Here is a 144,179-nt window from a genome sequence, read left to right as displayed (position 1 = left end):
TTCCTGGCATTAGCCAGCAGTCGTCCCAGTTCACACATTTTTTCTCAAGTGCACTGTTGATTTTTTGCTGTCATCCCACCTTTATTGAGCATGTGCTCTCCAAACTCACGCGGCCATTTTTTTGTAATTTCTTTGAAAGGACTGGGATTCATAGCACTGAAAACTTCCCACAAGTGCCTGTTCATATGCAAAAGCACAAGACCTGTGTATGTACACAGAGCCTGAACACGGTTCTTTCCGGGCTTTGGTTTGATTGACCCAGGCTTGAGTTTACAAATTTGCACATGTCGCCACAGAACCTCTCTTGTAAAGAGTCCTTGGCAGTACGCACAGCTCATGATATCAGTTGCCTGCACTTCTTTTGGTGGCTGTTTCAATGGGACAAGTTGCCCCTTCCCTGACTCCATGACAGCAGCATTATGAACATAGTTGCCTCTGTGACGAATATATTCTAGCTGTTGTTTTCTCTCTTTGGATCCCTTTGGAAAGCTAAGAGCTCTTGACACATCCATTTTATCTTGGTGTGCACTTTCAAGATGCCTTGCAATTTTGGCATATGGCTTACTGCAATAGACACAGAAGTGTCTCTTATTGTAGACTCTTTTGCCATTTTTTTTTGGAAAGCACCAACAACTACGCTGCCATTGGGGTCCTGACTTGAGCAGGGTTCTTCTTCAATAGTGGTGACAGATGCGATGTAGTTGATGTCCAAGTCAGGTGTTGTGCCGTCACATATGGTGGGACTCTCCATACCGCAGTCATCCAGTAAAACATAAAGAAAGTATTTTCTTTGTTTGGGATCATGGCTTTCATCACTGTCTTAAGGGGGGGGGTGGATACGGTACGGCACAGTGTCGCTGCACACAGTCTGTCAATCCGTGAGAGCGCGCGCACACACACAGCCTTATGGTACATGTATGTATAATGTGTGATGTGGTTAACACGGTTAAGTCCACTTCTGTGTGGCCCTATGAGCCTATCATGCCACTACAGCTGCAGAATGGTTTAAGCTACAGATTCTGTAGAGAACAACATCAGACCTTATAGAGCAGAAGTGTATTTTCTGTTAAGATTGGTTTCATTTCTTATCAGCAGCAATACACATGAGTTAGTTGGCTGACAGGAGGAGCAGGCATAGTGCTGCAGTTATGCAAAAAGATGAAGTCAAATACAGAGATGATCTGTTAATGTGTCATACTGGATTGGATTTAGGTTTCATAATGCAAAGACCTGATGTTTAGACTTGTGAGAAATTAAATAGTTTTCCATTGAGTAAGAAATATACTGTAAACACCATATCAGGATGTGAGAGCAAAAGGGGAGAAACCCCTTTTGCCATAAGTGTCAGAGTCAGACGAGAGACAATTGCCTCTCGTCTGGGGTGTTACAGGAAGATAGATGGTAGATGAAATTTACATTCTAATGAAGTATCAAAAGGGTCACTGTCCTGGGAAAGAGACGATCCACCAAACATCAAGGGGTCATTGTTCTGGGAAGAAATGTTGTAACCCCCCACTCTGTTTTGTGTTTAAGTCAGAAACATTTGGAAGACGGGAGAGAACACTTCAGGTCTTCGCTCCATGCTGCATGTATTAAAGAGATCCGATTCATCACGCTGAGTCTACAATTCTTCTGAGATTTAGCAACTCTCAACCTCACAAAGGAGAATTTCCCTTACAGACTGTACACTTAATTTTCATATCACTTGCAAGACAGTTGGTTGTGGTTGAATATGAACAGATGTCTTACAGATGTCTCTTTCCCTATTTTGCAGGTACTTGGAGTACAAAGCAGGACCTGCATCACTGGCAATGGCAGACACCACACAGCAGACAATACCTTCCTTTGCACAAAGAATCCACTTATATGCCCATTCATCCAGGCAACAGGCCATTACACAAGCCATCCTCCAGGACCATGTCATTGGATGCTCTCTGCCCCTGTCTCTAGTAGAAAATCCAAATTTTAGACACTTTCTTTCTGTCATAGACTGCAAATACACTCCTGTGTCTAGGACCAGCTTGACAGAGAAGCAGATACCTTATCTAGTCAGTAAGGTTAAGGATGACATCATCAAAGCGGTGGAAGCTCAGGCAAGTGTTGCGCTTACAACCGACCTCTGGTCTGACAGGAGGCTTCGCTCCTTCCTTGGGGTTACTGCGCATATTGCCTGCGAAGACAAGGACTCCTACAGTTAAAAATCCTTTCTGCTGGATTGTCGGCATTTCACAGGGAAGCACTGTGGTGAACGAATTGTAGTGAGCAGGTTTGGATATGTAATGAGCGCGCATGCGCGAGTGTTCAGATAGGAAGTGATGCTTCAGTAAAGAGTCAACTACACGTCTTGGTCTCTGGTCCGTTTGTTGTATTACGAGGTACAAATAAGTACAAGACATGGTGTCAGAAGTGACCGTCCTCGCCTCTGATAAGAAAGCAACTACCCGACGCAAGTAAACGGAAGGTTCGTTGCAGTTTACCGACGGGAAGAGAACTTTTCGCCAACTCCAGTGAAGTGAGTGAACTAGCAGAGCTAACGTGAAGCTACGTTGACACAACATCGGTCAATGATACAGAGGGGAGCCTTCGGAAAGTAAAACAGAATGGATTCTCTATTTTCGATTAGTCCACCAGAAGCATTTGACTTCGGAGACTTTGGTAGTTGGCCACATTGGAGCCGACGCTTTGAAAGATTCCGCATAGCAGCAGGACTTAATCAAAAAAGTCAAGAGTATCAAGGGAACTCCCTAGTGTACACTATGGGAGATATGGCGGATGATGTTCTGAACACGTTAGCACTGTCGGATGGGGACAAGAAAAACTATGACAAAGTAAAAGAAGCGTTTGACAAGCATTTCATTTGCAAGCATAACGTTATCTACGAGAGAGCTAAATTCAACAAACGTCGCCAGGAGCCCGGAGAAACGGCAGAAGCGTTTATTACAGCTGTGCATAAAATGGCTGAGCATTGCCAGTATGGAGTTCTCAAAGATGAGATGATCAGAGACCGCCTTGTCGTAGGTATCAAAGACCACGCACTTTCAGAGAAATTACAGCTAGATTCTGAGCTAACTCTTGTGAAAGCTACGACGAAAATCCGACAAAGTGAGGAAATTAAAAAGCAACAGCCTGTATTAAGAAGTAGCACTGATGCCACTGAGGCAAACATGGATGCAGTTGGATTCAAGTTCAAACAGAAATTCTCCCCACATGGGAAGAGTGGCTTTAAGCCGAAGGAAAGAACAGTGCAAAATTATGCAAATGATAAATGTGGCAGATGTGGAAGGATACATGAAAACTCATTCAATGCATGTTCCGCCCGCACTGCTGAGTGCAAGAAATGTAAGAAAAAGGGACATTTCGCCGCTGTCTGTAAAACTAAAATGAGAATGGAGGAAATTAAAGAAAGTGACTTGGATGAGAGAGTTGAGTCATTGTTCCTGGGCACAGTGAATTGTACAAAATCCGACACATGTTGGCAGAAGTCAGTTGCAGTGAATGGCCAGCAGATGGTGTTCAAGTTGGACACGGGCGCCGCAGTGACAGCTATCCCAGCACGCTTGTACTCAAAAAAGCTACACGGGGGGCTGTTACCGACAACCAAAAGACTGTGTGGACCAAGCAACGCTCCCATAGAGGTGAACGGACATTTTACTGCAGAGATTAGCCATAATGGAACTGTAGCAAAGCAGCAGGTGTACGTTGTGCCAGGTTTAGTGACTCCTTTGCTGGGATTACCTGCTATATAAGACCTTGACCTGCTCAATCCAGTACAGGCTATCACAACAGCGGAAACAAGCTACAAAGAACAATATCCCAGAGTTTTCACTGGCTTAGGTAAGCTACAGGGAGAATACAAAATTAAACTAAAAGACAATGCCTCTCCCTTTGCCCTCGCTGTGCCACGTCGCGTGCCATTGCCATTAAGGGGAAAAGTCCAAGAAGAGTTAAAAAGGATGGAGGAAATGGGTGTTATTTCTCCCATAGAGGAAGCTACAGAGTGGTGCTCAGGTATGGTTGTAGTACCAAAACCAAATGGAAAAATTAGAATATGCGTTGACCTAACCCGCCTGAATGAAAATGTGTGCAGGGAGCGACATATTCTTCCAGCAGTTGATGAAACACTAGCTAAACTAGCCGGAGCTAGAATTTTTTCCAAACTGGACGCCACTGCTGGTTTTTGGCAGGTGCCTTTGCACAGAGCTTCAGCCCCACTCACCACCTTCATCACGCCCTTTGGTCGTTATTGCTTTAATCGTCTCCCTTTTGGTATATCGTCGGCCCCTGAGCACTTCCAGAAGAGATTGACGCAACTGCTGGACGGCCTGGAGGGAACCTTATGTCATGCAGATGACATCCTGATTTTCGGTGCCACCCCCACAGAACATGATGAGAGAGTGCATAAAGTGTTGCAAAGACTGCAGCAGCATGGCCTCACTCTAAATGACAAATGTCAGTTTGCCGTGAAGCAGGTCAAATTTCTTGGACATGTTGTGAGTGCAGAAGGCACACATGCAGATCCAGAGAAGATCAGAGCGATTAGGGAGATGCCACCACCGACAGACGTGTCCGATGTGAAGCGCTTCATGGGAATGGTCAACTATGTGGGAAAGTTCTCACCTAACATTGCAGAGCTCACAGGACCTATTAGAGAACTCCTGAAAGCAGAAAACATGTGGATGTGGGGAGCAGCGCAGCAGAGTGCATTTGATAGAGTGAAAGACGAGCTCAGTTCATCTGCTGTCCTTGCCCAGTACAGCCCAGACAAACCGACAAGAGTGTCAGCAGACGCCTCTTCGTATGGGTTAGGAGGGGTACTGTCTCAGCTTCAAGACTCAGGAGATTGGAGGTCAGTGGCTTTCATATCCCGCAGTATGACTGAGACAGAGCGCAGATATGCCCAAATTGAGAAGGAGGCCCTTGCAGTCACCTGGGCTTGCGAAAGATTTCAGACTTACCTCCTGGGTCTGCACTTTGTGATGCGAACAGATCACAAACCGTTGATCAGTCTCCTCAGCTCAAGGCCGCTTGATGACGTCCCACCTCGCATCATGCGATTTAGGTTACGACTTATGCGTTTTTCCTACACGATCATACACGTACCAGGAAAAAACCTAGTGGCAGCCGACGCTTTATCAAGAGCGCCACTACAGTCGACAGCAACAGAGGATGACCTTGTGCTTCAGAATGACGTGAACGCTCATATCCAGGAGGTCATTCAGCAGCTCCCAGCCTCACCTGAGAAGTTGCTACAAATAAGGAGAGCTCAGGAGGAAGACCCCGTGTGTAAGCAGCTGTCCTCCCTGATCCACACAGGGTGGGAAAGAAACAGTTCGGCACCACAGTTAAAGCCCTTCTGGCAATACAGAAATTACCTGCTGATGGTAGATGGCCTGCTAATGAAAGGAAACAGGATACTGATCCCATTAAGCATGCAAAACGACATCTTGGACAAACTACACCAGGGTCATCAAGGCATGGTGAAATGCATGGCCAGGGCGCATGAATCAGTGTGGTGGCCAGGGCTGACCACACAAATCAGAGAGAAAGTACGTCAGTGTGAAATTTGCGCTAAAGAGTGTCAAAATGCCACAGAACCTCTGATAACCACACCCTTGCCTTCACGCCCTTGGGAGCGGCTAGCAGCTGACTTATTTGAGTGGAAGAAGGGTCAGTACTTAGTTGTCATTGATTATTATTCACGTTACATTGAAGTTGTCAATCTTACACGCACTTCAGCAACAGCTGTGATCGAGAAGATGAAAGCCATCTTTAGCCGCCACGGAGTGCCGGATACACTCGTCACAGACAACGGACCACAGTTTGCTGCCACTGAGTTTGCAGATTTTGCTAAGGATTACAACTTTCAACACGTAACCAGTAGCCCCCGTTACCCACAAAGCAACGGGGAAGCTGAACGGGCAGTAAAAACTGTCAAAGCCTTGCTGCAGAAGAGTGAGGACCCTCACAAAGCACTCATGACGTACAGAGCAACTCCTCTTGCTCATGGAGTATCACCTGCACAGCTCCTGATGGGGCGAAACATTCAAACACCCCTTCCGGTGAGTCCAAACACCCTCACACCAGCCTGGCCGGACTTAAAGGATAAGTACCGTTTTTTACAACCTGGACCTTATTTCTGGCAAAAGATATGGTCATTTACTCACCCAGATAACTTTGGTGTCATTCGGCGTCGTTCGGACGAAATTAGATCCAGTGTAGCGGCGATATATCCATATAATGGGAGTAACGGGGCATCGACACACAGCCTCTATATAACGCATTATCTGCCACGAAACTAGTTCATTTCATCAATATTTTGTTATGAAATGCTAGCGCTATTAGCCTCTGAGTCCGGGCTCGTCTATTGTCAACATCCGGGGTCTGTAGGCTGATCTACTACCTCTGACCTGGAAGATGTCGTCTCTGAGCTGCGCGCGCACCCGCGACAGCGCGCCTTGATTACCTGTAGTTGCTGCTGCGAGTTTGACCCCGGATGTTGATAACGGACGAGCCCGGACTCAGAGGCTAATAGCGCTAGCATATCGTAACAAAATATTGATGAAATTAACTAGTTTCGTGGCAGATAATACGTTATATAGAGGCTGTGTGTCGCTGCCCCGTCTCTCCCATTATATGGATATATCGCCGCTACACTGGATCTAATTTCGTCCGAACGACGCCGAATGACACCAAAGTTATCTGGGTGAGTAAATGACCATATCTTTTGCCAGAAATAAGGTCCAGGTTGTAAAAAACGGTACTTATCCTTTAAGGGCTTTTGAGTTGAAAGACCAGGAGCTGAAAAGACAACAGGCTGAGGGATACAACAGACGACACAGAGCACGGGAGACACCACCTCTCAAGCCAGGTCAGAAGGTTTGGATACGGAACACAACACACACAGGAGTCGTCTCTGGCTCAGCAGGGACACCACGCTCTTATGTGGTTCAAACCTCCACCGGCAGTCTCCGGAGAAACCGTTCTCACCTGAGAGTGGTGCCTTCATCGTCTAAGGACCAGCCAGACTCTGCACAACACACCAGGGCTGGCAGGGAAGTCAAGCCTGTGAAAAGACTGAATTTGTAGTTTAGTGTTGTGTGTATACATGGAGCAGAATAAACTCCATACCACAACAGAGAGGATCAGGCAGTCTACCCTACCTCTCAGTTAGGTTATGTACTTACCTTAATGTTCAAAAAAAAAAAAAAAAAAAAGAGAGAAAATGAGATGTGATAAGTGATGTAACATTGAAATCAACCAGTTAATCTAACCAGTTTACATATATGCTCATGTTTACAGTGATGGTTAACATGTCATCTGTTCCCCTGCGTAGAAGGTAAAATCTGCATTAGGCTTTAATAGCATATGATTTCAGTTTTCTATAAAGAAGTGGAAAGTCTCAGTTTAAAGGGGGAGATGTAGTGAGCAGGTTTGGATATGTAATGAGCGCGCATGCGCAAGTGTTCAGATAGGAAGTGATGCTTCAGTAAAGAGTCAACTACACGTCTTGGTCTCTGGTCCGTTTGTTGTATTACGAGGTACAAATAAGTACAAGACACGAATCACCTCAGAATTTGATGAAATTGTTGAGGAGTATGGCATTAGCAACAAAATAAGCTTCATTCTGACGGATAACATATCCAACATGAAGCGGGCCCTTAAAGTGAGATTGCCAGACTCAGAGCAACCTGAAAGTGACAGTGATGACCTTGATGATGAAATGATGTGGGAGGACGTAGAAGACTTTGAACAGCCGTGGTCATCAGGTGAACGCTTGTCTTGCTTCGCACACTCGCTCCAACTGGTCGTCAGTGATGGCATGAAAGAAGTGAAGGTAATTGCAAGAGCCATTGCTAAGGCCACCAAGTTCACAACCCTGCTTCACAGCAGTTCTAAGGTCAGAGACATGTTTGAGACCCACTTTGGGGCTAATAAATCTATCCCGGCAGCTAGCAATACCACAGGGCTGTCACAGAAATGTGCAGCGAATGTGATACAGAAAATATTGCGTTTTCAGTCCGAGAATGGGCCCAAGCTGAAAGACCTTTGTACTGTGCTTGAGCCTTTTTCTGAGGCAACAGACCTCACAGAAGGAGATATTGTGGTTACCATCAGCATGTTGGTCCCCACCGTCCTGGAACTTACCTCAACAAGATGGAAGTGCAGCTGCCGCAGATTGTGACAATAGTTAGAGCACTAAAAAAGTCTTTAGAGAAGAGGTTCTCAGGGATCTTCAGATGGATCAACATGGAGCAGGGGGATCCCGAGGAGCCATTTAATCATCGGATCTACTTCCTTGCCGCCACCGGCATAACTTTTTTAAATGATGATGACCCTTGCTGCTATTGTGTCACGTGATTTGATTGGCTGGTTTCGCACGCAGACGGCACGTTACATTTGACCTTTTGACGTTGCTTGGCGTAGGCTATTAACCGCTAGCTTGCGAGTTAGCATCATGGACCGATTTACTTTCGTTATCCCAAAAAAATGAGTGAGAGTGGACGATGGCGGTTGCGGCGATTCACACACACATTCCAGCGCCAGCATGGAGGATAGAGTGATGGTGCCAAACGTGGAGAATGAGAATGAAGGGGAGGATGAAGACAAGGAAGAGGCATTAACTGGAACGGCGTCAGCGGAATCAGCGGCGACTGCTGCATCCGCAGAGGGTTTATTTCCAACAACAACAGACTCTGACTCTGAGACCAGAGGTAATGCTAACAGACACGAAAATGAGAACGGTGCCGAGATGGAAGGGCGTGCTTCAACGAGCGGTGAAACTGTGGTCACGGGCGGCAGGAATCTTGGTGGCCCTGTGGATTTGAGCCAAGACCCAGCAGAGGGACCGAGGCGGCCTCAACTCCAGTCATACATGCGTCAGAGATTTGGATCCTATTCCCAGCCAACTTTAAGGAGTTTTAACTACTTGTGGTTCAAACAGTATTCGTGGCTGCAATACTCGCTGTCAATTGATGAGGCCATTTGCCATGCCTGTAGGCATTTTTTCCACCACCTTGGCCATGGGCCGAGTCACACAGAAAAGAGCTTCACCCATGCCGGGTTCACAAACTGGAGAAAAGGAGCAGAGAAACTGGCTCAGCACAATGCAAGTGCTTCTCACAGACTAGCCATGGAAGGATGGTGTGAGTTTAAGGAAAAACAGAAAAGCGGGTCGAGGATTTTGACGCACCTTGATACTGGACATAGCAAGATTGTACAAGAAAACAGGCAGTACATGCAAGCAGTGGTGGAGTCACTGCAGTTTACAGCTTGTCAAACGATTGGACAGAGGGGGCACAGAGAGGATGAGCAGTCCACCAACAGAGGTAATTTCCTTGAACTGTTAAATCTGCTGGGGAAATTTGACAGTACTGTGTCAAAGAAATTATCTAGTGGACCCGGTAATGCTAAATATGTGCACCATGATATTCAAAATGAGCTGATTGATATTATGTCCAGCATGGTGAGAGAACAAGTAAGCAACGAGGTTAAGCTAGGAGAGCACTTTGCTCTAATGGTGGATGAAACAAAAGATGTGAGCAAGAAAGAGCAGATATCTGTTGTTCTGCGTTGCCTAAATAATGACAACATTCATGAGGAGTTTCTGGACTTTATCCCTGCAGATGGCTTGGATGCACAGTCTTTACTCAAGTCAGTTAAACAGACATTGGCTAAGTGCAACATAGACAAAAATGCATGCATTGCACAGTGCTATGACGGGGCATCTGTCATGTCCGGGTGCAACAACGGTGTCCAGGAAAAATTTCGCCAAGAAGTGCCACATGCACTTTACATCCATTGCGAAGCGCACAGACTAAACTTAGTTTTAGTTGACTGTGTGCATAATGTGAAACCAGCTGCAGAATGCTTTGCAACAGTCCAGATGCTGTACAACTTTTTTTCTGGGGCAGTGACACACAAGGTGTTCATGGAGAAACAGCAAGAACTCGAGCCCACTAAACGAACAGCAGAACTGAAAAGACTATCAGATACCAGATGGGCCTGCCAATATTCTACACTGTGGGCAATAAAAAGAACAATCCCTTATATCTTAGCAACTCTTGTGGATGTGAGCAACCAGACGAATGCTCATAGAGCTACTGAAGCGAAATCACTGATTGGACTTATTGATGCACAGTTTGTTCTGCACATCTATATGCTGGAGAGCATATTTAGTCTCACAAAAACCTTATCTGATCATCTACAGGCCACAGATTTGGAGCTGGCATCTGCCATTGACCTGGTCTTTGCAGTTGTTGATGCCCTCAATGACAAACGCAATGCTGAAACATGGACAAAAATCTGGGACTGTGCCAGTGACATGTGTGAGTCACTTAGCATTGACATGCAGCGCCCACAAGTGAGGAGAAAAAAACAGCCCCGCCACCTGCTGGAGTTTGTGGTGAACAGCCAAACAGGATCAAAAGAGCCACTGGAAACTTCAGATGACTATTGCAAGCACTGCTTTTTCCCCAGTAATCGACAGATTAATCAGTGAATTGAACAGGCGATTTTCTTCTGAAAGCTGCCACATTCTGAAAGGAGCAGCAGCTGTTAACCCCAAACACAAGACATTCATGGACAAAAATGCCCTTTTGCCCATGGCTAAACACTGTAGAGTCTTGGAGGAAAACCTTGGAGCAGAACTTCACCAGGTAAAAAGACTTATTGTGAGGAAAAAACAAAGTGGGGACGTTGTCAGCACCACCCATGATGTGCTGGTGCTATTGAGGACATACAAGGATGCTTTTGTCGACCTGTGCAAACTTGTGTGCATCTCCATGACACTGCCCATCACATCAGCTGCATGTGAGAGGAGTTTTTCCTGCTTACGGCGTTTAAAAACCTACCTCAGGAACAGAAGTGGATATGCCCGAACCAGCAATCTGGGTGTGCTGGCAATCAGCTCCAAAAAGGACCAAAGAACTGGATGTGGATGCAGTCATTGACCGCTTCGCAGCTAATCACAACAACAGGCGGATCATTCTCTTATGACTAGTGAGTACACAATTCTTTTTTGACAGGTCTGAATTATGCTACTTATTGTTTGTTAGTTTCAGTGGAGCCCTAAAAGGAGGGGAGAACAGAGGAGGATGGGAGTGGAGAGGAGTTTATAGGACACACAAGAGGAGTGACACACAAGTTATGTAGCCTGTAACAGTTTATTTTGTTAGATGGCTTTGTATATTTAACTATATACTGTGCTACATTTGTTGCTGCTCACAGTTGCACTATTTTGTAAATCTACAGATGTTCTCTGTGGTGCTTGTTAAAATAATTCACAGTGCTTATGATGTTACATGTTACAGCCTGAAACACAAGTCGGACAAGATCTGGAACCCTTTCTATTTAGTTTTGGAGTGATGGTGATCAGCTGCTGTTTTTGTTTTGTGCCGTCATGTTATTTGGTTAGGGGACATAAATACTGGGTTGATTGTATGATTGTTTTGATAATTGAAGTAAAGCAAAACACAAAACCCTTATGTACAGTATATTAATCTGGGATCAATAAATCTTATTATTAAGATTATTTTTTTGGTGTTTGTTGTGTCAGAATTCACTAGCACCTCCTATAAACAATCCGGCCCCCCCCCATGGACCCCCCAGTAATAAATCTCTGGAGCCGCCACTACTTGTCCCCAGTTTGGTTTGAGCTGGGTAGATTTAGATGTCCATAATGGGGACATCTGTCTGGTAGCTGAAGTCCGTGGTATAAAGTGTGACGAGGAAAGGAGAGAGGACAGTCCCTTGTGGAGCCCCGGTGTTGCTGACCACAGCATCTGACACACAGTTCCGCAAGCGCACGTACTGTGGTCGGCCAGTGAGGTAATCCACAATCCAGGACACAAGGGGGGGATCCACCAGCATCGCCGTCAGCTTGTCACCCAGTAGAGCAGGCCTGATGGTATTGAAAGCACTGGAGAAGTCAAAGAAAGTGACCCTCACAGTGCTCCCCGGCATGTCCAGGTGGGCGTGGACACGGTTCAGCAGGAAGATAATGGCATCCCCGACTCCAATCCGGGGCCGGTAGGCGAACTGGAGGGGATCCAGGTGCGGCCTGACCATAGGCCTGAGCTGCTCCAGGACGAGTCTCTCAAGGGTCTTCATGATATGTGACGTCAGTGCCACCGGTCCGAGAAACCACTGGGCTGCGGCGTCTTTGGCACTGGAACGAGGCAGGACGTCTTCCATATCACAGGGACCTTCTGGAGGCTAAGGCTCATGTTGAAGACACGATGAAGCACTCCACAGAGCTGTTCGGCGCAGGCTCTGAGAAACCGTGGGCTGAAACCGTCAGGGCCTGCAGCCTTACCGGCGGGGAGTTTGCTCAGCTGTCTCCTGACATGAAGCGGTGTAAACAGTGCAGGTCGAGGAGGGGGAGAGTTGGAGTCCACAATGAGAGGAGGCCAGGTAGCATGGGAGCCAGAGTAGGTGTGAGGAGTGGGGGATGGGTGTGAGGTGCTCAAGAAGTTGGATGGGGTGCTAGCAGGAGGAGGAGGGGGGGTCTGAAGCTGTGGTGGCTGGAGACAGTCAACAGGAGAGCCAGCAGGGGCCAGGGCTGCAGTGTCAAATCTATTGAAGAATAGATTTAACTCATTGGCCCTAGCCACACTACCCTCAGCTCCACTGCTAGTTGGTCTGAAGCCGGTAATGGTCCTCATACCACTCCAGACCTCCCTCATGTTATTCTGCTGGAGTTTCCACTCCAGCTTCCTTCTGTAGCCGTCCTTAGCCTCTTTGATCTTGACATTCAGGTCCCTCTGAATGTCCCTCAGCTCCTCCTCTTTTGTAAGTCAAGGCTTGTTGTTTGGGTAACAGCGCACAGTCCTTGCTGGGACAATGCCCTCCACACAGAAATTAATGTAGTCCGTAATGCACTCAGTAAGGCCATCAATGTCCTCTCTGTGTGGCTCACAGAGTACATTCCAGTCAGTCACCTCAAAGCAGCCCTGCAGTGCCTCATAGCAGTCCTCTGACCATGTCCTCACTGTGTTTGTGGTCACAGGCAGCCTCTTCACTAGAGGCACATAGCAGGGGGTGAGAAGCACCAGGTTGTGATCTGATCTTCCCAGTGGGGGGAGAGACGTGGAGGTGTATGCGTCCTTTACATTAGCATACAGCAGGTCCAGGGTCTTCTCCTCTATGGTTTTACAGGTCACATACTGGGTGAATTTCGGGAGTGTTTTTTTAATGGAGACATGGTCGAAGTCACCCGAGATTATAATGAGAGCACTCGGGTGAGCAGTCTGTAGTCCGGCTATTGTCGAGTGGATGACGTCACATGCCGACATCGGGTTAGCGGACGGTGGAATATACACAGCCACGACAATAGCATGTGAGAATTCATGGGGTACATAGTAGGGACGGAGAGCCACAGCTAACAGTTCAATATCCGAGCTGCAGATGCGGTCTTTGATAGTAATGTGACCAGGATTGCACCACCTGTTGTTCACATAAACAGCAAGCCCCCCTCCTTTGCGCTTACCGCTCATAGTGCAGTCCCTGTCAGCCTGGACAGTGTGGAAACCCTCCATGGAAACATTGTGAAAACATTGTGAAACATTGTGCTTATAATGGCCTTTGAATAAATATATGGCATCATTGGCCTTTGAATAATATTTGCATATCGTTGTGATTGATTAAGCATTAGGCCTATGCCATTTCAGTGATGCTGATATTATACGGTGTAATTTGGCTACTATAATTGGAAATAATGCAATTTCAAGTTGATAATTGTGTGTATCTTTTATATTTAAAATTCACGTTTCATCTACAAATTAAGTACAATTTAAATCATATTTAATTTAAATCATAACATGTTTCCCATAGACTTTTTTTGAGGTGCAGGGTGGTGTTGGAGGCTTGTTATTTTGTTAGATGACTTTGGGACTATAGTCATGTCAGTCCTTAACAGCACTCAAGAAGTCAATCCTCAAATAGTGTAGAAATAGCGGTCATGCAATTGCTACACATATTTGATGCATTATGATACATGCACTGTCTCTGTATTATTGTGCCTGTAGTTGAAATAATACAATCTCATATTTATACTAAGCAGCTGAACCCAATATGGTGCTTATGTTCTACAACTCGTGCAAAATGGCAAAAAAAAATAGTTTTCTTTTGGTCTCGGTCTTGAGCTGAACTAGTCTTGGTCTTGACTTGGTCTGCCTTGGTCTTGGTACTCGATACTCTCTGGTCTTGGTAGTGTCTTGGTCTCGGTTTAGGCAGTCTTGACTAAAAGTCTAGTTGTCACACATCTTGAGAACAAGAAGCTTAGTGGGGACATTTCACACACCCCGTTGTCATCATTTATGGGGACCAGTTGTCTCCAGGTCATCAGAAACCTCACACAAAGTTTGTACTCGTACACCAGAGTAAAAGTGCATTGTGGGGACGTCATGAATTTCCCTGATTAGAGCAATATTTCTGTCCAAGGAAAATGTCTACTAAAGTTCAGATCTATCCTAAATGTCCCTTAAATCATCTGCCTTATGGGTGCAGTAGATCAAACTGTATGGCTCACCTGATTCACAATAGATTTCCCTCATATTGACCTTACTTGTTGCATTTACTTGCTTAAAGATAACAGCACTAAAAGAAGACTCAGAGACTCCAGAAGTTAACATCAACTATGAACGTACCTGTTGATAAGTGTCCTGTGGACAAGAAGCATCAGTTATCTCCATCTCTGTAACGACAGCATGGTTGGAGCCTGTGACAGGAGGAACATCCCTTGTGGTTGTGGTCGTCTGCAATGATTTCATGGAAGAAAAAAAATAAAAAATATGTTAAGCAATTGGTCAATTTGATGTTAACACTAATAATATTCAATTAGAGTAATACATTTCCTTAAGGACTTAGCTCTAAAGATAAAGACATGCCTACACACCAGACTTCAGAGGAAAACAAACACCCAATTCTACTGCATTTTTTCCTACAATTACTTCAGCTATTGTGTGCTGTCACACATCTTGAAAACAAGAAGCTTAGTGGGGACATTTCACACACCACGTTGTCATCATTTATGGGGACCAGTTGTCTCCAGGTCATCAGAAACAAAAAAAGTTTGTACTCGTACACCAGAGTAAAAGTGCACTGTGGGGACGTTGTGAATGTCCCCGATTAGAGTAATATTTCTGCCAAAGGAAAACATGTCTATTAAAGTTCAGATCTGTCCTAAATGTCATAAATTCGTGAAAGTATTCATACACAGATTGATTAGATTTCATTTATTTTTCAAATGACGCTACATTCAACCACCATGTTATTCTGAGACAATAAACCCTACACACTTAAACACTGTGCAGTTGTGACACAAACTTGCATTCGCCATGGGCAGTCATCTCCTCCATAGTCATATGTAATTTCCTCACCTTCCTTTATGTCACATAAGTGTGGTCTTCCTTCCACATCAATTTTTTTCATCTTACAATTTGGATGTCTGTGTTCATTTTTATTTATTTATTTATCCATTTGATTAGGACAATGCATATTAATCAACATATCAGCGAAAAGCATCAATGTAAATATGCCGGAGTTAGCACAGTTGCTAAATTTTATCCGTTGTCCTAAGGCAGGATAAAACATGTAGAAATCTTACAAAAAATAAGTCTTGCTTCACATCAAAGTTAAAAGTCCATACACAAAGTAGAAAAGAAGAAGTGGTTACCCATGAGAGCATCATCATTAACTAAACACCCAAATAAACCGTCTTCTCTGGAGGCATCAATACTTAAAAAGGATAAAAAAAACAAGTAAAGGGAGGGGGAAAATATTACAGAAATGAAAATAGTCTCCTACAGGTCCTATACAATTATTTGTTTTAACTTTGATACATTTCGAAATGTATTTCATTTACATTGCAGGATCATATTAGCAGATGGCAAAATGGCGATCACTGATTGTGCAAGCCTGTATGTCAAATTTAACAATGTATATAACTATAAAGCAGTATAGTAACTGAAAATCTTACCACCATGTTTTCCCTCTCCACTTGAATGCAAACAAAAATGCAGAGCATGAGGAGTGGCAAGAGCTTCTTCTCCTCTGGGCTTTGTCATCATCAATCAAATCTCCCCTGTATTCAACTACAAAGTCTCCTTTGCAGAATGAACCTTGGGTGAATAAACCACGTCCTGTAAGAAAAAAATAAGACAAAAAAAAAAATTATGTCCACTACAATTGTTTTTTGATCTGTTGCTTAATGTATTAAAAAATACACACTGTAGATAAAGAGCGAGAATAATGACTAATTTGAATTTATGAAAAAGTGGTAGTGGTGTGCTCATGCCCTGTCTTTATACTGTCAAACTCAAGAAAATGCTGGGGCTCTTAAAGAAAAGGGTCAACATGAGAAAAAAATGTTTTCAGCCACGAAGCTGCTGCTGAGGTGATACATGCAGGCAGTGCATCACCTCAGCAGAGGGAAGAGGACAGGGTGAATGGCTGTTACTGACTGACGTCTGTATTCTTTATCCTTTCTAAACTTCACTCAATATTATGATTTTAAGGAATATGTATTTATGTTTACCTACATTTTGACTCATTTCCAGTGATATATTAGTTTATATAGTGATGTTCCTGCTGTTAGCTTTACTGTTGCTGCTCTAGAAACAATAAATAATAATAGATAAAAAATTCTTATTATCTGTTTAGCACATAAACAAAAACATGAGTTCACTCAAGCAATACAGGCAAAGGCACCGAAGCAACAAACACTCGTGGATACTTTCCAAAGGAAAAAGAAATATCCTCGAGTCAGCGACATGGCAACAAATATTACAGAGGTCATTGAATTCATCGCTCCGGATAACCAGCCCACCTCTGTGGTAGAGGATCAGGGTTTACTTACTGACTTTGTTTACTTGTTGTTTTTGTTAAACTAATGAAAACCAATGTTGCAATAGGGTATGCAGAATAAGAAAGAGCCATATGAAAGTATTTACTTTGTTTCAACAAAATAAAAAAAAGCTATTAAGAACAGCTTGGATGCAGGTGTTTTTTTTCGTAATGCAGCTGTATTATCTAAGAAAATATTGGGCTAAGTATCGGATCGGGACTTGGTATCGGCAGATACTAAATATTAAATGACTCAGATCGGGATCAAACTGCAAAGAAATTAATAAAAAATGAGATAGCTTAGGCATCAGTTCTAGTAAAATAAGGTTACAGGGTTTTAAACAATATGTTACCCAAGTAGCATATGGACTCTTCCCCTTAGCAAACTGAAAAACAGCAAGCGTAAACATTCCATTTTTACCATCTCTTTTTTTTTTTATTGTGCTATTCCAGCTCAATTTCTGTTAAATCCAGCTTGAATTTAGTTGTGAAATATTGAGTTTATTGTGTAATGAAATCAATCAGTACAGTGGGGCCCCCAAATCCTTCATTTAACATATTGTTCATTTATTATTTTCTTCTATGATATATATATATACACATATATTCTCTGAATTTGATTTCCACTGGCATGATTTAGGTTACACATCCACTACATTCTTAATTAATATTCTAAGCAAAACCTGGCTTGCTACACTGTTTAATGACTATAACCAACCAACACTAAATCTTCGATATTAACTGCGCCTCGTCTGAAAAGCATGGCTCTAAAAACTTTGCCCACTTCAATATGGTTGGATTATCGTAGCCCACATAAGCATGACTTCCGGTCAAATTGTGATCAAGTCAAGTGCATTGTGCTGCGAAACCAACCACCCATCCCCCCCACACCAGGTGTGATGGACTCAGTGAATATAGCCGCTACATTCCTACCGTGGCAAACATAAAATATAAAAAATAAATAAAATAACTGACACCCGAACATACAAATGACCTTAATTTTAACGAGTCAGTCCACCCTGGTGACCGAAAACTCTGATAACTGTCTTAAGCTGACTGTGACTGTTAGCAAGTGCTAATTTATGATACACCTGTGTTCGGCAAGCGACCTTTAAACAAGAAAGCCGACAGTTTTAGTAAATAAAAAATGGCTACACAACGCATCAAACTGTCATGGCTTGTCATGGTTACGCTACTGTATATTTTAATGAAATACTTAGTACTTACTGAACACGCTGCTTGTTATACCCTGTTTCATCGACTTCAGCGGTGGCACGGCGCTGTAACGCCGGCGGTTGTATGATAGTCCACTTCCTGTTAGATTTCACATTAAAAGCCTACCGGCGGAAGTGACAATGTAATGGCGATTTAATGAAGGGAAGGTAACGTGCTACTCAGCGAATTAAACGGGTTTCCTAGTCTGGTCTGCAGGGGCTTTGTCACAAATCATTTTGCTTGCCATAAGAGCAGATATTGAGATCTCATATCTCCCATTAACATATATAAATATATATTTGTTTTCCCCTTTTCATTGCTTTTAGAAATGGAATCATGGACAATATAGAAAATATATACAAAACAAAAATATATAACAAAAAAAACCTCTTCAGTGTCAAAGTGAAAACAGATTTCTACAAATTGATGTAAATTAACTGAATATATATAATGTAAAATAAGTGACTGCATAAGTATTTGCCCCTTAAAGTCAGTATTTAGTAGATGCACCTTTGCCCTCAATACAATCACTGAATCTGTGTGTGTGTGGATAGATCTTAATCAGGCCTGCACATCTGGACACTGCAATTTTACTCCATTCTTCTTTGCAAAACTGCTCAAGCTCTGTGAGGTTGAATGGGGGTCGGGTGTGAACAGCCCTTTTCAAGTCCAGCCACAAATTCTCTATTGGACTGAGGTCTAGGCTTTGACTGGGCCACTCCAGAACATTCACCTTGTTGTCTTTAAACCATTTCTGTGTTGCATTAGCTGTTTGCTTCAGGTCATTGTCCTTCTGGAAAATAAATCTTCTCCCAAGTAGTAGTTGCAGACTGCATCAGGATGTCCTCCAGGATTTCCCTATATTTTGCTTCATTCATTAAACCCTCTCCCCACAGCATGATGCTGCCACCACCATGCTTCACAGGGGGGATGGTATGTTTGTGGTGATGTTCAGTGTTTGGTGTCTGCAAAACATAGCATCTAGTATGATTCATTTTGGTCTCATCAGACCAAAGAAACTTCTTCCAGTTGACCTTGGAGTCTCCCGCATGCCTTTGGGTGAACACTAGTTGAGGTTTAATGGAGGATGTAACTACAGGTGTGTATCTATCGCGAGTCTCGTTGATTTTGTTTGGCACGGCTTCCGTAGTGCAAACGCTGTGAGGGAGACTAGCGTGAACGCGGGAGCATGCCTCCAAACAAATATAGTATAGTGACTCTTTAGGCTAGAAAAATTTACTAAATGACGTTGTTTCGAGTAAACTCTGGATGTCACCACTTCAGGACACTTGGATTGCAGCGGAAGAGCAGTATGGAGGAGCGTTAATGGCGTTTCGGACGCCATTAACGCTCGTTATATGGATTATTGCTGCCGGAGGGTACCCCCGCGGGTCTCCAGCTGCACTTTGAGGAATAAGAAACTACACCGGACTTAGAGTGAACTTTTCCTTTAAAGGTTTCAGTAAAAAGAAAGGAATATTTTTATCATCTCCCTAGTTTGTCAATGGACACACCATAATTAATAACTCATTAAACTGCTAGTATGGATGTACGTTTGATTGTGTGATTTTCTCCCTAAATCTAAATAACCGCAGAGTCTGACACTTAATTGCTCGACAATCTGCTCTAGGATTGTTGGACAAATGAAGACAAGCATACTGTGTATTTAACACTGAAACCATGCTTAACTGTAGCCATCATCCTGGTGTTGTTGTGCTCACATCACACGAGGCACCATAATGTAGTGCTTCATGCAAGAGTTTTGGGTTAAATTTGGCTATCAATAATAATTAATGATTATCAGGGACAATTATTAATTATGATTACTAATAAGATCCAATTTACATTAGATCACCTTGGGGCACCACCCTTGAAGAAGGGAAAATAAAGCCAATTCACCAAATCAGTCTCAGGAAAGGTACTAAACTGTTTGTAACTCTGATTAATAATTAATTTAATAACTACAACCAATATCACCATAACAGCTAGTAATATTCGAAGGATTTTGGAGCTCTTGACAGAGTAGAGGTTGGCAACATTCACTCTTGTACAATATTAAATAGACAACATGTGGGTTAAAAAGTCTTTTATTCAACACAAAGATGAAAACACACTAACTAACATGTACTATATACAGGTGTGTGTGTGTGTATGTGTATGTGTATGTGTGTGTGTGAGTGTGTGTCTGGCAGAACAAAGAAACAATGGTGGTCACTGATATCACATGTGGGTGTGATATGCTCCAGGCTTAAGGAATGTGTGTGTGTGTGTGTGTGTGTGTGTGTGTGTGTGTGTGTGTGTGTGTGTGTGTGTGTGTGACGTGATGCCAGGTTATAGAAGATGGTTTGTTGCATGCAAAGACCCTGAGTCTGTGTGAAGCATCATTCGACTAATGTCAAATTAGCCGTCTAGGAAAGCAAACTACCAATAACCTGACCTGAGATCACAATAACACTCAAACAGTGGACACACATAAATTGAACACATTTGCATTACATCAACCAGAGTTTAAAGTCCTGTGCTTAGCCGTGCTATGCTATGCTATCTAAGCCCAGTTCAACGTTACCAGTCTTTGAAGAAAAGGTGCTGGTGGTTGCAGGAGAACGTTGAGATTCCATTGTTGAATGTTGTTCTTGCTGTGCAAGGACTGATGAAAGTCGGCAGAGGAGGAAACGGTTCGCTCCTTTCCTTTGCAGGGATAGCGGCTCAGTGCTAACTTGCTTGATGTTCCTCAGATTGTGAAGTTAGCTGGCAAGCTTTGCGTCGCAGCTGCTGGTGCTAACTGATCAGGAATACTGGCAGGACCTCGTGTCGCTGCAGTGAGGAGAAGTTCTTTGGGCCTGCTGCAAATGAAGCTTGCAGCTCTCCGCAGCTGTTAGGCCCAGAAGAGATCTTGAGGGCAGGCAGCCCCGTGGGGGGGGGGGAGATGGAGAGGAGCCCTTGAGGATAAGAAGTTGGAGGAGAAGAGAGGCGCGAGGAGAAGAGAGCTTGTGGAGAAGAGAGAGAACAAAGGAAGGCGCTGGAGTTTTGACTCTCTGATCAGAGGGGGGTCTGTCACCCTGACCAATAGTAGCTCAAAGCTGAATTTTGCACCTAGGTGTGAAGAATGGGGAATTCTGGGACACTGAGTTCAGTTCAGAGTCCATTTTGAAATCCACAATGAATGACTTCATCTGTGGGTCCCAACAGTGTTTATGCAAGTATCTGTGCATTCTTAACTAAATTTGTTATTGCTGTTAAACATAAACATAGCATAAACATATAATTGTTCATGTAATGGGTCATATAGTCTTACTACGCCTCCTGCCCCTCTCTCTCTCTTCATAATACCTAACACCCTGTTGATGATACTGCACAAACTAACAAAGTCAAGCCTGTGCTTAATATGCTTAATACGAAGTGACAATAGAGAGGATTTCTTTTCCTCCTTATTCATCCTATCTCACCACCTCTCTCTCCAGAGCTTCCTGAAAATCCTTCTCTCTCCGCTCCTGGTACAGCTGCTTTCTGAACAGGCGTCACAGCCCTGACTGCTGCCAGGAAGAGCAAAGTCTCCAGGCAAGGGCTGACCACTGGAATAAAAAAGATTCTAATCAAACATAATGTCATGTTTCTAATGTATGATTGTAAATATTGCTATAAAACTCCTTAAACTAAATTAAAAAAATACATAATTCTACTTAAATGTTAACATGGAAATGTTTTTTTTCTCTTTCGCCTTGATGAGGAAGCAAAGCCATAAGTAACCAGTTTCTTCCTGTTCATCTCAAACTGGGCTATTTAAGTCTGGACCATCTGCATGGACAAAGTGGAAAGACTTTACAATAATAACAGCAAGACAAACAAACTCATGTCACTCATTTGTTTTCTTCTTTGTTTGACATGTGAAACAAATGTGCTGGGAGAAAAGTTTGTTAAACTTTAGTCAAATTAATCAATTTAGAGGGCCATCAGTTGGAATTCCAATTACATCCTGACAGAGAAAGTGACTCAGAAACAAAATCCCCTCTGTGAACAATGACAGGTGTTGAGCAATAACAAACTTGAACTTCTGCTTGCCTAGATTTAAGGTCCATTTTCAGTGAGCATTAGCCTACAAAACACCGTATATCTCATCCTGTCATCAAGGCAAAAAATATAAACGATCAATATTTAATGTGGATCACACCTGAGCTTCTTGTGCTAAGCGTTGCTTCTGATGGTGACGCCTCTCTCGGTTGAGCTGTGAGGTGTACAGAGGAGGCTTGGGAACCTGGACAAGAGTGTCATGATGTCATTGTGCTTCCAGTGGCACACCTGCAGCTGCAACATACACACTTTCCAATTGTTGGTATGAGCTTTACTAATTCCATCATCATTATCTGTGGTTCAAGTGTAGGTTTATCACTCAGTACTGGTCCAGTATTATTATACTGGTTATACTTATTATTATTTTATTTTATCAATTACTGTATACAGATATCTTTCTCTAGGAAATTACAATTTCAAGGCCTTTCGGCATTCTGAGCACAAAGTCATATGAAATATAATGACTAACAGGAATACACTACAAAACTCCACTTGTAGAAAAAGTAAAGAAAAACAACAACACAGTAGTCAATTGATCTTCTACACTCTGTGCTACACTAAAACTTTCAGGGTGATGTTCAGTTGAATAAATAACAATGTGGGATATAACAGTATATTTGAATTTAGATTATTTATATCAAACAGTTTATGATACCATGGAGTTATAAACTATGTTAGTGACAGAGGAGCAGCTTCAGGCTTTACAACTAAATAATACTGTTTGGGGAAACAAAACAACCTTTCCATAGAAGAATGGCACAACACAGGAGGGCCAACTCCTCAGGTCCAGACTCTGCTGTCCACTTACATCTGAAGGAGAAAAATCATTCCTTTGAGGACAACAATGTAAACATCCTGTCCAGAGAAGACAGATGTTTTGAAAGAGGAGTAAAAGAGTCCATCTATGTCAAACTGGAACAACCATCTTTGAACAGAGGAGGTGGTCTACGACATTACCTATCACCCACCTACAATGCAGTTCTGAGTTCCCTCCCTAGACAGCTTAACAACCGTTCACAGCAGAAGTGCATCCCATTTCACCTAAATTGCCAGCGCCGCCCCTCCCTAAACGCAGAACACGCGCTGTGCGTAGGGCCCCATGATCCGTGGGGGGCCCCATTTTGCACAAGGGGCGCATTCTCTGCAAATGTGCAAAGGATGCGCATCGCTGCCATGAGGCACATAGAGCACCGAGTCAGCCCGAGGCAGGAGAGAAAAAAAAAGAGACGAGTAATCTGACATGGCGCACGTTGCCGCAACGATTGACAGCACGCAGCATCTTACCAATCAGCGGTCAGATGCGCCAACAGGCAGTTGTATGCAGGTGGAGAGATGGCCTCCAAATGGCAATATGAATCGGGAGCAAGCAAAAGAAAGACAAAGTCTAAACAAGAGGAGGCTCGTGCTTCACTTGAAGGTGGGTATGTTGTTGAAATAAAAAAGAAAACTTTGTGGCATAAACACCCCAGCTGCTAGCATGCTAATCATGAGACAGAAGAGAGGATAATTCTGTCTAGATGTGGACTGGAGATTAAATTTTCCAGCGGCCCTGATTATCATTTATTGAATGTCTTGTTAACTGCATCTACATTCACCTCTGTTGAAAAAGGAGCGGTTAATTGACCAGTTGGTGGTCATATGTTGGCTCAGGTTTATAGCCTATCAATCTATGCTATCAGTAGAAGTTTTGGGCTGTTTTTATGGAGGTAAAATGTCGCCATCTCTTGGTGAATTTAATTCATAACAGTATAAGATTAGATAAAATAAGATAAATTAAGATAATCCTTTATTTGACCCACAATGGAGAAATTTAAAGCGTTACAGCAGCAAACAGCAGTGTGAATATAGAACCTAATTACTAAATGTATAAATAAGTACATAAAAATATTTAAATATAGAAATATCATCAAATCAAATCATAATGCATATTATTATTAGTTGTAGTCGTATTTGCATTAATTGCATTTGGCTAGCACCATTGCAGTAACTCTCCCTGTTACAGTTGCCTTTGCTGAGCAAAAACTGAAGCTCATCAATGGCGCAAGAACGCTTGAGTGGCCTGGCTATCATAAGCATCAACTCAGAAGTGGCACAGCAGCTGTCATATGATGACCTCATTGATGACTTTGCATCCAGAAAATGCAGACGTGTGCATCTGTAAAAGGCTTGTTCCATTGTTGAAAGAGTCATTTTGTAATGGGGAGGGGGGGCCTCAAAATAAAATTCTGCTTAGGGCCCCAATTTGGCCAGTAAATTGCATCCACGTTTCACTCACTTGCGTCCTTTCTTGCGTCCTTTCCTTGTGTCTTAGTCCAGCCCCCAAGGATTCAGGGAGAGACCCGAGGAAACCACAGGAGGAGAGAGGACCAAAGAAATCTGTTTGAATACAAGTGAGACGTCCTTTCATCTGCAGCGTCACGTGAAGCAATGTCCGTTTCTGATGACGGCTGTTTTATGACCTCGACAGCCCAACACCGATTTCCTGCGGTGTCCATGGATATGGCCTACCTGTGATCAAATAGTAGTGACAATAGTGATAAAAGCAAACACGTGTCTGCAATTTAAGTGTAATCAGTTCAGACATTTATGTGATTAAATATATAGTGAATATAGTTTAGGCCTACTGTTGTGACCCTGAGTCATGATTGTGTTTTTTTTTTTTTTCATTTGCTGCTGATCTTAATCTCCTCCTCAGTGTTGTGTGTGAGCAGTCTCTGTGTGATTGTGTGTGTTTCTGATTGAGAGCAGGTTGGACCTGTTGATTGGCTTGCTCAGCTTGATTGCTGACATTGGATTGGTCAGAGGGAGGAGAGCAGCCCTTTTTAAACCACCGGCTTACTGCAATCTCCCTTTCCACCAATCTTCCACTTCCAACATGGACCAGTGTCTGGTTTGACCAGTGTTTTGTTTGTGACGTAAACCAGTTGTAAGTAACTCAGCTGCACTACAATCTGGCATTTCAGGGTGAAAACTGGCTTATTTTGAGCGTTTCAGAGCAAGAGAAGCCTCTTTTTGCACTGTACAGTAGCATAAGCTGCATTTGACTGAAAAAAGGTTTTTCAAGCAAGTGGCCTGAACTGGCCTGAACTGGTTGAATTTGGATCCATTTCATGACAAACAAGGTTTTACCTGTCCTTTAATTCATTAAGGGTGAAAACTGGCTTATGTCAATTTTGAGCGTTTCAGAGCAAGAGAAGTCTTTTTGCACTGTACAGTAGCATAAGCTGTATTTGACTGAAAAAAAGGTTTTTCAAGCAAGTTTCCTGGCCTGAATGTTGAATTTGGATCAATTTCATGACAAACAAGGTTTTACCTGTCCTTTAATTCATTAAGGGTGAAAACTGGCTTATGTCAATTTTGAGTGAGAAGTCTCTTTTTGCACTGTACAGTAGCATAAGCTGTATTTGACTGAAAAAAGGTTTTTCAAGCAAGTTTCCTGGCATGAACTGGTTGAATTTGGATCTTTCATTGCAAACAAGGCTTTACCTGTCCTTTAATTCATTAAGGGTGAAAACTGGCTTATGTCAATTTTGAGTGTTTCAGAGCGAGAGAAGTCTTTTTCCACTGTTCAGTAGCATAAGCTGCATTGGACTGAAAAAAGGTTTTTCAAGCAAGTTTCCTGGCATGAACTGGTTGAATTTGGATCTTTCATTGCAAACAAGATTTTACCTGTCCTTTAATTCATTAAGGGTGAAAACTGGCTTATGTCAATTTTGAGCGTTTCAGAGCAAGAGAAGTCTCTTTTTGCACTGTACAGTAGCATAAGCTGTATTTGACTGAAAAAAAGGTTTTTCAAGCAAGTTTCCTGGCCTGAATGTTGAATTTGGATCAATTTCATGACAAACAAGGTTTTACCTGTCCTTTAATTCATTAAGGGTGAAAACTGGCTTATGTCAATTTTGAGTGAGAAGTCTCTTTTTGCACTGTACAGTAGCATAAGCTGTATTTGACTGAAAAAAGGTTTTTCAAGCAAGTTTCCTGGCATGAACTGGTTGAATTTGGATCTTTCATTGCAAACAAGGCTTTACCTGTCCTTTAATTCATTAAGGGTGAAAACTGGCTTATGTCAATTTTGAGTGTTTCAGAGCGAGAGAAGTCTTTTTCCACTGTTCAGTAGCATAAGCTGCATTGGACTGAAAAAAGGTTTTTCAAGCAAGTTTCCTGGCATGAACTGGTTGAATTTGGATCTTTCATTGCAAACAAGATTTTACCTGTCCTTTAATTCATTAAGGGTGAAAACTGGCTTATGTCAATTTTGAGCGTTTCAGAGCAAGAGAAGTCTCTTTTTGCACTGTACAGTAGCATAAGCTGTATTTGACTGAAAAAAAGGTTTTTCAAGCAAGTTTCCTGGCCTGAATGTTGAATTTGGATCAATTTCATGACAAACAAGGTTTTACCTGTCCTTTAATTCATTAAGGGTGAAAACTGGCTTATGTCAATTTTGAGTGAGAAGTCTCTTTTTGCACTGTACAGTAGCATAAGCTGTATTTGACTGAAAAAAGGTTTTTCAAGCAAGTTTCCTGGCATGAACTGGTTGAATTTGGATCTTTCATTGCAAACAAGGCTTTACCTGTCCTTTAATTCATTAAGGGTGAAAACTGGCTTATGTCAATTTTGAGTGTTTCAGAGCGAGAGAAGTCTTTTTCCACTGTTCAGTAGCATAAGCTGCATTGGACTGAAAAAAGGTTTTTCAAGCAAGTTTCCTGGCATGAGCTGGTTGAATTTGGATCTTTCATTGCAAACAAGATTTTACCTGTCCTTTAATTCATTAAGGGTGAAAACTGGCTTATGTCAATTTTGAGCGTTTCAGAGCAAGAGAAGTCTCTTTTTGCACTGTACAGTAGCATAAGCTGTATTTGACTGAAAAAAAGGTTTTTCAAGCAAGTTTCCTGGCCTGAATGTTGAATTTGGATCAATTTCATGACAAACAAGGTTTTACCTGTCCTTTAATTCATTAAGGGTGAAAACTGGCTTATGTCAATTTTGAGTGAGAAGTCTCTTTTTGCACTGTACAGTAGCATAAGCTGTATTTGACTGAAAAAAGGTTTTTCAAGCAAGTTTCCTGGCATGAACTGGTTGAATTTGGATCTTTCATTACAAACAAGGCTTTACCTGTCCTTTAATTCATTAAGGGTGAAAACTGGCTTATGTCAATTTTGAGTGTTTCAGAGCGAGAGAAGTCTTTTTCCACTGTTCAGTAGCATAAGCTGCATTGGACTGAAAAAAGGTTTTTCAAGCAAGTTTCCTGGCATGAACTGGTTGAATTTGGATCTTTCATTGCAAACAAGATTTTACCTGTCCTTTAATTCATTAAGGGTGAAAACTGGCTTATGTCAATTTTGAGCGTTTCAGAGCAAGAGAAGTCTCTTTTTGCACTGTACAGTAGCATAAGCTGCATTTGACTGAAAAAAGGTTTTTCAAGCAAGTTTCCTGGCCTGAATGTTGAATTTGGATCAATTTCATAACAAGCAAGGTTTTACCTGTCCTTTAATTCATTAAGGGTGAAAACTGGCTTATGTCAATTTTGAGCGTTTCAGAGCAAGAGAAGTCTCTTTTTGCACTGTACAGTAGCATAAGCTGCATTTGACTGAAAAAAGGTTTTTCAAGCAAGTTTCCTGGCCTGAATGTTGAATTTGGATCAATTTCATAACAAGCAAGGTTTTACCTGTCCTTTAATTCATTAAGGGTGAAAACTGGCTTATGTCAATTTTGAGTGAGAAGTCTCTTTTTGCACTGTACAGTAGCATAAGCTGTATTTGACTGAAAAAAGGTTTTTCAAGCAAGTTTCCTGGCATGAACTGGTTGAATTTGGATCTTTCATTGCAAACAAGGTTTTACCTGTCCTTTAATTCATTAAGGGTGAAAACTGGCTTATGTCAATTTTGAGTGTTTCAGAGCGAGAGAAGTCTTTTTCCACTGTTCAGTAGCATAAGCTGCATTGGACTGAAAAAAGGTTTTTCAAGCAAGTTTCCTGGCATGAACTGGTTGAATTTGGATCTTTCATTGCAAACAAGATTTTACCTGTCCTTTAATTCATTAAGGGTGAAAACTGGCTTATGTCAATTTTGAGCGTTTCAGAGCAAGAGAAGTCTCTTTTTGCACTGTACAGTAGCATAAGCTGTATTTGACTGAAAAAAAGGTTTTTCAAGCAAGTTTCCTGGCCTGAATGTTGAATTTGGATCAATTTCATGACAAACAAGGTTTTACCTGTCCTTTAATTCATTAAGGGTGAAAACTGGCTTATGTCAATTTTGAGTGAGAAGTCTCTTTTTGCACTGTACAGTAGCATAAGCTGTATTTGACTGAAAAAAGGTTTTTCAAGCAAGTTTCCTGGCATGAACTGGTTGAATTTGGATCTTTCATTGCAAACAAGATTTTACCTGTCCTTTAATTCATTAAGGGTGAAAACTGGCTTATGTCAATTTTGAGCGTTTCAGAGCAAGAGAAGTCTCTTTTTGCACTGTACAGTAGCATAAGCTGTATTTGACTGAAAAAAAGGTTTTTCAAGCAAGTTTCCTGGCCTGAATGTTGAATTTGGATCAATTTCATGACAAACAAGGTTTTACCTGTCCTTTAATTCATTAAGGGTGAAAACTGGCTTATGTCAATTTTGAGTGAGAAGTCTCTTTTTGCACTGTACAGTAGCATAAGCTGTATTTGACTGAAAAAAGGTTTTTCAAGCAAGTTTCCTGGCATGAACTGGTTGAATTTGGATCTTTCATTGCAAACAAGGCTTTACCTGTCCTTTAATTCATTAAGGGTGAAAACTGGCTTATGTCAATTTTGAGTGTTTCAGAGCGAGAGAAGTCTTTTTCCACTGTTCAGTAGCATAAGCTGCATTGGACTGAAAAAAGGTTTTTCAAGCAAGTTTCCTGGCATGAACTGGTTGAATTTGGATCTTTCATTGCAAACAAGATTTTACCTGTCCTTTAATTCATTAAGGGTGAAAACTGGCTTATGTCAATTTTGAGCGTTTCAGAGCAAGAGAAGTCTCTTTTTGCACTGTACAGTAGCATAAGCTGCATTTGACTGAAAAAAGGTTTTTCAAGCAAGTTTCCTGGCCTGAATGTTGAATTTGGATCAATTTCATAACAAGCAAGGTTTTACCTGTCCTTTAATTCATTAAGGGTGAAAACTGGCTTATGTCAATTTTGAGCGTTTCAGAGCAAGAGAAGTCTCTTTTTGCACTGTACAGTAGCATAAGCTGCATTTGACTGAAAAAAGGTTTTTCAAGCAAGTTTCCTGGCATGAACTGGTTGAATTTGGATCTTTCATTGCAAACAAGATCTTACCTGTCCTTTAATTCATTAAGGGTGAAAACTGGCTTATGTCAATTTTGAGCGTTTCAGAGCAAGAGAAGTCTCTTTTTGCACTGTACAGTAGCATAAGCTGCATTTGACTGAAAACAGGTTTTTCAAGCAAGTTTCCTGGCCTGAATGTTGAATTTGGATCAATTTCATGACAAGCAAGGTTTTACCTGTCCTTTAATTCATTAAGGGTGAAAACTGGCTTATGTCAATTTTGAGCGTTTCAGAGCAAGAGAAGTCTCTTTTTGCACTGTACAGTAGCATAAGCTGCATTTGACTGAAAAAAGGTTTTTCAAGCAAGTTTCCTGGCCTGAATGTTGAATTTGGATCAATTTCATGACAAACAAGGTTTTACCTGTCCTTTAATTCATTAAGGGTGAAAACTGGCTTATGTCAATTTTGAGCGTTTCAGAGCAAGAGAAGTCTCTTTTTGCACTGTACAGTAGCATAAGCTGCATTTGACTGAAAAAAGGTTTTTCAAGCAAGTTTCCTGGCCTGAATGTTGAATTTGGATCAATTTCATGACAAACAAGGTTTTACCTGTCCTTTAATTCATTAAGGGTGAAAACTGGCTTATGTCAATTTTGAGTGAGAAGTCTCTTTTTGCACTGTACAGTAGCATAAGCTGTATTTGACTGAAAAAAGGTTTTTCAAGCAAGTTTCCTGGCATGAACTGGTTGAATTTGGATCTTTCATTGCAAACAAGGCTTTACCTGTCCTTTAATTCATTAAGGGTGAAAACTGGCTTATGTCAATTTTGAGTGTTTCAGAGCGAGAGAAGTCTTTTTCCACTGTTCAGTAGCATAAGCTGCATTGGACTGAAAAAAGGTTTTTCAAGCAAGTTTCCTGGCATGAACTGGTTGAATTTGGATCTTTCATTGCAAACAAGATTTTACCTGTCCTTTAATTCATTAAGGGTGAAAACTGGCTTATGTCAATTTTGAGCGTTTCAGAGCAAGAGAAGTCTCTTTTTGCACTGTACAGTAGCATAAGCTGCATTTGACTGAAAAAAGGTTTTTCAAGCAAGTTTCCTGGCATGAACTGGTTGAATTTGGATCTTTCATTGCAAACAAGATTTTACCTGTCCTTTAATTCATTAAGGGTGAAAACTGGCTTATGTCAATTTTGAGCGTTTCAGAGCAAGAGAAGTCTCTTTTTGCACTGTACAGTAGCATAAGCTGCATTTGACTGAAAAAAGGTTTTTCAAGCAAGTTTCCTGGCCTGAATGTTGAATTTGGATCAATTTCATAACAAGCAAGGTTTTACCTGTCCTTTAATTCATTAAGGGTGAAAACTGGCTTATGTCAATTTTGAGCGTTTCAGAGCAAGAGAAGTCTCTTTTTGCACTGTACAGTAGCATAAGCTGCATTTGACTGAAAAAAGGTTTTTCAAGCAAGTTTCCTGGCCTGAATGTTGAATTTGGATCAATTTCATAACAAGCAAGGTTTTACCTGTCCTTTAATTCATTAAGGGTGAAAACTGGCTTATGTCAATTTTGAGTGAGAAGTCTCTTTTTGCACTGTACAGTAGCATAAGCTGTATTTGACTGAAAAAAGGTTTTTCAAGCAAGTTTCCTGGCATGAACTGGTTGAATTTGGATCTTTCATTGCAAACAAGGTTTTACCTGTCCTTTAATTCATTAAGGGTGAAAACTGGCTTATGTCAATTTTGAGTGTTTCAGAGCGAGAGAAGTCTTTTTCCACTGTTCAGTAGCATAAGCTGCATTGGACTGAAAAAAGGTTTTTCAAGCAAGTTTCCTGGCATGAACTGGTTGAATTTGGATCTTTCATTGCAAACAAGATTTTACCTGTCCTTTAATTCATTAAGGGTGAAAACTGGCTTATGTCAATTTTGAGCGTTTCAGAGCAAGAGAAGTCTCTTTTTGCACTGTACAGTAGCATAAGCTGTATTTGACTGAAAAAAAGGTTTTTCAAGCAAGTTTCCTGGCCTGAATGTTGAATTTGGATCAATTTCATGACAAACAAGGTTTTACCTGTCCTTTAATTCATTAAGGGTGAAAACTGGCTTATGTCAATTTTGAGTGAGAAGTCTCTTTTTGCACTGTACAGTAGCATAAGCTGTATTTGACTGAAAAAAGGTTTTTCAAGCAAGTTTCCTGGCATGAACTGGTTGAATTTGGATCTTTCATTGCAAACAAGATTTTACCTGTCCTTTAATTCATTAAGGGTGAAAACTGGCTTATGTCAATTTTGAGCGTTTCAGAGCAAGAGAAGTCTCTTTTTGCACTGTACAGTAGCATAAGCTGTATTTGACTGAAAAAAAGGTTTTTCAAGCAAGTTTCCTGGCCTGAATGTTGAATTTGGATCAATTTCATGACAAACAAGGTTTTACCTGTCCTTTAATTCATTAAGGGTGAAAACTGGCTTATGTCAATTTTGAGTGAGAAGTCTCTTTTTGCACTGTACAGTAGCATAAGCTGTATTTGACTGAAAAAAGGTTTTTCAAGCAAGTTTCCTGGCATGAACTGGTTGAATTTGGATCTTTCATTGCAAACAAGGCTTTACCTGTCCTTTAATTCATTAAGGGTGAAAACTGGCTTATGTCAATTTTGAGTGTTTCAGAGCGAGAGAAGTCTTTTTCCACTGTTCAGTAGCATAAGCTGCATTGGACTGAAAAAAGGTTTTTCAAGCAAGTTTCCTGGCATGAACTGGTTGAATTTGGATCTTTCATTGCAAACAAGATTTTACCTGTCCTTTAATTCATTAAGGGTGAAAACTGGCTTATGTCAATTTTGAGCGTTTCAGAGCAAGAGAAGTCTCTTTTTGCACTGTACAGTAGCATAAGCTGCATTTGACTGAAAAAAGGTTTTTCAAGCAAGTTTCCTGGCCTGAATGTTGAATTTGGATCAATTTCATAACAAGCAAGGTTTTACCTGTCCTTTAATTCATTAAGGGTGAAAACTGGCTTATGTCAATTTTGAGCGTTTCAGAGCAAGAGAAGTCTCTTTTTGCACTGTACAGTAGCATAAGCTGCATTTGACTGAAAAAAGGTTTTTCAAGCAAGTTTCCTGGCATGAACTGGTTGAATTTGGATCTTTCATTGCAAACAAGATTTTACCTGTCCTTTAATTCATTAAGGGTGAAAACTGGCTTATGTCAATTTTGAGCGTTTCAGAGCAAGAGAAGTCTCTTTTTGCACTGTACAGTAGCATAAGCTGCATTTGACTGAAAACAGGTTTTTCAAGCAAGTTTCCTGGCCTGAATGTTGAATTTGGATCAATTTCATGACAAGCAAGGTTTTACCTGTCCTTTAATTCATTAAGGGTGAAAACTGGCTTATGTCAATTTTGAGCGTTTCAGAGCAAGAGAAGTCTCTTTTTGCACTGTACAGTAGCATAAGCTGCATTTGACTGAAAAAAGGTTTTTCAAGCAAGTTTCCTGGCCTGAATGTTGAATTTGGATCAATTTCATGACAAACAAGGTTTTACCTGTCCTTTAATTCATTAAGGGTGAAAACTGGCTTATGTCAATTTTGAGCGTTTCAGAGCAAGAGAAGTCTCTTTTTGCACTGTACAGTAGCATAAGCTGCATTTGACTGAAAAAAGGTTTTTCAAGCAAGTTTCCTGGCCTGAATGTTGAATTTGGATCAATTTCATGACAAACAAGGTTTTACCTGTCCTTTAATTCATTAAGGGTGAAAACTGGCTTATGTCAATTTTGAGTGAGAAGTCTCTTTTTGCACTGTACAGTAGCATAAGCTGTATTTGACTGAAAAAAGGTTTTTCAAGCAAGTTTCCTGGCATGAACTGGTTGAATTTGGATCTTTCATTGCAAACAAGGCTTTACCTGTCCTTTAATTCATTAAGGGTGAAAACTGGCTTATGTCAATTTTGAGTGTTTCAGAGCGAGAGAAGTCTTTTTCCACTGTTCAGTAGCATAAGCTGCATTGGACTGAAAAAAGGTTTTTCAAGCAAGTTTCCTGGCATGAACTGGTTGAATTTGGATCTTTCATTGCAAACAAGATTTTACCTGTCCTTTAATTCATTAAGGGTGAAAACTGGCTTATGTCAATTTTGAGCGTTTCAGAGCAAGAGAAGTCTCTTTTTGCACTGTACAGTAGCATAAGCTGCATTTGACTGAAAAAAGGTTTTTCAAGCAAGTTTCCTGGCATGAACTGGTTGAATTTGGATCTTTCATTGCAAACAAGATTTTACCTGTCCTTTAATTCATTAAGGGTGAAAACTGGCTTATGTCAATTTTGAGCGTTTCAGAGCAAGAGAAGTCTCTTTTTGCACTGTACAGTAGCATAAGCTGCATTTGACTGAAAAAAGGTTTTTCAAGCAAGTTTCCTGGCCTGAATGTTGAATTTGGATCAATTTCATAACAAGCAAGGTTTTACCTGTCCTTTAATTCATTAAGGGTGAAAACTGGCTTATGTCAATTTTGAGCGTTTCAGAGCAAGAGAAGTCTCTTTTTGCACTGTACAGTAGCATAAGCTGCATTTGACTGAAAAAAGGTTTTTCAAGCAAGTTTCCTGGCCTGAATGTTGAATTTGGATCAATTTCATAACAAGCAAGGTTTTACCTGTCCTTTAATTCATTAAGGGTGAAAACTGGCTTATGTCAATTTTGAGCGTTTCAGAGCAAGAGAAGTCTCTTTTTGCACTGTACAGTAACATAAGCTGTATTTGACTGAAAAAAAGGTTTTTCAAGCAAGTTTCCTGGCCTGAATGTTGAATTTGGATCAATTTCATGACAAACAAGGTTTTACCTGTCCTTTAATTCATTAAGGGTGAAAACTGGCTTATGTCAATTTTGAGTGAGAAGTCTCTTTTTGCACTGTACAGTAGCATAAGCTGTATTTGACTGAAAAAAGGTTTTTCAAGCAAGTTTCCTGGCATGAACTGGTTGAATTTGGATCTTTCATTGCAAACAAGGCTTTACCTGTCCTTTAATTCATTAAGGGTGAAAACTGGCTTATGTCAATTTTGAGTGTTTCAGAGCGAGAGAAGTCTTTTTCCACTGTTCAGTAGCATAAGCTGCATTGGACTGAAAAAAGGTTTTTCAAGCAAGTTTCCTGGCATGAACTGGTTGAATTTGGATCTTTCATTGCAAACAAGATTTTACCTGTCCTTTAATTCATTAAGGGTGAAAACTGGCTTATGTCAATTTTGAGCGTTTCAGAGCAAGAGAAGTCTCTTTTTGCACTGTACAGTAGCATAAGCTGCATTTGACTGAAAAAAGGTTTTTCAAGCAAGTTTCCTGGCCTGAATGTTGAATTTGGATCAATTTCATAACAAGCAAGGTTTTACCTGTCCTTTAATTCATTAAGGGTGAAAACTGGCTTATGTCAATTTTGAGCGTTTCAGAGCAAGAGAAGTCTCTTTTTGCACTGTACAGTAGCATAAGCTGCATTTGACTGAAAAAAGGTTTTTCAAGCAAGTTTCCTGGCCTGAATGTTGAATTTGGATCAATTTCATGACAAACAAGGTTTTACCTGTCCTTTAATTCATTAAGGGTGAAAACTGGCTTATGTCAATTTTGAGTGAGAAGTCTCTTTTTGCACTGTACAGTAGCATAAGCTGTATTTGACTGAAAAAAGGTTTTTCAAGCAAGTTTCCTGGCATGAACTGGTTGAATTTGGATCTTTCATTGCAAACAAGGTTTTACCTGTCCTTTAATTCATTAAGGGTGAAAACAGGCTTATGTCAATTTTGAGTGATTCAGAGCGAGAGAAGTCTCTTTTTGCACTGTACAGTAGCATAAGCTGTATTTGACTGAAAAAAGGTTTTTCAAGCAAGTTTCCTGGCCTGAATGTTGAATTTGGATCAATTTCATGACAAACAAGGTTTTACCTGTCCTTTAATTCATTAAGGGTGAAAACTGGCTTATTTGACTGAAAAAAGGTTTTTCAAGCAAGTTTCCTGGCATGAACTGGTTGAATTTGGATCTTTCATTGCAAACAAGGTTTTACCTGTCCTTTAATTCATTAAGGGTGAAAACTGGCTTATGTCAATTTTGAGCGTTTCAGAGCAAGAGAAGTCTCTTTTTGCACTGTACAGTAGCATAAGCTGTATTTGACTGAAAAAAGGTTTTTCAAGCAAGTTTCCTGGCCTGAATGTTGAATTTGGATCCATTTCATGACAAACAAGGTTTTACCTGTCCTTTAATTCATTAAGGGTGAAAACTGGCTTATGTCAATTTTGAGTGAGAAGTCTCTTTTTGCACTGTACAGTAGCATACGCTGTATTTGACTGAAAAAAGGTTTTTCAAGCAAGTTTCCTGGCATGAACTGGTTGAATTTGGATCTTTCATTGCAAACAAGGTTTTACCTGTCCTTTAATTCATTAAGGGTGAAAACAGGCTTATGTCAATTTTGAGTGATTCAGAGCGAGAGAAGTCTTTTTGCACTGTTCAGTAGCATAAGCTGCATTTGACTGAAAAAAGGTTTTTCAAGCAAGTTTCCTGGCCTGAATGTTGAATTTGGATCCATTTCATGACAAACAAGGTTTTACCTGTCCTTTAAGTCATTAAGGGTGAAAACTGGCTTATGTCAATTTTGAGCGAGAGAAGTCTCTTTTTGCACTGTACAGTAGCATAAGCTGTATTTGACTGAAAAAAGGTTTTTCAAGGTGTTTCATAGCCTGAACTGGTTGAATTTGGTTTTACCTGTCCTTTTTAATTCATTAATAGACTACTTGTGTGTTAGCATAGTAGGAGGGAGAAGCCTTTTTCTTTTGACAACCCATTTTTCTCCTGTTTATACTGATTTAGGAGTGAGGGAAGATTTTGTCTTTATATTTTTGATTTGAGGCAGGAAGTTAGGGTAAACGGATTTTGTTTGTTGTGTTAGCCTTGTTCTCCCTCTGAAGCAAAATAAATGCTTCTTTAATGTGACTCCTCTGTGACACTGACTTTTGGAGTGAAAAGAATGGGTAGATTCCCATCCAGTTATGTCCTGGGTTCCCCTAGACCAGGGGCATAACATTGCACTTGGAAATCAACTTGATTCAGGGATGGCTTAAAATATGATTTATTTTCCAGTTAGTACTTTGCATTATTTCAGCTACTGTCCTACATTACAATCCTGTTCTTTATACCCGTTTTTAAAAATCTTTGAAAAGACGACAAAGTTTTGCTTGACTGTTGTGCTTGCTGTGTATTTTGTGCTGCAGTCTGCATATTGTGTGCTGTGGGCTGTGTATTTTGTGCTGTGGACTGTGTACTCGGTACTGTGTATTCGATATTCATACTGTGTACTAGTTCTTTGGTCTGTGTACTCGGTATTTGTACCGTGTACTTGTTCTGTGGTCTAAGGTATGTACACTGTGGTATGCGGTGTACTGTTTACTGTGGTTGGTGTACTCGTTCTGTGGTAGGTTTACTTGTACTGCGATTTGGTGTTCGTACCCGTGTACTCGGTCTGTGTAGTCATACTGTGGCCTGTGCATTTTTATTGTGGTATGTATACTATGTTCTGTGGTATATAGACTGCATGTACTGTGGTCTGTGTACTCCTACTATGGTCTGCGTGTATGCTGTGTACTCGTACTGTGGTCTATATGTATGCTGTGTACTCTTACTGTGTATTCCAGAGGCTCCGAGCCTTTGCCGCTGGCCTCCAGTGGGTTCCTGCCGGTTTCGAGAGGGTCCGCGCCTTCGCTGCCGGCTTCCAGAGGATTCGATCCTTTTTACTGTGGTATGTATACTATGTTCCGTGGTATGTATACTGTATGTGGACTGCATGTACTGTGGTCTGTGTACTCGTACTGTGGTCTGTATGTATGCTGTATACTCGTACTGTGCTCTGCATGTATGCTGTGAACTCATACTGTGGTCTGTGAACTTGGTATTGTGTATTTGCACTGTGTACTCAGCATTCGTTCTATGCATTTCCTGCTGTGTATTTTGTGCTGTGGACTCGTACTGTGTATTTGTTGTTTGTACCGTGGTCTGCGTGTTGTCTCCTCTGTATTCGTACTGTATACTTGTTCTGTGATCTGTGTACTCATACTGTGGTCTGTATGTATGCTGTGTACTCATACTGTGTATTCCAGAGGTTCCGAGCCTTCCCAGCTGGCCTCCAGTGGGTTCCTGCCGGTTTCGAGAGGGTCCGCGCCTTCGCTGCGGGCTTCCAGAGGATTCGATCCTTTTTACTGTGGTATGTATACTATGTTCCGTGGTATGTATACTGTGGTATGTGGAATGCATGTACTGTGGTCTGTGTACTCGTACTGTGGTCTGTATGTATGCTGTATACTCGTACTGTGCTCTGCATGTATGCTGTGAACTCATACTGTGGTCTGTGAACTTGGTATTGTGTATTTGCACTGTGTACTCAGCATTCGTTCTATGCATTTCCTGCTGTGTATTTTGTGCTGTGGACTCGTACTTTGGTCTGTGCACTCGTACTGTGTATTTGTTGTTTGTACCGTGGTCTGCGTGTTGTCTCCTCTGTATTCGTACTGTATACTTGTTCTGTGATCTGTGTACTCATACTGTGGTCTGTATGTATGCTGTGTACTCATACTGTGTATTCCAGAGATTCCGAGCCTTCCCAGCTGGCCTCCAGTGGGTTCCTGCCGGTTTCGCCGCCGGCTTCCAGAGGGTCCGCGCCTTCGCTGCGGGCTTCCAGAGGATTCAATCCTTTTTACTGTGGTATGTATACTATGTTCCGTGGTATGTATACTGTGGTATGTAGACTGCATGTACTGTGGTCTGTGTACTCGTACTGTGGTCTGTATGTATGCTGTATACTCGTACTGTGCTCTGCATGTATGCTGTGAACTCATACTGTGGTCTGTGAACTTGGTATTGTGTATTTGCACTGTGTACTCAGCATTCGTTCTATGCATTTCCTGCTGTGTATTTTGTGCTGTGGACTCGTACTGTGTATTTGTTGTTTGTACCGTGGTCTGCGTGTTGTCTCCTCTGTATTCGTACTGTATACTTGTTCTGTGATCTGTGTACTCATACTGTGGTCTGTATGTATGCTGTGTACTCATACTGTGTATTCCAGAGGTTCCGAGCCTTCCCAGCTGGCCTCCAGTGGGTTCCTGCCGGTTTCGCCGCCGGCTTCCAGGGGGTCCGCGCCTTCGCTGCGGGCTTCCAGAGGATTCAATCCTTTTTACTGTGGTATGTATACTATGTTCCGTGGTATGTATACTGTGGTATGTGGACTGCATGTACTGTGGTCTGTGTACTCGTACTGTGGTCTGTATGTATGCTATGTACTTGTTGTATCTACTCTGGTTAAAGGAATCACGCCTCTTACTGATGTCCACAACCAATTTATTTTCTCTCTTTGAAAGTTACGGAGCACTGTGAAAACTGCAACAAAACGCATTTTACATACATCACTTTCAGAAATTATTTTCCCAAACAAAACGTACACAAATGTATAGAATAATTACCGTGTGCACCTGATTAGCCAGTAGTAGACAGTTTTCTCTCGTCTCTTTCTCTCTTCCCCAATTCTCACTCACAACTTCCAGCTCACATCTTATGTTAGTCCGACAGGAAGTAATCTCTCACCACTATTTTAACTTAAACATTTCATACATTTCAAGTCTGACAGCAGAACCATGAATTAAACTGCATTTAGGTTTCATCATATAATAATAATAATAATAATAATAATAATAATAATAATAATAATTCAGAAGTCAAATGTGATATCAACCCAACTTCGGTGTTGCCATGGTAACACATAGATGCTATGGCGAGCGTCAGCTACACTCTCACCAAATTACCTTTGATTAGCACAAATGGAGATGTGAAATACACTTACTCTTCATTAGATGATTAATGGTGATTTCTGAGTACTGTTCTGTTGTGTCCTTTAAAGGTGACTAAATGGTCTAAATGAAATGATAGTAACATGCTTTGGTCGAAAAAAACGTAGGATTAAGCACAGCAGGGTTCTTTACACACCAGTTTCACAGCCCTGCTCTAAGCGGCCGGTTTGAGTGCCTTTCCCTACTGCATGCGCCTCCCACCTCTTCCTGCCAGGAGGAAGACGTGAGGATGGCATCGCATGACCATGGCAACGAGCAATACACAACGCAAAGCAACTTTTCTGTGTCCGTGCCTGCATATAACTGATAGTAGCACAGCAGACATGTAGCAGGTAACCCCTGTCTCCGGCTCCAAAACAAAGTAGTGATTGCTTTACTGCAGATAACGTTTTGGTGCTCTCAGGTCTGGTCTCTCATGCCAGCAGCTAAGATTACACACTATGCCAATTACCTTACAAGTAAGCGAGTAAGGTAGCTGGCATAGTGTGGGAGGAGATACCCAGCGCGAGGGCTGGAGTATTCAAATCAGTCCGGGTCGTTTAGAGACTCAATTCCTGACTCCGATAGGAAGGTAGGAAGGTCCCGTCCGGGCATGTAGGTTCACCAGAACCCACACGCCTTGTTGAGAACAGTCTGTCAATCGCATTCAGTGACCAGCTTAGCAACTCCATCATGGACCAATTGATTCTCCTTAGTGTCTCGATTTACAGGAGTCAGCTGAGTTCTTCACACAAGTTGACATTTGTGCTTTTCAATGTCAGCTATTGTTTGGGTACAATTGGTTTATTAAATCATATAATTTGAGTATTTTTGATTTGATAAATAATTGATTTGTATGTTCCCTGTAATTGGCATAATGTAGAATTCTCAAAGCTCTTTTTTGGAGTATTAGCAGGGCATGTGTGTTGCCTTTATAAGTGTGTCCCCAAACCTCTGTACAGTATTGTAGGTGTGGAGAGACTAGTGTGCAATACAACAGATAAAGTGCTTTCTGATTTAGTAGTTTTTGTGCCTTCCAAAGTATGGACACACTCCTGGCCAGCTTACTTTTTAAGTGTCTTATGTATGGCTTCCAACTTAACATGTCATCGATAATCACTCCCAGCACTTTGTTCTCACTAACCCTTTCAATATTCACTCCATTAACTTGAATGTTAATACTCTTCTTGTAGCCTTTTTTCCCATACAGCATGTATTTAGTTTTCTCTAGATTTAGTGATAGTTTATTTATATTAAACCACATATGAAGCTTGGCCATTTCATTATTGACTGTTTCCACTAATTGGTTCAAGTCATCCCCAGAACAGAAAATATTAGTATCATCTACGAATAATATTAATTTCAGAATATTGGATACTTTGCATATGTCATTTATATATAGTATAAACAGCTTTGGACCCAGAACTGACCCCTGTGGGACCCCACAAACTATGTCCAAGCAAGTTATTGTGTTATCACCCATTTTAACATATTGGGATCTCTTGTGTAGGTAGCTCTTGACCCATTCCAGTACTATACCTCTAATACCATATCTCTCCAGTTTAGCTATCAAAATATCATGGTTAATGTTGTCAAATGCTTTTTTCAGATCTATGAAAATTCCTATTGAATGTAGTTTTTGGTCAGCAGCATCAGTAATGATTTCCACAGACTCAGTTAAAGCTAGAGCAGTCGAGTGGTTTCTTCTGAATCCATATTGGCTATCGTATAGCAGATTGTGTTTGTTGATGTAGTTGTCTAGCCTATTGTTAAATAGTTTCTCTAGAGTTTTTGACAGTTGTGGCAGTATTGAGACTGGTCTGTAATTAGTAATTTCGTGTATGTCACCTTTCTTGAACAGTGGCACAACTTTTGCAACTTCATTTTGGTGGGAAATGTCCCAGTTTGAAATGACAGGTTGCAGATATGTGTTAGAGGTGAAATGATTCCATCTAATACTTTCTTAATTAGCGTCATGTCGAGGTCATTGACATCAGTGGATGTTTTTGCTACGCATTTGTTGACCAGGTGTCTAATCTCTATGTCCTTCATTGGTGTGAGAAACATTGTGCTGGGATTTCTGCCTCTGTCCTTATCAAAGTGGTCCCATTGTAGGGATGAGTCAGGAATGTCCTTGGCTAGATCTGGCCCCACATTAACAAAGAAGTTGTTGAATCTTTCTGCTATGATTCTCATGTTATCTTCCTTCATGGTATTATCCTTTAAGTCGGGAGGGTAGCTAGGTTTTGTATTTTTATTCTTGATCACATCGTTTAGAGTATCCCATAGTTTTTTGGTATAGTTCCTGTTTTCTGCTAGTAGATTACTGTAGTATTCTTTCTTGTGATCATTTAGGATGCTATTTAGTTTGTTTCTATATCGTTTGTATCTCGTTTCTGACTGGTCCGTCCTTAATTTTATGTACAGGGTGTTTTTCTTCCTGCAGGCATTTAGCAATGTTTGTTAGCCATGGTTTCCCCTCCTTATTTTGATTTGTCTTTTTTTCACAGGACAGTGTCTGTTATACAGCGTTTTAAATACTTGCAAAAAGGAATCATATGCACCATTCACATCTGTTTCATTGTAAACATTGTTCCAGTTTTGCCTCAGTAGTTCATTTTTCAGTGTATTCATTCCTTCTTCAGTCCTGACCCTTCTATATGTGTTTTTGTTCAGTGTCTGTCTCAGTGTTTCCAGTCATAGATGGCAAAGATTGGTAGGTGGTCACTTGTATCATTTATCAGTAGTCCTCTTATTATGTCATTCCCTATAATATAATATAATATAATATAATATAATATTAGTGAAAATATTGTCGATTAGAGTAGCACTGTGTGTTGTGATCCTGCTTGGTCGTGTAATGAGAGGTTGTAAGCCCATCGTATACATCATATTAGTGAACTCATCAATCACTGTATTTTGTTTTGGGTTGAGTAAGTAAATATTTACATCACCACAGATAAAAACCCTCTTTTGGCTAGTTTCTGAGATTATTCCTCCCACACATTCATTGATAGCTTCTATTTTTGAATCTGCTTACCACTATATTTCTACCTTTTGTCACAGATTTCAATTGTCACACATTCCATTAAGTGCTCAACAGCTTTAGACATATTTTGTACAGTCTCATACTTGATGTTATTGTCAAAGAACAGGGCCACTCCTCCTCCACCTTTGTTTCTTCTGTTAACACAAACAAGTTTATATCCATCCAGGCAAAAATCTGTGCCTTCGTCTTCATTAATCCATGTTTCCGACACCGCAATGATGAAAGGATTTTTGAAGTGATGTTAGGTATTCCTTGATGTGGTTGAAGTTGGTCTATAGACTCCTACTATTAAAGTGAATTAGACAGTTTCCCATCCATCTCAATGCTCTCGTTGTATTGATCTTCAGTGTAGCACTGGCATTTCTCAGTCATGTTAAAGTAGAAGTGATTATCCGGGTCAATTCCTTCATTCGGTTCTGTTAAGGTGTGGTTCACATGTTGATTTGTAATCAGCTCCTCACTTTCATGCTCAGCAATCCTCTCTGATATTTCCATCATCTTTTTAGTCTGTGTAAAAACCCTTGACCTTTGCTGTGCTGTAGTTATGGAGTGTTCGTGAGCCATACCTTAATTGTTGAATTTCTCCAGTTCGTCCTCACTCCTGATTTGTATTATTATGACTTCTTCTGCTGAAGATCCATTTGTTTTGATGTGGATTCTGCAGTTTGCCGTCCAGGTGTGGTGAATCTTGCCCCCTTTCTTCAGTTGGCGAGCTTTTCTGGCGATGTCAGCATTCTTTTTGATGAGATTCTCGTTGATGTAGACATCCGAGCCTTTGAGCTTCCTGCCCTGCTTCAGCAGTGCTGTCTTGTATTTTCTATTGGTGAATCTCAGCACGACAGCTCGCGTTCCAGACTCTTTCCTCCGGGGTAAGAGGTGACATACTTCCACATTGTTGAAATCCACATCGATGTCTTTGTCAGCCAGGAACTCAGACACCTGCTTCTCCACAGATTTGGTATCCGATTCATCAGGCTCCGACGACCGGTTGGCCGCAGCCGCCCTTGCGTATGTCTGATGCTTAATTTTGAGGCCAGTCACAATCACCTCATTGAGTCTTCCCTGCTGTTCCAGCTCCTCCACTCTGTTCCCCAGCTCCTTTAGCAGCTGGTCTTTTTTTGCATTCTCTTCCTGGAGCTGTTTGATTTCAGCTATCACCTTTTGGAGAGGTTCCATCTTCTTCATGATTTCGGTCATGCTTTCCTTAAGCTCCTCTCTCATCGCCGCCAGGCTTTCATTCATAGCGTCCAACATTGACTCAGCTTCGGCGCTATTCTCCGACCTGGTGTTTGTTCTAGGTTTCCCCATTTCCTCTCACTTGTCTTTTTCTCCTTTTTTCACTTTCCTTGTAGTGCAAGTTATCTCAAACTTGGCTCTGCTGCGCTCTGTTGCTGCTTGCAGCTCAGCCGCTTCAAGGGGACGTCCCTTGAAGCGGCTAATGACCACTTTTAGCTTAAAGGAGACATTTAATCAATGACTAATCTTTCCCCCTTTTAGCTTCTGAATGGGTCTTTGAACGATGGATGGCTGGTTGAGGCGTTCACCCCCTTTTCCTAACTTTCGTTCTCCAACTTGCACTGTCACTTTATGTACCAGTCCACCATCATCTTCACGTGCTTCAACAACCTTAGCAATTTTCGATTCATCGCGAGGGACGTCCTCTTCTTTGATGATTACAATATCACCCACATCCATGTTACGGCTTGGCGCATGCCATCGCTGTCATAGAGCAATGTTTGATAGGTATTCCTTCCTCCATCCGTGCCAAAATTGCTCTGACAGGTATCGAACCCTTCTCCACCGTTTTTTAGTGTACAGGTCTTCCTTGATGAACTTTCCCGATGGAGGGAGTGGAACAGAAGATTTCATTGTGATCAAGCGATTTGGCGTGAGTGGCTCCAAACTTGTGGGATCGCTGATGTTGTCGACAGTGAGTGGGCGGTTGTTTACAATGGACATAGCTTCCTAAAGGAATGTCCTTAAGGATGTATCGTCCACCCTTCCAGCACTGCTGGCAAGGACTGTGCTCAGTACACTTCTCGCTGTCCTGATTTGGCGCTCCCAGGCACCTCCAGCATGACTTGAGTGCGGCGTATTCATCTGGAAGTCACACTGATTGTCTGCCAGGTATGCAGCCACTCTTTCCTTATTGCGTTCTTTCAGAGCCTTTGCCATTTCCTTTCTTGCTCCCACGAAATTAGTGCCCTGGTCCGATCTAATGTGTCTAACAGTTCCACGGATAGCGACAAAGCATCGGAAGGCATTGATGAACGCATCGGTCGTCATATCCTCCAACATTTCTATATGCACTGCTCTGGAACAAAGACATGTGAAGAGGAGGCCGTACCGTTTTTGTTCCTTACGACCTTGCTTGGTATGGAAGGGACCGAAGCAGTCCATGCCACAGTAAGTGAACGGTGGTGTAGGATCAACACGGTCACTCGGTAAGTCCACCATCCGTTGTTCCTCTGGCGGTGCAAGCACCCTCCTGCACCATACACACTGCCTGATGTATTAGGCTACAGCTATACTTCCACGCACTATCCAGTAACCGTTGGCTCTTAGTCCATTGAGAGTTTGTCCTCTGCCTTGGTGTTGTATTTTATCATGATGATGTGCAATGATGAGGTTTGTGACAGCGCCATCTTTAGGAAGGATTACTGGGTGTCTCAACTCAAAAGGCGCAGATGCCTTTCTCAGTCTTCCTCCCACTCTCATTATACCATCTTGGAGAAACGGGTCAAGCTGAGTTGGTGGTTGCAAGGCAGCTTTCCTGATTTCTCACTGAGCATGTCCAACTCCTCTTGGAAGGCATCTTGTTGCGCAAGCTTAATGAGTCAGTGCGGCTTGCCTTCTCTCTTTCACCTTTTTAAAGGTTCCGTGGTCTTGATTCTCTTAGCCAACCGCTAGATACAAGCAATGACATTGAGCGCTGTGGTCCATCTTGAGAACCTTGACAGGTGTCCTTGGATGTCAAACTGCCTTATAGCCTCAGTTTTCAGCACCTGTGTAATCCTCACCTCCGGATCTCCCACCAACAGCTCTGATGTGACCTGGTTTGTGGTTATCTCTCTCCCATAAAATCTTAGGACCAGAGAGCCAATTTGAGTTGATGAGGTCGGCCACCTTGAGGCCTCTGGAGGGATCGTCAGCCGGATTCTCTCCTGTGTCGACGTAGTGCCACTGTCTTGTTAGTGGTTTCTCGAATTCTCTGGACACGGTTCGCAACAAAAGCATGAAACCTTTGTGCTTCATTGATGTAGCCAAGAACCACTTGAGAATCTGTCCAATAATATTCCTCATCGATCGTGAGCTCCAGCTCCTCCCTTAACATGTTGCTTACGGCTGCTGAGGTTACTGCGGCAGTTAGCTCCAACCTTGGTATTGTGACTATTTTGGTTGGCGCGACTCTCGCTTTGCCCATGACCAAGGAGCAGTGCACTTTCTCTTTGCTCAACAACCTGATGTAAGAGCACTGGCTATATCCTTGACTGCTCGCATCAGAAAAATGATGCAGTTCAACTCTCTGGACCTCACCAAAGCTATCAGGTATGAAGCATCTTGGAATCTTGATCTTCTCAAGGTTTTCCAAATCCTTCATCCAGTAGTGAATCGTCCCACCCCATACCTCTCTGACACATCTCCTGCAGTGCTCTTTTTTTTCTTCAAGGATAAATGGAGCTAGAAACCCCAAAGGGTTGTATAAAGAGGCCACGATTGAAAGAATCCCTTGTCATGTCGCTGATTTCTCATCAAGTATCACCTTAAAGGAGAAGCTGTCGCTTTCAATGTTCCATCTTACACCTAGCACTCTTTGCACTGGTAAGTCATCATGGTTGAGATCAACATTTTTTATCTCCACAGCGCGTTCTGCAATGTCAATGGAATCTAGTACCTCTCGGCTATTTGAAAGGAATTGTGAAGGTGCAACTGTCCTTTAGCACACACAACTTGGGCTTCCTTCACTAACTCAATTGCCTCACCAACCGATTTCACGCTTATGAGGCCATCATCGACGTAGAAATGCTTCCTGATGAAGCTAGCTGCAAGGGGCACTCTTTCTCATTTTGACTAGCGAGGTGTTTCATGCCATAATTGGCGCATCCAGGGGAAGATGATGCTCCAAACAGGTGCACCTTCATGCGGTATTCTGTGGGTTCTGAGTTTGTATCCCCGTTTTCCCACCAGAGAAACCGCAAATAGTCTATCTTCTTTGCTGACATGAAACCTGTGGAACATTTTTTCCACATCGCACATGACTGCAATGGGATGTTTACGGAAACGGCACAGTACAGCTGTGAGACCGTTTGTAAGATCGGGTCCTGTTAGCAGATAATCATTTGATGAGGTGCCTTTGTACTTTGCAGAGCAGTCGAAAACAACCCGAAACTTGTCTGGTTTCCTGGGGTGGTAAACCCCTTGATGTGGGATATACCAGATTTTCCCAGGCTCTGGTTGGGTGTCTACTTTCTCTGCATCCTCATCCTTAAACGCCTTCCGTAAACCTCACATAGTCGTTTTTGAAACTTGGGATCCCTGTCCAGCTTCCTTTTGAGGTGCTTCAGCCGAGCCAAAGCCAGCTTCTTATTGTCTGGGAGGTGAGGACGTACCTTAAAGGTAAGAGGCATCTCAAGGTGACCATGCTTGTTTTGCTTGATTCTTCCCTTTTAAAATCTGCAGGAAGCAAATATTCAGAAGATGGTGTTATAGGTGGTGGCTCTCTGACAGATACTCGATGACAAAGACCAGTCACCTCTTTAGCAGTCGCACGCTGTGGTGCGCTTCCCACAATGCTCCAACCAAGGTCAGTTTTAATAGCGTAGGGCTCAGTCACACCCAGGGATGACCTTCCTTGGAATTAGCGCTCTGGAGCAGTCATAGCCAATCAATAATCCGACACCACAGTCCTTTAATGGGGGTATCTCTTGGGCTATGTTGACCAGGTGTTTCCATTTGTTGGCTGTTTGACAAGTGGGGATATGTGCGCGGTCAAGAGGAATGAAGTCTCTCGTGTAGGCTGGAGGTAAGTTGATGGAAATGTTTGAGGAGAGACCTCTGACTTTGAGATCACATACTCTTTGACTCTGCACAATTGAATCTTTCCCCATCATGGTGGAGAGCTTCAGCTTTACTGGTTCCATTGCTGCCTGTAGCTTTTGACAAGAACCAGTGTTTTTTTTAGATAACTTAGCTTTGGGGGGGGGATAAATTAGTCAATTTTAGGCATTTGGCCGCGTCATCCTCCAGCGCCTTTCTTTTTCTTCTCTCTCTCCCTCTCGGCACCGCCTTTCCTCTTTTTTTTTACCCGGGTTAGGGTCCATCATCGACGAAGCCTCATCTCCTCTCCCGGTCCACTCGCTACACACACACACCGCAGCAGGTACCAGAGAGAGAGATGCAGGCCAGCAGGCCAATCATAGGCCGGCGCTTCGGGAATACTCCCGGTTCTCCCTATGGCCAGTCCGGGCCTGTTCCACACATGGCTCTGTTTCTACAGTCTTTAGAATTGTGACCTTTTCTCAGACACACAAAACAGTTTATTTTCATGTATAATTTTTTTTCTTTTCCTGCAGACATTTGTTAGCTTTTTGCATCTATGTATGGAGTGGTTTTCTCCACAGCAAATACACTTGCTTATGTTTGAGTTTTGTAGCGGTGTGCTCCATTGCTTTGATTTTCCAGCATCTTTCAACCGGATTTCATTAAGGTCTGGTTTGGATGTGGAGCTCGATGAAACTGGGGCCTTCACATTTGTTTCAAACGTATTCGCTTTTGAGCGCTTCATCTCTCTTGCTGGTGTCTCTGCAGAGTGCCTTTAAGCATGTAAGGATGACACTGGATTACATGCAATATGTGCCTCTTTAGCGACAAATGAAGCAAACTCATGAAAGCTTGGATAGTCACGGCCTTGATCCAGCTGCTCTGTGACGCAATTCCACCTGGATGTCACCCATTCAGGAAGCTTGACCAGCACTTTCTGGTTCTCCTCGCAGTCGTTCAGAACCTGTAAACTCTTCATGGGACATGGCATTACTACATGTTTGGAGAAAATCACAGAATTCTCTCAGCTTGACACTCTTTTTCCACCGATCCTTGGCTTCTCTCTGAAAGCCTGTTGCACTGCAAAGGAATGGCCATATCTGGCGTTCGACCTATTCCATGCTTGTTGATAGGCTTCTTCGTCTTTTCTGTAGAAGCTGCCCTCAAGAAAAGATTTAGCTTCCCCTGCCATGTACTTTTGCAGGTAGAACAGCCTATCTGCAGGATTAGAGCATCGTCTTTCTATAAGAGCTTTAAAGCTTGTACTCCATTCTGTGAACTTCAAAGGATCACCTGAGAATACGGTAGGTTCTGGGGTTGGAAGGCGAGTGAGAGCTAATGACTCTTGTAATGCCTGGACTAGGGATGTCTCATTTTTTTTTACAGCTTGCTGTTCTTGGCCTGGGATGGAGTGAGTGAGTGGGTTCGTATCATTAACTTTGCTGCATACAGGACTGCATGATCCATCCTTTCCTTTTGTCTCTTCTTCAGTGTAAACATTTAGTTTGCTTGAATAACATCAATGTCTCTCTGATTTTCACTTTTTTCACCTGCTTCAATGGCAGCTTCCATATCAATTTCAGCTCTCTTTGCAGCCAACTGAGCAGCTGTTTCTGCCCTCTTAGCCGAAATGCTAGGTGACTCTGAGAGATGGTCAGAATGGTGGCAGCTGCTTGCAGTAACTCTGGAGGCTGCGGATCCATATATGGACCTAGTATAGTCGTTATCAAGTAGCATGCGTAACCTTGATCTTTCTGCCTGAGCATCAAACTCATCTCCTCCTCCAGTGAGGCGTACTCATTAATTGCGGTAAGTCTGCTGTCACAGCTGAGCATGCATCAACTTTCCTCCAAATTTCTTGACTTGGTGTAGTTTGGAGTCGGATGGTATCGTACAGCTCCTTTAATTGGGAACCAAGCTTCTCAGCTCTATCCAACATGTCATACATGGCGCCCTCAGAGCACTCTTGCTTCAACCTTGTACGAGTAATAATAATAATAATTTTATTTATATACCGCCTTTCATACATGAAATGCATCTCAAGGTGCTTTAAACAAATCATCAAACAATTAAAAACAGTATTAATCAACAGTCAGGCAGTAAAAATACACAGTGACAACAAAACAATAGCAGTGATAAAACAAAAAAACAATCATACAAATAAAATTAGGCCAAGGTAAAAACAAATCAATTTGAGGAAAAAATAAAAAGATAAGATACCATACTCGGATCCCTAATTATATGCTCTTTTAAAAAGGAATGTTTTAAGTCGATTTTTGAAAATAGAGAGAGCATCTGTCCCACGAATTTGAATTGGGAGTTGATTCCAGAGAAGTTGGGCCCCGATAGCAAAAAGCCCTGCCTCCCATACTACTTTTTAATACTCTAGGCACAGCCAGCAAGCCTGCATTTTGGGATCGCAGAGTCTTATTTGGGTGGTAGGGAACTATAAGGTCCTAAAGATATGAGGGTGCCTGACCATGTAGTGCTTTATATGTTAGGAGGACAACTTTAAAATCTATTCTAGCAGTTACTGGGAGCCAGTGTAGAGAAGCCAAGACAGGAGAGATATGGTCTCTTTTTCTCGTCCCAGTCAGGACACGGGCAGCAGTGTTTTTGAACTAATTGGAGTGTCCTTAGTGACTTACTCGGACAACCCGACAGTAAAGAGTTACAGTAGTCAAGTCGTGAAGTCACAAATGCATGAATTAATTTTTCAGCATCCTTTAGAGATGGAAGGGATCTGATTTTGGAAATGTTACGCAGATGAAAAAAGGCAGTTCTTGAGATTTCTTTAATGTGAGAGTCAAATGATAAATTCTGATCAAAAGTAACACCAAGATTTCTGACCGTGAGGGCTGAAGTTAAAGAGATGTCATTTAAAATAACAGTATCATTGACTAGATGTTTTCTAAGATGTTTAGGACCCAGTACAATAACTTCAGTCTTATCTGAGTTGAGCAGCAGAAAGTTACGAGTCATCCATATTTTAATATCCTGCAGACAAGCTTGAAGTTTAGAAATTTTGTTGGTTGCCTTAGGTTTAAAGGATAAGTATAACTGAACATCGTCCGCATAACAATGAAAATTAATGTCATATTTTTTAATAACGCTACCAAGAGGAAGCAGATATAAAATGAATAGAATTGGACCAAGTACTGATCCTTGTGGAACGCCATAGCTCACTTTGGTGTACAAAGAGGATTCATCGTTAACATGTACAAACTGAGTTCTGTTAGATAGGTAGGATCTAAACCAGCTTAATACCTCCTTTATATTTTTCCATTTCTCATGTTACTTTAAATTTCTTATTTTGAATTAACTGTTACTCTTTCAGTTCTTGCATTTTAGGTGTTAATCGTCTTTCACGAGAGGATTTTCTTTTTTTCCTCATCTAACTCTCCTGCATCTTGCCCTTGTGACATGACATTAGACTGACTATCACCATTTTGAGACATTTTGAACTTTCACTCAAAAGTGACACCTTAATATTTAGTTAGTACCTGAAATTAACTTTCCCAACTTGATGAAATCAAGTAATATTGAGCAGTCTTTTCGGCAAAACAATAGCAGTTATTTTTAAAGCATTCAATAGAACCCTTTTTTTTTTTTTTGATGTTCAGGATCCCTTTACTCCTGTTTGTCGAGATTAAACGGTAGTTTATGTTCTATCCATCGATTTCCTGAGGCATAATAATTGCAGTCTGACCTGAGGACTCACGTTGTAGCCCGAAACTGCTCCACGGCGTGTCCGCTGAAACCTGCAGCTGCTGCTGGATGTGTAGCAACGATGCCTGTAGCTCGCTGCAGGATGAGAAACACCACCGCCCGCCAAAACCTGTAGCTTGCTGCAGGATGAGAAGCACTGCTGCCCACCGAAACCTGTAGCTTGCTGCAGGATGTGTAGCACCACTGCCTGTAGCTTGCTGCAGGATGTAAGCACTGCCACTCGTCTTAGCCGTAGTCGGATGAGAAACTCTGAAGCCTTGTGATGGATTAGGACACATTTTCACTGTATCTACTCTGGTTAAAGGAATCACGCCTCTTACTGATGTCCACAATCAATTTATTTTCTCTCTTTGAAAGTTACGGAGCACTGTGAAAACTGCAACAAACACAATTCACATACATCACTCTCAGAAATTATTTACCATACAAAACGTACACAAATATACAGAATAATTAACGTGTGTGCCTGATTAGCCAGTAGTTTCTCTCGTCTCTTTTTCTCTTCCTCAATTCTCACTCACAACTTCCGGCTCACGTCTTACATTAGTCCGACAGGAAGTAATCTCTCACCACTATTTTAACTTAAACATTTCAATAAAGTCTGATGGCAGAACCATGAATTAAACTGCATTTAGGTTTCATCATAAACTTATGTAATAATAATAATAATAATAATAATAATAATTTGTATTTTGTGCTGTTTACTTGTTCTGTGGTCTGTGTGTATGTTGTGTACTTGTACTGTGGTCTGTATGTATGATGTGTATTCGTACTGTGGTCTGTATGTATGCTGTGTAGTCATACTGTGTATTCCAAAGGTTCGGAGCCTTCGCCGCTGGCCTCCAGTGGGTTCCTGCCGGTTTCCAGAGGGTCCACGCCTTTGCTGCAGGCTTCCAAAGTATTCAATCCTTTTTATGTGGTATGTATACTATGTTCTGTGGTATGTGGACTGCATGTACTGTGGTCTATGTACTCGTACTGTGTATTCTTTGTTGGTACTGGGGTCTGCCTGTCTACTCTGTATTCGTACTGTGTAGTTGTTCTGTGATCTGTGTACTAGTTTTGTGGTCTGTGTACTTGTACTGTAGTCTGCGTGAATGCTGTGTACTCGTACTGTGTTTTCCAGAGGTTCCGAGCCTTCCCAGCTGGCCTCCAGTGGGTTCCTGTCAGTTTCGCCGCTGGCTTCCAGAGGATTCAATCCTTTTTTACTGTGGTATGTATACTATGTTATGTATACTATGTTCTGTGGTATGTGGACTGCATGTATGCTATGTACTCGTACTGTGTATTGATACTGCAGTCTGTATATATGCTGTATACTCATACTGTGTATTCGTACTGAGGTCTGTGTGTATGCTGTGTACTCGTGCTGTGTATTCCAGAGGTTCCGAGCTTTCGCCGCTGGCCTCCAGTGGGTTCCTGCCAGTTTCGCCGCTGGCTTCCAGAGGGTCTGTGTACTTGGTACTGTGTATTTGCACTGTGTACTCAGCATTCGTTCTATGTATTTCCTGCTGTGGTCTGCATGCTGTGTACTCATACTTTGGTCTGTGTACTCCAGAGGTTTCGAGCCTTCGCCACTGGCCTCCATCGAGTTCCTACCGGCTTCCAGATGGTCCCTGCTTTCACCGCCGGCTTCGGGATGGTCCAAGCCCTCACCGTCGGCCCCCAGTGGGTTCCAGCCGGCTTCCAGAGGGTCCGAGCCTCCGCTGCCAGCTTCCAGATGGTCCCTGATTTCACCGCTGGCTTCCGGATGGTCCAAGCCCTCACCGTCGGCCCCCAGTGGGTTCCAGCCGGGTTCCAGAGGGTCCAAGCCTTCGCTGCTGGCCTACAATGGGTTCCAGCCAGCTTTGCTGCCGGCTTCCAGAGGGTCTGTGGCTTTGCCGCCGGCTTCCAGAGGGTTCCTGCTGGCTTTGCCGCCGGCTTCCAGAGGGTTCCTGCTTGCTTTGCCGCTGGCTTCCAGAGGGGTTCCAGCCGCCTTCACCGCAGGCTTCCAGAAGATCCTCGTACTGTGGTATGTATACTATGGTCGGTGGTATGTAGACTGTGCTATGTCTATTGTGGTCTGTAGACTGTATGTGGACTGGACTGTTCTGTATACAATTTATGTAGACTATATGTATACTGTGAACTATTATGTGGACTGTTGTGTGCACTGTGGACTGTGTGTGGACTATTATGTGGACTGTTGTGTATACTGTGGACTGTGTGTGGACTGTTGTTTATACTGTGGACTGTGTGTGGACTGTTGTTTATACTGTGGACTGTGTGTGGACTGTGTGTGGACTGTTGTGTATACTGTGGACTGTGTGTGGACTGTTGTGTATACTGTGGACTGTGTGTGGACTGTTGTGTATACTGTGGACTGTGTGTGGACTGTTGTGTATACTGTGGACTGTGTGTGGACTGTTGTGTATACTGTGGACTGTGTGTGGACTGTTGTGTATACTGTGGACTATTGTGTGGACTGTTGTGTATAGTGTGGACTGTGTGTGGACTGTTGTGTATATTGTGGATTTATACTGTGGACTGTTATGTGTACTGTTGTGTGCACTGTTATGTATGCCATGTATGTGCACTGTGGACTGTTGTGTATACTTTGTATTCATACTGTGGACTGTTATGTATACCGTGTATGTGGATGTATATACCTTGTATTCATAATGTGAACTATTATGTGGACTGTGTGTGGACTGTTATGTATATTGTGGATTTATACCGTGGACTGTTGTGTGCACTGTTATGTATACTTTGTATTCATACTGTGGACTATTATGTATATTGTGGATTTATACCGTGGACTGTTGTGTGCACTGTTATGTATACTTTGTATTCATACTGTGGACTATTATGTATACCGTGTATGTGGATTTATACCGTGGACTGTTATGTATATACCTTGTATTAATACTGTGAACTATTATGTGGACTGTTGTGTATACTTTGTATTCCTACTGTGAACTATTATGTGGACTGTTATGTATGCCGTGTGTGCACTGTGGACTATTATGTAGACTGTGTGTGGACTATTATGTGGACTGTGGACTGTGTGTGGACTGTTGTGTATACTGTGGACTATTATATGGACTGTTGTGTATATTGTGGATTTATACCGTGGACTGTTATGTAGACTGTTGTGTGCACTGTTATGTATGCCATGTATGTGCACTGTGGACTGTTGTGTATACTTTATATTCATACTGTGAACTATTATGTGGACTGTTGTGTATACTTTGAATTCATACTGTGAACTATTATGTGGACTGTTATGTATGCCATGTGTGTGCACTGTGCACTGTGTGTGCACTATTGTGTGCACTGTGTGTGGACTATTGTGTGCACTGTGTGTGGACTATTGTGTGCACTGTGTGTGGACTATTGTGTATATTGTGGATTTATACCGTGGACTGTTATGTAGACTGTTGTGTGCACTGTGGACTGTTGTGTATACTTTATATTCATACTGTGAACTATTATGTGGACTGTTATGTATGCCATGTGTGTGGACTGTTGTGTATACTTTGTATTCATACTGTGGACTGTTATGTATACCGTGTATGTGGATTTATACCGTGGATTGTTATGTATATACCTTGTATTCATACTGTGGACTGTTGTGTGCACTGTGGACTGTTATGTATGCCATGTGTGTGGACTGTTGTGTGCACTGTTATGTATGCCATGTGTGTGCACTGTGGACTATTATGTGGACTGTTGTGTATACTGTGGACTTATGTGGACTGTGTGTGGACTGTTATGTATATTGTGGATTTATACCGTGGACTGTTGTGTGCACTGTTATGTATGCCATGTATGTGCACTGTTGTGTATACTTTGTATTCATACTGTGGACTATTATGTATACCGTGTATGTGGACTGTTATGTATAATGTGGATTTATACCGTGGACTGTTATGTATATACCTTGTATTAATACTGTGAACTATTATGTGGACTGTTGTGTATACTTTGTATTCCTACTGTGAACTATTATGTGGACTGTTATGTATGCCGTGTGTGCACTGTGGACTATTATGTAGACTGTGTGTGGACTATTATGTGGACTGTGGACTGGTGTGTATACTGTGGACTGTGTGTGGACTGTTGTGTATACTGTGGACTGTTATATGGACTGTTGTGTATATTGTGGATTTATATCGTGGACTGTTATGTAGACTGTTGTGTGCACTGTTATGTATGCCATGTATGTGCACTGTGGACTGTTGTGTATACTTTATATTCATACTGTGAACTATTATGTGGACTGTTGTGTATACTTTGAATTCATACTGTGAACTATTATGTGGACTGTTATGTATGCCATGTGTGTGCACTGTGGACTGTTGTGTGCACTGTTGTGTGCACTGTGTGTGCACTATTGTGTGCACTGTGTGTGGACTATTGTGTGCACTGTGTGTGGACTATTGTGTATATTGTGGATTTATACCGTGGACTGTTATGTAGACTGTTGTGTGCACTGTGGACTGTTGTGTATACTTTATATTCATACTGTGAACTATTATGTGGACTGTTATGTATGCCGTGTGTGCACTGTGGACTATTATGTAGACTGTGTGTGGACTATTATGTGGACTGTGGACTGTGTGTGGACTGTTGTGTATACTGTGGACTATTATATGGACTGTTGTGTATATTGTGGATTTATACCGTGGACTGTTATGTAGACTGTTGTGTGCACTGTTATGTATGCCATGTATGTGCACTGTGGACTGTTGTGTATACTTTGTATTCATACTGTGAACTATTATGTGGACTGTTATGTATGCCAGGTGTGTGCACTGTGGACTTCAACTGTGTGTGGACTGTTGTGTATACTGTGGACTATTATATGGACTGTTGTGTATATTGTGGATTTATACCGTGGACTGTTATGTAGACTGTTGTGTGCACTGTTATGTATGCCATGTATGTGCACTGTGGACTGTTGTGTATACTTTATATTCATACTGTGAACTATTATGTGGACTGTTGTGTATACTTTGAATTCATACTGTGAACTATTATGTGGACTGTTATGTATGCCATGTGTGTGCACTGTGCACTGTGTGTGCACTATTGTGTGCACTGTGTGTGGACTATTGTGTGCACTGTGTGTGGACTATTGTGTATATTGTGGATTTATACCGTGGACTGTTATGTAGACTGTTGTGTGCACTGTGGACTGTTGTGTATACTTTATATTCATACTGTGAACTATTATGTGGACTGTTATGTATGCCATGTGTGTGGACTGTTGTGTATACTTTGTATTCATACTGTGGACTGTTATGTATACCGTGTATGTGGATTTATACCGTGGATTGTTATGTATATACCTTGTATTCATACTGTGGACTGTTGTGTGCACTGTGGACTGTTATGTATGCCATGTGTGTGGACTGTTGTGTGCACTGTTATGTATGCCATGTGTGTGCACTGTGGACTATTATGTGGACTGTTGTGTATACTGTGGACTTATGTGGACTGTGTGTGGACTGTTATGTATATTGTGGATTTATACCGTGGACTGTTGTGTGCACTGTTATGTATGCCATGTATGTGCACTGTTGTGTATACTTTGTATTCATACTGTGGACTATTATGTATACCGTGTATGTGGACTGTTATGTATAATGTGGATTTATACCGTGGACTGTTATGTATATACCTTGTATTAATACTGTGAACTATTATGTGGACTGTTGTGTATACTTTGTATTCCTACTGTGAACTATTATGTGGACTGTTATGTATGCCGTGTGTGCACTGTGGACTATTATGTAGACTGTGTGTGGACTATTATGTGGACTGTGGACTGGTGTGTATACTGTGGACTGTGTGTGGACTGTTGTGTATACTGTGGACTGTTATATGGACTGTTGTGTATATTGTGGATTTATATCGTGGACTGTTATGTAGACTGTTGTGTGCACTGTTATGTATGCCATGTATGTGCACTGTGGACTGTTGTGTATACTTTATATTCATACTGTGAACTATTATGTGGACTGTTGTGTATACTTTGAATTCATACTGTGAACTATTATGTGGACTGTTATGTATGCCATGTGTGTGCACTGTGGACTGTTGTGTGCACTGTTGTGTGCACTGTGTGTGCACTATTGTGTGCACTGTGTGTGGACTATTGTGTGCACTGTGTGTGGACTATTGTGTATATTGTGGATTTATACCGTGGACTGTTATGTAGACTGTTGTGTGCACTGTGGACTGTTGTGTATACTTTATATTCATACTGTGAACTATTATGTGGACTGTTATGTATGCCGTGTGTGCACTGTGGACTATTATGTAGACTGTGTGTGGACTATTATGTGGACTGTGGACTGTGTGTGGACTGTTGTGTATACTGTGGACTATTATATGGACTGTTGTGTATATTGTGGATTTATACCGTGGACTGTTATGTAGACTGTTGTGTGCACTGTTATGTATGCCATGTATGTGCACTGTGGACTGTTGTGTATACTTTGTATTCATACTGTGAACTATTATGTGGACTGTTATGTATGCCAGGTGTGTGCACTGTGGACTGGTGTGTGCACTGTGGACTGGTGTGTATACTGTGGACTGGTGTGTATACTGTGGACTATTATGTGGACTGTGGACTGGTGTGTATACTGTGGACTGTGTGTGGACTGTTGTGTATACTGTGGACTGTGTGTGGACTGTTGTGTATACTGTGGACTATTATGTGGACTGTTGTGTATATTGTGGATTTATACCGTGGACTGTTATGTGGACTGTTGTGTGCACTGTTATGTATGCCATGTATGTGCACTGTGGACTGTTGTGTATACTTTGTATTCCTACTGTGAACTATTATGTGGACTGTTATGTATGCCATGTGTGTGCACTGTGGACTGTTGTGTGGACTATTGTGTGCACTGTGGACTATTGTGTGCACTGTGTGTGGACTGTTGTGTATACTGTGGACTGTTGTGTATACTGTGGACTGTTGTGTATACTGTGGACTGTTGTGTATATTGTGGATTTATACCGTGGACTGTTATGTAGACTGTTGTGTGCACTGTTATGTATGCGCACTGTGGACTGTTGTGTATACTTTGTATTCATACTGTGGACTGTTGTGTATACTTTGTATTCATACTGTGGACTGTTGTGTATACTTTGTATTCATACTGTGGACTGTTGTGTATACTTTGTATTCATACTGTGGACTGTTGTATGCACTGTTATGTATGCCATGTATGTGCACTGTTGTGTATACTTTGTATTCATACTGTGAACTATTATGTCGGCTGTTGTGTGCACTGTTATGCCATGTATGTGCACTGTGGACTGTTGTGTATACTTTGTATTCATACTGTGGACTATTATGTGGACTGTGTGTACCGTGGATTCATATTGTGGACTGTTATGTATATTGTGGATTTATACCGTGGACTGTTATGTGCACTGTTGTGTATACTTTGTATTCATACTGTGAACTATTATGTGGACTGTTGTGTGCACTTTTATGTATGTGGACTGTTGTGTATACTTTGTATTCATACTGTGGACTATTATGTGGACTGTGTGGACTGTTATGTATATTGTATGTGGACTGTTATGTATACCCTGTATGTGGATTTATACCGTGGACTGTTATGTATATACCTTGTATTCATACTGTGGACTGTTATGTATATTGTGGAGTTATACCGTGGACTGTTGTGTATACTTTGTATTCATACTGTGGACTATTATGTGGACTGTGTGTACTGTGGATTCATATTGTGGACTGTTATGTATATACCTTGTATTCATACTGTGGACTGTTGTGTGCACGGTTATGTGTACCGTGTCTGTGCACTGTGGACTCTTGTGTATACCGTGGACTCTTGTGTATACCGTGGACTGTTATGTATATTGTGGATTGATACCGTGGACTGTTATATATACTTTGTATTCATACTGTGGACTATTATGTGGACTGTATGTATTCTGTGGGCTGTTGTGTATACCGTGTATGTGCACTTCAGATTGATACGTATACCGTGGACTGTTTTGTATACCGTGGATTTTTACTGTGGTCTGTGTGTATGCTGTATACTATGTACTGTGGTCTGTGTACTCTATTCTGTGTATTCGGTGTACGTACTGTGGTCTGTGTATGCGGCATTTGTACTGGGTACTCGTTCTGTGGTCTGTGTATTTCACGCTGCAGGTCGTACTTTCGTCGCCGGCTTCCAGAGGGTCCGTGTCTTGGCCGCCGGCCTCCAGTGGGTTCCAGAGAGTTCTAGCCTTGGCCGCTGGCTTCCAGAGGTTTCTAGCCGCCCTCGCCGCCGGCTTCCATTGGGTTCCAGAGAGTCCGATCATTGGCCGCCAGCTTCCAGAGGGTTCTAGCCGCCCTTGCCGCCAGCTTCCAGTGGGTTCTAGCCGCCCTTGCCGCCAGCTTCCATTGGGTTCCAGCCCCCTTCACCGCCGGCTTCCAGAGGGTCCAAGCCTTCGCCGTCGGCCTCCAGTGGGTTCCAGCTGCCTTCACCGCCGGCTCCCAGAGAGTCTGAGCCTTGGCTGCCGACCTCTAGAGGGTTCCAGCCGCCTTTCGCTGCCGGCTTACAGAGGGTTCTAGCCACCTTCGCCTCCGGCTTCAGAGGGTCCGAGCCTTCGCCACCGGCGGTCCGTGCCTTTGCCGGGGGCTTCCAGATGGTCAAAGCCTTCGCTATTATTTCTGTTGTTTATTTCCTTTTATAGGAAAACCACACCTAATTAAGTTTGCAATCATGCTCAATCACCAATAAAGAATTTAATTGAAACTGAAATACTGGACTATGAATCTGACGGATCATCTATGGTGGGTTCGTTTCCCCACACCGGCAACAGTCTCTTCAGGATAGCCACAGTCAGCCAATCCTTCTTTTCATATCCTGTGGACTGTATACGTATACTGTGTATGTGGACTGTGTGTATACAGTTTATATATACAAAGAGTGCTGTGGGTGGGACATTTAGGGAGACTTTATAGGTATATATCATTGCTTGTATGTATTACAGTATACTATACAGTATAGTGCAGCGAGCAACATCTACGTGTGTGTGTGAGATTTTTAGTGACATCAGTGACCATCTGCCAGTTTTTACAGTGTATGACAATGACTACAAGACTAATCTACCTTAATATTACTCAGTCTGTATCTGACCCAACACATGAAAAGGGACACACACTGGACCTCATATTGTCATTCGGTCTGGAGTTAAATGTCATTGAGATTGTTGACACACACATCTCCGACCACTTTGCTGTTTTATTCAATATCACACTGCCTCATCCCCCGGTTAAATTGTGCGCCACGGAGCTCCGTGTGCGCACAATTAACCCTTCAACTGCCTGCGAATTCTCTGCAGCCTTTTGCGACTCTGTACTGCAGGATCACGACTGTGGTCTCACTCTTAATGAGCTCTTGGACATGTTTAATGGTACCTGTATTGACATATTAGAGTCAGTGGCTCCCTTTAGGTGCAAACGCTCTAAGCGAGTAGGAGAGCCTTGGTTAATGACACCACTCGCACGTTAAGACGCACATGCAGACCTGCTGAGAGAAAGTGGAAAAAAGATCATCTACAAGTTTCCATAGAAATCTTAAATGAGTGTCTGATCAAATATCAAAATGCTGTCAAATTTGCTAAAAGTCAGTTTCTATCCAATCTTGTGTCAGCTAACAACCATAAGCCTCAGTTTCTCTTTAGTACTTTGAATAATATTTTGAACCCCCTGTGATCACAGTGCTATTATTCCTTCATCCAAACTGTGTGAAGATTTCTTGAATTTCTTTATTGATAAAATTTCTGTTATTAGGTCCTCTCTTTTGCCGTCTGCATCAGATCCTGCTGTCCCTCCTATATGCCCTGCTGTCTTTGAGAATTTTGAGCAAGTCTCCCTCCCATCTTTAACTGATATTGTACAGCACCTCAGGCCTTTCTATTGTCCTCTTGACAGCAGCACCCCCCCCCCCCCCCCGCCCGCCTTTTCAAGGAGGTTTTCCATATCATTGGCCCTCGTGTTATGGACCTGATGAATTTATCTTTGATGACCGGCTGTGGTCCAGCCCCTCATCAAAAAGCATAACCTTGACCAAACAGTTTTATCAAACTTTAGGGCCCATCTCCAAGCTTCCTTTTCTTTCTAAGGTCTTGGAGAAGGTGGTATATGAACAGCTTCAGTCTTTTATTGATCAAAATGGTATCTCAGAGAAGTTCCAGTCTGGGTTTAAGTCACGCCACAGCACAGAAACAGCGCTTTTAAAAATGTTTAATGACCTTCTTTTGACAGCTGACTGGTAACTCTGCTGTCCTGGTCCTTTTAGATCTGACAGCTGCCTTTGACACAGTGGATCATAAAATTCTTCTGTCACGTTTGAACACCTGTGTGGGCATTAGGGGCACTGTTTTTAAGTGGTTTCAGTCCTACCTCTCAGACCGGAGCTTCTCTGTTCAGCTTGGCCAGCATTTTTCAGCCACTTCCCCTCTAAGTTGTGGAGTGCCCCAAGGTTCTGTTTTGGACCCACTCCTTTTCTCGATATATATGTTGCCTCTGGGATCCATATTTAGAAATTACAACATCTCTTTTCATTGTTTTGCCAATGATGTACAAATCTATTTACCCCTAAAGATAAATGGGCGAGCCTCTGTTCAGACTCTACTAGACTGCCTTAAAGATATCCAAACTTGGATGGAAGTTAATTTTCTGTCTTTAAACAAAAACAAAACTGAAATCATTTTATTTGGTCAACAAAATCTGCTTGATGGATGTGACGGCGCCATTGGCTCCCTTAAGTTTTACTGTCATTCTTTTGCAAGGAACCTTGGTGTTATTTTAGAGAGTGACTTTAGGCAAGCAGATATCCTCCATAGTCAAAACAAGCTTCTTCCAACTAAGGCTGTTGGCAAAAGCAAATGTTTATCTCCCAAAAAATGTATTTGAGAGATTAATTCACACCTTTATTACATCACGTTTAGATTATTGTAATTCCTTGTTTGTTGGCCTTGACCAGAAAGCACTGCGCCGCTTGCAGGTTGTTCAAAATGCGGCTGCCCGCCTGCTGACTGGAAGGAAAAAACGCGAGCGCATTACTCCTGTCCTTGCATCTTTGCACTGGCTGCCTATTAATTTTAGGATTCAGTTTAAAATTTTATTAATTGCTTTTAAATGTATGAATGGTCTGGCACCACCTTATTTATCTGAGCTTTTACAGTTGCACACCACTGCTAGGGCACTTAGGTGCTCCTGGCAGTACCCAGGTCCAGACTCTCCACTCGTGGAGACAGAGCCTTCTCAGTCGCAGCTCCTAAGCTGTGGAACAGCCTACCTCTCCATGTTAGAGCTGCACAGTCCGTTGAACATTTTAAAACACTCCTAAAAACGTATCTTTTCTCCTTGGCGTTCACTCCCAGCAAAGCAAGCAATCTTGGCTCTCTCTTTTTCTTTCCCTCTCTCTCTCTTTTTTACTCCTTTTTTATTCTCTCTTTTTAATCTAAATTTGTTTTAAATTGACTACTATCCCTTGTGTTGTTTTAATTATTTGTTGTAGTGTTTGTGATTAACTTTGTTGTGCTTTTGCAATTGTACAGCACTTTGGTCAACTGAGGTTGTTTTAAATGTGCTTTATAAATAAATTGTGACTTGTCTTGTGACTTGACTTGACAATAAAACTGTGTACAGGAGAGTGAGAACAGAAGTATCGATAACGGCATTCAAAAATGACCTAATGGTGCAAAACTGGGATATTGTATACAATAGCAATAATATAAATAGTGCATATGATGAATTCTTAAAAATATTTAAAACACTATGATAAAAATTAATAGGAAACTAAAATATGCTGATCATCCTTGGATCACAAAGGGTTTGCAGAATGCCTGCAAAAAGAGAAATATACTGTACAGAGAAAGTATGAGACAGAGAATCAAGGAGGCAGAAAAAAAATATAATATTAGTTAACTTGTTTTTATATTTTTTATAAGAGCTCGGAAAGAATAGTATACAAACTATTAGATGATAAGAATAACATTAAAGGTATATGGAACATACTGAAGACTGTAATAAAAAATAGCTCTAAACAATCAAGTTATCCTAAGTATTTTATTATCAATAACACTGAAAAGTACGATATGAATGAAGTAGTTAACAGCTTTAATAAATGTTTTGTTAGTGTTGGACCTGACCTAGCAGAACAAATCTTGACCCAGTGCAGGTGGTGGGAGACAGCAGGATGATGGCCAAGCTATCATCGCTGCTGGTGAAGGAGTCCCACCCCCTACAGGCCACTATCACAGCACTGGTCAGCTCCTTCAGTGACAGGCTGATACACCCCAAGTGTGTGAAGGAGAGGTATCGCAGGTCCTTCCTTCCTGCTGATGTCAGAGTCTACAACCAGCACTGCTCCCAGTAGACCTCACTGTGCATTGTACAATAAAAAACTCTGCACATATCCACACACTTTCTGTTTTGCACAAATTGGACAATTTTTAATATCCATATTTATTATTCATTGTTTGTAAATAAAAATACCAACTGTTTAAACTTACACTGTCCATATTATAAATAATAAATACTATGTCATATTGTAAATACCAATTTCATATTGTAGATATTATGTATATACCAGTTAAATTCTATTTCTTATGTCTTATTATATTGTTTATTTTTTACTTTTATTACTGTTTAAGTGTGATACTGTCCTTTGGCTGCTGTGACAAAGAAATTTCCCCATTTGCGGGACAAATAAAGGAATTCTGATTCTGATTCTGAAATCCCAGATCCAGACATTTCCAGACAAAATGACAATAGCAAAGATCATACCTCTGTACAAAACTGGGAACAAACACCAATTCACAAACTACAGACCTGTGTCATTACTATAGATTCTCTTAAATTCTAGAAAAACATTTCAATAACCGACTGGACAGTTTCATAAATAACACAAATTACTCACTAAAAGTCAATATGGATTTAGATCGAACAGAGCAACATCACTGGCATTAATCGATTCAGTTGAGGAACTAACAAATTCAATAGACCAAAAAGAGTATACAGTTGAGATATTCATAGACCTAAAACCATGATATATTATTCAAGAAACTAGAACGGTATGGAACAGTCTGGAGGGGACGCTCAGGGAATGTCCAAACATAAACCAGTTTTTTTTTAAAAATAAGGAGATGATTTTTACAAGGTACAGAAATGAGGCAGGTGTTTGATAATCAATAGGGGTATATTGTTTTTAAGTATTTCAGTGGTATTATTTATTAAAAGGGGGTGGAATAAAATAAGTTTATCCTTCCTCCCATTCCTTTTCGGATATGTAAACAGAATTTATAGTTTTCAGTTTATGTTTACCTTGTACATGATAATTTTGGTTTTTACATGTTCGAAATAAACTATCTATCTACACGGTACGCTGTGGTCTGTGTGTGTATGCTGTGTACTGTATACTGTGCTCTCGTTCTGTGGTCTGTCCACTCGAACTGTGGTCTGTGTATTTCGTGCTGCGTGCTTGGTGCTGTGGTCCGTGCCTTCAAACGTAAATAAGTGTACATCATGCATGGTGTTACGGCCCCGCATGTGTGTGTATGTTATGTCTTTTTTTTTGGTCTCCCTCTCCTGCTCAGTCGCTCCCCGGCCCCGGATCAGGCTCCTCCGTTCTCCCCGGTTTCAATTCATATTCGTACAGCTGCCATTCCGTCAAATTAATATCCGAGTAATTATAATGTAAACTAACGTCAGTTCAAGAGATTATACTTAGCCTAGCCAAATGTTTAACGACCTGTATTTTGGTTGATTTTTGTATTGTTTTAACTTCAATCAAGGGACAACTGACGAAACCGCAGCTCTCATAAAATGGAGAGCCGCTAACGAAGCCCTCTTCACCAGATGGAGGAATTCGTCTAAAACCGGATGGGAGTGAGTAAGCTTTTTATGTGTTTTTATACGAGGAGCAGTGGTCCGGTGGTGTGTTTGTTTGTGCCAGACTTCACAGCCTCTTAAAATAGTTTGATGCAACCTAAATGAATAAAAGAAAAATATAGTATAAAGCTAAACTAAATGTTTATAATACTACAAATCAAATAAGTAGTGTGAATTGTAACCTGGTGAACAAAAATGACTTAAAGTGCCACAAAGTACAAGTGAAGGGCAACAGCAATAGTACAGGTGTAGTTATCAACCTAAGTGATATACTAGTTTGTACTAACAATATTAACTATATATTATCAATATAACTATTGATGAAGTATTTGTATTTACACAGACATTCACTATATAATATGATTGCACTTACATGAATGCAAGGAAGAGAATAGTGATTCTCTATTCTCTTCCTTGCATGCATGTAAGTGCAATCATCCTAACTACATCACATTCAGTAGTCTCTGTCAGCTTGTGTGTTAGTCACTGTAATATCTTTGTTAACGTGTTCTCAACGTGTAATAATATGTTTAAGTTGTCCTTTTTTGTGTGAATGTGTGTGCTTTATCCAGAGTCTTTGTGAGAGACAGTGCTGTGCCTGTCACCCCCAAACAGGCGCAAAAGAAGTGGAATAACCTGAAAGAAAAGTACAAGGTACCACCATTCTATCTACTTTTCAGTAAACAAGTTGGACATGGCAACATTCATTCAGTGAATTTTTATTTTTTTAGGAGCTTAGGGACCCACCAACGGGGAAAGGGGTGGAGGCAGGAGGGGTGACAGCTGCCATCTGGCCATGGTATGGTCAGATGGATGCCGCACTCCAGGGGCAGCACTCCATTAGTCCGCCCCTGGTAGTTGCGGCCAATCTGACCCCCGCTACAGGTGGTGTTGTCACCCTCCCGTCCTCTGCCCCTCCCAGAGAAGGGGAAAAGCCGCCAGGGCCAGTGGGCAGCTGATGGACTTTCTGAGAGAGCAGGCAGAAAAAGAGGAAGAGAGGGAGAAGAGGGCAGAGGCGAGGGAAGAAGAGAGGGAGAGGGCAGCAAGTCAGAGAGCTGACAAGTATTTGTCTCTCTTTGAGAGGCTTGTGGAGAAAATGTAAATAGTGTATATACGTAGTAGTTGTAGGTAATTTTTAAATGTAGTTCTTTGTTGTTGTTTTATTGTTATTCTGTCAATTAAATAGTGTGAGTATTGAGTTGTGAATGAAGTGGTCTCAAAGAAATTCGAAACGCAACTGGACTTGGTTATCTGTCAGTTATTTGCCAGTTCATGTTCGCATCTGACCAGGCTGAGACTGGTCCTCGGACCTTGGACCAGTCTCAGCCTGGTCAGCGAACATGAACTGATGAAGCCTCTTGGATGAGAGGTAAAACGTCTTCCTAGACAAATCGAGGCACCAAGGCTTGTAACGGTGGTCACAACAAACGCTTCTGAAACTGAAATCTGATTGGGAGGTTGACTTTACTTACAGGTGTTTTTTCAAACCATTGTTATATGTTTAACTATACACATAATATAATCATTTTTAATTGAGATAAACTATACAATAATTTTTAATTAATCAACAAAACAATATTTACAATTAACCATTGTTATATGTTTAACTAACTGTTATATGTTTAATTAATCAACAAAACAATATTTACAATTAACCATTGTTATATGTTTAATTAATCAGCAAAACAATATTTACAATTAACATTAATTAAAATTACAAATAATTATTGAACTGATTATGAATTTGGGGTTTTTCTTTAGTAATCATGCTCCCTCAGAAATGCCGGGAGCTCTTGAGGGGCAGACTCTTCGGCAGCAAGTCTGCCTCTGAGATTGACTCCCGACAGCTCCTGACCTTGGGCAGCATTCCCCCCAGCTTCCTCATCCTCCCAGTCATCCTCCTCTGCCTCCTCCTCTTCCTGGATGTCACCAGCTAACAGGCAAAGGTTGTGGAGGATGCAGCATGCTCCAACAACCTTGGGGGCGAACAGAGCCCGGATCTCCAAAGCCCGGAGGAAGATGGCTCTCCAGCGGGTTTTGAGCAACCCGAAGGTGCGCTCAATAATGTTGCGGGCCTTGGCGTGATGCCTGTTGAAACGGGCCTCAACTTGGCCTGTTGATTAAAATACAGGTAATGTAGAATACATCCAGGAATTCAAATTCAAAGTAACAACTGTAATAAATAATTTATTCTCTCACCTGCTACAGGTTGACGGTAGGGAGTCATGAGGGCCACCGGATGCTGCAGGCAAGGGTACCCCCCGTCTCACAGGAGGAAGAAGCCAGCTGGTGAGTAGAGGGACTGTTTGTACATAGGAGACCTCTGGAGGACAAGGGCATCGTGGACTGACCCCGTGTTGCCGATGTAAACATCCAAAAATGCAAAAATCCCCTGTTGCTCTTCTTCTGCTCCGCAGGTGGGACAAGCCGGATGTGGCATCCATCTATGGCTCCAACTGCACGCCGGAAAAGCCTCATGCCCAGCCAGCCGAGCAAAACCTGCTCCCACCTCCTCCATCTCCTCAGGCTTGGGGAAATGGATAGCCTTGTGGAGGATGCCCATCATGGCCTCCAAATATGTCTGCCGTGACCCTGTAGGAAGTGCCACATGCCAGCCAGTACAGAGAGACAGCCACCTCAATTTCGTGGCTCCTGCCATGTGGCTTTAGCCGGGGCAACATCTGGACCAACAGATTGATGGTCTCCCTTGACAGCCTGAAGGCTGGTTTGAGGTCAGCCTCCTCAGAGAAGAAGGCGCAGAGGATGGGCACAGTGTTGTTAACTTGTGCATACATTCGAGGAGAATGATCCTGTAGTAAAATAAAAAATATTTTTCAATTAGTAAAACTATTGAAATAATATTTGAATGTATTTATTTATTTATTACTTTATGAAATAATATTTGAATGTATTTATTTATTTATTAATGACTTGCTTTTAACTATCAACTATGAATATTTGAATAGACTGATGAATTTAAACACATGCTGTAAAAATGTATTTATAGTTCTCTCATGAAACTTAATGTATGTTTTGTGTTCTATACAAATGAGCTTCACTTGATTCATTACACAAGACTTATCAGACTTGTATCAGATATCAGAAATAAAGAAATTATACAACTTAATATGCTCCTCTATTTCACCTGTAATTGTTGGGTCCCCCCATGATTTCACCAGTAGGTGGTGCTAGGTATCACATATCAAATGTCAGATGTCAAATTGTAGGAATGAGTAGTAGGAAATTTATGAATGAAAGGGGTGGGTCTATAGCGTTACTATTACTAAACAGTTTGGGGCGGACCCTGTTAATCCTGTTTTATACATTAATATTTATAATAATACTTCTAAACCGTACCATATTTATTTTGTTAACTTTAATAAGAATGGAAAACCAAGTGCTCCCGAAGAAAGAGAACTTACAAATCCAGCAAAGGCTAGGATAGCGCTACGTCTCTCCAGACTCCTCCTCCTCATCCTGGCTCTCCTCCGCTGAAGATGCCCCCTCAGCTCGGCAGCTTCCTCCTCAGCATCCCGGTAAAGAATATCGACCGCGACAGCTAGCAACACTTGCCGGTCCATATTTAACGGTGGTAATACTCTACTAACTACACAATCCACAAATCCACAATGGCGATCATCTACAAACAACAGCCTTCTAACGGGGTTTTTTTTCCCGCTGTTGGCTCGTGAGATTTAGAAGCACTTAAAAAAAAATAAAATAAAATAACATACTTATGTACAACGAATGAAGGTTGTTGCTGCTCTATGTACGTGAGTATTTATTTATTTACATGTCACATACACAGGAGAGAGAGAGAGAGAGAGAGAGAGAGAGAGAGCACTTGTTTTGGATGATAACGCCCAGCTGTTTAATCAGTGCAGGCTGCATTTGGCACCACAAGAACTCATCGTCTCAAAACTGAAAACGGAGCATTCTGTATTCTTGTGATCTCCGGAGTTCATTCTTCGGAGAACGACTAGCAAGAACATTCTCCTCAAGAACACAAGTCCGTTCTTTGCATTCTTGGTACTGAGAAACGCTCATAGTCTGTTAGAAAAGAATGTTACAACAAAACTGTTAAAAATGAAGTAACACTGGATATTGGAGTGGGGCTTTAAAAGTAACACTGCTCGTAGTATCTGCTACTAGGGATGTACATTTTAAACAATTTCTTTAATTGATACTTTGCTGATTATCAATTAATCATTAATAATGTATGAAATATGTTTAAAGTGTTTTCCATAAAACAATGTTCATAAGTGTTGTGCTCACAACACACGAGGCACCATAATGAAGTGCTTCATGCAACAGTAATAGGGAGTTTGGGGTTAAATTTGGCTATCAATAATAATTAATGATTATCAGGGATAATTATAAATTATGATTACTAATAAGTTCCAATTTACATTAGATCACCTCGGGGCACCACCCTTGAAGAAGGGAAAAAAAGCCAATTCACCAAATCAGTCTCAGAAAAGGTACTAAACTGTTTGTAACTCTGATTAATAATTAACTTAATAACTACAACCAATTACCATAACAGCTAGTAATGGTTGAAGGATTTTGGAGCTCTTGACAAAGTAGAGGTTGGCAACAATCACTCTTGTACAATATTAAATAGACAACATGTGGGTTCAAAAGTCTTTTATTTACAAAGATGAAACACACTAACTTCCATGTACTATATACAGGTTTGTGTGTGTGTGTGTGTGTGTGTGTGAGTGTGTGTGTCTGGCAGAACAAAGAAACAATGGTGGTCACTGATATCACATGTGGGTTTGATATGCTCCAGGCTCAATTAGCCGTCTAGGAAAGCAAACTACCAATAACCTGACCTGAGATTACAATAACACTCAAACAGTGGACACACATAAATTGAACACACATGCATTACATCAATCAGAGTTTAAAGTCCTGTGCTTAGCCGTGCTATGCTATGCTATCTAAGCCCAGTTCAATGTTACCAGTCTTTGAAGAAAAGGTGTTGGTGGTTGCAGGAGAACGTTGGGATTCCAATGAATGCTGTTCTTGCTGTGCAAGGACCGATGAAAGTCAGCAGAGGAGGAAAAGGTTCGCTCCTGTCCTTTGCGAGGGTAGCAGCTCAGTGCTAACCTGCTTGGTGTTCCTCAGATGGTGAAGTTAGCTGGCAAGCTTTGTGTCGCAGCTGCTGGTGCTAACTGATCAGGAATACTGGCAGGACCTCGTGTCGCTGCAGTGAGGAGAAGTTCTTTGGGCCTGCTGCAAATGAAGCTTGCAGCTCTCCGCAGCTGTTAAGCCCGGAAGAAGAGATCTTGAGGGCAGGCAGCCCGGTGGGGGGGAGATGGAGAGGAGCCCTTGAGGATAAGAAGTCAAAGGAGTGGAGAGGCTTGAGGAGAAGAGAGAGAACAAAGGAAGGCGCTGGAGTTTTGACTCTCTGATCAGAGGGGGGTTTGTCACCCTGACCAATAGTAGCTCAAAGCTAAATATTGCACCTAGGTGTGAAGAATGGGGAATTCTGGGACACTGAGTTCAGTTCAGAGTCCATTTTGAAATCCACAATGAATGACTTCATCTGTGGGTCCCAACATAAGGCTACATTATGAGTTAAAGGAACAGACAAGGTATACACCAAGTTACATGAAAAATAAACTAAATACAACAAAAAATTCTTAACGGTGTTTCGATCAGTGATTGATAATCAGCATCCCTATCTGCTATCCTACCGCTCAATATCCCTTGCTAGCCTACTGTATGTTGGTAAGGTAATTGTTTGTGTATCAACTTTAGTATGTAACCACCTTCTCAAATAGCTCTTACGTTGTCAGTTGTAAATTCAAAGCTGGGAGTTTTTCATTATCCAAATCAAGGGTGTATCTTGAGGGAAATTGTGATTTGTGTATTTTGAACACATCTATTAGGGCAATCATCAGACTGTTAATGAAATTTCTTGTCACGATCCTGTGATTTTAGTTTTATTGTGTGTTTATGTTTTTTAAACCATATTTATTTACTGTGAATTACCTTCACAGCCCACCAGGGGCCACAGCCTGCTGCTGCCCACACTTTGGGAATCACTGTACAATGGGATAGAGGGGTAACTACAGTGTCATACTCAGAAGCATAGGACAACTGACCAGGCTGCTGTATTTGACTCACTAGTAGTGACAACGGCACAACATACCTGGAATATATCAAACTTAGAAAGGTATCAGTAAAATATCTATTTACTTTTAGCTAGCGCTAATTTCAAAAATTATTTTGGTCACTACTATTATATTATATTATATTATTTAGACTATTATAATTTATCGAAATGGTCCCCCAAAACTATGAAAATTAAACATTCATTCACAGATATTTTCCTTTGAATCCCAGCATTAGATTTACTAAATCCTCTTACTAATGATAGCAAAGTCAGCTGGGATGCAGATGTTCGAGCTGCGGATAGCATTATGGCTCCGCACTGTCTTTACTGGGCGTCTGCATCACCTGCAATGAAGGGAGATTGATTAGTAAAATTGAACGGGATACATTGCATAATGCAGATACAAAATAGAAATGCCCCGTACCTGAATCCTGGGGAAGGATGATTGGAACCGAGATGGAGGGACGGTTGAACTGCGCCTCGGCAAGCGCCAGCTGTCTCCGGTGCAGCTCCAACCTCTCCTGCTTTATCCGGACCATCTCTTCCTGCAGGGCAGTTTGTCGTTCGAGTCGGCCCTCTATCCCCCGCAGCACCACCAGCTTCTCCACCAGCATCTCGCTGCAGGCGCAGGTCGTTATTGTGGGCTGCCCTGTTAAGCCTCCCCGCATGCAGACAGCAGGCCCTGCTGGTTGGCACGCAGGGACAGGGCACAGTTGTGGGGGGCCGTCCTCTCCTGGGGGCGGGCACACCCCTGCTCCGCTCCCGGATGGCTCCTCTTCATCCTCACTTTCTGAGAGCCCCTCGTCCCCCTGAACATCGATGCCCCCACTAATGCGTTCAGAGGCCGTCTTCTCGATGATGGAGAGGACTTTCACGCAGGCCACATGGGCTGGAGGGGGAGATCTTTTCGGCTATGGCCTGCCAAACACTGTTCTTCACTGTGATGTTCTTTTTGCCCCTTGTTCCCCCGAATAAAACATCACGGTGCTGCCAGACCTCGTCCACTAAGACGCCCATCTCCTCCGCGGTAAACGACGGTGCCCGCTTGTTTCTTTTGCTGCCAGTTTCTTCCATTCTCACATGTGTGTGGCTATATCCACGGGGGTATATATGCGCTAATGGGCTTGATTACTACTTGGATACACCTGTTGGCACACACACACACCCGCACCCACACACCCCCCCACACACACACGATACATGCGTAGCCTAATTGCACTGTGTGGGGGGACCACGGGGCGCTGTGTGTGACTTTTGTGCTGATAAAGAGGTGGGTGATCAATTTGCCTGGCATCGATTGATTCAGTTTCAGCACCACTGCGGTGGACAGCTCCCACTAAGAGCTTCTTTTGCTTGATCTTAAGGTTCTCCTAAGAAGGCAGTTCAGAACGCGTCTGGGAAACACCTGTATATTAGCGCTCCTTCTTAGCCGAACCCTTCTTAAGAGCCTTGTAGCATCCCCGGCTAAATGATGGTCGAACTCTCAAACTGATGGTTCACAATGATTTACTCCTTGGACCGTATTCAATGTAAACACACCGTAAGAGCTATGAAAGAAGAAAATAAAATACAGTTACCTTTAAATGAAATTACTTTTAACTGCTTTTATCCCATAAACAATCATGCAAGTTGACTCTCCTTTTATCTATTTTAATAAACTCATTGTAGACGCACAGGTTTTACTCCATGAATTTAAATATATATTTTAACTGCTACGATTGATGTTACAATCATGAAGGAAAATTCACATTTTAACTGAAGGACAACCTCCCATAGAGTGAAATATAAAACAATATTTAACATGAAATTAGCATTTTTAACCGTTCGTTTTTAACTCAATAAACAGTTTTTAACCTTAGCAGACCTCACATAAAACAGACAAAATACATCCTGTTGCATTAATAAAACAACCTACGAGTTAGCTTATAGCTTCATCTCATTTCCAATACAGACCGACACGGCAGCTTGGCCGTTGCTAATAGTAGCTACCGTTAACCACAACACGTTCTATACATGAAAATATCCACGGCAACCAAACTCGAGCCGGACATAAATATGGCATGAAAAGGTAACAAAACAAACCTTGTGCCCCTTATTAGCCAGGTGCTAGGGCGTTTCATGTGAGTTAGGCACACTTTAGCATTGAAGACAAACTCTTAGCCTTGCAGACACACTTTTCCTACTGCAGGTAAAGTCCGAAGCACCGGATGTGTACGAGGTCTCGGCGAGACGCTTTCAAAATAAAAGCACTGAATGTAACGTCTGCTTAATATATAAAAAATAAAAGCCTGGCTTTAAAGAATGTTAATAAGTAAACATAAAAACACATTTATAGAAATACTATGCTCATATTAAAGGTCATTTACAAGCCTTCTTAAGTCCTTAAGAATTATGGTATCTGGGAAACGCGGCCAATATCTGTGTGGCTACAACAAAATATGCAGATATGAGTTTTAAGCTCAGTGCACATCTTTAGGTGGCATTAAAGAAAAAAAGAAGCAATTTTTAGGGTCTATTGGGGTGCAGTTTACTGTGGAGTGTGCACCTCATAATCTTTTGTCCAGTAAGTAAGTGTATACTTTACATTAAAAAAAATTAAATTACTGTGGTACATTAAAAAAATGCTGAGGATGAGTCAGTGGGTGTAAAGGCTGGGTGCTTCAATTGTTTTGAAAAATGTTCGAGAACAATGGCCATTGGACTGACAGTACCCTGATGCTTTGTTGTTTGTGATCTTTGTCTCCGTGATCAAGAACAGCTGTCTATGGTTTCAGATTATATACAGCAACACTCAAAGCAATCCCAGTAGTACAAGTGCAGCTTCAGGTTAGGGTTGTTTACAAAATGTGTATCTTGATGATTCAGCTTGCCCATTTGAATCCATATTAACAAGTCATATAAAGTATGTGTTTGGCATAGGGCTGTCAGCTTTTCACTGCATGATTTACTGTGTGTTTTTCTCTTTTATGTCAAATGAATAACAAACGAAATACAAGAGTGGGAGGGTGGAAAAAGGGTATGTGTAACCATAACTGCACAAAAGTGTACAAAAACAACAATTACACTTAATGGGAGTGTAGTCATTCCCTACTTTAAGAATGACGCGACCCTATTGGTATTTGGAAATCATCTGGGGCCCGCCCTTATTTTTAATCACAACTCTGATCAGCACATGAGACTTGAAGTATGAAGTATTTCCCAAACTTTTTCTTATTTCATAAACGTAACAATTCTATGTGAACTTGAGCCTAAAGCAATGCAGTGCAAAATACTAATCCATCCACATACACATAACAATTTGTAATCTTGCACGCCTTTCAACACATGCCAACACATGCAGTTACAACCCCCTGTCACTAATATAAGATACATTACAGTGTTATGTTGAAGTCAATTCTGCATTCATAATAATCAGAATCAGAAACAGATTTATTGCCAAGAGGGATTTTACACAGACAAGGAATTTTTCTTGGTGAATAAGGTGCATGCATTGAAGACAATAAACAATAAACAAACAAACAGTGACTATAACATATACAATATAAACAATATAAACGCTATCAACACACAGAGGCAAAAAGTGTGGGATGGCTGATAAATAAAGACGGAAGATAAAATATAGAAGATATTAAAAATACAGGATGTACAAATTCTGCATTAATGTAATGCAAAGATTCAAGTGCAGAGGTGGGTTTGAGTGCAGGAGTGAAAGAGTCAGTGTCAGTGTCAGTGGGGGTGGGGGACCCGGGACTTGTTGAGGATCCCAACTGCAGAGGGGAAAAAACTGTTCATGTGGCGGGCGGTTTTGGTCCTGATGGACCGCAGCCTCCTGCCAGAGGGTAGAGGGTCAAATAGTCTGTGACCGGGATGGGAGGGGTCGGCCACAATCCTACCTGCACGCCTCAGAGCCCTGGAGCTGTGCAGGTCTTGAAGGGATGGAAGGTTGCAGCCAATCACCTTCTCGACAGAACGTATGATACACTGTAGTCTGCTCTTGTCCTTAGCAGTGGCAGCAGCTTACCAGATGGTGATGGAGGAGGTGAGGATGGACTCGATGATGGCAGTGTAGAAGTGCACCATCATCGTCTTTGGCAGGTTGAACTTCTTCAGCTGCCGCAGGAAGAACATCCTCTGTTGGGCTTGTTGTGGAAATTTGTCTAATTTGTGAGATATCTGAAACAAACTTGTAAGAAATACCAGTTGTCTTTTAAGGATTTTATTCTTTATAAAGAAGGTTCATTAGTCAACAGAGTGGCATGCGGTCTGCAGAAAGAAGAACAAGATGAGACAGTTGAGAACCCTTTTTGTTAAAGGAAAGGAATGCCCTGTTGTAGGAACACATGTCCATCGCCTCTACATTCCATTGAGGTTCTGCTCTTGCATTAATTACTCCTCTCATCTGCAAGCTGACTGTTTTCAGGAAAAAGACGCTATGAAGTCTCTCACCTCTTCACCTGACTTGTTTTGCTTCCAATGAAACCGTCAGATTGACGCATCACAGGAAAAACCCCTCTTCTTTATTTACAGCTTGAATAACCCTTTTTGCCCTCTTCCCCCACTCAAGATGAACACTCCTTTCTCTCAGGTAGGTCGAGTTCATCATCAAATGAATCTCCTTTCAGAGATGATGAGGAACAGAAGAACTGTCATAATCATGTGTTATAACTTATTTCTTTGCAATTGTAAATTAGGTAACGACTCTGATGTTCTGTGTCTTCTTGTCTTCTTGTGACAAGAATTATCAAGTACACCCTCCAGAGTAAAAGCACTCTGGGCCTCTCCTCTGTTTTCCTAGCCCTCCTGCCCAAATGGTTTAGGACTATGCCTCTCTTATCACACATTCCATCCTATAATGGTTTCTGCACTCATCCAGATTTTAAGCAAGTTCTAATTGTCATTAAACCAGGAACTTATGCTCTTAATGTTAACAGATTAAGAAACAGCTAAAGAAGTTGATAACACTGAACTTTTCCCCGTGTCTCTGTGATGAAATTTGATTAAAATCAATTTTAATGTTTAATGTGTCCTGTATTCGGTGAAACCACAGCACCTCCTGATGATAAGCCCTGGTACGATTGGGACAGACCTTCAGGAGATCTTTTGTGTAATAAGTTCCTTGATAACCAGTAAATGTTTCTGATATGTTTTGTTTTAACAATTATTAAGCTAGAACCAGGAGGAATAAGTAAGTGATCAATTCTACTAGTTCTACGGTATATTCAAGTGTGTTTTTATTTTGATCCCGTTTTAATTTCCTTTAATTGTTCAGTGATTTTTAATCATGACATAATCCTTTTTCATGATAGACAAAGTTCATCTATTGAGCCATGGTGAGATTCTGTGAAAGGTGAAGTACAGTTTTGAAACGTTTAAAACTATAGTTTAGTTTAAGTGAGTTCCTGTGAAAGACAGCACACTCTCAAGCGGTAACTCCCCGCTGGGCAGTGAGCCAGAATCGTCACCGGCTCAGTACTGGACCAGCCACACTCTTCCTAAGACATCGGACCGTGGTCCCCAACCGGCTGATTCCCGATGAGCTGACACTCGGCCATTGGACCGGGACTTCCGGCTAGAGTCGCAAACCACCGGAGAGAAACCCTCCGCCGCTGACTCCGCCACTCTGCTAAGAAAGTAGGCTCTCCATCACCCATAACAGCTGGATTCACACATGATAAATGAGTGGTGTCTTAGGGTTCTGATCTTTTAGTTTAAGAGAAATTTGGTAACATTTCCTGTTACCTGTTGCTATTCATTTAAATTGCCATTTCATTTATTTAATCTGAATTATTTAGTCAATAAACCTATTTAACCGTATGTCGTTGTCTGTGCAGGTTTGTTTTAAATGTGGAGAACCGATGGAAACTGTGTAGAATTCACTACTTCATTTATGAGATTGAATAAATTGATTTAAAATTGATTAGAATTGATACAAGTTAACCTTGTTTAGTCGGATTTGATTAGTTACCTCCGGATTATTCAAATAGACAAAACATCGGAGGTGGTGCCCCATTAACGAGTGTTTTATTAATCGCCCCTGATTAATAAATTACAATTTTTACTAGTGTATCTCCTACACTGTGTCCTTCTCATGTCTGTACCAGGCTCCGTTCCCATAACAAGAAGCACATATCTCTCTTTGTGCAGACAGTACAAACATTCAAGGATGTGGGAAGAACACAGTGAAGACAATGTAAGACATAATAATGAATAAAAATGGTATAGTAATACAATTTCCCATTACACTCCTCCCTTTTGATCATTTATTGATCACTTTAAGTATATACAAACTACACACTAGACATCAAACTTAAAAATTCACTCAGGATTTAATTTAAGTTATCACATATTGTAAAATCAATAATAGCTGTGTTTGTGGAACATAGACATTACTAGTATTCATTGCAAGCTGGGAGGAGGCAAAACACATGTGAATTACTGATCATGTCATGTGATTATTTCTAACAAAAATATAGAACACTGCATATATTTGATTCTTAAGCAAACATCAACTAATAAAATAGACCAACACATCTTAATCATCTATGTGTCTTAAAGAATATTTTTCAATTTATCATGCTAAAATAGATTCAGGGACGCAGGCTTGCTCCTCTCCAGCCCCTGTGTTTTGCAAGCGTAGAGGGGGCCACTACCTTGGAGAGGTTACTAGCACGATCACAAGGTAGTATGATGTCGTCTTCTGCTGCAAATCCCTGATCTTTATTCATCACATATTTTATGACTAGAAATGGGTAAACAATAATCATAAAAGTATAGCTGTAAACATTTGAGAAAAAATGATTAGTGAACTTGTTACTAAATGTCAAAACTTTTCATAATAGTATAAGCTTGAGAAAAATAATACTGATATCACACACAGTGACTTCATTAGTCTCTGTGTGTTCTTTCAACTCACCACACCTTACACGTCTTCATCGTCAGAGTCAGGGTAAGGAGGAGGGGACCAACCAGGGTGAGGGAACAGATCAAGGGAATTATCTTCTGAATATGGAGGTGGTTCCAGTGATGCCATTCCAGTTGACGTTGAGATGGACCTATCTATGGCTCCAACAATTAAGACTCTAATGCAATTACGTCTCTGGAATCAGCTACCCGACTATCTGAAAAAAATTATTCATTTATCGTCATTTAAAAAGGCTCTCAAAAAGTACCTAATCAGTCAAACCATGTACCATCAAACATAAGACAATTATTGTCATGATTTTCCTTTGTCTCTCTCTCTCTCTCACACTTCTTATTCTTTCCTTATCATCTCATTCATTATTTCTGTTTTGTATTATTCATTTATGTATGTATTTTTTCCCCTTACTTCCTTACATTTGCTGTTTAATCACTTACTTTTCTACTTATTTTTCATTATTGTTTAATTATTTTCCTATGTTATTGTTTTTAAACTGTATTAAATTTGATCTTTGAATATGTGGGTGAGGTTTTCATATAAGCCCTTTTGGGTTTCATACCTCCCCTTTGCACATCCCTGTCATGTTGATTGTTCATGTTGGTTTTTTTCTTTATATGATATTGTTTGTGCTAAATAAATTAAAAAAAAAAAAAAATGCAAGGAATGATGCAACAACCACACAGTCCCATGCAGCGCTGCCCCTCCCTAAATGCAGAACACGCGCTGTGCGTAGGGCCCCACGATCCGTGGGGGGGGCCCATTTTGCGCAAGGGGACGCTTTCTCTGCAAATGCGCAAAGGATGCGCATCGCTGCCGTGAGGCGCGCGTAGAGCACCAAGTCAGTCCGAGGCAGGAGAGAAAAAAAAGAGACGAGTAATCTGACACCGCACACGTTGCCGCAACAACTGACAGCACGCAATATCTGACCAATCAGCGGTCAGATGCGCCAACAGGCAGTTGGATGCAGGTGGAGAGATGGCCTCTAAACGGCAACATGAATCAGGAGCAAGCAAAAGAAAGACAAAGTGAAAACAAGAGGAGGCTCGTGCTTCACTTGAAGGTGGGTATGTTGTTGAAATAAAAAAGCAAACTTTGTGGCATAAACTCCCCAGCTGCTAGCCTGCTAATCATGAGACAGAAGAGAGGATAATTCTGTCTAGATGTGGACTGGAGATCAAATTTTCCAGCGGCCCTGATTATCATTTTTTGATTGCTTGTTAACTGCATATACATTCACCTCTGTTGAAAAAGGAGCGGTTAATTGACCAGTTGGTGGTCGTATGTTGGCTCAGGTTTATAGCCTATCAATCTATGCTATCAGTAGAAGTTTTGGGCTGTTTTTATGGAGGTAAAATATCGCCATCTCTTGGTGAATTTAATTCATAACAGTCATATAAGATAAAATAAAATAAGATAAATTAAGATAATCCTTTATTTGACCCACAATGGAGAAATTTAAAGCGTTGCAGCAGCAAACAGCAGTGTGAATATAGAACCTAATTACTAAATGTATAAATAAGTATATAAAAATATTTAAATATAGAAATATCATCAAATCAAATCATAATGCATATTATTATTAGTTGTAGTCGTATTTGCATTAATTGCATTTTAATCTTTGTGAGGAGGCTAGCACCATTGCAGGAACTCTCCCTGTTACAGTTGCCTTTGCTGAGCAAAAACTGAAGCTCATCAATGGCGCAAGAACGCTTTAGTGGCCTGGCTATCATAAGCATCAACTCAGAAGTGGCACAGCAGCTGTCATATGATGACCTCATTGATGACTTTGCATCCAGAAAATGCAGACGTGTGCATCTGTAAAAGGCTTGTTCCATTGTTGAAAGAGTCATGTTGTAATGGGGGGGGGGCCTCAAAATAAAATTCTGCTTAGGGCCCCAATTTGGCCAGGGGCGGCCCTGGTCCCATGAGAGTTAATGCTACAATGAGCCCAGTGAGCAGAGACAAGATCAGTGCTTTCCATTTACCAAACATTGTATCAAACCAGCCAAAGGTGCTGTTAATACCAGAAAGTTCTCCACGAAGAGACCTCAGTCTCTCAAGAGCCTGGGCGACAGATCCGTCTGGGGCTGTGTTATTGGGAATGAAAGTACAGCAAGAGTCACCAAACATTACACAGACGCCCCCCTTGTCAGCCAGCAGCATGTCAAGCGCCATTCTGTTTTGCCAAGACATCAGAGATGTTGCTGACATCTGCTCAGCTAGTCCAGTGAGGGCATCATGTGTGTAGTTATGAACCTCTGTTGGTTGTAATAGATGTAATTAATCCAGTCCACATTTTTATTCAGTGTACACCACCAGCAAAAAGCTGTTTCAAAGCCTGCAAGAACCTGATTTCTAGCTTTGAATTCATCAGGGACACCACAAGGCACCCCTATAGCATCGATGTACACTGTTTTGTCAAAACTGCCAAGTGGGTTAGAGAAACGTTTCACCCTGTAATTTTGGGAGTGATGGTATTCTCCAACCGGCCACAGGTGTACCTGCGAAGCAAACATGGTTATTGCACACAAACCAGTCCAATTAGCAGGTAGAGATTTTCGCATTCTACCACAATCCCAGTAGATGTCTGGGTATGGCTCTATCTTATAGTCAAACGCATCACGCTTCCAGCGCCGACCATAAGAGCCATCCTCGATTAGTTCTTTGCCTGCTGCTGTCAGGAGGATACAGGATATGAGTTTTTGCACATTTAAGACGTGTCTGTCCAACACTGATACTGCCATAGGTGCGGTTGAAACAAATAAAGGTAGCACCCGATGCTACTTCAACTTGTCCTGCAACTGGTAATGGTGGTGAAGGAACTGAGAAACGGGGCAGCGGAGGGCAAGATTTGAACAGTGAGTGGCTGTACCTCCAGTGAGGTTGTGTAGATATTCTAGTGAGCAAACAGTCCACCAGACACACTACAAAGGGACCCACTCTTGGTTTGGGTTCAGTGCGACAATGAGGATTTCCAGGCAGACTGACCAGTGACAGGTTTGCTGTGTAGCCTTGACAGATGAGGCATGATGAGTTTGTCATTGTGCGTGCAGTATAATTGACATACTGCATCCACAGATTCTTCAGGGGCCCTGTCTGGTCCATAGGGGTCAGAGGTCAGGTGTCTTTTGGTTCTGTGTAGAAGTGCAGTGTTCAAGGCCGCTTTAATGCACGGGCTTACCTGGGCTGAAGCCCAGGGGCCTCCCAAGTTCAGGGGCCTCCCATGTTCAGGTCATATTGTTTTTTAACTTGTCAGGTTTTCTGTCAATCACTCTAATCGCACGTTAGTGGCTGCTGATTGATCCAAATTAGGAGTGACCCACGTGGCCTTATAGCCTATGGCCCGTGGGCTTACCTATCAGAATGTATATAGTTAGTTTAGGGGTGTGTCCCTCTATGATTGAGTGACATCAAGTGGAAAATGTCAGGGAGGACGTTTGAGAGTGGTGCCCAGAAAAGAAAAAAACTTATTAAGAAAGAGTTGCGCGAAAAAGAATTACTGAAGAGCATCCCAAAGCTCACCGGATTTTTTAAACCAGCTGCTGCTGAAGATGGACCCAGCACCAGGGGAAACTCGCCAACTCACACACCGGAGGGAGCGGAGGAGGCGCAGGCCGCGCAGGTGGATGTAGCTGGAGAGGAGCAGGGGACGGCCCGCAGCAGTGGAGGGGAGGAGGAGCGGGGAGCACACGACGAGCCCCAGAGAGAGGACCGGGCTGCAAAGCAGTCAGGGGGAGACGAGTCAGATGACCCATATAACAGTGACCCGGGCCGCTGGGGAAACAATATTGACGCAAAAGTGCGTGCTTATTGGGCGAAAATGGGACCGGAGTCCTGTCAAAATAAAGATGCTAACATGTCGGCATCGGAACGCCAATATAAACAGCAGAGAAGATTTTTCTCAAAAATGCATTTCAAACGCAGACTCAGTGACGGAGAGTGTGTGCCCAGAGAATGGCTCTGTTATTCAGCATGACATCCTTCGTGATATGGATTTTAAGGACATAATTAGGGCGTTTTCTTCCAAGAAGACCAGACGAAAGCACTTCTAAAAAGGTAAGAAAGTGCTGTATTTATAGCTTGTGCAGGTTTTAAATTGTTGTGGTTGTGCATTGTTTTAAGAGAAATGCACATTTGCTTAGATGTTTGTCTAGATTATACTGCAAACCTTCTATAAATGTTGCTCAGTTTCATCTTTTTGGTACCTGGCATTAGGCCGTGTTGCTATCCATGGTGCTGAATGGAGTGTGTTTGTGTGTCAGTGCAGTGCATGTGATTGGTTCACAGGGCCCGCTGAGGCCAGAGAAGAGGTTCCTACTTTGATCTGTTGCTGTTCTTTGCTTATGCTATTATTAGTTATTATCAATGTTTGTGCAGACCGGTGATGGTTGGTGATGTTTTTCATAATATCGTTTGAAATCATACTTTCCAACATTTTGGTTTTATTATCACCATAAGTTGCTGTGTGTGGTAACAATAATAATATTATGGTGTTTTCTGGATCAAAAAAGGAAAACTCACTGTTGTATGTCTGGAAAGAAACTAATGCATTTTATGATGTAGATTACCTAGATATTACACTTTTTTAAAATGAGACTCTATAAATCGAGGGGATGGAGGGCCTACAAAACCTCTCAGCCCCGGGGCCTAACATTAGGTTAAGGCGGCCCTGGCAGTGTTGTTGTGAGTGGTAGTGTTTTGTGAGACACTTTTGCTGGGATGAGTCGAAGGCCATAATATGGGTACCACTATGATGACAGCGATCCCCACAAGACAGCACAAGGTGCCTCGGAGACCGCACATGCCTGGCTGCCTGAATGGATGCCACGGACGTTGACGTCTTTCCACGTTGCACACAGGTGAATCAGTGCTTCGATCAATCGGCGCTCCGAAAGTTGTTTCCTCCCACAGTATGTCAATACTGTGACCGTCTGCTTCTCTTCCTGGCGTTATGAACACTCCTGGTCCTCAGCGTGTTGTGGAGTTGGGACCTTCCTGCAGTGGCTGGCGTGTGCCCAGGTGGCTCTCTCAGCGATTTTGACGGCAGTGTGGGTGGTGAGGAGGACCTGGAACGGGCCGTTCCACTTTTTGGACCTCCAGTGTTTTTGCCTGAGGTCACGAATCACGATGTAGTCGCCTGGAGTAAGGCTGTGGAGAGGATGGTTGGCCGGAGCAGGAAGGGCGTCCTTTACCAGTCTGTGGATTTGAGATAAAGCAGAGGACAACGTCTGGCAATATTGCAACATATCATTTTCACAGAAACAGGTCTCAGGGAGTGGTCTATTAACAGGCCCTACTCCCAGTTCGGGAGGCCTGCCAAGGAGGATTTCAAAGGGACTTAGATTTGCGCGCGCTCTTTTTCTCATTCTCATGTACATTAGCACAATCGGCAGGGCTTTAGTCCATGAGAGACCTGTTTCTTCACAGCACTTTGCAAGTTTTGATTTCAAAGTGCAATTTTCTCTTTCCACTGCACCCCCACTCGCTGGATGGTAGGAGCAGTGTTGTCTCAAGTCAATCCCAAGAAAACCTCCTAGCTGTTTAATAGCTTCACTCACAAATGGTGTACCATTATCACTACTTATTTTCCTGGGGATACCCCATCGTGGTATCACACACGTCATCAGGGCCTTGGCCACAGCAGCGCTGTCCTGCTTTGAGGTGGGAAACACCTCAACCCATTTGGAAAACATGTCAACCATCACAAGGCAATATTTCTTGCCTTCACTTGGGGTTAGTTCAATGAAATCCATCATGACATGTTCAAAAGGTCCCTCTGGTTGTGGATGTGCTGCTTGTGGCTGTCGTGTAGTTTTACCTGCATTATGTGTAGTGCAGATGTGACAGGATTGGCAAAATCTTTGAGCATAGGCTGTAAAGCCTTTTGTGAACCAATGTTTTTTTATCAGATCAAACATTCCCCCATTCCCCCCCAATTTGGCAAAATGTGGAAAAAAGTGTTTTGGTAAACATGGTTTACTGTCAGGTCCGTGCCAGATGCCGTTAGTGTATGTGCAGTCGTGTGATCGCCAGATTCGTTTTTCATCAGCAGAAGCGCTAATATCTGTGTGTGTGTGTCAGAGTCGGAAGCACTAGTGTCTGTGTGTTTTTCAGGGTCAGAGTGAAGCAGGGTGTGGGTGTGTCTTACTCCATGTTTTCCAGCAGCAGCTTTAGCAGCTGCGTCTGCTCGTGCATTTCCAGAGTGGTATTCCAGAAAGGAGGTTCAACAAACTCTGAGTCTATCCCTGAACTCTGAGTTGACTTACCCTGTGAAGTGAAACTCTGAGTTTTCAGTTCCAGGATAGCTGATCTGAGTTAGGTAAGTCGACTCTGAGTACGTTAACTCTGAGTTGAGCTCGTGCCTGACGACTAGTAAAAAGCCATCATCAATGGAGCTCCGATACTGTGATTCACCATGGCAACAGGGGAGAAAACAGGAAGCAGACATTTTCTGTGGGGAAAAAAAGTAACACGGCTGCAGCCGTAATAAAAATCACTGACAGAGTTTTAGATGCGGCCGTCTTTTCATTTTGAATTTAACATCACTTTCTTTTATATTAGCCTTTGAGGAAGTGGTTGAATGTTGTTCAGTGTTTTATTTTATTTTAGGCTATTTTATTTAATTCAAATCGGCTGAAAATATAAAAACAGTCTCACGATGGCTCCTCACTTTGGTTTTATTTCACATATTAAACAAAGTAAAAGTTTATTCAGTGGATATTTTAACTTGTAGTAGCTTTTACCACCAACAGATGCTGTTTAACACACATCTGTGTCCTAACATCCTGCTGAGTAGATGAACATGAAGTGGTGCTCACCTCCACCACGTCCGCCAGAGACAGAGGAGCTGGTCCTGAGTCAGGTCGCTGGGTGACCAGAGGCTGAGGGCGTCACTCTCCCCCAGTACCCAACATTGGAGTCAGACACACACGTAGCCTACTGTCTACAGATTTAACTAGAAGTCATTTAATCTTATACTCAATGCGGCTGCAAACTAGAAACACGGACATTGAAATTACGTTGTTGGAAAAAATACAATAGGCTCTACTGATGGTTACTTTTGTAGCTATCTGTGGGAAATAAAGAAAGTCAAATGAAATGTGAGTTATTTCTCTTTTTCTGGTTGCTGAAGGTGATTGATTAACCTGCGAAGTGATTAAAAACAAACAAACAAAAAAAACAAACAAAGAGGATTGTTCAGATCTGAGAGCACGTCAGCGATGTGTAGCCTGATATTCGCTGTGCGGCCGGAGAATATAAATGACGGACTGATGAGAAGCGGTCTACTGTTCGGTTCAGTCCTCGTCGGGGAGTGAGAGCTCATCTAAATGAATCTAAATTCTCCTCCTGGTGTAAAACTATGTGAATTATTTCTGCTTCAACACGATCGGACTGAAGGAAAGGACAGCTGCTGTCAGACAGCTCCGTCAGACTCAGGGTTTCTTCAGGTAAACCTGCCAGTGAGCAGGTTATGTTCACAGAGTCAGTTACCGCAGTAACAGACTCAGAGTTTAAGTTACCTCTCTTTCTGGAACTAAAAACTCAGAGTTTCTCTCATCTCAGGGTTAACAAACTCAGAGTTTTCACAAAACCCACTTTCTGAAATACCCCCCTGTAGAAACTGAATCACTGTTGTTAGTGTGAGCCTGACATTTACACACAGCAATGGCTCTGGGCAATAACGCAGCATCCAATAATGCAGAAACTTTGTCACCATTCAGAATAGGCTTTCCATCAGATTTTATGAATTTCCTGTGCTTCCATAGAGCACCAAAATCATGCAAAACGCTTAAAGCATAACGACTATCGGTCCAGATCGTTACTGATTTATCTTCTGCTAGTTTACAGGTCTCTGTGAGAGCAACTAACTCTGCAGCTTGAGCAGAGTAGTGAGGCGGCAAAGAACCTGATTTCAAAGTCTCATGTAGTGAGACTACAGCATAACCAACCTGTTTTTTTACCGGTTTCTGGGTTACGGGATGCTGAGCCATCAACAAACAAAACAAAGTGAGGATTAATCAGTGGAGTTTCAGACAAATCGGTGCAATGGGTGCACACCTCGTCCAACACAGCAACACAGTTGTGATCTTCACCCTCCCCCTGAATGGGAAGCAATGTAGCAGGGTTAAGAACAGTACATCTTTTGATCTTGATGTTAGGCATGTCAAGCAAAACAGTATTGTGTCTTAGCCATCGTGCTGTGGAGAGATGTGAGGTTTTCTGTTCAAGCAAAATTAGAGAAACAGCATGAGGAACAAGGAGAGTCAGATCTGAATAACCTACAGTATCCCTCGAAGCCATAACAGCTTTCTCAGCTGCTGCTACAGCCCGGAGACAACGTGGCAACCCAGCAGCTACAGGGTCGAGTTTAGCAGAGAAATAAGCCACAGGTCTAAGTTTCCCCCCATGATCTTGGAGCAGCACTGATGTCATACATGCATTCCTCTCATCAACAGTCTGTGTGAATGGTCTGCTCGGGTCAGGTCGCCCTAAAGTAGGTGTGGTCTGTAGAGCTAGTTTCAGGTCAGTGAAGGCCTTTTCAGCCTCAGGAGTCCATGTCACTAAATCATGTGATTGTGGGCTTTTACCATGCACCGTGGCACCAAGTGGTGCTTCTAACACTGCATAGAACACATTCCCAGGAACGAAAGAACTTGTTTTTTGGTTCTAGGCCTGGGAATGTTCTGAATTGCCTCAACACGATTGGGGGAAAGGGATTTCCCGTCGCTGGAAATCTCATGACCCAAAAATGTGACCTTTTGTCGGACATGTTTTAGGAGTCGGATCGTATCGCGTTCGCATTGTTCTTTTGTTGGCGCACAAATCACAAGGTCGTCCACATACTGCAAAAGTGCAGAGCCCTCGGACAAAGCCAGAGGCTCTAGACTTTTCCGCAACGCGTCGTAAACAGTACGGGACTCGCAAACCAGAACTGACTATCTGGATGAACAGGAACACTGAAAAATGCATTGGCCAGGTCCACCACCGAAAACCACTTGTGACAAAATTGTGTAAGGATTAGGAACTTGAGGAGCTCTCGGCTGTACAGCATCATTTACGACTTGCAAGTCTTGTACAAAACGCCATTCAGTTGGTTGACCTTTGTCTCTTATTTTCTTCACAGGAAAAAATAGGAGTCCTCACAGGAGAAGTGTCACAAGGCACAATTACTCCTGCCTTTTTCAGGGACTCAAAAACCTTCAATAGCCTCAGGTTTGGCAAGGTGTTGGCAAGGTCTGTAATCAGATTTGGGGGTGATCACCACTGGTTCTGCTGTTTTAATTAGACCAACATCATGTTTTCCTCGAGCCCACAGAGTCTTAGGACTTCCTGGAGGGCTGGGATGGCTGCAGCCTCAGTCTCTGACAGAAAAATGTGCGAGGATGTTATAGGTGGAACTAACTGAACTGTTCGTTGTGTGTGAGTGGTTGCAGAAAAACCTTTCTAAATGCATGCAGTTTTGGATTGTAAAACACATGTGGGTCATCTGTGGGGTCCCACTTAGTGGTTGATCTACATGCACGTGCAAAAAGACCCAAATCCTCCCATTTATCAGTGTTTGCTTTTTCAAGTGCAATGTGCGGCGCAGAGTTATTTACATAGTACTGATGTTTTTGAGTGGGTGTAAGTTGCACAGATGCAATGCATTTGTTTTCTGTCCAACATAGGTGTGTGATACACAACCGTTCATTTTTGTATTTGTCATCATACCATTTCTTTTCATACTGTCTATCTGGACCCACTGAAACAAAAGATGTACACTGAAGTGAGTCATTTGGCATGCACTGCACGTGCGTGTGTGGTGGGCCAGGGGGTGTGTGTTTTCTGGCCTCTTCCAAAAATAGACTGCAGATATCGCTCTACGGTAGCTTCCACTGATAAGCATACAACAGCTGATCAGGGCAATATTTCACAAACAACTGTGCATTTTCATGAGGTTTTATGACTTGAACACCATCTGGTGTGGGAATAAGAGTTATTCCCAGTTTGCACATGAGATCTCTGCCCAATAAATTTATAGGGCAGCAGTCTGACAACAGAAATGCATGTTTGAAGTTGGTGCTGTTATCATCGGAACATTTAAGAGGAACAGTAAAATGTTCACGTACTACTACACCAGAAGCACTTGCAGAGTTGACAAAGCAGCCTGACATTTTAGGAGAGCTCAGAAACTCCTTTCCTTTGATCACTGAGTGTGTGGCACCAGAGACAACAAGGAAAGAAACCATTCTGTCATTCACAGATAGAGAATTTGTTGGCATTTTCTTAAAGGCATTGTTTTCATATTTCACATATGTACCAGCTGGAGGTGAACATTTTGTTTCAAGGAAGGTTATTGCATCACATAACAATTCAAACGTGTGATCTGTAGTGTGCGATGTGGGTGTGTTACCAGGCTCCAGATGCGTCGGGTGAGTCAGAGTAGAGAATGAGCTGTCCGGCCGCACCCCCCTTCCCTTCTCTCAGTCCGCCTGGCTGGAGGTCGCAGCTAGAGTCTTGGTGCAATCCTTGGCCCAATGTCCTTTTTGTTCACATCGGAGACACACTTCTGGATCACAATAAGAGCGTCTCCAGTCACCGTATCCTCTGTGACCTCGTCCTCGATATGCAGCCTCAGTTTCACCTTTCGCCTGTACGCAGTCAGAGATCTTAGCAGAGTTCATCCGAGGTGGGAAGGCAGCTGTAATTACTGTATACAGCGCGGTAACAGCATGTCTATAGTCTTCATTTTCCACGTCGTCCCAGTCATGATGTGAGCAGCACGTGTCGCCACTTGGAAACTTTTCTGAAAGCTTTGACCAATCTGCTGCTCCCATTTTCAGGATTAGCAGGCGTTTCAGTTCAGGAAGGGTTGGGCTGAATTCTCGACAGAAAAGTTCTAAGTCCTCATCAAATTTCTTTCCACATGTACTCGGCTGTGGCAGGTGTGCCATGGCCTCTTTCACATCAGTATCAGACCTGGGGCGGAAAACCATTTGGACGCCCCGGGCTCCTGCCACCTCCACCATGGGATAGGTGCCGGTGGCTCCTGTATTATCTTCCTTGTTGGCCTTGCTTCTGGTGTAAGGTCGAGGAGTAAGAGGGGAATGTTCTCCAAAGTTTGCAGCAACAGATGTGGTTTTGGTTAGCTGTCCTTTGTTGGCACTGAGCTTCGCATCCCCTTGTTTGTGTCCCGCTGCGCTCATATCTGGTTGGGAAGCAGACGATGACGGTTTCTGGTCGTCCGGGTATGGCGGTGGTGCTGGAGACCGTAGTGGCGGTGGTGGTCTCGGCGGTGCTATGGGTTGAACAGGAGGGACGCGTCGAGGTCATAGTCCACTCTGAGACACTGAGGCATAGGACCTGGAAGTGGGGGATACAGAGAAGAAACCCGATTCTGAGAAGACAACTCTGTTCTTTTCTCATCACTTGCACTCTTCTTTTCCTTCTCATTTTGACTAGCACATTTACGTCTCTCCCTGCATCCACTTTCCACATCCTAAAGGCTTTCAAACGCCTTTCAACCTCCCCAAGTTTTTTTATGTGACACTTTTCTTTTTGCTTTTATCTCTTTTATTCTAAAATTAATCTTCTCCTCAAACAGATTCAGCTGTCTCATGCTGAATGTCCCTCCGCAGGGAAAACCAAACTCTCTCACCCAGACATGTAAAGGCTCTATAGCCTCATTACCATCATTAACCTTTATGTAATTTATGTTTGGGGCAGCCAGGTCTGGTCCTACGCCAGCTTCCTGTTTTTTTGCTGGATTTGCCTCCCATTGTTCTACTTGTCACTTGTCCCAGTGCACTTTATATTTATCCTTAAGACCCGGTCATTACCATGAATTCAGTTTAATTACGCTACAAATTCTGAAAAAAAGCAGCCAACCAGCGGTGATAACCTTAAGAGACCCCTTGTCTCTGCTTGGTTTCACTCGGCCCTGATTTGGCCCCCAATCCAGCGGTAAAACAGCTTAATAGGATAAACACCTTTTCTTCCTATTAGCGCCGGTGTTCCCAGAACCCGGTATTACTCTGCCCTGAATTGGTTCGAGTCGCCCAACTATCACAATGATCAACAGAAATCCAGCAAAAATTACTAATTTACTTAATTTTTTTTTTTTTTTTCCAAAACATAATTATAATTATTTATTCATTTATTTTCCCTCTTAAAGAAGTTTCGTTTCTTTCAGTATCTCACCGTTTGTTAAGCAACGTGGTCCTTTTTCCCTCAATAAGGATTCCAGTGATGACGGTCCGGGGCCGCAGCGGTCAGTCCTCTCGTCTCTTAAGATTTTTTCTCGAGGTAGAGGCTGGACGAAGTTTTCCTCCAGGCTGGCCGGTCACAGTCCGCTGCAGGCTCCAGATCCTGTCACACAAGGAATCCCACTTCTGACACCAAATTGTTGTGGAAATTTGTCTTATTTGTGAGATATCTGAAACAAACTTGTAAGAAATACCAGTTGTCTTTTAAGGATTTTATTCTTTATAAAAAAGGTTCATCAATCAACAGAGTGGCATGCGGTCTGCAGAAAGAAGAACAAGATGAGACAGTTGAGAACCCTTTTTGTTAAAGGAAAGGAATGCCCTGTGTCCTTCTCATGTCTGTACCAGGCTCCGTTCCCATAACAAGAAGCACATATCTCTCTTTGTGCTGACAGTACAAACATTCGAGGATGTGGGAAGAACACAGTGAAGACAATGTAAGACGACATAATGAATAAAAATGGTATAGTAATGCAATTTCCCATTCCAGGCTTTTATGGTGAGGGATCTGATGTTCGGCTCCCATTTTAGGTCCTGGGTGATAATGGTGCCCAGGAAACGGCAGGACTCCACAGAGTTGACTGGGGAGCCACACAGGTTGAAGGAGGCGGGTGGGGCTGGGTTCTTTCTGAAGTCCACTACTATCTCCACTGTCTTTAGAGCATTAAGCTCCAGGTTGTTCTGGCTGCACCAGGTCACCAAATGGTCAATCTCTCACCTGTAGGCGTACAGGTTTCCAGATGTTACCATTTCTGGTCCCAAAGCAATTTTTTCAACAACTCAACCTTTGCATCACACAGTTTATATGGAGAAACAAACCACCCAGGATAAAGATGTTAATATTGCAAAACCCTCTAGAAAAAGGTGGACTGAAAAGTCCCCAATTTTGAGCATTTCTATTGGGCAGCACAAATTACAGCAATGTGGGTCTGGCAAACAGTGCAAATCCCATTCACCTAAGTGGAAACAAATTGAACAGAACCATTTAACAGAGTTCAAACTGGAATCAGTTCAATATAACAGCTCGCTTAGCTCTCTTTTGGTTACAACAACAAACCCAGTTATTGTCCATACTTATAAGATATGGCAGCAAATTTGGAAGAAAACGGGCTGTATTCAACCTATTTATGACAAATCCCCTTTCCACTCCAATCCCTCTTTACCTAAAGCCCTTAGAGATGGTATTACAAACCTATGGTTTACAAGAGGTATTACAACTTTTGGGAATTTGTTCAAAGATGGAACCCTTCAGACTTTTGAAGAGCTCTCATCTCAGTATGGACTACTCCACACCCATTATTTCAAATACCTCCAGGTTAGGCACTTTGTTATCTCCGAACAGGGTGGCCATCTTCAACCATTAAAAGAGCAGCCTCTAGATAAACTTGTGCGTAGTAAACAGGGAGTGGGGGGGGGGTTTATCAAATCAAATCAAATCAAATTTTATTTATATAGCCCAAAATCACAATTCATTCTTTATTCTTCATTTTATCTTGAACAACAAGTAGCCATCAAAATGATATGTCAGACAAACAAAATAATCTGTTCGAGAGGGAACAGGAGGAAGCAGAAAGCTTATTTAGTCCTGTCCCTTCTTCACAACTTCCTCACATCATAAAATAAATACAACAAAAAAGAAATATATAAAAGTAAAATACAAAGTAATGACAAAATGATAAATACAACAAAACAATTAACAAAAAATCAAGGCATACTTAAACTAGCCTCCTACAATATCCTAAACTCGAAAAAGTTAATTCCCCAGTCACTCCCCATATACCACCAAAGTGAAGTACTGTATTCCATAACCCAGCCGTGATTGCAATTAGTTATATTTATATTATACATATTGCTTCGTATAAGGAACAGAAATGTAATAGAATAATTACATCCAGAAAATAGATAGTTTTGAGGTCTTATTTTTTTATTATATTTGTCAAGAATTGCTTTCTTGTATCTGTTTTTAAACTGTATAGAGCTAGTACTTTGATTTCTTCTTCAAGACCATTCCACAATGTTACCCCATAGACTGATATGCACATGCTTTTAAAAGCAGTACGTACACAAGGTTTTTTAAAATTTAATTTTCCTCTTAGATGATATTTACCTTCTCTATCTTGAAACATTTTTTTAAATGTTTTCAGGCAGTGCATTATTTCTTGCTTTAAACATTATTATTGCTGTTCTAACTTTCACTAAGTCCATAAATTTCAAAGTCTGTAATTTAAAAAATAGAGGATTCGTATGATCAAGATACCCAGCATGATTTATTATCCTTACTGCTCTTTTTTGCAATGTGCATATCCTTTTTAAGGTACTCTTGTAAGTATTACCCCAGATTTCAACACAATAGATCAGATATGGTAATATGTGTAATAGCGGATAAGGTCTAACGTCTCATTTGGAAAAGTCGGCGAACCCCTGGGTATCCCACACACTCAGAGTCTGGCAGAAGGTAATTAATATTTGTGAGATGCATAGAATGTTGAGAATTTTCAGATGGTTTGCCTATGTAACCCTTTTACCACCGGCTCGTGTATTAAAACCCACCTTATGCTTTAAGATGAAGCCTTAACACTCATTCAATATATTGTGGTAAAAGAAACATCTCAAAAAATAATAACTGTCTAGGGTATATATATATATATATATATATCTCACTCACTGTATGACACTTATTTAGAGACTGGCAGGAATGATTATGACCGGTAAGTTATACTTTACTCAGTAATTTAAAGAATGAAACACCACTCAATGACACAACACCAGATATCAGGTTTGGAAATGTATTGGAATATGAAGGAGAGAAACCACACATTCAAACCTCTTGTTTTGAAAACAGAGAACAGAGAAAAACAAACCCGGGGTAAATATGATCTGGTTTAGTCTTAATTGTTCAACCTGAGTGCACTCTTATTTTGTTCGTTGGCGCGCTTAGTTGGAGCTCATGATGGTTTTCTGTAGCGACTGTGAGTACCTCTGTGTGTTCAAGAAGCCAGCTGAAACAAGCTGCAGATGCCGAACCACTTTCACCGTCCGTCCGTCCGTCGCGGCGGCTCGGCGATCCTCGTCCGTGTCGACCCGGCTGCACTGCTCCGCGACCCAGCAATTCTCGTCCGTGACGGCTCGGCAGTCCTCGTCCCGTCCGTGCGAGCGTTATCTTTTCCACCGTCTCCTCCCGACGATGGTGACTGGGTGGTTAGCTTAGCACTAGCTTTGGCTAGCTAACTCGGCTGAACTTGCTTCGGCTCTAATAAAACACTCCACTGCGCTGGAGAGTTTTACCTACACACTCCCAGCGTGATTTCCAACAAAAAGTTCAGTTCTTCAGAGTAAAAACCGATACAGAGATGACACACACACACACACAGTCCTGAAGTCTCTGCTCTCCGCCATTAACACGTTCCTCCTTCCTCTTCTTCTCTTACTCAGGTCCCTACCCGGAAGTGTAAAACATTTTTAAGGTCATGAACTCACGCCCGTACTATCACGTAATAGAATTACTTTTAACTTTTTAAAGGCATTCACACACCATGAAATTATATTTTTAAAGTCACCCATTTTAAACATTTTAATATCTTATTTATATCAAATATTTATTTATTTGAATTTAACTTCACCATGAACTGGCATTTCATCCTTAACTTATACCCAGGAAAATAATAAAATAAATACTACTGATATTTATCAGAGTATTACACCTATGACTCAGATTTTATTCCCAATAGGCACAACTCTAGTTTTAAATCATGGACATTGTATGGTCTCACAACACTCCTTTCACTTACTCGAAGAAAGCCTGTGCACAGCTTTGAGACCTTGCGGGATAATCACGGCTTGGCACGAAACAAATTTCATAGATACCTGCAATTACGATCATATATTGCTTATGGATGTAAATTGACCGACCTTACAGAACGTGAATCAGAATTTTTCCACACATATGGCATGCTGGAGACAATGTGGTTCAACTGTTGCTAACCACTATCATATCTTCTGGGATTGTCCCAAGTTAAATGATTTCTGGAGGGGTATCCAGGCTTCCTTAAGCACGTTTTTTAACACTCAAATACCTCTGGTTTTTGATGTTCTGTACCTGGGTCTTGTCTCTTTTTTGAAATGCAGGACCGAGATAAAGCTGCTGCAATTACTTTTGGTGGCTAGTAAGAAAACAATTACAAGGAGATGGTTAAGCCCGATTCAGCCTACCCTGGATGATTGGATTGGAATTACCCTAGAGATATTTAGGATGGAAAAATTGAGCTATCAATTAAGAATCCAAAAGGACAAATTTTACCAAATCTGGAACAACTGGATTTCATTCATAACCCCCACGAGAGCAGATTTCATTTGATCTCACTGGTAATATTACTTCCTAGATTACTTACTTAATTTCTGACTGGTTATTGTTAATTATTTCTATGACAGCAGCAGCGGGCGACCACCCTGGTTCCTGTACATAGTTCCATTTAAACTGTGAGATGAGAGATGAGATCTACAAGTAAGTTGTACCAGAGTTCTCTCTAAGTGAGCATGTAAATCTCATCTGGCTTTGTGTACCTCACGCAAATTATCAGTACTGTCTTTTAAGAGGATAACCTGTATCCACTGATATTATTCCATTACAATTGCTGTGTAATTTAAGTTATTAGAGGAAAGTGGGTACTACAAAGGCCGAACGTAATTTAATCCACGACCCATGACTATACCTTTTTTGGACTCGCATGCCTGGACGGCTGGTGATGCGTTTTTCCTGGACTCAAACAAACAAAACCGGAAGGACACTTGTTTTCACTCTTACCAATGTTGATATGCTGGTGTATTTATGTCCATTCCAAATAAAGATATAATAAAAAAAAATAAAAAAAAGATATTGTAATGAGTGCACAGTACAGAAAGTGTAGTGTTGCTTGATTCAAGATATATCTACATGTACTCAGCACTCCAATGCTCTTTGCCATCTTAGTACACAGATACTTAATGTGGGCCTTCCAGCAAAACTAAATTAATAAATTAAAAATTAAAACACTCCAAAATTTGTTTTCATAAACTCTTTCTATTGCAACATTATTCATTTCTACGTGAACATCTTCATTCATTTTACGATGTCCAAAATTTATAAATTTAGTTTTGTTCAGGTTCAATCAGCGCTGCCCCTCCTTAGACGCAGAACACGCGCTGTGCGTAGGGCCCCACGATCCGTGGGGGGCCCCATTTTGCACAAGGGGACGCATTCTCCGCAAATGCGCAAAGGATGCGCATCGCTGCCGTGAGGCACGCTTAGAGCACCAAGTCAGCCAAAGGCAGGAGAGAAAAAAAAAGAGACGAGTAATCTGACGCCGCACACGTTGCCGCAATGATTGACAGCACGCAGCATCTGACCAATCAGCGGTCAGATGCGCCGACAGGCAGTTGGATGCAGGTGGAGAGATGGCCTCCCAACGGCAATATGAATCGGGAGCAAGCAAAAGAAAGACAAAGTCTAAACAAGAGGAGGCTCGTGCTTCACTTGAAGGTGGGTATGTTGTTGAAATAAAAAAGAAAACTTTGTGGCATAAACACCCCAGCTGCTAGCATGCTAATCATGAGACAGAAGAGAGGATAATTCTGTCTAGATGTGGACTGGAGATGAAATTTTCCAGCGGCCCTGATTATCATTTATTGAATGTCTTGTTAACTGCATATACATTCAGCTCTGTTGAAAAAGGAGCGGTTAATTGACCAGTTGGTGGTCGTATGTTGGCTCAGGTTTATAGCCTATCAATCTATGCTATCAATAGAAGTTTTGGGCTATTTTTATGGAGGTAAAATGTCGCCATCTCTTGGTGAATTTAATTTATAACAGTCATATAAGATTAGATAAGAAAAATTAAGATAATCCTTGACCCACAATGGAGAAATGTAAAGCGTTACAGCAGCAAACAGCAGTGTAGGAATATAGAACCTAAGCACTAAATGTAAAAATAAGTATTTAAAAATATTTAGATATAGAAATATCATCAAATCAAATCATAATGAATATTATTAGCTGTAGTCGTATTTGCATTAATTGCATTTTAATCTTTGTGAGGCTAGTATTTACATTAATTTCATTGTGTAATTTACCATTAAGACCAAAACAAAAATTAATAATCTGCTTGTATGGTGGATTTCTTGTCATAACAGGGTCAATGCTGAAGTTTGTTACTAAGGGTGACACGGAGCCAGCACCCAGTATGTCACAAGGGCCATCAGGCACCATGTCTACTGAAGCAGCCTGCATCTGTAAAAGGCTTGTTCCATTGTTGAAAGAGGCTGTTCATTTGATTTGTTCCTACTTATAAAAGGTTGTAAACCTAAATGGCATTCCGTGATACAGTCATTTTGTAAAGGGGGGGGGGGCCTCAAAATAAAATTCTGCTTAGGGCCCCAATTTTGCCAGGGGCGGCCCTGGGTTCAATGATAATTTATTTACATCAAACCAACTTTTTAATTTATACATTTCTTCCGTGACCACTTCCAAGAGCTGCTGCAAGTCTTCCCCAGAACAAAAAATATTTGTGTCATCCACAAAGACAACAAACTTCAGTACATTTGAAACTCTACAAATGTCATTAATGTACAAAATAACTAGCTTCGGCCCCAAGACTGACCCCTGTGGGACACCACAGGTAATGTTCAGGTTCTTTGACTTGTGAAGACCCATCTGCACAAATTGAAGCCTGTTTTTAATGTAACTCTTTATCCAATCCAATGCAACCCCTCTGATGCCATACCTCTCCAGTTTTTTAAGTAGCATCCCATGATCAATTGTGTCGAATGCTTTTTTTAGGTCAACAAATATATAGAAGTTAATCTGCCTGATCTGAACCCATATACTGACTGTCCATGAATATATTATTTTTTTTAATGAAATTATCCAGTCTTGTAACAAAAAGTTTTTCAATAATTTTTGAGAACTGAGAAAGCAAGGATACAGGTCTATAGTTGGTGAAAAGGTGTTTATCACCATCTTTATACAATTACTTTAGCAACTTTAATTTTATCTGGAAATGTTCCCGTTATGAATGATAAATTACATATATGTGTTAACAGACCCACAATTCCATTTATTATTTTCTTTAGAAGACTCATATCGATATCATTCTAATCTTTTGACGTTTTACTTATACACTTATTTACAATATCAATAATTTCCTTACTTTTCAGTTCCCAATATGACTGAATTTGGATTTCTCTCCACACATTTTTCCTCAACACATTTCTTCTCGGATTTATTTCTTTGGCCAGATTAGGACCCATCCATTAACAAAAAAACTGTTAAATTTGTCAACCACTTCATTCCTATCAGTAATTGTTATGCCATTGTCCGTAAACAATTCAGGGTAATCTGGTTTGGTTTGTCTTTTTCTAATTATATTATTTAAGGGAATAGTTGTCCAGTCCATCAGCAGGGCAGAGGAGAGCCATTAGCATTGGGCTAAGACAAGCGACAAAAGTAGCTAATTTGGCTAACGTTACATATTTCATGAAAATAACAAATCCCCGAAGCAAAACAACTAATTACCTGTCCAACAGAAAGACAGCAACCTCTGCATCACTTCTGGAAGTGCTACTTTTGGCTGCATTTTCTCTGCCATTGTTCTCTCTTGGTAACTCTGCTGCTTCTTCTTCTGCTGCTGTTTTATGGCTGTTGGCAAACAACTTTAGGTGTGCATTACCGCCACCTTCTGAACTGGAGTGTGGATCTCCTGCTAACTCCATAGCTGTGTCCAAATTCAGGGGCCGCATCCTTCGAAGGCCGGGTCCTTCGGAGAGTCCTTTGACGGTTGCGTCAACCATAGTTAAATTGGACGGTCCAGCCTTCGGCGTATTTCCTGGTTTGCGTCACCAGATGTTCCCGCCCTTACGGTTATGTCATGATTGATGCCGCCCAGGCCCGCGAAAGAGTTTTGACTGAATGGATTTTATGGTTTTCTGAACGTCTAACATTTTGAAAGCGAAGGCTTTTATAGCTTTACTTCCAACGGCATAATGCTAATTTATGCCGTATGCTAATGCATTACCAGGGTCACGTATTTTAACTGAAAGTCCGCTGAAGTTTAACATATCTGGCAATGGATGATCAAATGAGTAAAAACCGAGTATAAACCCAGAACTTACATTTAAATGTCAAGTCCGCGCCACTTGATGTCGCCATTGTTCAGTTTTCCCTCTTCTTTTTCGTGACTGAGCAGCGGCGCACAAAGGATCTTGGGATATGGGAGGCCGCGAAGGACAGTAGCGGTCCGTCCTCCAAAAAGCGGGAGAAGCAGGCTGCATTTGTGGGCTGCATTTGGAGGAGCCTTCGAATTTGGACATCCTTCGCGCAGCGTTGTGATTGGCCTTCAAATCCGCACTTTGAAGGATGCTGCCCCTGAATTTGGACACAGCTCATGTGGACTGTGTTGAATATATCCGGCAACGGTTCTTTAAACTCTGACTGAGAGGGAGGGATTGGTCAGAGATTTTACAGGCCTGCAGCTGCCACAGAGGTATGATTTATTTTGTTTATTTTTCTGAACACATTATGTATGGACTACTCTCAGGATGGAAAGGCCATTTCACCCAGTATAACAAAAAGTGTTTCTGAACAGGATTACCAACTATACCTTTAATATATTCCATATACTTTTTACATTGTTTTTATTATTCTCTAATATTTTATTATAATAACCCTTCTTACATACTCTCATAATATTAGTTAATGCCTTTTTGTATTTCTTATATTTAATCTCCGCCTCTTTTGTTCTATATTTTATGAAGTGCCTATACAGAGTATTCTTTTTCTTACAGGCATTTTGCAGTCCCTTAGTCATCCAGGGGTTTTCAGAATACTTATTCTTGTTACATTGTTTGCATATATATATACATATGACAGCTTTTGTCATACTCATTTTTGAATATGTCTAAAAATAATTATCAGTGTCTTCACAAACTTTCCAATCATAATTAATTAAATCATTCCTAAATGCAGCTATAGTTTCCTCAGATCTTACTCTCCTGTATTTAACTTCATTACACCCCCAGTTCCTATTGTAGTTACATTCATGAATCGCAAAGACAGGCAGGTGATCACTAATGTCATTAAATAATAATGCACTAACAGTACTACTCTCCATATTGTTTGTAAAAATATTGTCAATCAGAGTGACAGTGAGATGTTATTCTGGTTGGTTTTGTAATCGTTGGAAATAAACTCATACTATACATTGCTTCCACAAATGCATCCGTCATTTTATGGTTGTTGGGATTCAACAAGGCTATGTTAAAATCCCCACAGACATAATTGACTTTTTTGCTTTTCTTTAGCGAATACCCTTTCCATATTTTCTATAAAGATTTCAATGTTTGAACCAGGTTTCCTATACACACAACTGACAATGACATTTTTCTTTTTTTCCAATACATATTTCAATAGTAACACACTCCATTACATCATCCATGATTACTGACATATTGTCCACAACCTTGTGAGGCCTTTGTCAACAAATAGAGCCACGTCTCCTCCAGTTTTGCTCCCTCTATTAATGCAATTAAGTTCCTATCCCTGCAAAACAAAATCTGTACCTCTCTCTTCGTCAAGCCATGTTTCTAAGATGGCTATAATGTTAAAAGGCTTTTTGAACTGCATTAGATATTCTTTTATACTTTGGAAGTTTGCATATAAATTCTACTGTTAAAATGAATAATATTTATCCCATGTTCAACAGTAATATTGTTAAACTGTTTTCTGTATAACAACAGCAACTGGTGTTTGTTTTTAAAAAGATTATGTTCCGGATCTATAACCTGTTCATATTCTATTAAGTTTTGTTCCAAGTTATCACATTGCCTCAATGGGCTTTACAGTCTGTAAAGTGAACGACATCCTCTGTCCTTAGACCCTCGATTCGAGTGAGGAAAAACTTGCCATCTTGATGGGGAAAAAAAAAAAAAAAAGACCCTTTTAACCAGAAAAAAAAGACGACGGAAGAAACCTCAGGGAGAGCCACAGAGGAGGGATCTCTCTTCCAGGACGGACAGTCATGCAATAGATGTCGCATGTACAGAAAGAACAGCAATCACAGTTTACAGGTTGCATTGACAGAAAATCTGATAAAAATTATATATGTAAAGTATGTGGATCCAGGAGACGACTGAGCAGGACAAGGCATCGTCAGGGGGTGCCCGAGCCACACGACCTCCTGTCCACCGTGGTGACCTGGAAGAGGGCAGGCCACACAGGATAATTAGTAGTAGAGAGAGAGATCAGAATGAGGAGGCCTCAAAATTTACAGGAATACAGTTATAAGGAGATAGCGAAACAAGGAGAGGAACGATCCAACGGAGCCCGGGTGTGACAATCCAGATCTGACAGTATGTGGGGCTGTAGGAGCCAGGAGAGGTAGATGGTCTCTGGGGCCTGAGTTCATCAGAAGGGAGCCTGAATGAAAAGAGAGTAGGAGGAGAAAGAGGGGGAGAAAGTGACACAGCTTGCACCTTGTGGGAACAGAAAGAAAAACAAGGTTATAGAAATGCAATGTTAATCAGAATAAGCAGATTATTACTCGTCGGCAGGACAATGTGGCGTCTAATACTATAGCTTACTCACTGAGACTGAGTTGACCCACCGAAGAAGCTAGTAGTCGATGTCAAGGACTAATTAAAGGCCAAGTCAGAAAAAGTGAGTTTTGAGTTTAGATTTAAAGGCGTCAATAGAGCCAGATTGTCTAATATCAGCTGGGAGTTTATTCCAGAGGAAGGGGGCCTGATAGGAGAAAGCCCTGCAGCCAGCTGACTTCTTCTTAACCCTGGGAACGATCAGGAGCCCTGAATTTTGAGAGCGTAGTGCACGAGTTGGAGAATACAGTATAATAAGATCTGACATGTACGACGGGGCAAGGCTGTGTACAGTTTTGTATGTCATCAGCAGCACCTTAAAGTCTGATCTCATATGTATTGGGAGCCAGTGCAGTGAGGCTAAGATTGGTGTAATATGATCAAATTTTCTTGTACATGTTAAGACTCTAGCTGCAGCATTTTGAACCATCTGAAGACCTTTAGTGCTCCCATGTTGAAGACCCGAAAATAAGGCATTGCAGTAATCCAGCCTAGACGAAACAAAGGCCGTGGACAGGAAGGACCTAATTTTGGCCATATTGCGCAGGTGGTAAAAAGCGATCTTGGTAATTTCTTTTATGTGCTGATGGAAAGAGAGGCTAGAGTCAAAAGTAACACCTAAATTCTTAACAGTTGAACTTTGATCACGTGACAGTAACTCTCGACAGTTGTGTTATTTCTCAAAGGGGTGTCTCTGTCGAGGGGGAGCAATGACCAGCATCTCAGTTTTATCCGAATTTAGGAGCAGGAAATTTTCTGACATCCAGCTCTTCACGGCACACAGGCAGGTCTCCAATTTGGCGATTTGAGATTTATCATCAGCTTTGATGGGCACATACAGCTGAGTGTCGTCCACATAGTTCCACATAGTGGAAATGTATTCCCTAACTCTGTATTCCCAAACTCCGAGTATGGAACACCATACTTCACATCAGTAAATATCGATGTAGTACTTTTATATATACAATATAACAATATGCCGTGACCTGTGGTGTCAAATGCAGCACTGAGATCTAGTAACAGAAGCACTGAGGTAGAGTCTAAATCTAAATTAAGTAAGTAAGATGTCCTTTACCACTTTAGTAAGGGCAGTTTCGGTGGAGTGACAGGCTCTGAAAGCTGATTGAAAAGGTTCCAGGAGATTGTTATTAGTTAGGTAGCCTGAAAGTTGCTGGGACACAACTCTTTCTAAGATTTTGGAGAAGAAGGGAAGGTTGGATACTGGCCTATAATTATTTAGAGATCCTGGGTCAAGGTGGGGTTTCTTAAGTAGAGGCTTAACCACAGCAGACTTAAAACTAGCAGGGACAACACCTGTCATGAGCGATAAGTTAACAATATTTAACATTGTAGGTCCCAGTGCTGGCCATAGATCCTTAAACAGTTTTGCCAGAAGGGTGTCCAGGATGCAGGTAGTTGGCTTTGAGGATGAGACAATTTTAGACAATATCTCAGGGGAGATATCTTCAAAATTGTTTAGAGCCGGGGCTAACTGAGAATCGGCAGAAGGCTGTTTTATAATCAACTTTGATGAGGAAGCCAGAGATGATGAATTAATTTTGGCTCTAATATCATCAATTTTATTGCAAAAGAAATCTAAGAAATCATTTGCATTAAAGGATGTACAGCTCACAGACTGTGGTTTTTTGATTAAGTTTAGCCACAGTGTCAAAGAGAAATCTAGGATTGTGTTTATTATTGTTTATTAGGCCAGATAAATATGCTGTTCTAGTGGCATTAAGAGCACGCTTGTAATTAAGTACACTATGACAGCATGCAAGATGAAAAACGACTAATTTAGATTTTCGCCATGCACGTTCCATTTTCCTGCAGGCCTGTTTGAGATCTCGGGTTTCATTAGTAAACCAGGGAGAAGATTTCTTTGGTCGTCTTGTCTTGGTAGAGACCGGTGCCACAGAATCGAGGAGAGAAACGATTACCGAGTTAACTTAATTGGTGAATTTTTCCACAGGCTTTGTCGCAATCGCAAAAGGGGCCAGGACCCCAGCCAATTTATCACAGAGTGTCGCTATGATTGCCGGGCTGATATGACGAGAGGTGGAAACATTTGTGTCATTGATACAGGGACAGGCTAATGACGCTTCAAATGTAATAAGAGAGTGGTCCGACACAGCAGAGGAGACGGAAGCAACATTCAGGGCTGACGCATCTAATCCATGGGAAAGAATCAAATCCAGAGTGTTACCACTGGAATGAGTAGGTTCATGAACGAGCTGAGTAAAGCTAGACATATCGAGCAGACCCAAAAAAGCTTTACTTAGAGCAGTGGTTCTCAACTATTTTCTGTCATGCCCCCCCTAGAGGACAGAAATTTTTTCACACCCCCCCTGAATTGAAATATTATTGAGAACCTGATAATAATTATTCATTTATCTGTATAAACCACTGTATGAGTTGCTGGCACCAGCATTCTGCATACAATCACCTGATTATCAAAATAGATTAAAAACATCTGCATCTCATCTCATCTGTTAACATCTGCAACAACTTCAAACAATTTCCAAGTTTAGTTTATTAACTCAATTTGTAACATTTAAACAAGACTGTGATTCTCAAAACAGAGAAAAAAGCGCAAATGATTCACTGGGATGTGCATTTTTATAGACTTAACACATTAACATTCAAAACTTTAAACTGTAAACATTGGTCACTTGTCAGCTTCATCAGCTTATTCCTTTTCAAAAAGGACTTTTTAATTTTTTTTGTGCAACATTTGCAACAATATTGCTTTTTTTTAAACGTTATTTTACTATGCACTGACAAATCTAAACATGTACACACTTATCATCATATGGATGCAGTTAATGTGGGATCCTGACCCACCAAACATCCTGGAAAATGACAAAGTTACATTTTTCTCATACATAATCACCATCAGTAAACGGGACGCCGTCTGTCACTCGCAGGGAGGGAGGCTGTTTTATGGAGGAAAGATCACTGAAGTCTCGGTCAGTAGGGCTGACTTAGCAGTGATGTTTTTCACCGCGACAAACACTTGCCGAGTTAAAGTTTTTTGCCGGGGACAGACGCCGTTTTTCGGGCAGAAATGTGACGAAGAGTCGGTTGGACCGACAGGCTGACAGACACTTTTCCACATATAATTGCTGTATTTTTTTCCTCATAAGTTGCCAAAGACACGACCAGTTACCACGTTACTGTTGTTTGGTCCTGTAACATTGCTTTGTGGGACATTTCTCTATATTTTATTGAGTGTCGGACCTGTTTAGTTATCACACAGTGAACACCATCAGATCGACAACCCCCCGCTCCCCACCGTCGGCTTATCTGCTCACACTGGTTCGGTTCGCCAATACTGTGCCTCTGATACCTCCGTAGGAGCATCAGAGGCAGAGGGAAATTTCACCCCTCGCCGCATCTGAAACTTTCACACAGAGGCAGATGGGGAGAATTGGCGCAGGATCCCCGCATGCAAACAGCAGTGTGAATGGGGCTACTAATAATGACAGTGGAAAATGAAAATGAAATGAAAGTCCTGACCTGCCTCTCACGCCCCCCCGACACCTCACCGCGCCCCCCACCATTTGAGAAGTACTGACTAGGAGAGTCAGAAGGCTTATTTAAGTGGATATTGAAATCCCCAATAATTAGGATCTTATCTGAACTAGTTACAAGATCTGCAATAAATTCACCGAATTCTTCTAGGAACTGGGAATAAGGCCCTGGAGGTCTGTAGATTACCACCAGGGGAAAGCCTGTTACTACTTGATGGAGATGGTTTTAACACCAGGGCCTCAAAAGAAGTAAATTTAATTTCCTGGTTGGAGCTTAAACTGAAAATAGATAGATGTAGATTAGAGCAACGCCTCCTCCCTGTTTAGAGGCCCGAGCAACATGGGCATAGTTATAATCAGGAGGGGAGGCTTCATTTAATGGCAGAAAAGTATTAGATTTCAGCCATGTTTCACATAAGCCAATCATGTCCAGCTTATGATCAGTAATCAAATCATTAATCAGTAAGGCTTTGGTTGACAGTGATCTAATATTAATAAAGCCAAGGAATTGGAACAAGGTACCTTTTAGTAGTTAGATTTGGCTGCCTATGCAGGTAGGGATGACGGGATGCCGGGATGCCATTGTGATTAGCTTTGGTATTTTATTATGTGAGACTGTGTAAGGTGCTTGCTAAGACATTTCCCCACTGTCAGAGGTGGAGATCAAGATTAAATTATTGTGGTTTATAGGGGTGTCAACATCTACACGTGTAAACGGGTACGCGGATAATAAATCATAACCGTTTAGAAAAGTTTACGCGTCATTTTTCCTCCTCGTTTATTTCTCACCAATATATAGGCCTATAGTATTTTTAGGGGTGATAATGTTGCCTAAAAGCTTCAGATAAAAACATTAACTAACTATACAATTAAATGTTCCCACTAGTGCAGTTATCCGCATACACAATAGATGCATAGGGCACAATGTTCTGTGATATATAAAAAAAACCCGCGGCCACAGCTATTTGTGTTTTTCAGACCAGCGAGACCACTTAAAGGCAAGACAGCTGCTGTGTAGAATAGGCTGCGGAGGACTTGAGAAGAGCGCGGCGCTCATCTTCTCCATGCGCAAATGTCGTCCTGCTGAAAACAAAAACTGTTAGTTTTTTTCGATTGCTAAGATGCATTGGTCGAAACTGAAGCGACATGTTCAAAACTCTTAACACAGTCTGCAAAACAGAAATGCATGTGGGCTTAACTGTCTCACTGCGTTTGGCCTCATTAGAAAGCATATGTTGGAGCCTATTGATTCTTTGTATTAATTATTTGGAAAATGGTATATGGTAATGGTATAAAATAATGCTAATGATAAGGATGACTATTCAGGATGTATATTGTACATGAACTATTATTTATGATCGTTTTGCTGCTCAGGTCCCTCCTCCTAGTCAGGCCATCCTCCTCCTGTGATTAGGGAGAGAGGACAGCTGGTTTGTGCTTTTGTCTGTTTTTTGTGTTGAAGGAGTGAGGAGTGAAACAGTTTATCAACCACTAAATTACGTTTTTTATTTGCTCATTGTCTGAAGTCAACCCGGAGAATATTTCTGTTTATGTAAATAAATTCAAAACTTTTTGTTGAAACTGGAAACATCTCCGCGAGTGCTTATTATTAAGTGAGTCGTGGACCTCCTCCTCAGAAACTAGGGTTTTTTTTACCTTTTTTGAATGCAAGGAAGGAAAGTGGAAAGTCGGCGGATCACTCGCCGACAGATGAAGAAAGCAGCCGGCGGGCCGTGACTAAAATCAGCTGATCGACTCTATGAACGAATGCGCCGTTGCGCTACAAAGAAACAATCGAACACTATGGAAGGCAAAGTTGTGGATTGTGGATGTGGATTGCAATAAAACGGGGACGTTGGAATGATGTTTAAGAATGAACTTAACGGAAATTAAAGGAATTTGTGTGGTTATTTGTGATGATGTCTGACACACCTGAGACCGCAACTGAGTCTGAGGACATGTTGAAATCGCGCATTGCTTCGCGCAGAGGCAGATTGGGAGCATGCACGAGGAGGACAAATGAAATAAAGGCTTTGATGACTGACGTTGGAAATGTTGATAAAGTCAATGACACATTTGAAGCGTTTAAAGGAGCTGTGGATGAATTTAAAAATGCTCACAAATCTGTGCAAGAGCTCTTATCAGAGGAGGAAAAGGAAAATGATTATTATGACTGGTATGAACCCAGAATAACTAACCTGAATTACTTCATGAAAGATGTTGAAACATGGAAAAGAGAAATTGCACAATCAAAAGTTGGACCACTGGACAGCATATCAAATGTGTCACACAAATCAAAGTCTTCCACTTCCACTGGATCATCAACCTCCAGATCTTCCTCAGTCTCCTCAGAGTTAAAAAAGGCCAAAGCGGAACAAGCTGCTGTGATGGCTCGAGCTGCTGCATTGAAAGAAAAACACACTTTGCAACTGGAGGAAACAAAACTGAAATCAAAGATGGAGCAAATGGAGCTGGAAGCAGACCTCGCAGCATCAACTGCTAAAATAAAAATCCTTCAAAGTGATGAGGTGGATCAGGAAGCTCTGGGTGATGGCATGAAGGAGTATTATGACTCTCACCATGAACCAGAAACAATGGAGAGCAATGTAGAATTTGCACAGTTAGGTGCAATACCCAAAACTCCACTTCACCAAACCATCTTAAGTCTCCACAGACCTCCACCTACAAGGGGTACCAACACACCAGAAAATAAACCTCAAAACAAGAATTTAACTGAAAAACATAAAAACGAAACTGCAAATCATAATCACACCATAACTAATGCTGCTCATGATAACTTGGATGTGGTTATTCAAAGACAAAGACAAATGACTTAGCAGAACTCATTGTCTCACAGCAAAACCTGTCTGTTACCTGCAAGAGAGATTTCTGTGTTTGATGGTAACCCATTGGCATATCAGTCTTTTATCCATGCATTTGAACACTTGGATTGAAGACAAGACTAAAAATAATCAGGACAGACTCTACTATCTTGAGCAGTTTATCTCTGGTTTACCAAGAGACTTGCACATGGATGGGAGCAGGGGCTATAGTGAAGCAAGACACCTCTTAAAAGAGCACTTTGGGAATGAAATGAAAGTTTCTGGAGCTTACCTGGAAAAAGCCTTGAACTGGACAGCGATTAAAGCCGAGGATGGGAAAACGCTGCATGCATATGCAATGTATTTGAGAGCATGTTGTAATGTAATGCAAGATTTACAGTATTTAGAGGAACTCGAGATCCCATCAAACCTAAGGCGAATAGCATCCAAACTACCCTACAAACTCCGGGAAAGGTGGCGAACCACAGCCTATGAGACACAACAGAGAACTGGCAGGAGAATCAGATTTCAGCACCTTGTGGATTTTGTGGAAAAACATTCTAAGATGCTTTTGGATCCGTTGTTCGGGACATTCAAGACCAAATGACAACAAAAAAGTCTATCCCAAGAAGTAAAAATGAACCAAAATTAATAAGAGGCAAAAACAGCAGCTTCGCTACTTCAGTAGCAGTGAATACAGAGAAAGCAGGATGCGCTGTAAAACGCACTCTGATCGACCGCCCACAATTCAAAACACAGTCACATGACAACAAGGTTGAATTCTTAAGAAGCCATGGATACTGCTTTGGTTGCCTACTAAAAGGTCATCTAAGCAAAAAAGAAGATTAATGTGTCAAGTTTGTCAAATGAAACATCCTACTGTACTTCATATTCAAAGTGCAAAAGGCCCAAAACAGGAAAATCAACCAAAAGCCACTGCTGAGACAGAAGATAACCCCATAAGCAGTGCTCGTTTCAGCAGGTGATGGAACTGGGGCCGGGAGAGACTGTGCACTTGCGATTGTTCCAGTCAGAGTTAAGGTGGCAAAAGGGAGCAGGTATATTCAGACCTATGCCTTCCTCGATCCAGGCAGCACAGCAACATTTTGCACAGAAAATCTAATGAACCTGTTGAATGCGAAAGGACGCAAAACAGAGATACTTTTGCGAACAATGGGACAGGAAAACCCTGCAGGGACCTATGAGGTCAGAGGACTGGAGGTGGGAGACTTGGAGGGCTGCACATATCTGGACCTGCCGAAAGTTTACACGCAGAACAAAATCCCTGTCTCAAAGGAAAACATAATCACAGAAGCTGATTTGGAGAGGTGGCCTTATCTCAGTTAAAGGAAATTGAGGCAGACATTGAACTCCTCATTGGGACTGATGTTCCTCGAGCAATGGAGCCATGGAAAATAATAAACAGTCATGATAATGGACCATATGCAGTCCAAAGCTTACTGGGATGGGTGGTAACTGGACCACTCAGTGTTAATAGTCCTGCAGAACATGCTGGGCCCATTGCAGTGTCAAGTAACAAAATCTCTGTTGTTGAGTTGAAGGATCTACCCATCAGACAATATAACCAGGATTTCTCTGAGAACATGTATGAGGAGAAAATTGAGATGTCAGTTGAGGATAAACGTTTTATGGAGATTGCTTCCAGCTCAGCAGTCCTTAAAGATGGCCACTGTCATTTACCACTGCCTGTCCGGGATAAAGACAAGGTCATGCCTGATAACTATGATATGGTAAAGGAACGCACACTGCACCTTATGAAAAAATTTAAGAAGGATAAGATGTATGCCGAGGAATACACGTCCTTCATGGAGGACATTCTCAAAAAGGGTTATGCAGAGAAGGTTCCACCTCAGCAGCTTCGCAGAGGGGATGGACGGGTCTGGTATATCCCATATCATGGCGTCTACTGCAAGCCAAAACTCAAACTGAGGGTGGTGTTTGACTGTACATCCTCATTTCAAGGAACGTCTCTGAATAAGGAGCCCCTCCAAGGTCCAGACTTAACAAACACCCGCATCGGGGTGCTATTAAGGTTTCGCCAAAAACAAATTGCAGTTATGGCAGACATTGAGGCAATGTTTTATCAAGTACATGTTGATGAAAAGGACAGAGACTTTTCTTTTGTGGTGGCCAGAGGGTGATATCAGCAAACCGCTTGATGTTTACATGATGAAAGTTCACCTCTTTGGCGCTGTATCATCCCCGAGCATTGCTAATTTTGCCCTGGGTCAATCTGCTGATGACAACCAGAAGCATTACTCTGATGAAGTTATGAAAACCATCAAAACTAACTTTTATGTGGACGATTGCCTCCGATCTGTGGCAACAGCAGACCGAGCTATAAAGCTTGTCAAAGATCTCACTAAAGCCTGCGATCAGGGAGGTTTCACATTGACAAAATGGGTCAGCAATAACTGTTAGGTTTTAGCAAGCATTCCTGAGCATCACAGAGCAAAGGCAGTCAAGGAATTGGACCTGGATAAAGAAAAGCTGAAAGAACAAATCACAGTCGAGCCTGCACTTGGAATCCACTGGAACACCCACAGTGACACCTTCAGCTTTAAAGTAACTGTCAACAGCCGGCCTGCAACCAGAAGAGGTATACTCTCCACAGTAAGTCCAGTTTATGACCCATTAGGTTTTCTCTCTCCTTTCATCCTGAAAGCCAAACAACTACTACAAGAGCTCTGCAAATCCAGGTACGGATGGGATCAAGTTATTCCACAGGAATCTGCAATGCCCTGGCAGAGATGGATCGGGGAATTAATTCAGTTACATGCGTTTCACTCACAGATTCAACTTTCTGGACAGATAGTACATCTGTATTGAAGTATATTCAGAATCAAACAAAGAGATTTCATACATTTGTATCCAACAGAGTTGCAATGATCCATGATCTCTGTCACACAAGCCAGTGGAGATACATAAATTCAAGAGACAATCCAGCTGACGAAGCATCACAAGGATTGCACGTGGAATCTTAAGATCAAGATGGCTGAGAGGTCCTGAATACCTGGTCAGAGAAAAAAAGACATGGCCAAAGATCACACAAGGTCTAGGAGAGATATCAGCAAATGACCCTGAGGTGAAAAAGGAGGTCACAGTTAACAGTGTGGAAAAGGAGATCACAGTTAACTGTGAGGATTGAAAACCAACATCCGATATGCACATTAATCAAGTATCACTCATCATGGAACCGACTTCAGAGGTCTGTAGCCTGGATATTGAAGGTGAAAAAACTACTTAAACTGCTAAGTCAGCTAAGAAGGAGTCAGACACACGTATCTTCAGAGAGGAACAAAAAACTGAAAGATGAGCACGGAACGCAAAACCTATCAGTGAAGGATATGCAAGAGGCAGAGAGGGCTATCATTCGTTTTGAGGAAAGACGCTACTTCAGCCATGAATTTACTTACCTGGAACATGGCAAACCCGTCCTTTCAAGAAGCACCATCCGCAAACTGGATCCAATTCTTGATAATGGCATCTTGAGAGTAGGAGGTAGAATAAACAAAAGTGCAATGCCAGTGCACCAGAAAAATCCAATTATTCTCCCTAAAGGTTCTCACATATCTAGCCTCATCCTACAACATATCCATCATCAAGTTGGGCACTCAGGAAGAAGCCATATGCTTTCCAGGCTAGGTCAAAGGTTTTGGCTCCCTCATGCAAACTCCTTAGCCAGGAAAATCATCAGAAACTGTGTATTTTGCAGACGCATGCAGGCAAGACCTGGAGAACAGAAAATGGCAGATCTTCCTGAGGATCGTTTGTATCCAGACCTTCCTCCTTTTAGTCACGTTGGCATTGACTACTTTGGTCCCATTGAAGTGAAGAGGGGCCGCGCTCAGGTGAAACGGTGGGGGGTCATCTTCACCTGCCTGGTGAGTCGAGCTATCCACCTGGAGATGGCAAACTTCCTAACCACAGACTCACGCATAAATGCTATACGCAGATTCATCTGCAGGAGAGGAGCAGTTGTAAGTATCAGGACGGACTGTGGGACAAACTTTGTCGGGGCCCAAAGGGAACTACAAGAAGCTTTGAAAGAGCTGAATCATCAGAAGATTCAAAACACCCTTTTAACAGAGGGAGTAAAATGGACTTTTAACCCTCCTTTGGGAGCCCACCACGGCGGAGTCTGGGAAAGACTGATCAGACTAGTCAAAAAGATCCTCACATCTGTTCTAAAACAACAAACGCTGGACGATGAAACTCTATCAACAGCACTGTGTGAGGTAGAAGCCATCCTGAATGACCGACCGATAACTACAGTGTCAAGTGAACCCAATGATTTGGAACCACTAACCCCAAACCATTTGCTCCAACTGAAAGCGAAAACAACTATGCCACCAGGAGTCTTTGAAAAAAAAGATCATTATTCAAGGAAGAGGTGGAGACAAGCACAGTACCTTGCAGATCTCTTCTGGAGGCGGTGGACAAAAGAGTATCTTCCGCTCATGCAAGAAAGAAGCAAGTGGAAGAGCATAAAAAGGAACTTGAGTCCTGGAGATCTGGTCATCATTGTTGATAACACAGCACCAAGGAACTCATGGATTATGGGCCGTGTTGTAAAGACATTTCCAGATGCCAAGGGCTTTGTGAGAAGTGTTTTGGTTAAAACCAAAAGCAGTGCGATTCAACGGCCAATAGATAAGCTCTGTCTTCTAATGGAGGCAGCAGGATAAATGGAGAGAGGCCGTGATTTTCCAGCCTTCACTATGGACTGTTTCAGATATTCTGACACGATTATGAACTTTGAGAAGACAGATAGTCATCATCAAGTAACTGAATGGACTTTGAATTTAAAGAGCATAATTAATTTCCCTTGTGTAATTGTTCTATTTTGGTTCCTTTTGAATCTTATTTATGTAATTGTTTTGCTAAAGCCAACAATTAGGGGCCGGGATGTTGGAGCCTATTGATTCTTTGTATTAATTATTTGGAAAATGGTATATGGTAATGGTATAAAATAATGCTAATGATAAGGATGACTCAGGATATATATATTATATTTGACCTTTTTTGAATGCAAGAGTAGCCATAACAGCATATACAAAAGGAGTGGCTTCTGATTCTTTTTCCTGTGCAAGTATGGATCAAAGAGCAGCGGGCGAAGTTGGTAGAGAGAGAAGAGCAGCCAGGAGAGGAAGGAGTTTAGTTTTATCTCTTACTTTATTTTTTATTCTACCCCTGGAATTCTGAGATTCTGCATTATTCTGTTTACGTAATCTTTATTTTTTGTATGGTCCTGAAGTACTTATGCAAAAGCACAAATGTTCTTGAATAAATCTCTGCATTCCTGATTCAGTGTTGTTGCAATATATTACAGCATATACTATAATTTAGAACCATTAAAGTGCAAAAGATCCTATATAAAATACTGATTTACCTGACAAAAATCATTCAAACTTGAAATATAAGATGTATTTGACGTAATGTTCTTTGTTGTTAGTATTTTGTCGTTCCGTTTGTTAAGAGTGATTGTGTATGTTTCCAAAGTGAGACAATGTGCTAATGAGCTTCTCTTGAGACAAGTATGAAGTGTTTTGTTGGTGAGACACACTTTTGGGCATGAGATTAACTGTTGAGCTGAGCTGCAAATGGAAATGCAGACTGTGTTAAGAGTTTTGAACATGTCGCTTCAGTTTCAACCAATGCTTCTTAGCAATCGAAAAAAACTGTAATGGCTTGTTATTTTAGCCTTTATTGTTACGTGTTGTTGTATACATTATATTGTTGGTTGGTGTTCTGTGTCGGCTTTTTACGACCTGATCACATATCCTCGCGTCTAAAGAGGAGGAAAAAAACACAGTTTTAGTGAATAATTGTGAGATTCCCCCTCTACTTTTTTAGCTTTGTGGATATAAAGGTGAAGTTTTTTCCTCTCACTTCAGCATACTTTGGCTTCTTTTTTAGTTTCTTTCTATCGCCAATTCCAGATTACTTTTACTATGAGACGTATTAAAATTCAGAGGCAGCTTCCGTTGTGAGAGAGGGATGCAGTTTGAACTATAAGTTTAAAAACAAATTGTACAACTGTGAGAAATAGTTAAAACAATGATTAAAGAAGAAGGTTAAACCTTTTTCAGCTTTCACTCACGTTTTCTTTTCTGTCAAAATGATAGATTTTATTTTCAACTCATTTTACTTTCTGTCATAAGTAGGCCTAAGCCTTAAAATGTTAAATGAAGCTCTGTGATTTATCTGTTATGTTGGCTTTAATTTAGTACCTATTTGAAATAGGTCTACAAGAATCAAATCAAATCAAATTTTATTTGTATAGCCCAAATTCACAAATCACAGTTTGCCTCAGAGGGCTTTACAATCTGTACAGAGACGACACCCTCTGTCCTTCGACCCTCGATTCGAGTGAGGAAAAACTTGCCCCAAAAAAGCCCTTTTAACAGGGTTAAGAATAACAGAATAACGTTGAATAAACGTTTTTGTCTGATAACTACTGGAATGGCTTTGATTTAATGGGATTAGGAGGCGGTTGAATGGAGGCAACTGCGATAGAAAGAGATCATAAATCTCAGACGTGTAACCGGGTACACGTCGGTTAGAAGCCCCGTGTACACGTGTAGAAAAAATTGTAAATGTTGACACCCCTAGTGGTTTACATATTTGGAGCATGATTCAATGAGAGAGTGGCGAGGGAAGGTGACAGTCTCAATGTTGCAAACTAGGGTATCAGTCTGGTACTCTGCACTATGTCCCTGACTAACCATGTTAACTAGACTCCACACCAGCATTGACTGTATCGCTAGCAGGCTCTCTAGTCACCTGTGACCTGCCGAATGCTACATCCCTGATGTCAAACCTGCATCAAACACCTGTCTATATTGCTAGACAAAGCAGCAGCGCCGACTCCAGTAGGATGAAGGCCATCTGCTCTCAGACCACACAGACCACACAACCAGTGGCTTGCTCCTGTACCTTCCACGCCGCGACCGAGCAGGGACAAATTCCACAGCAGCTGCCGACCTGCTATCAGGCCTGGGGCTAACACTATCTGCAGTGCCCGTGTTTCTAACTGAGAGAAGCTGTTCTAGCTCACGGACACGTCTCTCTAATAGAGACACCCTATCTGCAACTGCAGAACAGTCAGCACAAGCCATCGTAACACTTGTTTGTCGAGGCTGTGTCGACTGCGGTGAAAGGCAAAAAGCAGTGAGCTAGGCTAAGCCTAGGAAGCTAACCGGGCAGTAACAGACTACCCAGTAACAGAAAAGCGGTTCGACAAAGTACGTACAAGTTATAAAGTCTAACGTTAGCTGCAGTACAAAACCAGTTTGACTATGAAATACTCAGAAATCGAAGAAAAACAGCCAAGATGGATAGAGAAAGAGAGAGACACAGTAAACAACAGCTTTCGATCTCACAGAAGTCCCGGTATGCGTCACAGGCAGCGTAAATATACTACTCTTACTCAGGAATTTCTCAGATTAGAGGTTGGGAAGAGCTAAGAGTGAAATGTAAACAGGAAGAAGACCTGGAGTGTAATTTTGAAGAAGGGGATCATTGTGTACTAGTAGTCAGTGTTTTTCTTTTAACTCTAGACATAAAATTACACAATACAATCTTATTCATAGAACATACTATACCCCTGACAGACTACATAAAATGTCTATAGTCAAAGTGCTTAATGATATTACAGGACTAACCATCCCCGCAGAGCTAAGAGTAATTCTCCTGGGTGACACATCTATGTTGAAAGTCAATAAAAACCAACTCAAATTTATTAGAATTGCCCTTATTACAGCCAACAAATGTATAGCTATGCATTGGAAAGATGTATTAGCATCATGCATACCAGGTGAAAAGACTATGTATAATTTGAAGGGTAAACCTGGAGAGTTCCAAAAGATCTGGGGTGGTTTTCTACCATATGTGGACACGGAGTCCACAATACAGTAATCCTCTTATATTTAAACAATGTCATGTGATTGTTAAACATGCTTATTCATCATTTGGTGCTGTTTCTAGCTTTATTTTTATTTGTCTTAATTTTTTTTTCTACCTCTCCCTGCCATTTAATCCCTCTCTGCAACAGTTGTGTTTTAGGCTATATATGTTTGTTTGTTTGTTTCTTTCTTTCTTTCTTTTATGATATACTGAAGGCTTGTATTTATTCTTACTAATCTGACTTGGTACACACTCTGTAGGAATGTATGGTCGGACCTGTGGGGATGGGCTGATCTGGTACCTATTTGTCATATTGTTGTACATTGCCCTTTCATTTCAGCTCTAGGGTTGTTAAAAAATCTAATAAAGATATTGTTGAAGAAAAAATTTAACAATGTATATAACTATAAAGCAGTATAGTAACTGAAACTCTTACCACCATGTTTTCCCTCTCCACTTGAATGCAAACAAAAATGTAGAGCATGAGGGGTGGTAAGAGCTTCTTCCCCTCTGGGCTTCGTCATCATCAATCAAATCTCCACTGCATTCAACTACAAAGTATCCTTTGCAGAATGAAACTCGGGTGAATAAACCACGTCCTGTAAGAAAAAAATTAAGGACAAAAAAACAAATTATGTCCACTACAATTGTTTTTTGATCTGTAGCTAAATGTATAAAAACACACACTGTAGATAAAGAACGAGAATTTATGAAAAAGTGGTAGTGGTGTGCTCATGCCCTGTCTTTATACTGTCAAACTAAATAAAATGCTGGAGCTCTTAAAGAATAGGGTCAACATGAGAAAAAAAAGCAATGGAGCAGGACAAAAATACTTGAGTTGGATTTAAATGCCTCTGTTCAAAACATGGCTACTTATGGAACGATAAAACACTGCCCTGTTTCAACCTAAAAGGCATTCATCAGGGTACAAAATGGTGAACAGAGGGCAAAAATGTTTATAACCTTGGTAAGGGGGGCCACCTAATCCTGACTGAGTGAATACCAGAGGTGGGAATTGTGGAGTCATCACATCATCTCCATGCCCTGTATTTGTTCTTTTCATGCACTAAACCAGCTGAGTCCAATCAGCACAGCTCTTCAGCCAGGAAGGTGAGCTAATTAGTGAATGCACCTGGTTCAGTGACTGAGCAGAACAAATACATGGCATGGAGATGACTTGATGACTCCACAATTCCCACCTCTGGTGAATACAGGAGGCTGACATCAGGACATCCCAATACAAGTCACGTTTAAGACGACACGCCTCCCCCACATGTTCTTCCTGTACAGTACATCCTACACTTATAAGAAATACCCAAACATTAAATTGCATCCATTATTATATCCATCACAAGAACACATTCCTGTACCTTGCCATGTTTTGAATAAAGGATTTTAAATCCATTTTTATCATTTTTATCTTCCACTTCCTGCTTTTTCCCTTTTCAACATTTAAGTTCACTTCATGGCTGCATGATTGAGATGTGCTGCCAACTGCCAGCTATTAAGGTGACCCTGCTGGTATACGGTTCAGCCACGCAGCTGCTGCTGAGGTGATACATGCAGGCAGTGCATCACCTCAGCAGAGGGAGGAGGACAGGATGAATGGCTGTTACTGTATGACGTCTGTATTCTGTATCCTTTCTAAACTTTACTCAATATTACGATTTCAAGAATATGTATTTATTTTACCGACATTTTGACTAATTTCTAGTGATATATTAGTTTATATAGTGGTTTTTCCTGCTGTTAGCTTTACTGTTGCTGCTCTAGAAACAACATAATGTAACATAAAAATTAATAAAAAATTATCATCATCTGTTTCTGAATCTATTCTTGGAAAAAGAAAATAGTAAGCAAAAGAACTGATAAGGAGTATATGTACTGATAAGAAATGTATCACCACTTGTCCATCTATACATCTAGATAGACAGCCAGATAAACAATAACACATTTAACACTAACAACAATAACATTTATTCTCAGCAACAGGCTGCTCCTCCCTAAGTGCAAAACAAACAGACTCAAAGACTCCTTTGTCCCACGAGCCATCAAACTCTATAACTCTGCACTTGGTGGGAGGGGGAGGAGTAGCAGGAGAGTGGGGAAGGTGCATTCAACATGACCTGAACACCTAGATCTGTAGTGCTGTAAATGTGCAGTAACTACAATAACTGTACAATATCTCTGTGCAATAACAACAATAACTGTGCAATATCTACTGTGCAATGTACCATTTTTCTTATATTATTATATTTATTATATTTTTGTATTTATATATTTATACTTGCACTGTACCTGTCCTACACACAACTGTGCTCTTTTTGTGCTTTTACTTCTACTTTTTGTCTATTTGAACTCTGTGTGCTTTTCTTTTCTTTTTACTTTTTTACTGTACTGTCGGTCTTTGTGATGCTGCTGGAACCTCAATTTCCCTGAGGGAACCTTCCCAAGGGATAAATAAAGTACAATCTAATCTAATCTAATCTAACACCATCTTACCTTTCACTGCATTGATGTACTTCACCTCCAATCTCCATGTTTTGTCAGTCTTTAAAACAACATGGTGACAGGCATCTTTAAGAAGACTGATCCTTGGTGGCATTTCAAACTGCAAAGAAATTAATAAAAAATGAGATAGCTTAGGCATCACTTCTAGTTAAATTAGATTACAGGGTTTTAAACAATATGTTACCTGAGTAACATATGGACTCTTCCCCTTAGCAAACTGAGAAACAGGAAGTGCAAACATTCAGTTTTTACCATCTCTCTCCACCTGCCACTTTTGAAGCATTTAAACTGATGACGAGACTCAAACAACAGAGTACTTGGTCTTCTGTTCTTTTTATTGTGCTATGCCAACTCAATTTCTGTTAAATCCAGCCTAAACTTAGTTGTGAAATATTGAGTTTATTGTGTAATGAAATCAATCAGTACAGTCGAGTCTAGATCAGGGTAAACCTTTTCAGACGCACCTTCCAACAATCGCCCAGTAGTCTATCTTAATTAATCCAAAGCAATTTATTGCGATCCCAAACGAACTCCATAAATCAGGATGCACAATTCCAAACGATCAACCAATGGATAATCAACAAATGAAACGAAACTGAAAGTAAACTGATGGTATTCGGTGGTTAAAAAACTGTATGATCACCCCGTCCATGTCCAAGGGAAATCACTTCCTGCTTTCCCGTTTAAACACACCTGACAATTAATCATCAAGCCACAGATGATACCATAAGCAAACCATAGGGGGAACAATCATTTCAACTAACCAAGGCATAACACTGTTTCATGAAAATATGTAGCCTACAATAATATAATAATTCTAAACATAAAAATAAAACGCATAAATACCAGTATTCAAACAGAAACATTTCATATATGAGCAATATGGCTCCAACAGTAGGTTCCCTAAATCCTTCATTTAACATATTGCTCGTTTATTATTTTCTTCTATGATATAAAGATATATATTCTCTGAATTTAATTTCCACTGGCATGATTTAGGTTACACGTCCACTACGTTTTTAAGTAATATTCCAAGCAAAACCTGGCTTGCTACACTGCTTAATAACTATAACCAACCAACATTAAAATCGTTCGAAATTAACTGCGCCTTGTCTGAAAAGCATGGCTCTAAAAACTCTGCCTGCTTCAACATGGTTGGATTATCGTCGCCCACATAAGCATGACTTCAGGTTAAATTTGGATTGAGTCAAGTGCATTGTGCTGCGAAACCAATCACCCATCCCCCCACACCAGGTGTGATGGACTCGATGAATATGGCCGCTATACTCCTACCCTGGCACAGATAAAAAAGAAAAATAAATAAGATAACTGACACCCGAACATGCAAATGACCTTAATTTTAACGAGTCAGTCCACCATGGTACCCGAAAACTCTGATAACTGTCTTAATTAGCTGACTGTTAACTCTAGCAAGTGCTAATTAGTGATACACCTGTGTTCGGCTAGCGACCCTTAAACAAGAAAGCCGACAGTTTTAGTAAATAAATAAATGGCTACACAACGCATCAAACTGTCATGGCATTACGCTACTGTATATCTCAAGAAAATACTGAATACTTACTGAACACGCAGCTTGTTTACCCTGTTTCATCGACTTCAGCGGTGGCACGGAGCTGTTGCTGTGGCTCGGAGTTGTTACGCTGGCGGTTGTATGACAGCCAACTTCCGGTCAGATTTCACATTAAAAGCATACCGGCGGAAGTCACAATGTAATGGCGATTTAACGAAGGAAAGGTAACGTGCTACTCAGCAAATTAAATGAATATTATTTTTGTATTCAAAGAAACTTCTTCCAGTTGACCCGCATGCCTTTGGGTGAACACTATTGAGATTTAATGAGCTTTCTTCAACAGTGGTTTTCTCTTTGCCACTCTACAATAAAGCTTTGACTGATGAAGAACCCAGGCAACAGTTGTTGTATACCGAATTTTCAGCTTTCCCCCATTACTGAAAATGTTTCTTTTTTTGTATATTTTTTATATATAAGAGGAAAACATCCAACATATTTATGTGCATAAGCGTGAGTTGAAACAAACAAAAGATCAAAAAACAAAATACAAAGGATTCATTTTACCACATTCTCTCAGACAAAGTACATGCAAAGTACATACAGTATTACCTGATCCTTGATACTATCAATTAACAAGTATACATTAGGACAGACCTGGAATGTTAATGCTCAAGGAGAATTATAGTTGAATCTTAGCTTTATCATCTGTCTTTCTTATTAATTAACCTGATCAGGGCACAAGATGAAGAGTAACAATCCACAAAATTAAGCGTGTTTGGTGACTGAACTGTATCTTGTATTTATCCACTGTACAATAACACAATGCCATATACAGTCCTCTATATTTATTTTCATTTTCTTCTTATCTCTGCTTTCTATTTTTAACCAAGAATTTATTGTTTATTGTTTATTTTTAGCTAAGAGTTTATTGTTCATTTTTTTTTCTTATTTTTATATGTATATATATATTTATACACCCGTTTGCGAGTAGTTGTTGTTGTTGTTTGCAAACTGCCTTGTGTGCTGCTTCCTTACTTTGTAAGCAGCTGGAAATTCAATTTTCCTGAGGAAGTCATCTCAAAGGGATCAATAAAGTCAAGTCTTTTTTCATCTATCCTTAATGTTTCCTATATATCATTATCATGATCATGACATCTTTTGACTTCCAGGGGAGCTATTTTGCCCTCAATACTGTCTTGAAGGACAGCAAAGTCCTCCTCACTCATGGTGCTGTAAGTTCCTTCAGTTACTGTAGACTTTTATCCAATCACACCTCACCTCACATCAGTGAGGTAAATTTTCTGTGTTTTCGGTTTGAATCCATGCCCTTTGAGTTCAGCCACAAACCTTGGTGAACATTTTTTTCAAGTTCATGTCTTTTATTTTAATTACACATTAATTCCAAGAGATAAATCTTTAAAAAGTGTGTAGTCTTACTCTCAAACTCTTCCATAATTCTTCAGAAAGAGTAAATCCACATTTGGGATTTTTGAGTTGGCCATGAACCGCAAAAACTGAATGATGTGCATTGCACGCTGTTTAGCGTTCTCCAGCATTTTCTTTGTGGGGTTGGCACCTGCAACGTGGCCTTGATAATCTCTGACCAATTTTTCTGAAGAGAAAGAATCCAGAAGCAAAATAATATCAGATAGTAATTAACATCTAACTCTGACATCTACACGACTGTGCAATGGAAATATATTGAAATATGGTATATTTACCATAAGCAGGGGTTTGTTATGGCGAATATGTCTTTAGGCGTTTGTCCTTAACAGCCTGGAATAAAATAAAAGGAAAGAGGCATCCAAACTAGCGTCACAGGAAAAAGCCATTTATAATTTAGCAGTAAAATCAGACAAATACATAGTCAGCTATATTCCTGACGACCCCCCTACAACTCTTCACATCTGCTAAAATAAAAAGGTCAAAAAAGTTCCTATAGGTTTGTTGTTTTTGTCAACACCATCATTTTCTCTGTCTGACAGTGGTGAGAGAAAGTAAAATTTACATGATAAGTTATTTGTTGTACCAAATTGTTTAATTAAGTGGATGAGCAAAGTTAAATGTATTTGAGTGGAGAAAATCTTTAGTATTTTGTATGTGTTTTTGAATACTTTCAAACTGTTTCTCTAAAACAGCCAAATTATTAATGTAGTTGTTTCTTTAAATGAAATAATGTGTTCTTTTATGTCCAGAACTTTTATTCTTTGTATTAAATGCAAATGATAAGACTTTTGTGACATAAGAGTTTTCAAAGAGCACATGTGACACAGCATAAAAATTGAATAAAAAGGAATATTCAACATTTAACATGTGTGAAGACACAAGGGTTAAATCTATAGCAGACCAAACAAATAGAAATGATTAATTTTCTATTGTGTCTAACGGTGTTGACAAAAACTAAGTTATGACAGGAAAAACACATATTTTATGAACAAATGACATAAAACTTTACTTACATTACTGTACTTAATTGTTGAGAAATTGTTCTATAAACATGAGTATAGATTTCTTCTTGGGTTTTTTTTCAAAGTTTAAACCAGTTTTATCCAAATTCTCAAGAATTTAATTCAAAAAGTGACAAAATAACAGAACACTAATGTCATCATTACTGTATTGGAGGAAAGGTCAACCGTGAAGTTGATATTGTGTTGTCTTGATACAGATCTAAGTACAAATATTTACCTGGGCCCATATTCCTAAAGATTCTGAGAATCCTCTCAGAGAGCTCCTAACTTAACCTAAAAATTCCTAGCAAGGAGTCTTAGCTTAGGAGTGATTCCAGATTATTCTCAGACAATGCTGAGCAAGGAATGGACAGAAACTCCTATCTTAGTGAGGAGGTGTGGTTGACCCCGTTGCTAGGTATGAGTCATCATTACAAAAGCTGTGATTGGTTGATCCTAAAAGCTAGATAAAAAATATACTTTTGGTGATAATGGGCAAAGGATGGACCCTCAAATCGATAAACTTAATCATAGAATCTAATCTTTTGAAGACTGTGTAATTAAAGAAAATATCTGTTAAATGAATAGTAAGCTATACTTTAAAATTATCCTACAAAATGTGTGAAAACTTAGGCCCACTTGCACAGTATTCTTATATTTATTTGCTTCTATTAATTGCCATGCTGGTAATTTTTGCACTTTCAACATTTCAACTCAATTTGGTATTAACGAGGGTAATGTCTGTGATTGCTGACTGGCCTATAAGAAGCAGCGTTGGTTGGCTTTCATTTTGGGTGGTATTGCATTGTGGCGTTGGGTTGGAGATGTAAGTGCAATCACAAACATGATTCCTGCACCATCCAATCTGTAGCGTTTCATTAAAATTAAAATTAAAATTAAAATTAAATTGTCCATCACACCCTCACAGATGAAAGTCTTGAAAATGTGAGAGTTGAACTTTTGAATGATGTCAGACAAAGAAACAGTGAGGTGGTGAAGCAAAACCCAGCAGCCAGAGAGTTTAAAGCCAGATGGTCTGCATTCTTTCATACTGATGAGGTAAATACATGCTTGCCTTTTCCTCTCTTCTTATTGTGCAATTTCAGTGTGCACCTGTTAAAATTTAAAGTCTGATACGGTAAAACAACCAACATTTGGAGAGAGAAAAATCTCCTGTAGAGGAAGCAGTTCTTTATTTTGGCCACTTGGGGGCAGAAGAACTCTATGGCAAGCTACTCTTCTAACTTCTAACAGATAAATGCCTAATTCCAGCAGATTACAACACTTCCACTTGAGACAAACTTCATGGTACAGTTGGACAATCTTTTACCCCAGTTGACATCTGTTTTCCAGAAGAAGGGAGATGTTTCTGGCCAGAAAATAGACAGATGTTAAAGTCACCCTTAAAACAGAACAGCATATTAAATATACAATGTTAATTGCAATCACTGTGTAATTGTATTGTCCATATGAAGCCCCAGTTTGCATCATCAGTAACAGCCTGGATTATTTGCAAGGTGCAAAAATAATTTCTAAAGAAATATTGTCTTTTTAAGGCAATAATACCATATGGGCGAGAGATGCAGCCATGTGATCAGACAGGTGCCAGTTCAATCCTGTTTTCTTAGGTGGTGATAAAAAGATCGGGCTGTAGATGTTGGTTGTACTGTATATCCCTTAATAAACAGGAGTTAAAACATATTCATACCTCACTTTAAAAAAAATAAAAACTAGGCCACGCTTCAGCTATTTTGTAATTAAAAAAGGATGACCTTTTACAGTATGTTTGACATATTTTTGAGCTATATAGATCAAACTTGACAAAGCTGATTGGAAGTCAATGTTTGTAGGTTACCACAGGTTGGATATTGGAAAATTTCTTTGCAGTTATTTATGTGTTTCTGAATGTTTTAATCGGTGGAATCTCTTCACACAGGCTACAAGTGATGTTAATCTCAAAAAGGCAGCAGTTCTCAAGGCTCTTTGCCTCTACCTTGGTAAGGAAGATGGACTTCTAATTCGGGAGCACACGGTAAATCAGTGTAATTGCCTTTTTTTCTCGTCAGATATATTGTAACTTGTAAAAGTACATGCTTATAGTAAGATTCCAAAGTCACTCGCACCTTATTTGTTAAAACCCATTGACTGTTTAACCCATTGACTGTTTAACTGTTGTTAAAACCCATTTTGACTTCTTTGTCTCCATGTCATCCTCTTCTCCTCGGACATCCCGCTTCTTCTCCAACTGTTCCTTTTCTCCTTGGATGCCCTCTCTCCACTTTGACTTCTTTGTCTCCATGATGTCCTCTTCTCCTCAGGCACCCTGCCCAATTCATCTGAGAGAAAAAAATCAAAAATAAACACTAACAGGTTCTCAAGTAAAATACACCAATACTGATCTTCAGATTTGTTAGTGTCAAGTGCACAGGAACTTTAAACTCAGCTGTAAAACCTGCTGTATACCTGGACAGTTTTTCTCCAATCAAGCTTCAACAATTAACCTCAACGATCTCTTTGTCAAAACCATCGACTTGTCTCCTAGACCCCGTCCCAACCAGTCTGCTTAAAGAAGTTCTTAATAAAGGATTCTGATTCTGATTCTTTCTTAGACGTGATCAAACTGTCTCTAGTTACAGGTTATGTACCTCAGTCATTTAAATTAGCTGTAGTTAAACCTCTTCTTAAAAAGCCTACTCTAGATTCAGGTGTATTGGCGAACTGTAGACCCATTTCTAACCTCCCCTGTCAGTTATGCAACTTTCTTCAAAACAATAGCTTGTTTCAGGACAATGTGGAATCTAATACTATAGATTACTCATCGAGACTGAGACCGACCCACCGAGGAAGCTAGCAGTCGATGTCAAGGACTAATTAAAGCCTAAGTCAAAAAAGTGAGTTTTGAGTTTAGATTTAAAGGCGTCAATAGAGCCAGATTGTCTAATACAAGTACACCTACCCGGGGAGGGACTTGTGCAGCCATCTTTGCCTTTTTTGTCATCTCCTACAGACAGAAAACCCCATATTATCAGAAACACAAAATAGTGAATGCCAAGTTTCTATGTATCAGTGGCTTCAATGTGGAAATTTTTTCAACCAAATTTAGGTTTACCAACACTTCCTCTCCCTAGCTCTGCTGTTGTTAGTTATCATACTTAAAAATGAAATGTTTATGTTGTTATCATATCATCATCATGAAATGCTATTGTCATGGCTATGGGCCATGACTGGGTGGATTAGAGAAATTCCAACTTTATTAAATTGGAGCTCTCACCGGACTGTTCCTGGGTGTGGGTGCAGGCCTTTTCTTTCGCAGCTGGGGAAGCCTTCGCTTCACACTGGCCTCCTCTTCCTCCTCCTCCTCTTCAGAATCCTCTTCTTCTGTTCCATTCTTTTGGGGCTGCCAATCACCTGACCCCTTATCTTCAGAGGAGATCAGCTCAGAGCTCTGTTTTAGATCAGAGAAAAAGTTATTTTTCTCAATTAAGACACAAACATTATTGTAAGCACAGAAACTACTTAAAGGGGAACTACAGTTTTTTTACAACCTGGACCGGACTGGACTGGAGTGTTCGGGGCACTGAAGCGCAGCCTCTATGAGCATTATCTGCCACAAAACTAGTTCATTTCACCAATATTTTGTTACTAGTGCTATTCCCCTCTGTCTGTTATCAACATCCGCGGTCTGTAGGTTGACCCACTACCTCCGACCTGGAAGATGTCATCTCTGAGCTGCGCGCGCACCCCCGACAGCCGGCTTGTTTACCTGTAGCTGCTACTGCTAGTTTGACCCCGTGTAAGTTTAAGTTTGAATGTATGTAAAACAATGGCAGTCAGAGCCCATCATTTTTCATCAATATCGCTGAGGTTCTTCTGCAACACAGGAATATATCTGTTATAGGGACTTCCTAACTCTGTTGTAGGCTACAATAACTAAGTAGTAACTGGTAGACAGAATAGAAACAAAAGCGCTACATAAATATATACATATACATACATCGGCCAAATATTACTGAAGCAATAATTCTGATTTCATAGAATTTCACTGTATTGTGTGTGGTGTCACAATTTTCAGAGGATCTCAAATGTGTCAAAATTTCCCTTCAGATTTAGAACAGGGGTGTCAAACGTGTTTACGTGTTAACGTCATGAAGGTGTTAATTTCACATTTTCGTGACTCAGATTTGAAGGACAAATTTGCCGCAGCTGGCTTGGACATATTTTATCAGTATCTCTTGCCAGGTCACCCCAACTTGACAGCCCTTGCTGCAAAAGTGTTGAGCATGTTTTCTCTGTAATGAGCATCAATAAAACAAAGCTGCGCTCAAGGCTCACGCACAAGCACTTGAATAACATCCTGAAATTGGCTGCCAGTCAGGATGTGACACCTGATATCGATGCACTTGTGAAAGCTAAAAGATGCCAGGTTTCAGGAGTAAAATAAACAATGGGTAACCCCGCTTAAAATGCTGCATGAGACACTGCAACCTGATATAGTTTTGTGAAAATTATTGTCTTCTGTGGAAATTTAAATTAAGTGAACAGTGTGTGATTTACTGTCAGTCACTTCAGTTCATCAGTTTGGTTTGTTGAAATTGAGCTTTTATTTTTCTATTAATAAATAGCGTAGCCTACAAGGCAGGGAGTAACTCAACCCTCTTGAATAGTTTCTACCTCAGTTTGTATGGTTTGTTGAGTTAGCACAGGATTAATATGTGGAAATGACAAAGAATTAGAAGCATAAGTATGTTTTTGGATTAAATGCATACGTTTCATTAAGAGCCAGTTAATACAGATTTGGCAATAATTGCATGGAAATGATTTAAAACATGCCTTTAAGAAATGTGATGACGCTTCCCCTTTAAGACACTCGTTGGCCGTGTTTACGCATAGCGCTCAGCTCAGCTGAGCAGAGCCGAGAGCGAGGGGGGAGGGGAGAGAAGCAGAGAAATTAACAGTGAAATAGTTACAGAGACAGTTGGTTTAACGCCTGGAAAATAATACCCATGTACTTGGTGTCTCATGAGGACCATGTTTGAATAAGCCACAGCGGTTTTGGTGAGTTTCAGCTCGTTTTATTGATGCTTCGTTGTACTGTTTGCACTTGAATGAGTGACTGGTCGCTAGCAAAGAGGTAATCGCCTTAGCTAAACCAGAGAGAGACACTCTTCCTCGGCGCGGGAGACAACACATACGCACGCGACCGTGGGACACAAGATCGCGAGCCAAACCCACAGACTTGGTCCCTAAAAGACATCTTCATCTTCACCTTCATATTCATCGCTTCAATGAGGATTTGCCAGATGGATTACTGGTAAACTCGCTGCCAGAGAGGTAGGAGTGTTGGAGATATTTCACTGAACTTTAACTTTATTGAACTTGAACTGAAGTGTTACATGTTTACATTCTGTTTCATAATTGTCAATATTGTGATTTAAGGTGTAATATTGTTTTACTTTATTTGGATTTAGATGCTTTTAAATAGTGAAAAGGTTTTTCTACTGATGGAATTAATAGAAAAATAACGAAACCAAAATAGGTGCAACCTATTACCATAAATTGAGATAGTTGGTCACAGACCGGTCTAACATAATTTAAATCATCCTACCTGGATGAATTATTAAGGAAGAATATTTCTTATTCAGGAAAAGAAACCTGAAAAAGGGAAAGTGAATACCAACCCATACCTGCAGGATACGATAGACACTGTCTGAACACTGTTGTGTTTATTGTTCTTGTTTACTTTAAGTAAAGTACAGGCTTTAATTTTAAAGAACCTGGTCTCTGGTTTAATTTTAATCTGTCGCCCCACTCCATCAGAACCTAGAACTGGTCCAGTGGCTTTCACTGATTCTTGGGAATTTGAATAAAATGGGTTTTAATTTGGAAAATAAAAAGTTAGTTAAATAACAAAATCTGAAGGTATATCATTATAGACCAAGGTCTTGGCTGTTGAGCAATGTATCGGTGCAACCTCCTCATTTTGTATTTTCTTCATAAAATAGGCGTTCTTCCAGTTATTACTTTGTTTTTGTCCACACCGCAGACATGATAAAAAGCAAATACATTTTAATTTATTTTGTCTAATATGTATTTAGAGTTTTTAAATCATTTTCTGGCATCGTTAGTAAACATATGCTGTTAAATGTCGAATATTCACTTTTGTTCATTTTTTATACTGTTTCACGTGTACTCCTTTTAAAAGATCTAACATCATACAACGTTTACTTACATACCATCAAATATCAAATCATCATAGTAAAAAATAAAGTAATTACGAGTAGGAATAATGTAAAATGCATCACTGACATCATCTTCAACTGTCATGTAGTGTCCCCTACTCATAAAATAATACATTATATTCTTCTGTAAACTGTATATTGGAAGTGAAGAACAGATAACAAATAACAATTGTGAGCAATGTGGCAAACATTCAATAAGAAACATGTTCAATTAGCAATAGGCTATCATTAATAAAAGTACCCCTTAATAATCATCATAAGTAAAAAAAAAAATCATTACCAGTAGCAATAAGACAGCATTCATCACTGACCTCATATTTAACTGTCATGTAGTGCCCCCCACTCATAAAATAATGTAGATCATATTCTTCTGTAAACTAGACTATAAACTGTATATTGGACGTGAAGAACAGATAAATGAATAACTACGTCTTACAGTCTCTTTTCCATAAACTGAAATGTTTCAAATTAAAGAAAGCATTCTGTGTAAATGCCACAAAACACATCTGGCACAAAAATAATAATAATGATAATTCGTGAACTCCTGTGAGTATTCCCTGACTGTTTTACATCACTCCACCACTCATTTAGCTTTATTGGGAAGTATATGGTGTATATGTTTCTCCTCTATGAAATCCATGACTTCAGCAGACAGGTTGTATATCTCCCAGGTTGTTCTCTTGAAACTTAGAGTTGGAGGGACACTGCAGAGGAGAGAAAAGTTCTTCTTGTTCTTGTATTGCTTGCTGGGGCCATCTGACCAAAAGTGAATAGTATCAACTTTTGGAAACTTTAAACGAATATCTGTCAGGACTGGTTCCAAGTGAGTCCAAATGGCAGACGCATCTTGTCGCTTGAATTCTGATACTGTGCAAAAGCCTGTCTTCTGTTCTTTTGTATAGTACATGCCAGTGTGCAGGTTGAGCTGTGGGAGATTCTGACCAAAATGGCATGACTGCACCTCAGAAGTATACTTGCATTTCCACGCCTCAGAAAAGTCAACACGCACACTTGCTGTGCTATCATTGCACTTCTCGATCATGCTGCTGTACTCTCTGGTCTGGTTCTGAAATGAGCACACGTGTGTTGTTGTTTCTGTCTTCAGTTTGTCTTCATATCGTAGGAGAAGCTCTCCCAACAAGTCTTGTGTTGATCCTGAACTCGTTCCCATTGCTGGCATTCAACATTGGTCTGGTCTTGCTGTGGTGTGGGAAGTGTATGTTTGTGGAGACACCGGGTGCAGGAGCGCAGAAGACATGCCTCGCTTGTCTGTGAACAGCAGACAAGTTCAAAACTATCCTCCAGTTTGATAGGCTCGACGACACCATTTCTCTTCGGACTTCAAGCATCAGCTTAGCATTCTCACGGTACTTGGCGTGTCTTACGATCCGACGGTCTAGGTGCTGTGACATAGAATGGACGTAAGGCACAGAAGGATGAATAACTGAGCTTCACTCTTGGTTCCTTCTTGGTGAACTTTTTGTGGAGGTTCAATACTGTATCAGTCAGAATCATTCTCTGATGCTTTATTTCCTTCCGCGTGATTGTGTCCTGTTTGTCATTCGTGCTGCATTATGGTAGAAATCCTGAACCTTCTGAGTAGTGCTATATCGGTTGAACATCGCCATCGCGATGTGCGCGTGCGAGATAGTCACATAACATGACATGCGATATTAAGATTCCCCCCTTCAAAGTTCACTCGTGCTAAAACATTTCAACTTTGGAGCAACGTTTCACCCCTTTCCCAGTAAGCCAGCATGGTGTATTTGGTGTCAACGGATTCATTAAAATCTCTAGCTTAAAAGCTAAGTCCACTTCAGTGTCAAAAGTGTCACTGTTGCAATTTTTTTTCTCTTCTGTGCATCATCTTATTCTACCTATGATGCACTGCAGAACAGGCTGGCTAAAGAGACTTTGATCCCTAATGCTCTATTTTGATCAGATGAACAGATGATATGCCGCCCATTGATTGGATGCTAGACTCCAGTTTCTTTCACAGATGTTAATTAACACTGTAGAACCAAAGTTCAGGTAAACAAAATAAAACAAAATTGCCTTGTCTGGTGAAGTAGCCAATATTTTTTCAGAACCTTGCCTGACAGCGTCAAGTTCTTGTTCTTGTGGGCAGACTTCATGAATGAGTGCATTGTGGAACAGCTGAATTTTCTTGATGGAGGGGTTTTTGAGTTGGCTTCCCCGCAGCAGCTGCTCTGTTTTTTTTCAGGGTGATTCTTGTGTTTTTTTATTCCAAGCTTGTTCTTGTACCCAATGGTTTTTCATTCTGTTCCTTTCCTTTGTTACCTCTTGAAGTGTATTTTTCATAGCTTTCATCTCTCTAGAGTATCTGTACGAACAAGTTTAAGGGAAAATGGTAAACTTATAGGAGCTTGAGTGATCTTGAAGCATGCAGTAGAGCTGAAGGTTTGAAAATGGGGTCCTCAGGAATGTAGTTGACCTTGTAGTTGCCTGATTTTATTGCTTTTTATAAATATCTGATGTTGGTGACGAATATGCGGCAGGTCGCAGCACTGTGCAATTACACCATGGCAAAAAGATATCACACGTAGATTTTTCTTTATGGCTGGGTCATCATTACAGGTCTGCAGTTTTCTGAAGGCATCAGAAGTAATGCACCAGTTAACAAAATCATACACTTCTGCTGGTACATATTTACTGCACTGGAGAAGGGAAAGCGTGTCACCACCTGGGTAGAACTGAGGCTCATGCCTAACCTCTTCCATACTTCTCCTTAGGATACCTGCAGCCTTGTGTAGGATTTGATTGTCAGTGAGAGTCTCTGTTCTCAGTTGAGGCATTGGCTCCTTGTCCTCTGTTAGTTTTTCTCTTAGTATGGAAGCTCCTCTCATTGCGTGAGCAACAGCGACGGCACTAGAACAGATAAGATCTGATTTTCCAGGACGTTCAATGAAAATCAGTTCATCTCCGTAATGCTGGATCAATTTCTCTTTGAGTTTCCATGATTTATACATGCTTGGTCCTGCAGCTGCACTCAGTTTTGAAACATAGCTCTCGGTGACAGCATTCAGTGTTGTGACAGTCATATTCTCAGAAAAAACTTTGCTAGTTATTTCTTCAATTAGTTTAGTGAAAGCTTCTTCATATTCACTTAACTTTTTTTCAGACAGATATTTATGTCTGGCTGCTGAAATGTTTCTCTCTGAAATATAGTGTCCAAGGCAGCTTCTGTGATACTTGGCATCATAAGCAAAAAGATCTTGATTACAGTTGTTAGGACTGGAATAATTGGCCCTGCACGATCTGTGATATGAAACCTTAACCTTGAAGGACAGATAATAGATAAAAGATAATATTATTTAAATATATGAGTTAAGTTACACATTTGTATTACCTGGTATTTGCCATTAGGTTGGTGGTTTCTTTTGTTTGCAGCACAATCCATGTTTCTACTCAGGAGAGCTGTATGTTGTGATTTAAAATAACAGTCAAGTTCAACCCACAGCCCCTCTCCTCTGAGGGAGGGAGAGGGGGCGCCCCTCCCCCGCCCCCACACTTAAAGGCAAAATAAAACCACGTCATTTATTAATGGAAATCTGTTTTGATAAGATTCTCAAATTCAACATTCAGAACAATCTCTTCTACACATTCAAACAGAAAGTGTATTAATATATTGATGTAGTTGGGAATTACAAGCCTCTGAATCCAGAGAAGCGCTGCACAAAATGGATTCCTATGTGAAGTTGCTTATCATAACTTGCCACTCATAATACTCAGGTTTAGGATGTTGAAAGTACTGCAATATACACATCTCAACCTTCTAGTAGAGATGCGCTTGGCATTTGCGAGCATTAAAATTGTCGAGGGAGACGCATGGAAAACAACCAAACATTGCTTAGTGCAATTGAGTACGGTTCTCTATTTTGCTCATAACCACATTGCCCTTCAGAGGTAATTGTGGGTTCCATAGCCCCAACAAACACTCAAGAATTAATACATTTCTTTCAGGCAGGGCTAGACAATCTTAACTGAGAAGGAATTTCACTTGAAAACCTTTTAATTTTAAATACAAAAAAGTAAAATGTTATTTCACTATGAAAATTAATTTTCATGATTTATGCCTATTGTATCACTTCCTGCAAGTCTAATACTCTACACTCAATTTTACTGCGTTTCCTGCCGTCACTCATTTTCTCACCTTTCCAGCGTGTTGTCTCTGTAGGGGCTGTTCTCTCTCTCACGCACGTGTGTCTTCCTCCCTCCTGTTTCTCTCTCTCTCTCTGTGTGCTGTGTCTGTAACCCCTGCCCCTCCCCCACTGCTCAGTGCGGACACATAGATGTCACCACACATCACCTAGTTGACCACGCACGTGTGGCTTGAACAGGACACCTTACAAAGTTGAAAAAAACAATTCATATTTACCTTAATCCTCGTGTTGTCCTGGGGTTCTTGATGTGTGGATTATTTTTATCTGCCTGGAGAGCACTTCCACATATGAAGCGCACCTTTTCATCCAGTGTCTGTGAGTGTGGCTGGATTGCTGACTGCGCTGGCTCTGTTGACTCCATTATTAGAGTAAACTCTGGTAAATATGGAAAAATACAGTAAATCTGTGTTACCAATTCTTGGCCCAAGTCTGTATCTCTTTCCATCAAAAACACATACGCACACACGCAGTTATGCACACATACACACATTAGATTGCCTTTGCTATCTTATGCTTGTAGCTTATGCTAGTGTCTGTTTGCCTTGATCAGAACACCTGTTGCCAGTGATTAAAACTTACAAGTTGTCTTGCAAATAAAAGATAATATTATTTGAATATATGAGTTAAGTTACACATTTGTATTACCTGGTATTTGCCATTAGGTTGGTGGTTTCTTTTGTTTGCAGCACAATCCATGTTTCTACTCAGGAGAGCTGTATGTTGTGATTTAAAATAACAGTCAAGTTCAACCCACAGCCCCTCTCCTCTGAGGGAGGGAGAGGGGGCGCCCCTCCCCCGCCCCCACACTTAATGGCAAAATAAAACCACGTCATTTATTAATGGAAATCTATTTTGATTAGATTCTCAAATTCAATATTCAGAACAATCTCTTCTACACATTCAAACAGAAAGTGTATTAATAAATTGATTTAGTTGGGAATTACAAGCCTCTGAATCCAGAGAAGCGTTGCACAAAATGGATTCCTATGTGAAGTTGCTTATCATAACTTGCCACTCATAATACTCAGGTTTAAGATGTTGAAAGTACTGCAATATACACATCTCAACCTTCTAGTAGAGATGCGCTTGGCATTTGCGAGCATCAAAATTGTCGAGGGAGACGCATGGAAAAACAACCAAACATTTCTTAGTGCAATTGAGTACGGCTCTCTATTTTGCTCATAACCACATTGCCCTTCAGAGGTAATTGTGGGTTCCATACCCCCAACAAACACTCAAGAATTAATAAATTTCTTTCAGGCAGGGCTAGACAATCTTAACTGAGAAGGAATTTTACTTGAAAACCTTTTAATTTTAAATACAAAAAAGTAAAATGTTATTTCACTATGAAAATTAATTTTCATGATTTCCACCTATTGTATCACTTCCTGCAAGTCTAATACTTTACACTCAATTTTACTGGTTTCCTGCCGTCACTCATTTTCTCTCTCTCACGCGCGTGTGTCTTCCTCCCTCCTGTTTCTCTCTCTCCCTGCGTGTGCTGTGTCTGTAACCCCCGCCCCTCCCCCACTGCTCTGTGCGGACACATAGACGTCACCACACATCAAGTAGTTGACCACGCACGTGCGGCTTGAACAGGACACCTTACAAAGCTGAAAACAACAATTCATACTTACCTTAAAAAGTTAAAACAACAATTCATACTTACCTTAATCCTTGTGTTGTCCTGGGGTTCTGACCCCAAGTTAAATCTTTTCCCGTCAAAATTGTTTTTTTATTCATCAAATGGTCTGAAAATAATGGGGGTTGTCCGATACTATGCTCTTTGTGATTGAAATAAATTTGAGATAATTTGATTGAATTATGTCCAATCAAATTACTTAATAATTATTAATTAATTATTAATCCTTAATAATTGTCCTCTGGGGTCAAAAAAGACCCTGCAGCACAAAGTGGTGCGATGGAGCAAATTGTCACACCATACTGCTTTCCAAAACATCTTTGATCTTGGATGTTTGATGTGTGGGGTCAAACAATGGTTATGAGGGTTAGGGTTAGCCTCCTCACAGCAGCACAATGAGGAGGCAGAGGCAAGTCAGTGACAAATAAGGGTTTGCATTATGAGCAATTCAAAAATGTTATAAAAATTGTTTTAAAAGCTTGCATCAGGTTTGCTAAAATGTATATTTTGTATTTATGTTGGTTTCATGTCTGGTTTCAAAATATCACATGAAAATAGATTTTATTAGGATTATTTTAAATTAAAATTGTATGCGTTTTTGTATTATAGAGCAGGACAAATGCTGAAAACACTGTTTTGTAAATAATATTTGACAAATTATGTATAAATTGTAAAAAACATGTTAATACATTGCAATAGAGGATTACATCTTATTCCACATGAATGTTCCTGTATATTATACAATTTTTATGAAAAATACTGGTGACACCAATTGACACAAACCAGTTACACCACTTGACTATGTTGCTTCTACAAAGGCCATTGTCTGTTGAAGAAACTGGCACTAAAAATCAAGCATGACAGTGAACAAGGTCAATTGAACTTTTTAAAATTATTTTCAATGAAGAAAAAACATCAACAAGATTAATTAATTTTTACAAATTAAACATCCAAAAATCATGTGAAGTTGTTATTTTATGAATTAATTTAAAAAACAAACATCAAAAAATCATGTGAACTTGTGTTATTTTATGAATTAATTTGAAAAACAAACTTCCAAAAATCATGTGAACTCATGTTTTGACTGCGTCGAATTAGTGTAAAAACATGTCAAAAGTTGTGTGTGTGAGGTGGTGGTGGAAGGGATAGAGAGAGAGGGAGAATCGTGTGTTTAGGGCTGTGTGTGTGCTTGGAAATGTTTCCACTCCTCTGTCAGTTTTGAGTTACATGAGTTCAAAGGTTCTGGCTCAGAGATTATGTGCAGCACATTAGACTCATAATAGAACAGGATGTCAGGTAGATGAGGCCAGGTGAAGACATTCTTCCCATCCAGTTGTTGCATGAAGCTCACTTTTACTTCTTCACCCACCACCTGGATGACCTGTCCCACGAAAGGCTTACTTTCATATCTGACCAGAATGAACTTGCCTTTCAGATCCTGCTGACAGTTGGTAGATGTTGAGGGGAGGTCTTCTGATTGCAGGTTGCGGAGATCTACTGCAGTTGGATCATAGCACTTGCAGATATCAGGTCTGAAACATGAAATTTCCCTCCACTGAATCGCAGCTCGCTCTTCAGAGGTCACTTGTCGAATTTTCAGCGTACCTTTTACGGCCGGGACATTTGTTGGGACCGATTCGTCGTACTTGGATGCTTGAGGGCTGATCCTTCAGGAAGTTGTAAAGTTCCTCAGCTGTCTGCAAGTCAGCGCCTCTTTGGACTGCTGTGTCTGCAGTACGCTTGACAGCCCCTCCCACTACATCAGGAGCTCCTTTCCCATGCGATTTCTCACTGTAATTTCAAGTGACCCTTTGAAACCCACTCAGAAAAGGCATTGTGTTGAGAAGAACATTTTTTTTCTTGTTTCTGTATTGGGTTACTGGTCCATCACTTATGATATGTAGAGTGGTGGGTGTGTTACATTTGCCTATGGCATCCTTCAATACAGGCTCCATGTGAGCCCATACAGCACATTCATCATGGCGGGGAGAGGCAGAGAGAGCGGCATAGGAAAAGGATGATAAGGCTGTATACACCACACTTGCGTGGATTGTAACCTGCTAGCGGCTGCCCCCGAAGCGGAACGCCTGAATTTCACTGCTTGAGCTTACAGCCGTATTTCTCAGAAGTCTACACGAATGCAGACTTCATCCTCACGTAGTATTTCTTTCAGCTCGCTGAGTGTTTTGACTTGGTAGAGCCAGTTGAATTGGTGCTTAGCTAGAGAATCTAGCTACTTGTTAAGCAAAGCCAGCAGATCATCACACTTTCCACTTTGTGTGACTTTTGCAAAGTTAGTAAAGGTTTTGCCTTCTTCAGATGTGACTACTCTGGACCACTGCTGCCATGTTAGAACAGTCTCCTCCAGAGGTCCTTCAAACTCAATGTCATTATAGCAACACTTGCCCAAGCGCGATACATTTTGCCTCATAACATGCGACTATTCTCATCCCTACAGAGAAAGCTGGCCACTTCCTCTCTTTTCATTTGTGAGACTCTTATTGTTTTTCATTTTGTTCTTTTCACTGACCATTTTCATTTTGTCTTTTGCCAATACAGTTTCCTCTATCTTTTTTTGTCTTTTGTTTTGCTGCCGGGAGTTCCCTTTTAACTTTGCGAAGTTCAGACCTCAGCTTTTCCCTCTCTTTCAGCACTGAGCTATAGTATTTGTTCTTTCTTTCCTTTCCTTTCCTTGCAGGGGTTGAGGATGCTTGCAGCCTCTCTGTAACTGGCTGCTCATAGTCACGATCGTCCAGATGATTATGCATATGCCCTGGATTGTCGAGATGCTGAATTTGCTCATCTGACGTGTCCATAGATTGTGGGGTTAAGTTGAGAACATCAGCAGTCTCTCTGGTACTTTCTCCACTTTTCCCTCAACTTCTCCTGCTTTGTTTTGGAAAGCTCAGCTACTGGAGTATTCTTTCACAGTATTTCAAGTGTGTGTGTGTGTGTGTGTGTGTAAAAAAACACCTTTCGCGCCTTTTGGCAAGGTAATTGGCCCTTGCAGCAGGATCTGCACTGACTCGTGCTCTGTGACGAGCCACTTTTTCTTTGCTTGATAATGGCAGCTATAGGGGGAAAAGTGGCTCTGTTATATTGCAATAATTATGAAACAATAGAAAGTTAATACATGTAATTTTACAGATCTAAATTTTAATCTTTGACTTACATTTCTCATATTATTGGAGTTTTAAGTCTATTTAAAGCTGCTGTTCATTTTCAATATTGTCACTGTTCACCAACTTCATTCTGCTACATATATTGCACTATATATTGCTTAAAATTGTAAGTGAATGGAAGACATATATACAGCCATCCTCAAAATTATTCATACCCTTGCTAATTGTTGTGATTTTTTATTTTTGTGATGAAATGACTGCATTTTTTCAAGTTTGTTTATGAGTTATATGTGACCAACAAGTGAAAGAATGACAACAATACACAATTCAAGATATTCTTCATTTCAGGGGTGTTTTATTCATGGATTCCCAAAAAATGCCATGTTCAAAATTATTCATACCCTAGTCCATTGTCAATCGCATAGCCTTTGTTTTTTATGACTGCTTCGAGACAATTCTTGTATGTGTCCACAAGCTTCCTGCATGTCTCCTGTGAGATGTTTGCCCACTCTTCCTTTGCGAAAGCCTCAAGATGGGTCAGGTTGGTCGGTTTCCTAGCCTTCACTCTGGTCTTCAAGCGATGCCACAAGTTTTCGATGGGATTCAGGTCAGGACTCTGACTTGGCCATTCTAGGACGTTGACATCATTGTCCTTGAACCATTTCTTCACTACCTTGGCAGTATGTTTAGGATCATTGTCTTGCTGGTATGTCCAGTTGTGGCCAAGCTGGAGTTTCTCAGCAGATTCCTTCACATTTTCATCAAGGATCCTGATGTAATCCTCCTTTCTCATGATTCCTTGGACCTTGACAAGGTTCCCAGTGCCACTGGAAGAGAAGCATCCCATAACATTATGCTTCCACCACCGTACTTGACTGTACGAAGAACCGACGAACAGTGTTCTTCGGTTTGAATGCCTCTCCTTTCTTCCTCCAGACATATTCAGCATCCATATGGCCAAATAACTCCAACTTGGTCTCATCAGACCACAGGATAGGTGACCAAAAGCTGGGATCTTGCTTCAAATGACCTTTTGCAAAGGACAGAGGTTTTTAACAGTATTGAAGCTCTTGTGCTTGTTGATTATGCTGTGGACGGTTGCCACAGGGACATCATACTGCTTTGAAATGGCCTTGTAACCCTTTCCTTCACTGTGGGCACGCACAAGACGTTGAGGTAGGTCCTCACTGAGCTCCTTCTTCTTGACCATGACGACCAGAAATTAAGAATGACCAGAACACTTTTCCTCTATTCATACTCTTCTGGGAAGATGCAATTTTTTTTTAAATCAGTGTTTAAAATATGTTCAACAATGTTAATGGTATTTATTCCATTGTAACATCTTAAAAGAACCACATTTTTGTTGAGGTATTGTCGGGGGTATGAATAATTTTGGACATGGCATTTTTTGGGAATCCATGAATAAAATACTCCTGAAATAAAGTATTTCTTGAATTGTGTATTGATGTCATTATTTCACTTATTGGTCACATATAATTCATAAACAAACTTGAAAAAGTGCAGTAATTTTATCACAAAAATAAAAGATCACAACAATTAGCAAGGGTATGAATAATTTTGAGGAGGTCAAATGTCAAATGGTGTAACCAGTTACATCATTTGACATTTCAATTTAAATTCAAATTTAACAGGCATTATGATGGACACCTATGTAAGCACGTGGCCTCGGTGTGAAGATTTCAAACACATTTTTAAAAATAAATTTTTACAATTATTATGAATGATAAATGTTTTCCTGGGGTCATACCATTTGACATGTAACCCTAAGCACACCTGACCATACCTTAAAAATGTCAAATTATCAAGATTGCCAAGAGAGTTACTAGTCTCGTCATGCAGCAGTTAGGCTTATCAGGGGTCCTTCTCTGTGATATAATTTCCTGTCACATGGTCTTTTTGCACAAATTAACAAAATGGCTCCTTGAATGTTGGTTACACCACCTTGACACTTTAGGAAGTTGACTTGACAGACACAATTCTCCAAATTAATTATAATATTCAGAACAATGGCGTTCCATTGATTTTATTCATTATTAAACAACACAAATGTAAGATTATGCCAAAGTAGCTGATACAGTGTTTTATTGAGAATTTCACCTTTTTTGAACAAGTTTAACTATTTGGTACGATGTTTTTACGGTTACACCACATTAACATTTGCCCCTCCAGGCACGACCCAGGCTCAGGCCATCAACTGCGCAACGAACCAGGCCCCTCCATCCTCTCGTTGAGACCCCCCGGTGTTCGGGTGCCCAACTGCTGGATCCGGCGTCTCTCCATTTTTCTTCTCTGGGCTGTGCACCACCTGGAGTTACATTGTAAAACGGTGGCGGTCAGTGAAGACAAATTATGTTGTAGGAAACGTCTGACCAAAAGAGTGTGTGTTTTTCTTTTTAGAAATGTTTGTGAAGAAATGGTTTGATGAAGAAATGGTTCTTTAGTGTAATGCATTCACACACAGGTGCATGCACACACTTCTCACACTGTAGTTGTTTGTGTTGTTTTTATGGTTTTGATTGTTAATACAGTGTTGACACTGTTCCAGCTCCATTGTAATACATGCACACACAGACGTTCACTCACTCACACACATTCCTTGCAGTTATTGTGTTTTGTATATAATTGCGTCTAATATGTTAAGACATTGTTCTTTTGTGTAATGTATCTGCACACACACACTGCTCACACAGTTGTTTTGTTTCTTACAGTGTTGAGAGATTGCAGCAGAGTTTTATAGGGCTGTATGCTCCATTTGTAATACTTTTGCACACAGGCGTGCGCACACACACACTGTATTGTTTATTAAAAGAAGTGATTGTTATTTCTCCCTGTGTTATGCTGGTATTCTTAGTTATTCTGACAGAATTGTTTTGCATTATTTCATAAATGTATGCCAGAATAGGTGCGAGGTTGGTCTTAAAAAGTCCTAAGTTTGAGTCGAAATTTTCATATTTTTCCATTATTTTGGTTAACTATGGCTTTTTGTTTTTTGGTCCGTAGGTGGCCATCGTGACGTTTCGTCCGGAGTAGGAGTTCTTCAGGCAAGCCACCCCGGACAGGTAAGTAGATGTTGTTTCTTTGTTGTGTTGTGCCAAACTGATGTGTCTCAGTGTCATTCCCTTTTATACCCTCCTGTCTGTCTGAATTTAGTTTGCCAATCCTTATGTATAAGCCCCTCCCCTTTTAGAAATCCAATTATAATCATTTCTCCCAATACTTTGGTTCTTCTTTATCTAATATTAGGTTTAAGTTTAGAGTATAGGGATAGGGCTAGAATAGAATAGAAATAAGAATTAGGTTTTGTACTTTTCCACCAATTAGGGTTTGAGTTGAGAGAAGTGGGTTAGGGAAGTGTCACTAAGAAAAATCAAAGTTCCAGAAAGTGTTTAGGAGCACGTTTCAGGCCATTCTGAGTCGATTGGGACACACATGCTGAGGTATAGGAGTTGTTGTCTGGACTCTTTAGTACATGGTAGTACATAGTATGGCCTCAGTGGTCCCAGGGATCCCATAGAATTCTATTGGATCCCTGGGACCACTGTGTATGTACTATGTACAAATAATCCAAAACAAAAACGGAAGCCAATGCTTGTAATTAGAGAAAAAAAAAAACAGGATGCCACATGGGACTTACACTGCCTGGTAAACAAAAACCTGGGTTAGGGTTCATGAAACTTTCATTAAGCGATAAATTATGCCGTATACTGTTGGGGTAGCATCCCCCGGCACTTCAGATGCCCTTGACTTTGTCCTTTGGACTGTCCTTAACAGATGTCTCCAGCATCCTCATTCTGGTCATGGGGATATCTGCGGAGCACTTCAGGGTTAGGGTTTGGGTTGGGTAAAGTGTATGAGGGTTAGGGTTTGAGTTTCTATCCTAAACCTAACCATCTAAGGCCTATGTGCCTAACCCTAACCACTTGACATCCAAGTCTTGTCAATAGTCATGACATTTTATCAACCCTAGGTGGTCAAGTGTGACTGTAAGTGGTCAAGCGTAACCCTAGTGTGAGCCTAGGGTTGTGTGAGCGTAGTGTTATGTCAGCCTAGGGTTGTGTGAGCCTAGGGTTGTGTGACATAGGGTTGTGTGAGTGTAGGGTTGTGTTAGCATAGGGTTGTGTGAGCGTAGGGTTATGTGAGTGTAGGATTGTGTGAGTGTAGGGTTGTGTGAGTGTAGGGTTGTGTGAGTGTAGGTGTACGGGTTAGGGTTAGGTGCCAGGGGTAGCATCCCCCGGCACCTTCATGAAGCCTTCATTTAAAGACAAATTATGCCTTATACTGTAGCGAGCTTCGAGGTAAAACGCGTAAAAACAACGAAATAAAGTTAGTTAGTGTCCGGTTGAGTGTAGGGTTGTGTGAGTGTAGGGGTATGTTAGCATCCAAGTCTTGTCAATTGTCATGACATTTGAACAACCCTAGGTGGTCAAGTGTGACTGTGAGTGGTCAAGTGTGACTCTAAGGTGTCAAGTGTAACCCTAGTGTGAGTGTAGGGTTGTGTGAGCGTAGGGGTATGTGGGGGTAGGGAGTGGTTAGGGTCAGGGTAAGTGTCTGGATAGGGCATCAGTTGTAAGGATGTCAAACACTGATGTGCCAAAGAAATAAAACACAGTCATCTGTTGCTATGCCTCAAAGACAAGTGAACGTTTGTCTTGTTGCAGTGTTAACACATGAACTCAGGCCCATTGTCAGACATCTACAGCTCCATCAGAGCCTTGATGTCATCGATGCGAGACGTTTTCCTGTCAGAGTCTGTGGAGCGAAAAGCCTTAGGGTTAGATATGGGGAAAAAAACGGCATCCACCAAGGTGGAACCGTAGGTGCACGCTCCACTACCGTGGACTGACCCATCTCCTAGTCCCCTTGTGCTTTCCAAATTCCCCTGGTTGGGTTAGTTTAAATAGGCAAACAAGTAAAGGCGCTCATAAAATGAGGATATTTCCCATAAAGAAAACTTTTAAAATACTAATCTATTTTTTGTTGTTGTTGTTTGTTGTTGTTTATTGTTGTTTAGTCATTGTTGTTTAGTCATTGTTTTTCTTCTGTGTCCCTGCAGGTGGCGATGTTTCGGTACTGTTTGTTCCTTCTGCAGGCCCGGAGACACAGGTAAGTATAGTCAGGTAAGTCTATTTTAGCTTTAGGTTAGGAGATGTTGTTCCTTTGCATGTCTAAGCCAAACTGATCTTTTTAACACTGTTCCACTATTTATACTCTACCCTATTTGCATATTATTTCAAATTGAGTTTGTCTATGTTATATTTAACTAGTTTTTAGATGTATTTTTAATCCAATGAATTGTTTTTAACTCCAATGAAATTGTTTTTAACCCTATTTCCTATATCCCCAATTAGTTCTATATATGAAATTATGAATTTAGGTTTTAAATTTAGTGTTTTTATGAAATATATATCTATTGCCCTTTCTTCCTTTCCCTTTCCCTTTCCAATACCGTCTTGTTTTAAATTCTGCTACCCATCCAATTGTCTATATATTCATGTTTGTTAATAAATGTATTTGTAATCCTTATTCCCTTATACATATTTTTCTGTTTCTTCCATTTTCCATCCTTACCTAATCCACCTTCCTCTACAGTGCACACTCCACAAGTGAAATCATTCCCAGAAGCAGGGTCAGTAGGATTTACCCTTTGTAATTACTCCTAGTAATTATAATTCGGAAAAAATAATGCTATTATAAGCATTTGGAAGAGCGATTCCATAAAGGAAAGAGATTAGGGTTAGAGGAAAATAACTGCATAAAAAAGGGTTAGCTATAGCGAGGGTTATGGAAGGCTAGGGTTAGCTATAGCGAGGGTTATGAAAGGCTAGGGTTAGATCAAGCGAGGGTTATGAAAGGCTAGGGTTAGATCAAGCGAGGGTTATGGAAGGCTAGGGTTAGATCAAGCGAGGGTTATGTAAGGCTAGGGTTAGCTATAGCAAGGGTTATGGAAGGCTAGGGTTAGCTATAGTGAGGGTTATGAAAGGCTAGGGTTAGCTATAGCGAGGGTTATGGAAGGCTAGGGTTAGATCAAGCGAGGATTATGAAAGGCTAGGGTTAGATCAAGCGAGGGTTATGGAAGGCTAGGGTTAGCTATAGCGAGGGTTATGGAAGGCTAGGGTTAGCTATAGTGAGGGTTATGAAAGGCTAGGGTTAGATCAAGCGAGGGTTATGAAAGGCTAGGGTTAGATCAAGCGAGGGTTATGAAAGGCTAGGGTTAGATCAAGCGAGGGTTATGGAAGGCTAGGGTTAGATCAAGCGAGGGTTATGTAAGGCTAGGGTTAGCTATAGCGAGGGTTATGGAAGGCTAGGGTTAGCTATAGTGAGGGTTATGAAAGGCTAGGGTTAGCTATAGCGAGGGTTATGGAAGGGTTAGGGTTAGGGGGTTAGGGTTAGGGTTAGGGTTAGGGGAGGGGAACTGAGCCTGTCCCCCTCTACTTGTGAAGGGGACAGGAGATGCACGCTCCATCCCCCGGTCGTACCTGCCCCCCCGGGTCCACCCTAGGTGTGGGTAGGGTTGGCGAGGTGGCTGGCGCCTTTTGCCATACCCAACCTCTGTCCACCCTCCCTGTGTTCTTCCCCACATTTTGGGTAAGAAAAAATAACCACTTGTTTTGATCGCGGTGTATTTAATTAATAATGAATTTGTTTTTAACTATTTATTAGTTTAGATATATATTATAAATGAAATCTATATGAAGTATAATATGAATGAAAATAAAATTAACGTGTGCCTAGGGGCAACGTTTCGAACTGATGGGTTCTTCTTCAGGCCTGGGCACACGCGGTGTGAACTGGTTCCTTCTGGGGTTAGGGTTAGGGTTAGGGTTAGGGTTAGGGGTTAGGGGTTAGGGTTAGGGTTAGGGTTAGGGTTAGGGGGTTAGGGTTAGGGTTAGGGTTAGGGGTTAGGGTTAGGGTTAGGGTTAGGGTTAGGGTTAGGGTTAGGGTTAGGGGGTTAGGGTTAGGGGTTAGGGTTAGGGTTAGGGTTAGGGTTAGGGTTAGGGGTTAGGGTTAGGGTTAGGGTTAGGGTTAGGGTTAGGGTTAGGGTTAGGGTTAGGGTTAGGGGGTTAGGGTTAGGGTTAGGGTTAGGGTTAGGGTTAGGGTTAGGGGTTAGGGTTAGGGTTAGGGGTTAGGGTTAGGGTTAGGGTTAGGGTTAGGGTTAGGGTTAGGGTTAGGGTTAGGGTTAGGGTTAGGGTTAGGGTTAGGGTTAGGGTTAGGGTTAGGGGGTTAGGGTTAGGGTTAGGGTTAGGGTTAGGGTTAGGGTTAGGGTTAGGGTTAGGGTTAGGGTTAGGGTTAGGGTTAGGGTTAGGGGGGGTTAGGGTTAGGGTTAGGGTTAGGGTTAGGGTTAGGGTTAGGGTTAGGGGTTAGGGTTAGGGTTAGGGTTAGG

General features: G+C 41.2%; 2 protein-coding genes and 2 long non-coding RNA genes across 15 annotated transcripts in view; 1 reads left to right on the top strand and 3 right to left on the bottom strand.

The window, feature by feature from the left end:
* LOC311253970 (uncharacterized protein) overlaps positions 1-16,033 on the bottom strand; it is a 44,576-nt gene extending 28,543 nt beyond the window's left edge. For 8 of the 9 annotated variants that reach the window (XR_014622105.1, XR_014622106.1, XR_014622107.1 and 5 more), the window contains exons 1-2: positions 15,977-16,033; positions 14,646-14,753 (exon numbers count right to left, since the gene is read on the bottom strand). Coding sequence is in view for 4 of the 9 variants with exons in the window: in XM_084384408.1 (XP_084240534.1) it covers positions 14,646-14,677 (32 nt within the window). In the remaining 5 variants the exon portion in view is untranslated. The remainder of the gene's footprint in view (positions 1-14,645; positions 14,754-15,976) is intronic. The other variant, XM_084384407.1, reaches the window with a different exon arrangement.
* Positions 16,034-66,550: 50,517 nt separating this feature from the next.
* Positions 66,551-67,726, bottom strand: LOC311253971 (uncharacterized protein). The gene is made up of 2 exons (XM_084384410.1): positions 67,106-67,726; positions 66,551-67,019 (listed from the first exon to the last, which is right to left on the bottom strand). The coding sequence occupies exons 1-2, from the start codon at positions 67,131-67,133 to the stop codon at positions 66,664-66,666; spliced, it is 384 nt and encodes a 127-aa protein (XP_084240536.1). The 5' UTR covers positions 67,134-67,726; the 3' UTR covers positions 66,551-66,663.
* Positions 67,727-80,236: 12,510 nt separating this feature from the next.
* LOC311253973 lies at positions 80,237-119,247 on the bottom strand. 4 transcript variants are annotated; one of them, XR_014622113.1, is made up of 7 exons: positions 119,195-119,247; positions 117,604-117,712; positions 115,538-115,700; positions 90,392-90,915; positions 90,133-90,300; positions 88,346-89,295; positions 80,237-83,148 (listed from the first exon to the last, which is right to left on the bottom strand). It is a non-coding gene; the product is annotated as an uncharacterized lncRNA (long non-coding RNA). The 4 variants fall into 4 exon arrangements; XR_014622112.1 differs by having other exon boundaries at positions 88,346-90,300; XR_014622114.1 differs by lacking the exon at positions 90,392-90,915 and having other exon boundaries at positions 88,346-90,300.
* A 7,391-nt stretch (positions 119,248-126,638) lies between these two features.
* LOC311253968 lies at positions 126,639-139,988 on the top strand. The gene is made up of 3 exons (XR_014622104.1): positions 126,639-126,921; positions 138,968-139,130; positions 139,799-139,988. It is a non-coding gene; the product is annotated as an uncharacterized lncRNA (long non-coding RNA).
* The last annotated feature ends 4,191 nt before the right edge of the window (positions 139,989-144,179 follow it).

This window comes from Pagrus pagrus, assembly GCF_965226575.1.
Source record: "Pagrus pagrus genome assembly, contig: HAP1_SCAFFOLD_99, whole genome shotgun sequence".
NCBI lineage: Eukaryota > Metazoa > Chordata > Actinopteri > Spariformes > Sparidae > Pagrus > Pagrus pagrus.
This window is presented reverse-complemented; position numbering and strand designations above follow the sequence as displayed.

Coding starts and splice junctions, on each gene's coding strand:
- LOC311253971 (XM_084384410.1), bottom strand. CDS start 67,133: ATGACTCCCTACCGTCAACCTGTAGCAG. Junction 67,020..67,105: donor CTACCGTCAACCTGTAGCAG/GTGAGAGAATAA, acceptor TTTAATCAACAG/GCCAAGTTGAGGCCCGTTTC.